Source organism: Setaria viridis, chromosome 4 (genome assembly GCF_005286985.2).
Source record: "Setaria viridis chromosome 4, Setaria_viridis_v4.0, whole genome shotgun sequence".
NCBI classification, from domain to species: domain Eukaryota; kingdom Viridiplantae; phylum Streptophyta; class Magnoliopsida; order Poales; family Poaceae; genus Setaria; species Setaria viridis.
In genome coordinates this window covers 8,567,418-8,704,517 of record NC_048266.2, presented here as the reverse complement: position 1 = coordinate 8,704,517, position 137,100 = coordinate 8,567,418, and the positions used below count along the sequence as shown (strand labels likewise).

General features: G+C 45.2%; 14 protein-coding genes, 1 long non-coding RNA gene, 1 other non-coding gene and 2 pseudogenes across 18 annotated transcripts; 5 read left to right on the top strand and 13 right to left on the bottom strand.

Annotated features, from left to right (window-relative positions):
• Positions 1-8,339: 8,339 nt before the first annotated feature.
• LOC117854187 (pentatricopeptide repeat-containing protein At2g13420, mitochondrial) lies at positions 8,340-11,282 on the top strand. Of its 2 annotated transcripts, none has more exons than XM_034736490.2 (3): positions 8,340-8,977; positions 9,647-10,889; positions 10,975-11,282. In XM_034736490.2, exons 1-2 carry the CDS (start codon positions 8,363-8,365, stop codon positions 10,610-10,612), a joined length of 1,581 nt encoding a protein of 526 aa, XP_034592381.1. In that variant the 5' UTR covers positions 8,340-8,362; the 3' UTR covers positions 10,613-10,889; positions 10,975-11,282. The 2 variants fall into 2 exon arrangements, with proteins under 2 accessions (XP_034592381.1, XP_034592380.1); XM_034736489.2 differs by having other exon boundaries at positions 10,965-11,282.
• A 7,203-nt stretch (positions 11,283-18,485) lies between these two features.
• On the top strand, positions 18,486-20,035 carry LOC117853766 (uncharacterized). The gene has a single exon (XM_034736053.2). It carries the CDS (start codon positions 18,726-18,728, stop codon positions 19,917-19,919), a length of 1,194 nt encoding a protein of 397 aa, XP_034591944.1. The 5' UTR covers positions 18,486-18,725; the 3' UTR covers positions 19,920-20,035.
• A 276-nt stretch (positions 20,036-20,311) lies between these two features.
• Positions 20,312-24,789, bottom strand: LOC117853767 (actin-related protein 2). Its single transcript, XM_034736055.2, has 15 exons — positions 24,624-24,789; positions 24,217-24,327; positions 24,003-24,137; positions 23,792-23,863; positions 23,622-23,700; positions 23,467-23,516; positions 22,911-23,014; positions 22,751-22,819; positions 22,603-22,666; positions 22,463-22,531; positions 22,275-22,358; positions 21,648-21,706; positions 21,303-21,369; positions 20,954-21,037; positions 20,312-20,757 (listed from the first exon to the last, which is right to left on the bottom strand). Exons 1-15 carry the CDS (start codon positions 24,663-24,665, stop codon positions 20,677-20,679), a joined length of 1,170 nt encoding a protein of 389 aa, XP_034591946.1. The 5' UTR covers positions 24,666-24,789; the 3' UTR covers positions 20,312-20,676.
• Positions 24,790-25,230: 441 nt separating this feature from the next.
• On the top strand, positions 25,231-27,253 carry LOC117851566 (pentatricopeptide repeat-containing protein At5g66520). Its single transcript, XM_034733397.2, has one exon. It carries the CDS (start codon positions 25,329-25,331, stop codon positions 27,225-27,227), a length of 1,899 nt encoding a protein of 632 aa, XP_034589288.1. The 5' UTR covers positions 25,231-25,328; the 3' UTR covers positions 27,228-27,253.
• A 2,669-nt stretch (positions 27,254-29,922) lies between these two features.
• Positions 29,923-32,610, bottom strand: LOC117851366 (protein BOBBER 1). The gene is made up of 6 exons (XM_034733171.2): positions 31,970-32,610; positions 30,880-31,052; positions 30,711-30,759; positions 30,455-30,621; positions 30,291-30,374; positions 29,923-30,181 (listed from the first exon to the last, which is right to left on the bottom strand). The coding sequence occupies exons 1-6, from the start codon at positions 32,403-32,405 to the stop codon at positions 30,143-30,145; spliced, it is 948 nt and encodes a 315-aa protein (XP_034589062.1). The 5' UTR covers positions 32,406-32,610; the 3' UTR covers positions 29,923-30,142.
• A 1,749-nt stretch (positions 32,611-34,359) lies between these two features.
• LOC117851729 (pentatricopeptide repeat-containing protein At5g15300) lies at positions 34,360-38,076 on the top strand. Its single transcript, XM_034733607.2, has 2 exons — positions 34,360-36,367; positions 36,488-38,076. The coding sequence occupies exon 1, from the start codon at positions 34,632-34,634 to the stop codon at positions 36,189-36,191; it is 1,560 nt and encodes a 519-aa protein (XP_034589498.1). The 5' UTR covers positions 34,360-34,631; the 3' UTR covers positions 36,192-36,367; positions 36,488-38,076.
• Positions 36,453-37,522, bottom strand: LOC117851730 (casparian strip membrane protein 1). The gene is made up of 3 exons (XM_034733608.2): positions 37,261-37,522; positions 37,037-37,160; positions 36,453-36,916 (listed from the first exon to the last, which is right to left on the bottom strand). Exons 1-3 carry the CDS (start codon positions 37,473-37,475, stop codon positions 36,701-36,703), a joined length of 555 nt encoding a protein of 184 aa, XP_034589499.1. The 5' UTR covers positions 37,476-37,522; the 3' UTR covers positions 36,453-36,700.
• Positions 38,077-40,456: 2,380 nt separating the features above from the next.
• Positions 40,457-45,330, bottom strand: LOC117852569 (uncharacterized). The gene is made up of 2 exons (XR_004639865.2): positions 45,124-45,330; positions 40,457-43,991 (listed from the first exon to the last, which is right to left on the bottom strand). It is a non-coding gene; the product is annotated as an uncharacterized lncRNA (long non-coding RNA).
• Positions 44,175-44,275, bottom strand: LOC117854302 (small nucleolar RNA R44/J54/Z268 family). Its single transcript, XR_004640232.1, has one exon. It is a non-coding gene; the product is annotated as a small nucleolar RNA R44/J54/Z268 family (small nucleolar RNA).
• Positions 45,331-58,593: 13,263 nt separating the features above from the next.
• Positions 58,594-70,212, bottom strand: LOC117851833 (myosin-11). The gene is made up of 39 exons (XM_034733734.2): positions 69,324-70,212; positions 68,986-69,114; positions 68,721-68,864; positions 68,445-68,590; positions 67,974-68,130; positions 67,805-67,863; positions 67,556-67,715; positions 67,256-67,405; positions 67,023-67,159; positions 66,791-66,937; positions 66,577-66,678; positions 66,439-66,496; positions 66,230-66,331; positions 65,599-65,636; positions 65,358-65,484; positions 65,100-65,270; positions 64,875-65,006; positions 64,672-64,781; positions 64,523-64,583; positions 64,073-64,250; positions 63,784-63,989; positions 63,576-63,695; positions 63,256-63,354; positions 62,874-63,092; positions 62,588-62,727; positions 62,141-62,252; positions 62,011-62,061; positions 61,842-61,922; positions 61,567-61,737; positions 61,328-61,483; positions 61,025-61,231; positions 60,735-60,878; positions 60,513-60,583; positions 60,307-60,406; positions 59,985-60,041; positions 59,719-59,775; positions 59,541-59,621; positions 59,380-59,462; positions 58,594-59,292 (listed from the first exon to the last, which is right to left on the bottom strand). The coding sequence occupies exons 1-39, from the start codon at positions 69,324-69,326 to the stop codon at positions 59,169-59,171; spliced, it is 4,590 nt and encodes a 1,529-aa protein (XP_034589625.1). The 5' UTR covers positions 69,327-70,212; the 3' UTR covers positions 58,594-59,168.
• Positions 70,213-70,364: 152 nt separating this feature from the next.
• LOC117851435 (probable glucomannan 4-beta-mannosyltransferase 3) lies at positions 70,365-73,646 on the bottom strand. 2 transcript variants are annotated; one of them, XM_072293106.1, is made up of 9 exons: positions 72,905-73,646; positions 72,676-72,774; positions 72,350-72,602; positions 72,154-72,231; positions 71,907-72,043; positions 71,686-71,799; positions 71,224-71,423; positions 70,955-71,149; positions 70,365-70,860 (listed from the first exon to the last, which is right to left on the bottom strand). In XM_072293106.1, the coding sequence occupies exons 1-9, from the start codon at positions 73,322-73,324 to the stop codon at positions 70,704-70,706; spliced, it is 1,653 nt and encodes a 550-aa protein (XP_072149207.1). In that variant the 5' UTR covers positions 73,325-73,646; the 3' UTR covers positions 70,365-70,703. The 2 variants fall into 2 exon arrangements, with proteins under 2 accessions (XP_072149207.1, XP_034589144.1); XM_034733253.2 differs by having other exon boundaries at positions 72,121-72,231; positions 72,905-73,644.
• A 1,397-nt stretch (positions 73,647-75,043) lies between these two features.
• On the bottom strand, positions 75,044-79,613 carry LOC117851816 (soluble starch synthase 2-3, chloroplastic/amyloplastic). Its single transcript, XM_034733715.2, has 8 exons — positions 79,011-79,613; positions 78,294-78,912; positions 78,126-78,190; positions 77,608-77,685; positions 77,397-77,507; positions 77,259-77,303; positions 76,780-76,953; positions 75,044-76,548 (listed from the first exon to the last, which is right to left on the bottom strand). The coding sequence occupies exons 1-8, from the start codon at positions 79,281-79,283 to the stop codon at positions 75,592-75,594; spliced, it is 2,322 nt and encodes a 773-aa protein (XP_034589606.1). The 5' UTR covers positions 79,284-79,613; the 3' UTR covers positions 75,044-75,591.
• Positions 79,614-80,568: 955 nt separating this feature from the next.
• Positions 80,569-81,766, bottom strand: LOC140222407 (uncharacterized). The gene has a single exon (XM_072292930.1). It carries the CDS (start codon positions 81,691-81,693, stop codon positions 80,569-80,571), a length of 1,125 nt encoding a protein of 374 aa, XP_072149031.1. The 5' UTR covers positions 81,694-81,766.
• Positions 81,767-82,269: 503 nt separating this feature from the next.
• On the bottom strand, positions 82,270-84,417 carry LOC117853399 (uncharacterized). Its single transcript, XM_034735773.2, has 4 exons — positions 84,321-84,417; positions 83,900-83,969; positions 83,135-83,375; positions 82,270-83,055 (listed from the first exon to the last, which is right to left on the bottom strand). The coding sequence occupies exons 1-4, from the start codon at positions 84,415-84,417 to the stop codon at positions 82,270-82,272; spliced, it is 1,194 nt and encodes a 397-aa protein (XP_034591664.2).
• Positions 84,418-95,872: 11,455 nt separating this feature from the next.
• Positions 95,873-97,600, bottom strand: LOC117851778 (GDSL esterase/lipase At1g74460). The gene is made up of 2 exons (XM_034733677.2): positions 96,975-97,600; positions 95,873-96,878 (listed from the first exon to the last, which is right to left on the bottom strand). Exons 1-2 carry the CDS (start codon positions 97,341-97,343, stop codon positions 96,180-96,182), a joined length of 1,068 nt encoding a protein of 355 aa, XP_034589568.1. The 5' UTR covers positions 97,344-97,600; the 3' UTR covers positions 95,873-96,179.
• Positions 97,601-103,294: 5,694 nt separating this feature from the next.
• LOC117853398 (uncharacterized) lies at positions 103,295-106,642 on the bottom strand (annotated as a pseudogene).
• Positions 106,643-107,994: 1,352 nt separating this feature from the next.
• LOC117852670 (protein DMP9-like) lies at positions 107,995-109,304 on the top strand (annotated as a pseudogene).
• Positions 109,140-115,443, bottom strand: LOC117852669 (beta-1,3-galactosyltransferase GALT1). Its single transcript, XM_034734865.2, has 8 exons — positions 114,878-115,443; positions 112,895-113,949; positions 112,279-112,514; positions 111,804-112,085; positions 111,220-111,348; positions 110,955-111,134; positions 110,009-110,116; positions 109,140-109,778 (listed from the first exon to the last, which is right to left on the bottom strand). Exons 2-8 carry the CDS (start codon positions 113,661-113,663, stop codon positions 109,569-109,571), a joined length of 1,914 nt encoding a protein of 637 aa, XP_034590756.1. The 5' UTR covers positions 113,664-113,949; positions 114,878-115,443; the 3' UTR covers positions 109,140-109,568.
• Positions 115,444-137,100: the final 21,657 nt, after the last annotated feature.

Below are 137,100 nucleotides of genomic sequence, written 5' to 3'. Positions count from 1 at the left end.
TGTACTTTCTCTTTTTTTACAACCTTATGTAAATTATCAATAAAAGTTACAAAGTATGGATGCGATACTTCTCGTGTGAAGTGCATGTATCATCTACTGATCCAGGGAATGATACGAATGACATTCGGGGTCCCTTTTTATTGTCAGCCCCCACATGGGGCGATGATGGTGATGATGGTGGTGGTGCGAGGTGGGCTGTGGGGGTGACGGCAGCGGCAGGACGAGTGGGGAGGTGGCTGCCGTGGGCGGGCTAGGGTCTTGCCGAAGGTCCGCGCCGGCCGTCGGCGCGACCCTCCGGCGAGACCCTAGCCCGCCGCGGTGGGGCAGCAGCTCGTCTCGATGGGAGGACAGGGGTAGCGGCTGATCTGGGTGGCGGTGGAGCAACAAGGTTGAAGAAATGGAACAAATGCACGGAGGATGAAGAAGGAGCCTTGGCCATTCAATCTACATCCTAGGGTTACAAAAATCGGGTGTCAGGGGCTCGAGAAATACTCGAGTGCCCCATAGACAACCTCAAGAAAAAGCAATGCAGTACTGCACAATTCAACTATTCAAGTGAAATAAAAGTTCCTAACCGGCTAACCCATTTAAAGTTTTAGCTCATGAGCTAAACTGCCAGCAACTGAGGCAACCCTGAATCCCCCAAACCCAAACCCCAAATTCCCGAATCCCATTCTTTTTCTAGTAGAGATTTTGGTGATTAATGGATAAGCAAGATTTCAATTGATTGACGAGGACTAAATCTCTACTTTTAAAGCCTAATTGGGACATTCCTTGGAGGGCTATTTATCAAGTGGCCGCATTTCTTTGTTTAAAAAAACCCCTTGACGACTTGACAGTAAATTGTTAAGATGAACCATAGTCCTTGGCCATTTGATAAAAACACTCGAAACTGTTATAAATTAGAAGCACATAGTTGACAATGTATGTATGTGGAACCAATCTTTATTTTCTTATTCATTGAGTCTGTAAATAAGTTCCTTCTTTAGAAAAGAAGATAACCCTTGACCTTCAGATGTGACCCTTTAGCTCCAAGAGTTAATTCGATATAAGCCCACTAATATTAAGTTTCATAACAGTCCCCCTTGGGTGAATACCACGACCAACTTATGCCTCATTAAAAACTCCTTCCAAAAAACCAATGGGAAAAAAGGAAAGGAGAAAAGAGTACAAGGTTGCCACTAGATGCAGTGCACTTGTTGCCTCATTAAAAACCTTTATACGAGAAATTTCATAAAAACTCGCTAAAGGAAAAAAGAGCACAACATGTATGTCTTCAAGACTTGAAATATGATCTCCAGGACCATAATTTTCATAATGTTTATGATCCAAGAATATAAGCTAATTATCAGAGTTTTACTCCTCCTGAGTTCTGCAAGTCCTTCAAGAACTTCATGCCGATTTCTCGAACATATCTCTGGAATGTTGTAGCTGGGAGAGATTTTGTGAACAAATATGCGAGATTATCACATGATTTAACTTGCAGAATAGTCACCTTACCTTTCTTCTGGAGTTCATGAGGGTAAAAGAATTTAGGAGATATGTGCTTAGTTAAATCATTCTTTATATAGCCTGTTTGCATTTGTGCAACGCATGCTGCATTATCTTCATAGATAGTAGTGGGGGTATTGGCAGTATTAAAACCACATGATTTCTGGATATGGTTAATCATCCGTCTTAGCCAAACACACTCACGTGAGGCTTCAAATAATGTTATTTATCTCTGAGTGTTTTGTCGATGTTGCTACTAAAGTCTGCTTACATGACTGCCACGAAATGGCCGTACCATTATGGAGAAACACAAAACCAGTCTGGGACCTTGCATTGTGAGGGTCTGATATATATCCAGCATCGGCATAGCCCACCATGGTCAAGTCAGGTTTCTTCGGGAAAAACAAACCAAGATCTATTGTACCTTGGAGGTATTTGAGTATTGTCTTAACACTAACCCAATTCCTTATGGTCAGGGATGCACTATATCTCGCTGGACAGGTTACCGTGAATGCAATATCAGATCTAGTGCAACTTGCGAGGTACATAAGTGCTCCTATGGCGCTTAAATAGGGAACTTCAGGTCCTAGGACATCCTCATTTTCACTCATCAGTCTAAATGGGTCTTTATCTTTATCAAGTGATCTTACAACCATTGGAGTTTTTAACAGGTGAGCCTTTGACATGTTAAACCTCTCAAGGACCTTCTTTGTGTAGGTCGACTGGTGTACAAGGATTCCTTTAGGGACATGCTTGATGTGTAGACCTAAGAAAAATCAAGTTCTACCTAGATCTTTCATCTCAAACTCCACCTTAAGGTAGGCACGTGCCTCCTCAATGTCCTCCGTATGGCCTATGATGTTCAAATCATGAACATAGATTGAGATGATACAAAATCCATTTTGGGACTTTCTAATAAATACACAGGGACAATCTTTATTATTTACATAACCTCTCTTCAGGAGAAAGTCACTGAACTAATTGTACCACATCCGGCCAGACTGTTTAAGCCCATACAGAGACCTTTGCAATTTAATGTTGCAAATGTTGCTATTGGTTTTAGGATCTGAAATTTTTAGTCCATAAGGAACTTTCATATATATATTTCCATATCCAGGGCCCCATAAAGATATGTGGTCACCACATCCATTAGCTGCATTTCAAGATTTAAACCTACCACCATTGATATTAAGTATCAGAATGTTATGCCACTCATAACAGGAGAGTATGTTTCATCATAATCAATGACGGGTCTCTGCAAAAACCTTTGTGCTACAAGCCTCACTTTGTATATCGCCACCACATTATTCTCATCCATATTTCGAACGAATACCCATTTGTATCCTACAGGGAATACTTTAGGAGGGGTGCGAGCCAAAGGGCCCAAACACTTGCCTCTTATTAAGCAAGCACAATTCTGCCTCTATAGCTTCTTTCCATTTGACCCAGTCTGAGCGCTTCCGACACTCTACCATGGACTTTGGTTCTGGATCCACATCGATCACATCGATGATCTTAGAGACAAAATTTATGTTGACAATTGTAGTCTTTCTGTTATACAACCCTCTTGACTTAGCATAGTCTATGGTGATTTCTTCATTCAAATCATCCAGATCATCCTGATTTCCCATATTTAATATGGCTGGTTGTTCTGATGCCCCTGTGCTATTATTTCTAGTCGTGCGCACTAGTGCACTGGGTCCTTCACCTTCAAGGTGTGTCATTTCTGGGACCACTAAATGGGCGCATAATGCTTTTGCTCTGAAATCTTAGCTTTGCAGATGTGTCCGCTCTACCTGTATTGAGTCATTTAGTTCTCTCCCCCTTTTCCTAGGATTAGGGACTTGAGTAGAGTTCATCCCTTCCAGGGGTATCTCCACTCTCTCCGGTGCATTAGCCGCAGGAATATGTGACTTTGACACTTCTCTTATATTAGTAAAAGCATCTGGTAAGTTGTTGCAGGTTAATTATTCTCTGAACTTCAAGTTCAGTGTCTTTAGTGCGTGGATCAAGTGAACGAATGCTACTGGCACTACATTCAATTTCCCAACATTCTTTAGAGTTTAGGTACAATCCTCCCCCTAATGACGGGAAATAGTCTTCATCGGAGATCCTATCAACGTACTGAGCCATAAACATATCCTCTATTTTGGGCTCCAAATATTTGATTATGGATGGAGATTCATAACCAACATAGACCCCCATCTTCCAGTGTGGGTCCATAGTTGTACGGTGGGGTGGTGATATCGGTATGTACACAGCACATCCGAATTTTCGTAGATGGGAAATCTTAGGGTGTTGTCCACGTGCTAATTCAAGGAGGGAAGTAGAGTGATATGCAGATGGTCTATACTGGATTAAATTTGCAGCATGCAGTACTGCGTGTCCCCAAGGGTAGTCCTCAATCTCTGCTGCTTCACATCAAGACATCGTCTTGGATATTGGGCTCGGTGAATTTTTTGGGCATTTATAGTCCAGAGGGTGTGTGGTAAAAATTGGAAGGCGAGGGGGCGAAGGAATCCCCTAGGCAGATCGACCAGTCCTAGGCTTCCTTATGATCCCTCGTGTCCTGCTTCGTCTTCAAGTCTCCCCTAGTGTTTTGAAGTCTTATTTTCACTTGCATGGGCCTAGCACGTCAGTTGCTTCAGGATGAGATTGATCTTCAATAACTTTCCAAATCTTCGCTTGATATTCTTTGATTCCTCTTTGATCCCAAAGTAATCCTTAAGTCATCTCGGAGGATTGCTTGCCAAAGATGGATGCCGAAAGGTTCCAGAAGACCCTAGGTTGATCGGCCTCGGCTCCTCTAGGCCGATCGCTCTTCTTGGGCCCATTGACCTCCGTCTTTGTCTGGTTCGATGCTCATTCGGTGCTTTATACAAAAATATACTTTTAGGTCCAATTCCTTGCAAAAATAGAACATCCTCCATAATATGTTGTATATGTGAAAATGACCGGTTTATTAGGTGTAATGAATAGTTTAGGTATTAAATTCATGTCATTGTTGAAGATTAATAAGGGTAAAAGGGTGTCAATAGTGAGCGCCAACAATCCCCCCATGCTTAAATCTTGCTCGTCTTCGAGTAAGTCTTCAATAGAAATCAGTGTTGCCTATCCATGTTCAATCCTGCACTTGATCACACACAAGAAAATATAATGCTCAGTTAGAAATTTTCAATTAATATTCAAGTTGCAATCAGCCTTCTCTAATATGGAGGATAGATATCATTTAAACACATCCTACAATAAATTTATTCTTTTGCTCTCAATTTTAAACAAACCTTAGAAGATTTTCAATAAAAACTTTTTGAAAAAAAACTGAACCGAGATCAACAATTTAAACTTCATTGCAATTGCTCTTGTTCTCTCAGCTCATCAAGTCTCTCAAACCTATGTTAAAACTTCTCCAACATGCCATCACTCATAAAATATGTGTAAGGGTTTATCTGGATCTTTGGGAAGGTTAGTCGTAGCAAAAATATTATAATCAGGATATTATCAAAATAAGAAAGACTTCTGATGGATCTTACCGAGACTTGTCAAAAAGGTCATGAAAAATAATTGTTTATGAAGAGGGAGAGAATGAACACACACATTTAGATAGTGGATATGTGCAAGGGCAAAGAGTGATCGTGAGGCACAAATGAAGTCTTCGTAATCGGATTGCACATGGTTGGAAGAATGAGTATGGAGTAATCCTTAATCTTGAAAGCACTTGGGATCTCTATGAAGCTCAAATAACTAAGGAGTATTTTTTTTTCTTTTTCCTTATTTTTTCTTTCTTTTTCCTTTTTCTTTATTTTTCCTTTTTCCTTCTTTTTTTATTTTTCCACAATATATATTTTTTTTTCTTTTTGCTCATCAGAACTCCTTGCAACATATTCCTTACTCAGCAGTAGTCAGAGATAATGTGATGACTCTCCTATTCTTAGACGATGCTCATCCTCGAGCATGAAAATGAACAAAGATAAACTACTGATGTAACTACCAGAATCTTCGATCTTCTGAAAAAAATTATTTTACTCAACTGGAGGGGCTTCCACACCAAGTTTTAGGGGCAACAGAGGGGGAACACCCAGGCCGATTGGCCTAGCCTCTTCTAGCCTCTGTTTCCTCCAGTTTTTATTCCATGCACTGGTGGTTGCCTCCAGATCTTGATTTTCTTGAAAAGGCACTGAATAATCTTCTGAATCTTTGTCGAAATATTTTCCATACTCAAATTGGGTTGTGGTTAAGGAGGTAGTGACAAAAATGATATTTGGGTTTAAGTTTGGATGCCCAGCAAAGTTTGTAAAATTTCTCGTATAGAAATTCACAATGCATGGACAAAAAGGCTAGCAATAAGAGGTTACACAAAAAAGGAATGACCAGCTTCTAAGTCTCATACCACAGAAGTATATCCTGAATCAATTCACCCAAAAATAAATGTTGCAATCTACAGCTCATAAATATTTAGCTTTGGATGGGTAGAGCAATTGCACAAATTATTATTGACAAGGTCAACATGAGTTGTAACAAAAAATAAAAGAGCCTCCGATCCATTTTAAAAGAGAGAGCAATAAACAAATATATAGGTCCAAATTATCATAACCTCCACAAAAAGATAAGCCGGTATTTATGTCAATTTCAGTTCGTGTTAGAGAGAGCATTAGTTCAATGGTGCAATAACCAAGCACAAAAATTAAACAAAGCAGCAATGATCATCATCTTTCTATATGACAAGAACTTAAACCATCACATATAATCACATATCATTATGTTTAGGGTGATGCATATTTTATTAAGCATGGCATGGTGAAACACACAAACTGAAAATAAAGAGAAAATAAAATGAAAATACCACGCACACCCAACACATATGTTGAAATAAATAAAGAAAAGAAAAGAAAACTCAAACCACGTGTGTGCGTTTTTATTCATCCCCTTCGATCTCTAATCCAGGTCATCTTGTGGAGGGTCATAATGTGGCTTTCCCTTCGGCGCATCTCCTTGCTGTTGGTACTCGTGATACCCCTGCTCGTAGTGCTCCTGCACTCCACCTTGATAGTGATCTAGAGACACAATCTCTATCATGCCGAACTGATAGGCGATGGTCACATTGCTGTCCTCAATCCTATCGGCGGCTTGTCTCACACTACCTGCATCTTGTAAATTTTTTGTATATATGCGCCTATGATGCACGCACTTCTCTGTGGTTGTGGCAAGTGGCTGTACTGAGCAGACAATAGAGCATGTGGTGGGGGTCCCTAAAGAGAGGTAGCATATAACCAAGGAAAACATATGGTGCTGGTGGACGTGGCTATACCAGCTGCTGAAATTATGGTCATACTGGATACGCCAGTTGTTAAATTGTGATGCATATGGGCCTTGTGCCCATGCCTTTGCTGGCGCCTCCGGCCATTGTTCTTGCTACCATCCTTCATGGACTCCCTCGTAGCTTGGTGCACTCTGAAACTCCGTCTGCCAGTAGCTTGAGCTAGTGGTGGCACTAGTATTTCTAGAGTTGCCTGTGATGATGATCTTTCTTCTATTTTCTATCCTCTCTTGTCTTTCTTTGCGGGAAATAAAATTCCTTCTTCCCGCCAGTTAGTCTTGCCTACATGGTAAATCCCTAGTTTTTTATCAGGCAACTTGAAATTAGTGACTCCAACTGTATATCCTTTCTTCCCGTCGCCACCAATCAAGTGTGCATTTTTCATTGTCTTAGCAACAATGCTTCCTACTTTAATAAACCACTTAGGGACCCTTTCATATTTGGCTTCAAAAGGAACCAATCATGGTCAGGTAGCAATCCGACCCAACAGTTCCGGTCCCTTTTGTGGCTTCAACAAGCCATCTATTTAACATCAATAAGGAGGGGTAAGTTACTTTCTTTCCCACTACCTCACAATAAAGCCAGTTCATCTCAGAGTCAATAATTTTGGTCTCCTTCATTCTTCCCGAGACGCGGTGGCTCATCCAAAAATAAAATACTTGTAGTAGGGGATTGACACGAAATGGAGTATAATATATCGAAATTAGCCTTTGACACGAAATCATATACTCCCACCGTTTCTGTTTAGGCGCACACGCATATCAAGATTCAAATTTTATGATCTTTGACTAATAATTTAGCCAACAACTTTCTTTTATAATGTAAGTTTGATATGGTTGGATTTGTAATTAAATGTATTCTCCAATGATTATAATTTTAGAGCCATAAATAATGTAATATAAGATAAATGAATGGTCAGCGTTTAATTTGGGAGACTGTGCCATGCCATACCGCGCCTTAGGCCATTCTCAATGCAAGTGTCATGTGAGTTTCATTCTCATTAAATGACATGCTACATAGGCAAAGTGATGACATGGCATGCAATTTATGAGGAAAAAGAAGAATAGAGTTTTACAGGGATTTTTGGTGTACACAGTTATCAAGAGCATGACACTAGAATGAAACTCCATCGAGAAGATTTGAGTTTTATCTACATACATTAATTAACTCTCATTGGTCATTTATAATTTTAGATGAAACGTTTAAATGATATGCTAATATATGAAATTGTAAAGAGAGACATCTAGTTTCATTCATCAACTCAATGATCAATAGATGACATGGCACTCTTGGAAATCACACTATGAAATCTTGCACCGAGAATTGACGTTGTAAACAGGAACGGAGGGAGGAACGATGCACTAACTCAGAAATTCTCAGGGCACCAAAATAAAAAATTCCCGATTCTTGACGAAAGCTAAAGGACTGATCGTGTTTTCGATATCCTGACCGTCCACTCCAAGTACCAACCGCGCAGATCCATCGTCCTTAGCAATTCCCACTGCCCAGTCCCCAAACAGCTCCCCACCCTCGTAGCCCGGCTCGCCGCCGCTTGCCATGCCGCCGCCGGTCCCCGCCGCAGGCGGATCCGCCGCGCGCGCCGCCGCCGTCCGCCTCCTCTGCACCGCCACGTCCCCTCCCGATACAGCCTCCCTGCCCCACCTCCTCGCGCTCCCGCCAGTCGCCCCGTCCCCCGCCGCCGACGAGCTCGCGCGCCTCCTCCTCGCGCACCACAACCCCTTCCACCCGGCCGAGTCGCCGCTCCAGCTTATCTCCGGCGGCGGCGTCGCTCTCTCGGGGGACCTCCTCGTCCAGCTCCTCCTCCGCCTCCGCGGCGCGTCCAAGCTCGCGCTCTCGCTCCTCCACGCCGCGCGCCTCCACCCGTCCATGGCCCCCGCGCGGCCCCCCGCCGACGCCTACGACGCCGTCGTGGATGCGCTCGGCCGCGCGCGCCAGTTCGACGCCGCGTGGCGGGTCGTCGTGGACGCCTCGGCCGACGGCGCCGCCTCGCCACGCACGTTCGCGGTGCTGGCGAGGAGGTACGTTGCCGCGGGTATGACGCGGCAGGCCATTCGAACCTTCGACGACATGGAGGCGTTCGTCGGGAGGGAGCCCGACGCCGGCGAGTTCGCCACGCTGCTTGACACACTCTGCAAGTACAAGTACCCCAAGGTTCGTGATGATGAAACCTGTAGGTGCATGCTTGCTGATAAGATTGTTATTTGATTGATTAGCACTTGCTTTTTGAGATTTGAAGATCATATGCACGAATCAGCTGTGGATTGCACATTCTAATGCTAACTTGATTGCTAATTGTTAACCCCCTGATGCTCCTGAGCTGGATGAGTTCAGTGTAATGATTTTTATCTTGGCTTGTTAGAAACCCATAGGCCATTTCTCTAGGAATGGCTGATTAGTGCTTAAACATATTACTGCTATAGCTACTTTAGTTAGTGGATAAATTCTACTCCCTCTGTCCCAAATTATAAGTCGTTTTGGCTTTTTTAGATTCATAGACTTTGCTATGCATTTAGATATACCTTATGTCTAGATGCATGATAATATCTATGCATCTAGAAAAGCCTAAACGATCTATAATTTGGGACGGAGGGAGTAGTACTAATGCTTTTGGTTTGTATGGAAGACTATGCTTTTGAACTGATAATCACACAAGGCATATCAGAAAGTTATTGAGTCACTCTGCTCAGCTAGGGTTTGAACTGCATTATTCAGTTCTCACCCAAATCTTTAGTTAGCTTATAGTTTTTGTTTTGGCCTTTTGAGAGATTGATTATATTCATTTACTGATTTTTTCCATTGGCATGTTTATCATCATTACAGGTTGCTACAGAGATATTTAATAAAAGAAAATACAAGTATGGGCCAAATGAAAAGATGTACACTATTTTAATTTATGGATGGTGCAAGGTAAATCGGAGTGACATGGCTCAGAAATTCGTAAAAGACATGATTGATCATGGAATAGAACCAAACATAGTCACATACAACATTCTCCTGAATAGTATCTGCAGGCATGCAAGTTTGCACCCTGATAACCGATTTGATAGAACAGTTCATGCAGCTGAGAATCTCTTGAAGGAGATGCGTGACAAGCGAATTGAACCAGACGTGACCAGCTACTCAATCATCTTGCATGTTTACAGTCGTGCACATAAACCTGAGTTGTGTCTCTGTATGTTCCGCTTGATGAAAGAGAGAGGCATTTGCCCCACAGTGGCAACCTACACTTCTGTGATCAAGTGCCTTGCCTCCTGTGGGAGATTGGAAGATGCGGAGACCTTGCTTGATGAGATGGTTGCAGAGGGAGTATGTCCCTCCCCAGCCACCTACAATTGTTTCTTCAAGGAGTACCGGGGGAGAAAAGATGTGAGTGGCGCCCTACAACTGTACGATAAGATGAAGGCACCTAGCTCACCGACAGCACCTGATATTCACACATATAACATACTGCTAGGAATGTTCATCAAGTTGGACCGACATGGAACTGTTATGGAAATTTGGAGCAATATGTGCGAGAGCACAGTGGGTCCTGATCTTGATTCATACACACTGCTGATTCATGGTTTTTGTGACAGTCAGAAATGGAGGGAGGCATGCCAGTTCTTCATGGAAATGATAGAGAAAGGTTTTCTTCCCCAAAAGATTACCTTTGAGACACTGTATCGTGGACTGATACAGGCAGACATGCTGAGGACCTGGAGAAGGCTGAAGCGCAGGGTTGATGAAGAAGCAGCAAAGTTTGGTGATGAGTTCAAACTGTATCACATGAAACCTTACAAGAGGTGAACCTGTGCAAAAGCTGTATGCTGGCCTTGTGAGTCCAACATGACTGGAACACAACAAGAAGATTTACCTCATCGAAACTGCCACTCAAAAATGCAATTGCTTACCAAAGATGAGATGCCACTTTGTGGGGAAGGGAACTGGTGAGAAGGATGATCAGAGTGCCACTGTAACAATTACTCTGCTTACTGTGAACAACCAGTTGAGCATGGGCATGGTAGAACAGCTTAACAAATGACAGTTCTTCATTATTGTGTTTGGACTTTGGAAAAACCTGAAGGTAAACCACTCCTGGTTGCTTCTCTTTAAATATTCTTTTAAGTATTGCAGGACCAGCACTGAACCATTTCATCAGTCTTTTGCAGGAATAAGTTTGCTTGGGAGGCTAGATTTTACTGAACAGGTGAAGATTATTCTGCAGTGCTGTTAGGAATGCAATCCCACAATTAAAAGTTTCCCTTCCAATTGTACAACATAACTTTGGTGTTTCCACTTTGGCCTATGTTGCTGGCATGACATGAAGCTTTGTAAAGGCAATGCAGGATCAAACATGTCCAAACTTCAATGTTGCATTTTCTAATACGTAGGCCTTTGATTGTGATACCTGTTTTATTGGAGAATCGAGGAAGGCACTAGAATTCGTTTATGGGAGGATTCATGTGCTTTTCAGTCAGGCATTTGCCCGTTCATTCCCTCACGCATTTGTGCAGTGGTACAGCAAATTGAGACAGCTCTACCTTAAGTATGAACAGGATGTGTGATTACCAGGGTCATCAAGTTGCCGAATTACTACAGTAACTGGCATTAGTCATCTCTGTACGTCACATGGAATTCATCGTAATCGTTAGAGAGTTCACTGATACACGTGCAGGAAATTAACAATGCTAGACCTAAACCTCATCCTATTTCTTGTTCTCGACGCTTAAGCGGGGTGCCCGGGACGAGCGAGCAGGCACATGGCAATTCACGAGGCAGCGGGGTATGCCGCCCGGTGGCAGAGGCCACAACGGCAGTGAGGATGCCTCATGGCGGGCCTCCATGCCGTGAGTGTGGCCTCTCTCGGTTGCTATTAGGCGAAGACGACAAGAGATATCCCAAATATTAGCCAGATCGGACTTACATTTAACTCTACACATGCGTAGACAAATAGAAATCCTTTGAATGGAGTTAAAAAAAAAAAGATAAACACCAATCTCTCCGGAAGTTACCCACGCGGGCGACGTCCACCTCGAACTCGGAACGTTCTAACTGACGGTTCCAGCCTCCAAGACTGCCCCACGCCCTCGTCCTCCAACCCTCCATATAAACCCACCGTGCTTCCAATCCGCATCGCATCGCAGATATCTCGCCAGCGGTGATGGACCCCCGCCGGCTCTTCGCCGACCCATTCAACCACTACGGCAACTTCTACGGCACCCCGCCGTACACCCACGTGTTCGACGATCTTTTCTCCGTCCCCAGAGCCGGTGATGGCTTCTTCCTGGTTTCGTTGTGGGACGCCGAGCCGGAAGTGATTCCGATCCCCGTGGCTCGCAGCCGCAGGGATCGCAATCCCACCCGATCGATTCCGATCCGTGTTGATGGCCCCGACGCGAAGCCTAAGCGGAAGGTGGAGGCGCAGCAGCGCGCGGAGCCGGTGGCCTCGAGGGCGCCGCCGGCCGTGGCCGATCGCAATCCCACTAGATCGATTCCGATCCGTATTGATGGCCCCGACGCGAAGCCGAAGCAGAAGGCGGAGGCGCAGCAGCGCGCGGAGCCGGTGGCCTCTAGGGCGCCGCCGGCCGTGGCCGTGGCCGGGAGGCGGGCGCCGTCGCGGAGGCTGTTGGCGGAGGAGACGGAGGACGCGGCGACTGAGCCAACCGTCGTCGAGATCGCTGAGGAAGCGGAGCACAACGACGAGATCGAGGTGAAGGCTGCAGCCGAGACGGAGGTGGACCGAGGCAGCGCGGACGGCGAGACGGACGCGGCGGAGGAGTCCGAACCGGCGTCGGGCAAGCCTGATGGCTCCGATGCTGAGTGGGAGATCGTGACGGAGCAACCCGCTGCAGCGCCCGCGGCGGCTGCGTGCCTCGAGGCGCCGCGCAAGGAACCCGCGGCGCAGGAGGTCACGAGGGCTGCAGATGCCGGCGCCGGCGTCGTGGACACGGGGAAGGTGATGGAGATAGTGGCGGCGCTGTGAAATTCTTTATAATCCATTCGTCTTTGCTTTTTGAAGTTTTTAGCTCTTGTATCCGCAAGGAGGTTTATGCTTTGTCTTGCCTGAGAACTATTCCCTTCTTCAACCATGTTACATTTGCATAATATTTTTAGCTGAGACGGTTTGTTTCCGGTCTATTGATGTCGATTTAGCAGGGGTGCTGTATGATCAGACTAAAAAGCAGAAATGTCTTCCATTTTTGTTTTGTTAGGACTGGGGTCTATTGATATCGATTTAGTAGGGGTCTTGCATGATCAGACTAAAAAAGCAGAAATGTCTTCCATTTTTGTTTTGTTAGGACTGGATAATAGCTTATCATAAAATTTTGAGCAAAAGAGTGTAAGTTCAGACATCTTATTAACATTAGTAAATGAGACAAATATAAAGCATATTTGCTAATTTTTTCATAAGAAATTTGCTCAACAAAACGTGCGTTGCATTTGTGAATGTTCTGCTTAAAGGAAAAAATACTTTGCAAATAAAAATAAAAATTTATGAAATATTACTTTGGAAATAAAAATAATACAAGTTATGAATGTAATATTTCCATAATGAAACTACTAACATCAACGTTATGCCAAATCTAACTCTTTTTAAATTGATGGTTGAAGTGAAACACATTTATCCTGTATATCCATCTAAAAATGACTTAAAACTCAGGAGCATAGTTAAGTCTCAACCTTGAATTAGGACTTCTTGTCTAAACATATTTTATTACTATTATGAGCCAATTTTGTGCTAATTTAGTTAGTAGACTTTGTCTCTACGTGCGAGTAGTCGGATGGATTGGTCTTGATTGAATTTTATCTGCAATAATCTACAGTCTTTGCAAAATTGTAGTTCATTATCAGTTACCGCCCCAACTAATCCATTTCTTTCATTTACATTTGGGTCAGTTATCATATATGTTATTCATGCATGCCTAATTTTGAGTTATCATATATGTTAAACTTTGATCTCTTCCTTTATGGGTTAAATGGCTTAATGACCTTTCAAAACATTGAGCAGTTGAACTGTTTTGAGTTGAGCACGGTTGCAAATTAGAGTCCTGTGTTCGGGCTGTATCTGCTGTACCAGTTGTGGTGTTTCAAAATTAGAAGTTAATTATTTGTTGACATATCACATCTTTAAGTTGTAATTATTGAGGTATTTCAAAGTATGTGTGAATTGCTTAGAAAAGCATATTGCTTTCGAAAATTAGAAGTTCAATTGCTTGTGTTATTCTTTATCTGACTAAAAAATTCAATGAGCTAAGGAATGCTAGCTCATTTTCAATTGCTTGAGGCATGGTTTTAATATCATTGACATTTTCATTTTTGCATTTTGATAAGTCATTTTTGTTTGAAATTTTAAAATATTTGCTTGGAAAAATCAGACAAACATTAAATACCTGTATCAATTGCATAGGTTCAGTTACTGTCTATGTGCTTGCAAACAATGAAAATTAGCTTCAAATTTATTCTTGAACATTAAAATTCGTCAGTTATCTTTTTCTTAGGTGGAATTTGCATCTGTGTGCTGCTTTTTGATTCATCGTCGGTTTCTTTTGTGCCCAGCTGAATCATGTTCAGTTCAGGAATGTTGTAACCAGCTCCAGCACAGCCAAACAAAGACTTTGCCACTGTAATCTGAAGAGGTAGCCCAGTTTAATTCATAAAAAGCAAATAGCTCCTTCTATTACCAATTGCAAATTGTTTATAATTTATAGTTCAAAGAATAAGGCTCTGGGTATGACGGTTGATGTAAAGCTAGGGCCAACTTTTTCTTGAGAAAAAGTTTAATATGCAGTGGGTGTCTGAGTTTGAAGATGTCGCATTCAGAATTACTCATAAAGAATATGAGCGTTGACGTATCTTTGCATAGGTTCAGAAGTATTTTTGCTGATGATATGATTGGGGGATTTTGATTCTTCTTTTCTTTTTTCTTGTTTTTATTGTATCTTTGCTGGATGAGAATACATTGAATGATAACAAAAGGTGCTTTTTAGTTGGAGTTTCTGTTTTCTCTCATCACTGGAGCACCTTCTGAAACTGTTTTTTTAATACGCAGAAGAGTTGCGCATGATTGCATTAAGATAGGAGAAAAAGGCTAACATAATCATACAGACACACACCACCCACACCTAGGATGTTAACGTTACATACGTGCCTGTTTTAAAACAAAAGACGACCAACCTCTAAATTGTCAATGCTGCTAACCAACAGGCCCAGCAGCGACCAGCCCACGGCTCATCCTGTGCAAGGAGAAGCACCCGATCAATCCTGGGCGAGGCCCCATTGAACACTATATTGTTCCTTTCCTTCCAAAGAATCCAAGCACCAAGAATGACCAGCGAGTTAAACCCTCGCCCAGCTTCCCTGTTGAGTGTGCCGCCAGCTTGCTGCCACCAATCAAAGAGACCCGCAGAGTTTGGTTGAGGTGCAATATCCGGGAGTCCAAAACGACACAGCAGCTGATGCCAAAATTGCCGGGAGAAGACACAAGAACACAGGAGATGCTGAATTGTTTCATCCTCTTGGTCGCAAAATAGGCAATGTTCAGGGTGAGGGAGACCGCGTCGAGCAAGTCTATCTGTTGTCCAACAGCGATTATATGCTACTAACCAGAGGAAAAATTTACACTTCCTGAGAGTCCAAGTACTCCAGATTAATTTAACTCGAACTGAATGGCTCCAAGAAGAAGAGCCTCATATGCCGATTTGGTAGAGAAATATCCTGAAGCCTCAAACTTCCATTTGTGGACATCATCAACCTCTGGTCGAAGCAGCACTTCCTGAACCATGTCCTAAATGTACATGTACTCAGATAAGACCGCTACAGAGTAGTGGCCATGGATATCCTGCACCCAACGATTATCCGGTAGGGCTTCCTGAATTTGGCACACTTGCGAACAAATGAGGGGCCAGTAGCCCGATAGAAGACCCATTCAGCCATTTATCTGTCCAGAATCTGGTGTTTGCCCCATTACCAACTTCTGTAGTCACCGCAATGGCAAAAAGAGCTTGGGCATTCCCATGAATGATGACAGGGAAGGCTGCCCAAGATTTATTTGGTTTCGTTTTACTCAACCACAGCCATCGAACCTGAGAGCTCAACTAAAACTCTGCAGGTCCAAAATACCCAAACCTCCTAACTCCTGTGGACGACTAACCTTGGGCCATGCAATCAAACAGTGTCCTCCATTTGCCTCCTTCCTGCCCCTCCACGAATCTTGTCCACCGCCTTTAAACATCATGGAGGAAGTTCCAAGGCAGTGGCAAAGTAGATCAGTACGGAGGTGAGAACCGACTGCACATATGTAGCCCGACCACCTTCTGAAACTGTTAACATTGTCTTGGTCTTGTATATGATTAGCTGTGATCTAATGATACTATTATCTTTTTGAAACACGCTGAAAAAATATCCATCATTTTGAGTTATATAATTTGGAATTTCAATGGAGCTTTGGCAAATCTAACAAACGGGTTATGCTCCAGTCTCTGATCTAAAGCTTTTATTTACAATCTCAATCTTTTCTTATAGTTGCATTTTCTTCTATTCTACTATCTTCAGCTCTCTTAGTCAATTATTGTTGCTATTTGTTTTACAACACTGTACTCCATAGATGACACTAGTTCTATAAACTCAATAGAAGGCCATCTTAACATCTGGCAGCGTGTATTCTGTTCAAAATCTGATATGGGAAAAACTGACTGACCATATCCATATATGCTTACCAAAGGGCAGGAGTAGTTTAGCTCAGATGCTCTGCTCTGCAATCGATTCTCAAAGGTGCTAGTGGCGCACACATTGCCCAAAGTTTTGTGCAGCTATCAGTTTTCCCAAGGAATGGATTTTATGAAATTGAAAGACTATAATCCTCCTGTCTTTCTTGTATGGTACCAAAACAGTGTAAAATTGTCTTCTTTCTTATTTCAGTTCAAGAGAGTGTTTCCTTGTTTACATGATAATTTATTGACCTCAATTTATCATTCCTTGCCAAAATGAAAAACATTTGCAGAAATCTACCTCAATTTGCCACTATATTTCTCTGGATCAGCTATGTACCAAAGTACCAAACTATGCTTCTATTTTTGTGGGGTTTTTTTCCTTGTACACCAGAGTAAGGCTCCGTTTGGATCCAGTTGTGGATTTTGAAATCTAGATTTTAGATGGATTTCTAGAATCTAGATTCTAAGCAAAATCTGGACGGTGTTGTTTGGATCATAAATTCCAAAATCTGATTGTATAGTAGCTTGTTGAATAGATGTCTTTTATGCCCTTGCTACCCAAAAGAGTGGACAATAGCAGATTGGATAATTATCTAGAAGGTTGCTAGGCAAAATGGTAAAATATGCATGCAAAATCTGGTAGAATCAACTTTTGAGCAGCTTCTAGGATTCTCAAAATCCAAAATCTAGATTGTAGAATCTGGGTCAGAATCTGTCATGTTTGGAGGGCAATCCAGATTCTGGATTTTGGATTTTGAGAATCTGATGTTCTCCAAACGGGGCCTAAAGGTGAAGTGTGAGAGGCCAAGCTCAAGCCTAAAGGTCACACTTCTACTCTGGCTCTAGCTCTTTGAGCTCCTCAGCTTCACTTCTCTCTCTCTCTTTTTTTTTTGCGAGGAAACAATGTCATGTTGAGTATAATAAGTGTACAACCATGTATGGGACCACGGTCCTAGAAAGGAAAAGGGCGGATTTAATATCTATGTAGATTTTCTTCACAGTAGCTTTAAAGGTTCACTTGCTAGCCCCAAATAGCCAAACTGAAACAATTTACAAAATGTGAATCCTGCTTGTGCTTCGCCAGTTCATCAACCAGCTGAAATTCTAACATGGTAATAACCACAAAAGAGGTCCTTTGGGGGCATCATTAGTGCGGGATAGAGGAAGAAAGCAATTACATGTTTTTTTTTTTGCCAGTGACACAATCTTGTGCATCATTTAATTTAGACTTACGTACTTGAATGATCTGTATTTTTGTATCCTAGGTTCATGATTTATTTGACATTATTATGCAAACACTAAATATTTGATGCTTTTGAATCTCAATTTGCCTCAAAACAGCATGTTGTTAAGATTAACACCATGTTACCCATATTTTGTATATGAGGTTGGAAATTTTTTACCGTCTTGTAGCAACGTACAGACATTGTTGTGAATTACAAATTTCAGTGGATAGGTTCTTTTGCAAAGTGTAAAATCTCAAATTACAAAGGACTGATTTAGAGTTTTCCTGCTAATTTGATCAAGCGATCTTAAGGCCTTGTTTAGTTGCTAAAGTTGGGAGGTGCCAAATTATTGTTACAGCACTGTAGTACACTATAGCGTTTCGTTTGTATTTGTGAATTATTGTCCAAACATTGACTAATTAGGCTCAAACGATTCGTCTCGCAAAGTACAACAAAACTGTGCAATTAGTTTTTAATTTCGTCTACATTTAGTATTCCATACATGCACCGCAAGTTTGATGTGATGGAGAATCTTCTTTTTGCATAGTGCCAAAGTTAGGAGTTGGGGTGAAGTAAACAAGTGCTAAGTTGCACGGTTTCTTAAGTCCAAACTTGGTATACTTCAACTCCTTTTATTAAAAAAATATACTTTTTGGTGGGCCCATTCTAGCCCGAAGCGCAAACCACTGGGCCCGTGCGTGGTCACCAGCGACGACCAATACAAACTTGGGCCCACACGTCAGGTTGACCCCTCTTCTCCGTGTTCCCACCCTTCCAGAAGCTTCCCGAGCCACCCGAACGATAACTTCGGCCCCGTTCTCCAAGCATTCGAAGCTCCCGAACTTTCCAAACAACACCAACGCCTTCGCGAACTTTCTCCTTCGTCCTCCATATATATGCACCGCGACAACAGTTCGCATCTCAGAGCAACTCGAACAACAACTCCGAGAAAGCAATCAGTTCCAAGAAAAGCTCAAGGCAGCCATGGCGTCTCGCCGATTCTTCGCTTACGACCCCTACGACTACTACTACGCCGCTCCATACCACTACCCCTACCCGTACTACCAGTACCAGCAGCCGGCGCTATCCCGCGGCGTCGGCGGGTTCTTCACGGACGCAGCGCCGGAGGCGGTGAGCGTGGCTCCGCGGCCCAGGGTCGAGTCGTCGAGGCCGGTCTCCATTCCCGTCCACTTCGTCGGGTCCGACCCGGAGCCCGAGCGCGGGACGGCGAGGATGCCGGCGGCGGCGGCGGTGCCGAGGAAGCGGGCGCCGTCGGCGGAGGAGGCGGCGGTGAGGGTGCAGGCGGCGGCGCGCGGTTTCCTGGCGAGGAGGTCGGTGCGGGCGGTGCGCGACGTGGAGCGGGAGACGGATGAGGTTGCGGGCAAGATTGCGCGCGAGGCGGAGGTGCTGCGCGGGGACGCGAGGGCGCGGATCGCCGTAGGGGAGGCGCTGATGAGGCTGCTGCTGCGGCTCGACGCGGTTCGCGGCGCGCGGGAGTACCGGAAGAAGGTCACCAAGCGGGTGCTCGCGCTGCAGGACGCCGTCGACGCCCTCGAAGCCAAGCCCGCGCCGGCGCAGGTGGCCGTGGCGGAGCGGGACGAGTCCGAGGTGACGGCCGAGATGGCCGACGAGGGAGCGGTGGCTTCAGAGCTCCCGGATGTGGTGGAGCATAGCGGCATGATCGAAGAGGAGGCGGTGGCCGGGAACAGAGCTGACGGCGAGCCGGAAGAGGCGGAGGAAACGGGACAGGCGCAGGGCGGGGCGAACCTTGACGGCCACAAACTGGAAGGTTCGGACGCGGAGGGCGAGGACGAGTGGGAGATGGTGACGGATGAACCCGTGCCTGCGACGGAGACGCCAGCACCGCGCCCTGAGTCGCCGAGGCCCCAGGAACCGGCGGGGACAGAGATCAGGAGGGCGGCGGAAGCCGCTGCCGCCGCAGGCGACGGCGGCCTGGACGCTAGGAAGGTGATGGAGATGGTGGCGACGCTGTGCGAGCGGAACGCGCAGCAGTGCGCGGTGATCGGCGCGCTGGCGGAGCGCGTGGACGCACTGGAGCGCGCCCTGCGGCGGGCCGAGGACGCCGAGCGCCGGCGCCGGCGGGGAAAGAAGGCAAAAAAAGAGGGGAGGGGGAGCAACCACAGCAAGTGCTACAGCGATTGTGGGACAGAGATCTGAGCACAAATAACAGAGCTTTTTGAGTTTTTTTCTGTTCTGTAGTATGATTGGTAGAAATTTGAGTTCTTTTGTAAATGTGTTCCGTTTTTTTTTTGTTGTATAATTCAGTTTTTCAATATGATTTGCATGTCTTTGCTTGAGAATTATGTCCTGCCTTGGTCCTGTGGATCTCTAGTTCGTGGCATCTTTCTTGAAAGCTTTCGTGTCAAGAGCTGAACCGGGGGGAAATTATGGAGCAACATGCGTCGCCTTTCATGTCCTGAATAGGTAACTGCAGATTCAGAACGATGTTGGTGAAGCAGGAACTGCAGGGCCAACGAACTCGTATGTTCTTGCATCATCAAGCCTCGTTAGGCTCATACCAATCTCTACAGAGTTCAACTGCTACGTACTAATCTTCAAACTTCACCAGTATTTCCTCTGGATTAACACAAACTTTTACCTACTCGTATCTCAAATCCACAATAGCTCAACAGTACCTGAAATTCACGAGGTGGCTCAACAATAGAGGCCAAATCGAGCAATAACGCCGTCCCAAGGATCGCCTATCATGTTCAGTTGTTCACGACGGCTAGATTACAACATGACACCAACAACGAAGATGTAGTGCTGAGCTCTTCTTTCTGCATGTAACCTTAACTATGCAATCGATCTGTGGCCGGCATGGTAAGCTCTGGCCCTTCTTTCAGTCAGTGTGGAGAGATCCCACCCGTTCCTTCTGTTCAGGAATGGATGATTAGCTCTTGAGGGGTGCGGCTTATGCCTGTCCACACTTTCTTAGGCAGGCAACACCTTCTTCCTGGTACTCCTGCCTGGTGATCCAGAACTCAGGTGCATCCTGCATGTCCGGCACAATAGGTCAGAAAGTATATAACTAGCAATGCAACACAGCATAATAGGATGATGCAATAACAGCTATATACATGACAAAGCCACAGCGTTTATTGTGTTCCTTTCCTATACTTGTTTCCTCACCCAAACTGACTTATACACGATTCTTCGTGAGGGTGTGACAGTGCGTATACAAGAAGTACCTTCATGATTCCAGCAAGTACTGCACCTCCCAGGTAGACCATGTGCTTTCTCCTTGGAGGATCCTCTATCCGCAGTCGTAATTTCTATGCACAAAAGGAGGAATGTGTTACCATAGAAACAGAGAGCGGGTGCTAATTCATCATATTCTTTCCGAAAATGCATTGGGATTGTTCTGTCTATGAGTTCAATAAGATTATGCACTTTTATTTCCTATTTGTAAAAGAAGTGCAAGTTCTTTGACAGGAAGGATTTGTCATAAATTTCAAAAGAGAAAACTAACAACTGTAGACCAATGACTACAACAATGCAAGGGTAGAATATCAACAAGATTACGTGCCAGTATATTACCTTCAGGCCGTCTTTGTTTCCCTTCAAAACTACATCAAGATAGCGATCAAGAATTTCCTTCTCCAACCTTGTAAAAAGTAGTAATTTGTTAGGCATATGCAACCTAGAAGTTTATGTGAAACAGGAAAACTATTGGTATAAGAAACATGACAGGTAGTTATCATAGCAATATCCATATACATTATATGACAACTACCAAAAAGGCTGTCAGAAGAAACACTTAACATGAATAATGTTGTTTCCACTCATGATCTTTCCGTGCTGGTAGTAGAATAAAATAGATAAATGAAGACGAGCATATGCTCACGATTACAAACTTTAAACTAAAAGAATTTATAGTCTTACCGACTTGGCAGACCAGGGTACATGGTACTTCCTCCACTCAGGACAATATGTTGATAAAGCTGCAAAATGTGACCAGATATTCAAATAAGAAAAAAGACACACAACATGGTCAATCTATTAAAGAAACTATGCAACCTAAAGCAAGTAGGAAACTAATGTAATTGATATGTCGATATGGTTTCAGCCCCTTTATTGAATTTGACTTAAGTCCAGAACGTAAGCATCAAAGAAATTTAAATAAATTCAACATTCTAAATAAATTTAAGCACTATACTGTTTAATTCACTATTTGATGTTGTGTTGCCTGCAAAGAAAGACAGCAGAGCGACAAGTATCCGCAAGTCTAATAACAGTATTTAAATAGCTAAGTTTGTTGAGTTGCCATATTCAAGATGCAATATCACAGCCTCTGTATAAATATATAAAACCAAAAAATATTACACCCAATCATTTGTTCCACATGACTCTGTTCATGCACACATTGTCCGAGAAAGTTTGACTCCACTAGTGTCATAACTCATAAGAACTAAATCGGTAAAATATTAACCCATCATTTCCAATCCAAGTTTCAAGTGAACAAGTAAAAACTTTGACAGGCAAGGTACTGTACTGGTAAGATATGTTTACCGTCATCCGGTTGTCGATATCCATTTCCTGAATGCAACGGAATGCCATATCTGCCATCCCATCACCTTCAACATCTATTAATTCCTATTCAATAAATATTTGATGAATACTACCCCATTGCTGACCTTGCTGACACAATTGATACTGCAATAAGCAATACTATGAAGGAAAAGAAATGGAAGTCTTACGGGAGTGAAAAGTGCTTCAGGAGCTTGAAATCGTTCAGTGCCCACTTTAATAACTCTTCCATCTGGAAGCTGATCACAAGAACTGAGCTTACAATAAGAAAAGGAACAGGGAAGAAACGAAAGCAGGACAATATACTTACAGTGTAACTTTTCACAAGGATTGTGGTCTCAAGTCCGAGCTGGTATTCTCGTTTGTAGTCGTAGCTGTATATCATTTAGCTGTCATGACTACATATATAACATCAAGGTAGAAACAATAACTAATTTAAGAACAATAAAACAACTGACCTTAAATAGCATAGCTTCTCTTTTATTTCTCTGACTGTCTCAAAGTCAGCAGATTTGTTCATAGCATACCTTTTAAAGTGGAAGTATTAATTGAATTAGTAAAATAATAATTTAGCAGCAACTACAGAAGACAACATCTTCAGAGCAGGATAGGTATTACCCTCTTCTTGAGAGCAGGTCGACAAGATAAGATGTTATATGCCTTCCAGCTACATTCATTCTTTTTGTTAGATGTGGATAAGAGTATCCATCAACTACAGGCACCTGATGCATAACAAAGATGATAGGTATAAAATTAAGGTTGGAAACCTAAATAAATAGTAAAACATACTCTGGTAGAAGTAAATCATAAGGAAATAACATAATATCAAAAGGGCCTGTTTAAAGGAGCATCTTGAGCACAGAAGACTCAATTATGCTTTTTAAAACTAATAATGCACAAGTTCAATTACATATTTTTTATGCTTTTTACTACTGTTCATCAGTGATTCCTGATTTACAATTTTATAGTCGCCAGATTCTTAAAACACTTTCATACAGCATACTGAATTCATTGACTGACGTGCTACTTAAAATGACATCGTATGCTGTTCTGGGTTATATGTTGCTGATTACCATGATATTTGAGTTGGTTACACAAAGATGATTAGAAATGGAATGTACCACTTCAAAGCTTAGTAGCTAGTAGAATATAGGGAAGAACATTATTCTCATACCACATGAGTAACACCATCACCAGAGTCTATCACAAGTCCTGTTAGCAAGCCTGAAAGGTATACACACATGTAAAAGTGGAGTGTTGATGCAATCTTGTATGTGCTTGTGTGAAAGCACAGACACTAGCATGTGGTGGTTGAGGGAGAGAGATGACCTTGAGCATACAGTGAAAGAACTGCTTGAATCTGGATGAAGACCCCAGCAAAGTTATATTTCTCGAACATTGTCTCAATCTGTACATCATGGGATTAAATTTGTTAGTCATTGATGTTAGAAACTGCAATGCGGTAGTATATGACAACTTGATAAAAGCAAATGACATACCATCTTTTCACGGTTTTTCACAGGATTGAGTGGTGGATCTGTCAGTAGGATTTTACACTCGGATGGATCAACCTAAATGGAGAAAATAGAAAGGAGTTGCTTTACTAGCTAGGTGACTTTAAGAAAAATAGCGAAGGATATAGGGGATTGTTTTTCCCAGAGAAAGGGTATGACATTACAAGCAGAGGTAAGCATATCATTACAGATATACCTTCAGCTCACTGTAGAAGGCATTATCCCAAATATGGCCCATATCATCCCAATTTTGAACAATCCCATTGCTGACAGGATAAGATACATCAAGTTGATGTCTCAAGTCAGCACAAGCTGCTCCAACTACAATATCCTGCAATGACCAAAAGCACCAATTATAAGTTGTACTCAAGAAGTAAGTTCAGCAAAGGTGATAACAGAAATATTCATACCGTCAGTTCTTGTTCCTGGAGCGACTCCTCATAACGAAGCAGTGGTCTTCCAACAACACAAGGAAACACGGACGTCGGGAAGTTCTCACCGGCAAAGCCACACTTTACATACTGCAGCCAAAGGTGCCAAATTAGAGAATGGAATCATCCACTTTGAAATCAGCAAGACCCTCCCCGCGTGGCGGGACTGAGTACTGATCCCAGAATTCCTCGATCTCGCAAGACCCTGCCCGTGTCCATCGACTCGCGAACCGACCACCCAGCCGGCGGACGAAGCAGCGGCGATTCCCCCAGGGCGCTACGCGAGAAGCTCGGCCCGAGATTCGGCGGAAGAACAGGTCGGGAGGCGGATCTAGGAAGGGAATGGAGCGGAGGGAGGGCGGAGAGAGGGATCGGGGAGGGCTCACCCCGGTGCCATTGTCGCAGACCACCACGTTCCTGCTCTCCATTGGCGCCTCCCCTGTTCTCCCCCCTTCGTCCTCACCCTCTCCACCTTTCTGTTTCTCTGAGCGTGGAAGCTACGGCACGGGGAGGGGAGGGGAGGGGAGGGAGGACCGGAGGAGACGAGCAAGACCGGGGAACTGACTGCAGCAACCGCGGATGCTCACTTACCGTCGGATGTCCACGTGGACGGCGTCTGATCAGCTGCTCGGTTGAAGAAAGCAATTTATCTATTCACCTTTTATTGCAACGATGAATCAGTTCATTTTGTTCCTTGGAGGTGTACTTATATTTATTCAGCAGCTGTTATTTTTATCGATATAAACTATTTGATTCAATATTTCTTGTAAAAATAGGTAAATCCACAAAAAACGGTTGAGTGTGCGTGCGTGCGTGTATGTTAGTATTTGTATTTTACTGCGTTTCAAAAAAGAAAGAAATCTCAAAAAATATGTCGATCACTAAAATAGTTGAATCAATGAATCAAATGGGACAATATTGTGTGTATAAATGTTGAATCAAAAACTTTGACAAGTAAAATAGTGTCGAGTAAAAAATAGACATGTGGAAAGCTAGTAACTTGAAGGAAAGAGGCGAAGAAAATTAGCTAAAACGGAAAGAGGTGGGAGGAAATTGCCACTATTTCATATTGCTTTTGTAGCTCAAAGTTTATGCAAAGCGTAGGCACCACTCGCACAGAATTATCAGAGGATCTTATCACCGGTGGCTGCTCTGCTCCCCCTCTCCAAGCTCCGACAATGTCCGCCCCCGCCCCGACCCCCATCCCGCTAATCACCATCGCCGAGCTGCGGCAGCACCACTCGCAGCTCGTCCGCCTGGGCCTCGCCTCCCACCCTTCCCACGCGCGCCGCCTCCTCTCCTTCCTCGCCCGCGACCCCGACTCCCACTTCCCCTACGCCGCCCGCCTCCTGGCGCACCACCCGGACCCGCACCCGGCGCTCTTCAACCCGCTCCTCTCCGCCCTCCCGTCGCGCCACGCCGCACGGCTCCTGGCCCTCATGCTCTCCCTGCCCCTGGCCCCCGACCACTTCACCTTCCCGCGCGTCCTCCCCGGCGCAGCGCCGCTCCTCCTCGTCGCCCAGCTCCACGCGCTGCTCGTCAAGCTCGGCTTCCACTCCCACACGCAGTCGCTCAACGCGCTGCTCGCCGCGTACCTCGCCAACGCGCGCCCCGACCTCGCCTCCCGCGTCTTCCGCGGCGGCGGCGGCGGCGGCGGGGGCGCCCTCGACGTCGTGTCGTGGACCACCATGGTCGGCGGGCTCTGCAAGCTGGGGCTGGTCGACGGCGCGCGGGAGGTGTTCGACGGGATGCCGGAGCGGAACCTGATATCGTGGAACGCGATGATGTCTGGGTACGTGAAGGCCGGGCGGTTCCTGGACGCGCTGGAGGTGTTCGACGAGATGCGGGCGCGCGGCGTGGAGGGGAACGGGTTCGTCGCGGCGACGGCGGCGGTGGCGTGCACGGGCGCCGGCACTCTGGCGCGCGGGAGGGAGGTGCACCGCTGGGTGGCGCGGAGCGAGATCCGGATGGATGACAAACTGGCGACCGCGGTGGTCGACATGTACTGCAAGTGCGGGTGCGTCGAGGAGGCGCGGCGCGTGTTCGAGGCCCTGCCGGCGAAGGGGCTCACGACGTGGAACTGCATGATCGGCGGGCTCGCTGTGCACGGGCGCGGTGAGGACGCCGTCGAGGTGTTCGCCCGGATGGAGAGGGAGGGCGTGGCGCCGGACGACGTCACGCTGGTGAACGTGCTCACGGCCTGCGCGCACGCGGGGATGGTCAGCGAGGGTCGCCGCTACTTGGACCACATTGTTCGAAGATACGGCGTCGAGCCGAAGATGGAGCACTACGGCTGCCTGGTTGACTTGTATGGAAGAGCAGGGCAGCTGGACGAAGCCAAGAAGGTGATCGACGACATGCCGATGGAGCCGGACGTCGGCGTCCTTGGCGCGCTGTTTGGTGCGTGCAAGCTCCACGGCGATGTCGACTTGGGCGAGGCGATCGGGTGGCGCGTCATCGAGCTGGATCCCCAGAACAGCGGCCGCTACGTGCTGCTGGCGAACCTCCTCGCCACCGCCGGCCGGTGGGAGGACGTGGCCAGGGTCCGGCGGCTGATGGACGAGCGGAACGTGAGCAAGGAGGCCGGGCGGTCCGTGATCGAGGTCGACGGCGAGGTCTGCGAGTTCCAGTGCGGGAGCCTGAGCCATCACCAGGCAGAGGAGGTGTACGCCATGGCCAGGGACATGATGAGGAGGATCGGGGCAGAGGGCTACGTGCCCGACACGAGGGACGTGCTGCACGATATTGCGGAGGAGGAGAAGGAGACGCCGCTGCTCTACCACAGCGAGAAGCTGGCCATCGCCTTCGGGCTGCTGCGCACGAGGCCCGGCGACACGATGCGGATCACGAAGAATTTGAGAGTTTGCAGGGACTGCCATGAGGCGACCAAGTTTGTGTCTCGCGTCTTTGACCGCGAGATCGTGGTCAGGGACAGGAACAGGTTCCATCATTTCAGGGATGGGAAGTGCTCGTGTAAAGATTATTGGTAATAAAATACATTAGGAAATTTATGTTATACTCGAAGATGGAGCTTAATGTTTTTTCTTAGTTTTGTTTGATCCATCTTTTAAGAGCATTCTAATCTGACATGTTATATATGTTGTGTTGAAATTATAAGCAAGTCTACAAGAGCAAGATATGACCAAGATTAAGACATGCTTACTGGCCTGGTTTGGATAAATCTGGGAAGTCATATTCCTGATTCTTATCGGGTTTGATTCGATTGATCTGCCCAGCGATGTGTTGCCTGTTGCGATTTGATTCACTCGACCTACTGGATACATTAAAGAGGTCTACGTGGAGAGGGCTCTCGCAACAGTACCAACCCGAGAACCCTTAGGGCGTGTTGAGAGGAGGGGGCTAAATTTTAGCCCCCGTCACATCGAATGTTTGGACACTAATTAGGAGTATTAAATCTAGATTAATTACAAAACTAATTACACAACCCCTAGGCTAAATCGCGAGACGAATCTATTAAGCCTAATTAGTTCATGATTTGACAATGTGGTGCTACAGTAACTATTCACTAATGATGGATTAATTAGGCTTAATAGATTCGTCTCGCGATTTAGCCTAGGGGTTCTGCAATTAGTTTTATAATTAACTTATATTTAGTTCTCCTAATTAGTATCCGAACATCTGATGTGACAGGGCTAAAGTTTAGCCCCTCCTCCCAAACACCCCCTTAGGATAATTTCAGTAAAAAAAAACACGCTACGGCAGGTTCTCTACAACTCCCCATTTTGGAAAGGTCTTCAAATCCCCCTCTATCTTCCACTCCTTCCAAAGCAACTTCAACAAAATTGCTATTTTTAGCTCTCGTTTGACTATCTAGCTAACTTGCTAAAAATATTTCTCTCCACATTAAGTTACACATTCCAACATATTGTCCATTTCTCACTATCCCAACGATAAGTTTCCTCTCTAAAGATCCGCACTTTCCATCAACTCCAACAGCCTTTTCATTTGCACTTCAATAGACTCTCCATTTTGCGATTACTGTGCATGGGACCCACATTTGACAAGCCAAATTCGTTGGCAAGTACATGAGAACATTTGGCAAGTCGGATAGGTTGACCATCTGGTCAGCAACTCTATCAGATCATGATTTTCTAGCAAACTTACTAACTTTTGATTTGGAGAGGGAGATGGTCGTGCTGTTGGAGTTGCTCCCTCTATCCATGGGATATTACTAGAGCTGGAGGTATTGTTTTAACCCTCAAAAAAATAGAGTGGAGGCTTTGATTCGAGGGCCGTGTGCATCACATGCAAACTAATTCCAAAGCTAAAAAAGTGACAACCGAAACATCCAAATCAAAATATGATTGCAGCACTATATTTATTTTAATAAAATCTTTAAAACAAGATCTCACTTGGGTATGTTTTGGTCAAAATAGTGAAGTTATTTTCCTTATCATATAAATTAGTCACATACTATTTCCTGGCATGTATATTATTTGATAAGTTACTTCCTGCTACGAGCTGTTAAGTTAATTTTTGTTCTTAAGTTAAATTTCGTAGACCATAAAGGTTATTTTTTTCTAATATTCATGGAACTATCATGCTTACTTTTTCTTAACTTTCACATAGTATAAAGTTATTTTCTTAATCTAGACACAAATCATAAATTACATTTTCCAATATTTACTTTTTTAACTTTCAGGCAAATATTGATTATTTTTTTCTTAACTTTCAGAGTGAGAAGTTACGTTAAAAGTAGGCGACTAGCTAAGAGAGGGCTCTTCCGATAGCAATAGGTCGAGAGTCCTCCTGCCCAGTTACCTCTCTCGCTCACGTATACACCCCTACAAAATAGAAGAAAAAGGAATTATATCGTTGACAAACCAGTCACCCCACTTCCCACCTCCCACGACGCCCTCCACCACTGACCCTCCCCAACCAGCCTCCTCTACGACCGTGACAGGAGTCAGGAGGTGCCACCACCACCTCCCCCACACCTACCATCACCGCCGGTCCAACAACCTTCCCAACCATTCCTCTAGACCCCGCATGACCGCATGCACAAATCCTCTTCGTAATCTGAAATTCCAAAATCCAAACTCTAATCCTAACCTCATACCCCAATCCAAACAGAGCTCGCCGAAGTTGGAGATGTCATCGGAGAGGACGAGGTGTTCGCCGAGGAGGAGATGCCTCAATTTGTTACTCTCTTGTTTCGATTCGTTACTTCTTCATCTTTCTTTCTTTTTTATCTTCTGACATCTCCTTCTGTTTCCAAATTGAGGGATTATCACAATCGAAAGCTCTCATAGAGCTCTCTCGATTTAGATTTTACGTACCTTAAATATAAACGTTAGATTAACTAAATGAAGTTCTACGGTGGGTATGCTATTTTCAGCATAAGTGGGATGGAGTGGGTTGATTTTTTTTTCCAAAAACAGTGAGCTCTCCGTGCAAGCTTATTTGGAGAGACCTCTCCAAATAGATTTAGGGTTCGATTAAACTGATCTGCTCGTGTTCTGCTCGGAGGCCAGGGATGGCGATCGCTGCCAGCGAAGGACGCGGCGGCGGCGACGGTAGCTGAGACACTATCAACATAAAGCAGGTAACACTTGGGTTATTGACATTCCAAACACCGGCATGCGAACTTTTGTGCCGTACATGGCTCACGTGAGCATGGAACAGAGCACAGCAGCGGAACTTTCAGTTAACACGCATGTCAGAGGCAGTAGAACAGCACATTATGATCCACGCATAAATATGATATAATCCAGTTCAGGAAACAAGTCACAGTCCTAGACACAAACTAGACACCCAAACAACCTGATGAAGATAATTGTAGAAACAATTTCCCCAACCAACCCTCTTCCAGTGACTGGCTTTGATCATCCTCAAGCTATTTTTGCCCCTGAGAAGCCCATCTCCGGGTGCTGTTTGATCATCCTCAAGCTATTTTGGCTCCTGAGAAGTCCATCTCCGGGTGCTGATGTGAAAAAATAAGAGCTCAATCAGATACATAAATATACAGAATGGAAGCTACTCATGCGTGTAGCAAGACTGGAAGATGATACCAGCTCCACCATGGGACTTACCTCAGCCATGAACTTCTTGAGAATTTCTTGCTTCTGCATCTCATCACTTGTTGGAAGGCCCATCTGCTTCTGGCGTTGGTCAAACTGCACAGCAATGAAGAAATTTAGTTATTTCCAAGCACTAACAAGAACTATTCAGATGTGCATCAGGCTGTGTATCTTACCATCATCTTCTCCACAGTTTGTCTTGTCTCCGGATCCAAATCAGAAAGTTTGCTGCTCTCTGGCTCCACCTTTTGGGTATCAACTTCGGGGTCACCCTTAATCACAGATTTCCACCACTCCATTTGGTTGTGCTTAGTGAGCAATATATTCAGTGATTTTCCATCCTCTGTAAGATGTATTACAAGGAAAACCATGTTCGTGAGGGGCTTTGGATGAAAGAGAATACAGGCAGGCTCAAATATAAAGCATACTTACCTATGCTCCAGAAGCAGTCATCAACCTTAACTGGTTTATAGAGCTCACCCTAGTAAGATAGGAAGTTACAGTAGAAGTTAGAACCCAAAATATGTATTGTAACACCACATTTGATTTAAAAGATGCCAATCCATAGGAGGAGATGGAATATATTGCTGTAGCTACTTACGTCAATGATAAGGGGTTGGCCCTTCAGGCCAACCTTTAGATGGTTCTTCTTTATATCACAGACCACAAATCTTGATTTCGTTCCTTCAGGAACAGGAACAGTGATGTTAACCTCTGGCAACTGTTGAGTCCACGAGTACTTCTCCAAATCAAGACCATTACCAGCATTTGGTTCTGTTTATTAGGACAGACATAAAATTAGATTTACTTAGGAGATTCCCAAAAGGTCAGTACAAATGACATACGAAGAAATTGTCTTAGATGGAAATTTACTGCAAGTCCACCCGAAGCAAATAAATGGCAAATGAATGTAACTTTTCCTAACAAGGCTGAGTTTTAGAAATTTAAGCATTTTGTTATCCACTGATATCATCAATGAGATGCAGTTTAAACATATCAAATGGTATAAGGACCCACTCTAGAGTTCATATTCTTATAGATACATAAATCCACCATCCAAGGATACATATACATATCAAGTAATTTAGTCAAAAACTGAAGCTCTATCGAATGAAAATTAGAAGCTCTACCGAATGAAAACTAGAAGCTCTACCAAATCTACCATCCAAGGATACATACACATACATATCAAGTAATTTAGTAAAAAACTAGAAGCTCTATCGAATAAAAACTAAGAGCTCTACCGAAAAACTGCATCAGGTTAACTAATCACATGAGTTGATTAAACAAAACTACTGCTACCTTGAAACTGATTAATTACACAAAAGTAAAGCCATGCAACTTGAAACCGACAGCCAAACTCCGAATCCATTGGTCAACTCATCATTGAAATAGGGAGCTTCTGCTCACTCTGGATTGCAGCCCCATTGCAGGTAATGCATCCCATGTATGTTGATCAGAGCATCAACCCCCACCTATTTAGTCAACCAATAACTATTCTGATAAGAAATCGTTCCTACTACTAACTCTGACCCTCCGATTCAGGACATGCGAGATAGGGATTAGAACCACATTTCAAAAGCCCTTCAGGACATGCGAGATAGGGATTACCGGAACCACATCTCAAAAGCCCTATGGCGCAGCGGCGATAGCAATTTCAAAAGAGAACGGCTCCAGAACAGAGTACTCACGTCTCACGTTGCCCTCCTCCTTCTTATCCACCTCCATGCTGTCCTTCTCCGCCGAGCTCTCCGGCTTCTCCTCCGCCGCCGCCGGAGCCGCGGTCGCCGCCGCCGCAGCCTTGGACGCCTTCTCCGCCTCGGCCGCCGCCTTCCGCTCGGCCTCCTCCGCCTTCCTCTTCGCCTCCCTGGCCGCCCTCTCCTCGGCCTCCACCTGGGCCCTGGCGGCCGCCGCCATCGCGGTGACCTTGCTCACCGCGGACGGATCGCGGAACAGGGCCGACCGGCGGTGCGCGACGCCGATGGCCGCCTGGAGGAACGGCAAGGCGCCGCCGCACCGCTCCAGCAGCGCCGCGAGGGCCTCCTCGACCTCGGCGCCGCCCACCGCCGCCGCCTGCTGCTGCCGCGGCGGGGCCTCGTCCTCCTGGAAGTCGGAGATGATCGCCATGGAGCGATTCGCTAGGCTAGGGTTTCGTGTCGCGCCGGGGAATCCGAGATGGATCTCAGATTTCGGCGAGGGTTTTGGATGGGGAAGAAGCGGGGGCTTTGGACTTCGTTATAAGAGGGGGCGGCCGGAGAGGAGCGGCGAGATGAGTTGGAACTCGAGGCCGCTCCCCGCCCGGTTTGGTTTGGTCTAGAAGACTCTGGAGGCGTGTAGGGGGTTGACGCCTCGGGTCTTCGGAGAGAGCACGGGTGGATGACAGGTGGGGTTCGGTGTACATTGGATCCGATTCATATACAAACACAAAACAAAGAAACGGTAGTCGTCGTTCTATATTATGGAAGGCGAATCGGTGGTGCAGGTCTTGAAGAAGTTCAAAATTGTATTGGACTTGGAACGTGCATATAGAGCAAAGTAAGTATGTTTTGTTTGCACTTCGAATCAAACATGGCAATGTTCTTTATGAATCTTGTTCTAAAATGATTGTGATTCTATCATAACTAGGAGACACTTAAATTGACTATAAGGAAAAATACCATCGGTGAGCCCCTCCTCTTTCAAAATCTCCTCTATCTACGATGGGTGGTGGGCGGAACGGTCGGCATCTAGTCGCTAACGACCACAAGTAGGGATACAGGGCAGCGGGGCATGGGTGGAGGAGGAATTTAGGGTTTCGAATTTGAGGTTGGGAGTTCGACTACCAGGATTAGTAGTATGGCCATCGGCGGCGGCAAGCCCTGTGGCTGTTGTGGGTTGTGGGCAGTAAGGACGGTGGCCATGGCTCTATCAATCGGGTCGGTTGAGGAGACCGATTAGATAGGGTTGGTGGCGAGGGGCAACAAGGTAGTGAGTAGAGAGGTGGCGGGTTGTGGTGGGCAGATCTGGTGACGCCGTCGCCGCCTCAACCAGGAGGGCCGATGATGGAGCAAGGGGACCTTCAATCTCAAAAGGTGGTGACCATGGGAGGAAGGGGAAGGGGAGGGGAGAGTGGAAGACGGTCCTCACCGACATCAGGGGTGAGGCGGAAGCGGACGGCATGGCGGGATGTTGGCGGAGGAAGAAGTACGGTCGATGCCCTTGTCACGAGGAAGACAGGATGCGAGCAGGCGGCAGATAGACGGGTGAACTACATGTCCTTTTATAGTGGCAAAGGGTTGAGAGGGACTCTCGACACAGCTTATCTGCAGAGTCCCCTCGATCTAGTTGCCTCCAATTGACTATACTCATGGTAATCTTTTTGTGTTGAATTACGAAATACATATTGCATATAGTTTAATGTCACGGTATGAAAATTTCTTGCCTAAACATGCAAGAGTCCTTCGAACTAAAGAAACATATAGGAGAAAGAGGAAGTGTAATGGTAAAAGAGTATAGAAAGCATCCTCCTCTCCTACATAAGAGCACTTTTTATTCACGGGATAATATTATCAATGATAATTTGTCCTTAAGTTTCTTTGGAGGTCATTTGAATTCAGACCTGCTCGCTTCTGCTCTTCCTATATCTAGTTGAGCCGTTCGGCTGCAGCCTGCTGGCCCCAAGCAGTTGCAGCTTGATTTGGCATAGCCTATTTTACACCGTAAACAAATGGACTTGCTGCAGCAGCTGTTAATGGTTGTTGTAACTGTAGCTACAAGCTATTTTGACACAGTCATGATATGACTTAGGAGTATTTTTTTCATTATTTGTATTGGTACGGCAAATCGGCATTTAGTTTTTGCTAATATGTTATTTCAGTATGACTTTCATCCTATTTTATACTCTCCGCTCTATGGAAGTGTTTCCTCATTATTCAAATTAAACCAAAAGAAATGCATGTGAATATAGCAAGGATTACAAATTCTACATAAGCTATATTGAAGCAAAAGCAAACATGAATTAGTTGGACCTTGAAAGGATTGCAAGTTGTTATAGATTTAATTGAACCGGAAGGCAACGCCAATACAGTCGGAAGGATTTCAAATGAAACACATCGTGTAAACTTCACAAGCCTCGGCAATGAACATTGTTTTGTTTCCACGAAAGCGTATTCTCTGTAAACTCGCTACCGTGTCTTCCTCGTACCCGCACCCGCCATCGCGCCGTTCGCCGTGTTGCCGCTCCAGCGGCGACGGCCACCCCTGCCGTACACCGCTCCCAGCGATCTTCTCCACAACGGCCTTCCTTACTCCTTACCTCCTTATTGACCACAGTGGCTTCCCAAAGAGACATTGCTCTCGATACACCGCAACCGCATGATCCGGAAGGGCTCTGCGCGCTTGAGCCCGCGCGCGCTCAAGCAAATCCACGGCAACCTCGTCGTCAGTGGCATCACCTCGCGCGGCCTGCAGCCCGTGCGCGACATTCTCCTCTCCTGCATCGTGTCGTTCCGCGGCGGCATGGACTACGCGCGCAGGCTGTTCGACGGAATCCCGCCCCCGGGACCGGACCTCTTCATGCACAACGCCATGCTGCGCGGGTACGCGCACGCCGGCGCGCCCCACGCGGCCTTCGCGTTGTACAGCCGCATGGAAGCGGTGGGTCTGAGGCCCGACGGGTTCACATTCTGCTACCTCCTCCGCGCCTGCTGTGCCGGCATCGGCATGCCGGTTGGTTCTAGCGCTGGGTGGCAGGTGCATGCCGTCGTCGTGAAGCTTGGGTTCTTGGAGGACGCGTTCGTGAGGAACGCGCTCATCAATATGCACGCGAAGTGCGGGGACTTGGGTGTCGCAGGCACGCTTCTAGGTGAGGCCAGCGAGCGGGACATCGTGGCGTGGTCGGCTGTCATAGCTGGGAATGCGGCCAGAGGTAACCTGGACGTGGCGAGGCAGATGTTTGATCAGTGCCGGCACAAGGACGTTGTGTGCTGGAACGTGATGCTGGGCGCGTATGCGAAGAATGGGGAGATGGAGAAAGCAAGGGAGCTGTTTGATTGTGCGCCGGAGAAGGATGTGGTTTCGTGGAACACCATCATCACCGGGTACTCAACGCAGGGAATGCTGGAGCAAGCATTGGAGGTCTTTGATGAGATGAGGGGTCCAGGGTGGATGCCTGATGACGCGACTGTTGTTAGCTTGCTGTCGTGCTGTGCAAATGTAGGGTCACTTGATGCAGGGAGGATGATACATTCTTGGCACTTGGAAGGCAGACGATTAAGTATTTTGACCGGAAATGCATTGGTGTCAATGTATGCAAAATGTGGGGATGTCAATACTGCAATGGAAGTCTTTAGCCGGATGGAGGAGAAAGATGTTTGGACATGGAATTCGATCATTGGAGGGTTAGCCTTGCATGGTCAAGCGGAAAAATCAGTTCAGTTCTTCAGTAAAATGCTTGACGAGAAAATGCACCCAAATGAGATTTCTTTCCTATGTGTTCTCAGCGCATGCAGCCATGCCGGACTGGTTGAAGATGGTCAGAGGTATTTCTCTCTTATGAAAGAAAGGTATGGGATTGAGCCTAATGCAAGGCACTACAGTTGCATAGTGGACATGCTTGGCCGTGCAGGTCTACTGGATGAAGCATTTGCAATTGTGGGCAGCATGAGGCAACCAAGTGCAGTTGTATGGAGGACACTGCTTGGCGCCTGCAGAACCCATGGGGATGTGGCTCTGGGAAAGATTGCTCAGGAGAGGCTTCTTAGCATAAATGGAGATGCAAGTGGTGACTATGTATTGCTCTCTGGCATTTATTCATCATATGGTGAATGGTCAAGGGTGGAGACGCTACGGAGATCAATGGATAAAAGAGGGCTAAGAAAAGTTGTTGGCTGTGCTCAGATTGGCCATAAAACTGCTGGCCTTTCAACACTGTGACTGTGATTATGGGTGTTCTGCACTTCTACTATTGAATGGAAAATGGAAAAGGTGATAAACGCTCATGAATGACTTTTCATTTCTGCTTGTATACCAGAGACTGGAAACGTTAGTAGATCCCAGGTCAGTCAAGTACTCAAGTCAAACCCGCCATGGTTTCACTGCCAGTATAGCAGGTATAGATTTATGAGCCAATCACATTTTCTTTATTTTATTTACTTGGGAAAATATTTTTACCAACTCTTTCAGAAACTATTGTGATTCATCCATAACAGTGCATGCATATTCATTTTCAGTAGCTTCTATATATGATGGTACACACCGTCAACCGTCAAGATAAAATAGGAGGTACAGAATTAAGGGCTTAAGGCAACATTTGAGATAGGATAGGAGGATCATAGCAAGAGGTAATAGGCACATGGATGGCTATATAAAGATAGCAAGCCCGATGACCACACTATTATATCATATACTTCACACTGCTGGAAGCAAATGATGCATGATTTGGTCTAGCGCCTCGCGAGGGCAATGGCGGAGAGTAATATCAGCAGGATCAGCAGAACCATGGCTCCGAATGAACCAATGAGGGATCCAGAGATACGCTCGCAGAATGAGTCAAACTGCTGGCAAATAGCAAGCCAGTTTGCCCTGACATTGCCCTTGTGTGCTAAGTACACAATGGCCGCTGCTGCAGATGCTCCCGCAGTCACCAGTGCTAGCATTGCCTTCAAAAGAATCACAAGGAAAACAGATCAATAAACAAGTTGAGTAACCATGCATACTTTCATGCAGGTTGATTTTCAAGTTCTCAATATGCTTTGAATAAGACAAAGGGGTAGTCTTACCGCGTCAAGAAAGATCAAGAGCAGCCTGCTGAATTTGGCCCTGCTCCTAATGATGTGCACTATTGATAATGGAAGTGAGAGGATGAGATAGGCACAGACAATAGAATTTGCAATGACGAAGAACCTGCCGAAAAAGGAAAGAAATTGAAACAGTTGGAGCATCAGATACTCATAGGATTGTTATCTGAAAGCATCGTTCTCTGCAGTTATGGATGTTGGCTCACGTGAGAGTAGGGAGATCACTGTACTGTGCCTTGAACCGGATGAACTGTGTGAAGAAAGGCAGTGTCTCGTTGGTGGTGCCCATTGCAATGGCGCTAGCAAGAGTGCCGATGATGGCAATGAAGCGAAGTATGAGATCTAGCACAGACAGTCCTTTGCTGACGCCCCTGCTCAGGGGCGCCTTGGATGTCTCACCATGCTCACTGGAGCCCTTCATTGTGAACGTTCTAAAGATCTCACACTTATGGGACCTGATTGCTCAGCTGGTTTGAATAATACAGCCCTATCTCCCCCGCACATATATACATGGTGAGCTGCCTGAAGTGGAAATGGATTAGGTCAGCTCCGATGCCAGAGCAGGTGGCCGTACAGGGCGTGTTCTGGGAGTACTTCTAGGTGCATTTCAGTTGACACCTACTCTACTTGCTCCGTGGAGACCAATTGCTTCGTTTCGTGCAGAGTTTATGGTCTCTTTACATCAGTGGACTTCCAATGAGCGCTGCTATGGGCATGTCACTGCTATGTGTCCTACGCAGGAGGCTTCAACTAAACGCTTGTTAGCTCGTTCCAACTCCAGAAGCGTTGTGATATTCAACTTTATGTCAGTTCATAAGATCCGGGTGTTGTCTGTTTTGAGTTGGTGAATTATTTCTTGATCGTTACGGCTCCAAGCGTTGTGATATTCAGCTTTATGTCAGTTCTGTCTGGCTGCAAGGATCTGGCTCTTATCACTTGTCAGCCAGACTTTAGGTTGAGTGGTTGTATTATCTATGCTTTCCTACTTATTTATTAATGATATATGTTCTTTACTAGCACAATACACTCCGCTCCGTTGCCACGGACCACAGTTAGAACTAAATAAATAATATTATTTATCTTGAAAATTTTAAATTTGGTTCCAACTCCAATAATTTATTATCCTAAATTTTACACTTGTATATATTTTATTTAATCCTTTCTACTCGCTTGAAAAGCATAAAGACATATTATAAGAATCACACCTCCCAACCTTAATCTTTACCTTGTGATTGTGTCGAACCAACGCATAGGGTAACCTACGTATTGATGTGTCTTTAATATCATTTAGAAGTTCTTCACTGTGTCGTGCATTGTACCGGCCACTTCTTTCTCTCTCAACAGTAGCTTGGCCGACGAGGATGCACGTGGGCAGCCACGCCCTCTACGGCGAGCTCGGCGGCACCCTCCATTGCCTCACCGTCACTCCACTCAATCATCAAAATTTGTGCTGCAGCCAATACTAAATGCAAACAATATAGATTTAATATATTTCTAGAAAACCGCAAGGTTAAGGTTCTTGTGGAAGTTACTCACTCTAAGGATAAGTGGGACATGCCATAAATTTGGAACATCACGGATGTTCAGTATGTTCTCGATCTACAGGAATGAAGATAAAATGTGAGTCAGAAAACAACGTGGATAAATGTCAACTTTTCAAACTTAATCATGAAACATACCGGGACATGGCAAAATTGTGAAAACTTCTCCGTAACAGATCCTATTAGTGGCTGAAAGAGCAGATAAATATAGCTCAGATTGGAAAGGAACACTTAAATCTAATTGGACAATAGAAGAAAATGATTAGAGCACAAAAGACATAAACACAAAAGGTATAGGTACTAAGCCAAGGCAGATTAGAATGAGCTAATGGCTGCTTGAAAAAATTATTATGAGGAAAATAAAATACAAATTGTACAGCAAATGTGCCATGACAAGTATCCAATGCACAGGGAAAAGTATCAGAAATCTCTACAATGACTTAAATATGGCATTTTAAAGCATCTACTATTAGCTATTCATACTTTTTTATGCTTTTACACTCTACCTGCCCTGACCGGCCTGCTAGAAGATCAATAATAGACATTGCTCAAGGTTACTTCCTTCTATTTGTGTGCCTTTTCTCCTTTTATTTACTTGTGATAAGCTATTGAGCTGAAGATTGTGCAAGAACTTGGGTGTGTGTTTATCGCAGAGGCCGGATATATTTCCATTTTTTTAAAAAAAACCAGCTTTTATGTAAAAAAAATACAAAATCCTTGCCCCACTATTTGTCGAGATCTATACCGTCGGACAATGCACTTAAAGATATAGCCTTTTCCATAAGCTGCACCATATTGATCGTAGATGTTCATATCATCTAACAGTGTAGTAAAGATTTTTCTGATAGCCTTTCACTTCTTATCATCTCAAAACTGCGTACCTTTTCTCCGATGGCATTTTGAACGAGGAATGCATCTCCTGCCATCCTTTCAACCACTTGCCCAGTGCTCATCTCCATGTCAAAGAATGCAATATCTTGTCTCAGAGTCGCCTTGAGGTACAAGGCTCTGATTCGTGCTGCTTGTCTTTCTCCAGTTATTGTGCAAAAGAATTATGTTGCCTTCACATTTGGATAGTGTTTGGTTTGTGCTAAGGTAACATAAATACAAAGGAAATCAAATTACAGTGTATTTGGTGGCGGAATGGGTAATTACCCTCTTTGTTTGGTTGCACTTTGGTAACATAATCAAATTACGGTGTGAGAGTTGTATCTGATTACCGTGGGAGAGGAGAGGTAACAAACTTGTATAGTATAGATATTATTTATGTAAGGGATTCGATTACAATGTCAATTGATTACAAACCACCGCAACCAATAATGAGATTCGTTACCTCCAATATTTTAATCAGATTACGTTACATTTGAGCCAAACCACTCCAATATTTTAATCAGATTACGTTACATTTGAGCCAAACCAAACATTTGAGCCAAACCAAACACCATCTTGGTTTCTTTCAATTGCCTTCTTCGCTTTCTAGCATTGCGTCTTGAGAATCAAACAACTCAAATTCAGTTGAGATTTAGCTGACAAGCTGAAAACGCATACCGAGTAGTATGTACCATGGTGAGCCAAAAAGCAGGGGGTGCTCAATTATTAGTGTTAGAAATTCACGGCGGCTCCAGGCCCTGTAATTCAATTACTGGAGAACTTAGCACCACCATTTGGCGGCAAGCCTTGAGTAACCAGAGCAGGAAGAAAAAGCAGAAAGAGTGCTATGGTATATGACAGAAAAGAGTTTTTACAGATTCATTGTGAGGCAGATGGAAAAAAAACAGTCAGGAATGTTTGTTTTTCACTTCATAATATGTGCATGCGCCGCACCACGTTTACATACCCAAAGTGATTCCAGGAAGCATCATAATCAACGACATCCCATATTCTGCTGCATACAGTAATTACAATATTTCATGGGCACATTTAGATAGTCAAAATGTAAAACATATAACTACGTTTCCATTCCATATAAACATCTAGAAAGCTTACATATCACATTATCACTACATTCAGCATCATATAGATGGCATCGCACTTCTCCTGTATCATACAAAGAGTCAATAGTCAGAAACAAGAGAATCAACTGTTTCAAAACACTTGCAGTAATTCTCCTGTATTTTGACCGCACATAAATTTACCGAACTTTTCCAACACAAAACAGAGTACTTGACTACAGTGTCACACCATATCACTTCTTCTAATCTTCCATGGACTCCTACTACCCTGCGTCTCGAATCACCAACCAGCCAGCACACTGTACTGTACATAAGTTAGATCTAAATACTGAAAAATCTCAAGTTAGATCTAAATACTGAAAAATCTAAATTTCAAAAGCTGGAGATGTATGATAACATTTGTAATAATAAAACCATTCACAGCCTCATTTGCTCACAACCCAAAAAAGAAATCACAAAAACTGAAGTCCAACACATTGCAGCTAGGAAAACAAGACAGCAATTGGCATAACAGGACCATAAAAAAAACAGTAAACACAGGGGCATTCTTGCATCTGTCAAGCCTTCATAATTCTTGCATCTACATGCACATTCCACGGAGCTCACTTGGCCAGCTTGGTTGATGGAGAATCACACACACCCACAGACAGGCAGGCCAGGAAGAGAAGAGAGAGAGAGAGAGAGAGAGACGGAGGAGGCCAGAAGGCAGTAGTAGTACTAGCAGCTGCAAGAGCAGACCATCAACCAGAGTGGCCAAGCAGGCTTCAACGGGTGAAGTGCATTCTGATCTCCGTTCTTAGTGCAAACATCATAATCATCAGGCCGATACCAGAATGCCTGTCCCCCATAACAAAAACAAAATATTGGGACTTTGCATGACTAAGGAGACACCACAGATATCACAACCAATGTTTTAAATAGCAGGCTAAACCCGGTTTAGAGGTGGAACTCTAAAACAGCTAATAGCAGAGCTAAATCTAACTATAGCGGGCTATATCGGCTAAATTGTACATGAACTTGAATAGTGGTAACATGCCTCAAATAGGTATAGCTGGCTATGGCAGGAGATTTAAAACCTTGATCACCTATACATCATCATTTATGCAGACTGATTTATGATGGCGAAAACTTCTTGACAACTTTATGCAACAGTACTACAGGGACACATTATGCATATGCCAAGCCTTCTTTTTTTTTTTCAATCAACACACTCTTGCCTGGTGGAAAATCAGACTGACATTCATGCATGGATGGATGTACAGACTTATAATTGTGATTAGAGGAACTATATGATCCACCACAGAGGCCAAGCCAGCTTCAACGAATAAGTGTGTTAAGATCTCCGTTCTTAGTGCAAGAACAGCCCCATGAATATCAGTTTTTAGAACTTAGGCAGAGCTTGTGCTCAATTTCAGGAGGGGCCAGTGCCATAAAGCAAGTGAATTAGGCTAAAACTAGCTTAGCATGCGCAATAAAACTATGCTCTAGCACTATAAAATGCCTCCTGTATAACTTTGCTACACTAACCCTAGCTACATCCTTGGTCTAACAAACATGCACCCATCCATTAAAAGAATGGTCATCGAAAGGTCCATTTTAGGTTCAGTTCTCATCAACTTATTTGTAATGCAGATCATCTGAGCAAGTTGTCACCCCACATCTCTGGTTCACTTCAACAAAATCTGAGTGGGATGTAAATTAGATCCAAGTGCTGAAAATCTTCATAATTTCAACAGCAGGTCAGATGGATGACAAAATTGGGCAATACTGCTACACAGCTCCACTATTTGCTTTGTAACCTCAGAAGGAAAAAATCACAAAAGAGGTCAATTACAATGCAGTTTGAAAAAGCCACTTGGAAAAAAGAAGAGAAACACCAAGCTTAGAGAGAAATTACTTGTTATAAAACGAATTTGTTCGATATGAGGTCATTCTTATATTTGCCAAGCCTTCATAACCATTGCACTTACATATGCATTCCCAGGAGCCCACTTAGCCAGCTTGGTTGATAGAAACACACACACACACACACACATCTAGAGAGGGAGGGAGACAGAGAGGGGGAAGAGACTCATTCTGGATATTGTAGTAGCAGCAGCAGCAGCAGACCATCAACCAGAGCAGCTAAGCAGCCTTCAACAGGAGAAGTGCATTCAGATTTTCACTCTCAATGCAAATAACCTGTAATCATCAGGCTGGTACATTTGAATGCCCCCATAATAAAACCAAATTTAACATCTTTCCTTTCACATGTGTCTGCCAAAGCCTTCATATTTCGTTTTATCTACACACATCTTAACCGGAGCCAGCTCAGCCAGCTTGGTGGAAGAAAATCAGAGTGGGGTGTACATGGATGGATGGACTTATAGTAATTTGGAACGGAGGGAGTATATGGTCCACCACAGCAGCCAAGCCAGCTTCTACAGTCAAGTGTATTCCAATCTCCATTATACTATTGAAGAGGTAATCATCAGGCTGGCAAAGAGGCAAATCAGAACATCCCATGAACAAACACTGAAACTGGCATATCCGTAGGCTGCAAACTGTAGGCTTCCATTATGCCAATTTCTACAACCTGCTTAAACAGATTCATTGTTTTAAAAGCATCCACCTATCTAACCCTTACCTCAAGAAAAACAAAATAATAAAAAGACTCTCAGATTAGGTGAAGATCACTGAGGAATGCTAAGGCAAAACCCAAAGCCAAACATGATCCGAGAAAAAAAAGACATGTATGGCGACATGGAGTATTGATAGACTGGTTAAGCAGCAAGGCATAGTACAATAGAGATGCATATTCAGATCTCTATTCTTGCCGCAAACAATTTGATCATTAAGCTACAGACATATCAAGATATCCCTTCTGATCCAAATCTCACATGTGAGAAAAGATAAAAGGTTATGAAATAAGAAAAATAGTAACCACTATGCACCTTCTAGTAAGTTGACCCATAGCTTCATAAAAACATTCATATTCTAGTCTAGTTGATAGCACATAGAGCAACTGTGTGACTGTATCACCAGGGACACTAAAAAGATCCCGTCTTCTCATCCTCAACAAATTTGAAATGGTGAAATATTGCAAACCACAAACTAGTCATGAATCCTCCAATGAGGACTTAAAGCCATATAAAAATACAAGGAGACGACATGCAAGAAAACAAGGCAACAAAACACAGATCAGAATCAGAGATTCACCTAGATGGAGTCATCATGCTATTGTGGGCATTCTTCCAATCTGCCAAACCTTTTGTAATTTTGCAACTACAGATACATTTCCCAGAGTCTATTTTGCCTGCTTTAAGGAAGAAAGCCAGATGTGAAGAAACATTTAGAGTAGAGGCCTAGATGTAGAACATGATCCAGCAGAGCAACCAGGCAAGCGTACATGGAGATGGGATTTAAACCTCAGCTCTTAACGCAGGTTGACAGGTCATGGTAAACCTGCAGTACACAAACTTATATCTTATCTTACAACAAGACATCAGAATCTTTCATAAGAACAAACCAAGATAAAAATTCCATAAGATGCACAAAGGAAACTGGTGTTTCTCTGCTTCAAAAGATACACATAAAGAATCAACCTCATACACTCCATAAGCTATTCACAAAAACTGGAATTAGCTATTAGCATCAGAGATTCCCCTAGACAGAGTCATCATGCTATTGAGCCCCCACGAATGAGGAGCACTGCAGATGCATTGTCTTTGCTTCTCATCATCTGCCAATGGCAATAGGGTGAAATATTGAAAGTTTGCAACTCAAATTTCAGTCACAGTAAGATATTAATACCAACCAAATCAAAATCAGCACAGGCTGCACTGAAGTACTTCAAAAAGGCAAAACAGCTTTCGAAATAGAAACGGACACCTCGTTAAACAATTTATAAATAAATTTTGACAGGGCATTCTTCCAACCTGCATTAGCCTTCATAACTTTCGCATCTACAGATGCATCCCCCGGAACCCACTCGGCTTACTCGGTGGAAAAGCAGATGAGCAGCAAAGGAGATATATATATATATATATATATATATATATATATATATATATATATATATATATATATATATATATATATATATATATATATATATATATATGTACGTATATGTATATGTATGCATGCATGTGTGTGTATGTCGTTGCAGTTTTCCTCTCAGATAGGAACACTGCACTAACATATCAGAACCGTGGGAGAGGTAGGGAGGTTAACGAGCCGAGCGAGATCGAGAGAGCCAGCCTGCCATGATCCACCACAGCAGCCAAGCGGGCTTCAACGAGGAAGCGCATTCAGATCTCCGTTCTTGGTGCAAACAATGCTAATCATCAGGCTGGCAGATCAGAATACCCCTCATGAGAAGAACAAACTAATCATCTAATCGGTTCGGAGATGAGGCTGAAACCCTAGTTCACAGATCCAGGGCCTCAAATCATCAAGGATCCACACGAAAACCGAGTGATCTCTCAAACTATAATAACAGCATCACGGGCAAACATCCGAATCCGAAAAAAAACAAAAGGGAACAAAAGCGGAAGACACAAGGTGCAGAGAAGAGAAGATAGGGGATACAAACTGAAGGATTCATGTGCCGCCGAGCGCCGACTCAAATCGGCAACCAAGGGATTTGCTAACCGTCTTGCTCCTCGGCATTCGCTTCCTCTTGCTCCGCTGGGGAGAATACCTAGGGCTAGCCTCGCTAGGGTTTTGGTGGGGTAGAGCGGCGGCTTCGACGGGGACTGGGAGAGACGGTGGAGGGAGGAGAGCGAGAGCCGAGAGGACCAGCGAGGCTGTATCGGTCTGGCCCTCCCTTCATATATGGGTTCAGGCATGTGGTTCCACGAGAGCTATTGGGCCCTCCTGGGCTGGATTGGGCTTTGCGGCCCAGTGTAAAAACTCAAGAAACGCATTGTGCCATGTACCGAAATTGAAACCGTTTACAGCAAAATAAACCTGGGTTTCTTTCTCTTCGTGAAAGTACGTATTTTTTTTGCAGGAAGTGAAAGTACGTATTAGATCAAGAGGAAGAAAAGTGCGACGGGTAAACACCGGAGCAAGGGTCCGACGGAAAAAAGATTTGGTCGGGAGCTGACAGAACAGCACGCGTGGTGAGCATGGAAAAGTTTTACTCAGGTTCAAACCTCCCAGAGAATAATAGCCCTACGTCCTGCTTGTGTGTATATTTTTTATTGTACTCAAAAATACATGGGAAAGCTCGTTCTTGAGCTTTGGAAAATTGAGGGAGCAAGCCCCGCTATCCTTGCCCCAGGTCTCCTCCTTTATACTTAAAGAGGGATCTAACACCAAGCAACACAGAGGAAAATAAAGAAGCCTGATCCCACAGTTGACGGGACGCTGCATGGGTGCCGACATGCTGCCGTCCGTCGGAGTGTGCAAGCCACCTCTTTCTTTATTGCTTGCATACATGCATTTCATGCATCCCTTTTATCTTGGAATCTTCATCATGGACCACGTGCTCTCAAAGGTGAAAATAGCAAATGGGTGGAGAGAGAGCACATGAGCGCCACCCCTCATGATGTACCTTGTCCTTGGGACCACGCCTTGGGGTTTCATGCATGTATTGCTGTGGAGGAGTTGTTTTTTATTTGTTCGTGCCTGCATGCTGCATGCCATCCATATCCTGAAGCACAGGAGCCACCGCAGAGTGCATGCAAATTTTCTTCATCAATATTGGTCGGTGGTCTTTATCTTGGAGGCGTGCGCTCATACGTCAGGATAAGATAGAGGTGTGAGACTTGCTTTATCCTTTCACACGGTCAGTGTGACAACCTGAAGCTATTTAGTGCCACCTGCCTTGTAACTCACTAGGCTCTTCCTTCGTAGCGAAGGCAGCTCACTCACCCCAGGATCCTTCTGTAGCGACATCTCCCAAAGTCCCCAAGCTCCTGAGACCTCAAAGTTAGGCCTTCCGGATGACATGACGGTCAAGCGTCTCCACAGATCCTCTACTCCAGGACCCGTTCTCCTGACGGCTGACGCTGACAGCAGCCCCCGGCCCCATGTCCGGTCGAGGACCCAAAGGCCAGGTGTGGGACCACTCATCTCTTGAAGTGGACGACGCTCCGAACCACCTTGCCTCGTCGTGGAGAGCTCCTCACCCGAAAGAAATGCCCATTGCTTCGGTGGGCGCATGTGTTTGGACTTCGGGCCTGTTTGGATACCCTGTGTTAAAATTTAACAAGTGTTAAAGTTTTAACACTCTCAAATAGAGTGCTAAAGTTTAACACATTGGGGTGTTTGGATGATGTGTTAAACTTTAACACCTTTAGTGGGAAATGACTCCATTGCCCCCTCATTTATAGCCGGCGGAGAGAGAGGGAGGAGAGAGAAGGGGTAACTTGGGAAAAAGTGGAGAGGGGGACCACTTTTAACATCTTTAGCAAGTTTTAGGGTCTGTTTGGATACCCACTCATAATCTTTAGGACTTCACTTTTAGTCCACTTTTAGGACTTGTGCACCCAAACATATGTCATAAAAGTGCATTCATAATGTTTAGGAGTGCTCTTTTCATTAGGAGGACCAAACCATCATAATGGGTCATTTTTCTCCTAAAAGTGGTCTCCAACCCATCATTTATCCCTATTGCCCCTCCCCTTCTCTCTCCACGGCGCTAGAAACGGAGCAGGGGTGGAGTAATTAGGGGTACAAAAGTCATTTCCCCTCTAACATCCTAAAGATTATGATTTCATCCAAACAGCCCACTCATAAATTTTAGGACTACCAATTTCTAGCTCCTAAACTTTATGAGTGTCATAAAATTTATGAGGGTGTATCCAAACAGGCCCTTAACACCCCCTCCATGTGTTTATGAAAAATGGGGTGTTAAACTTTAACACCCTACATTTAACACAAGTGTTTGGATAGGAAAGTGTTAAAAAGTGTTAAAAGTAGGGTGTTAAACTTTAACACCCCTTCCCAAACAGGACCTTCGTTTGTTCAGATCACGTGTTTGGAGTTTTATGTCCGGCGAACTCCGGAGCCGTTCTCGCAGCAGGTTTTGTGGAGCCCCCGTTGCTCCCTACCACCCTGCGCAGCAATCGCCGCAACGATGAGTGGCAACACGCAGCGTGCCTACTTTCGTTAGGCGGATAGCCGCGCACGGGCTCGCGTGAATGCTCGTAGCAGCACTTCGCGCATGCGTGTGGTGCATGCAGCAACAGGAAAGAGGTAGCACGTCTAGTCTAGTTAATTTCAGAAGTGCTTCTGTTCTTGAATATTTCGATCGTCGAATTTTTTTATGTGAGTATATGGGCATAGTGTGGTCCTCCATGCACATGCGAAAGGCTAATTGAGTGCGACTGAGTGCGGTTGCGCTGGGTCTGCATGCGGCAAGCGGCGTGAGCGCTCTTGCACCTAAAATAGGAGCCCTGCGAGGTGCTAGCTATACGGGTGAGTAAGAAGCCTGTCCCCGGGCTGCGTGTGCATGACGTGGGACTCATGTCGGGAGAGGGGAATCGCGCAGGCTCCAGTTCCGGGGTGCGGCCACCTGAGACCCCGAGCAGGACAGCCGAGCGGGTCTTGGTAGGGGACCTCCCGGGCCGGGACAGGTGAGCTGGTCTTGACGGGAGCTTCCGGGAAGAGCTCCCGGGACCCGGGATAGGCGCCTCGGGACAGGCGAGCTAGTCTTAGGCCCCGTTTTCTTCCACTGACTTATTTTTAGCACCCGTCACATCAAATGTTTAGATACTAATTAGGAGTATTAAACGTAGACTATTTACAAAACCCATTACATAAGACGAATCTAAACGGCGAGACGAATCTATTAAGCCTAATTAGTCTATGATTTGACAATGTGTTGCTACAATAAACATTTGCTAATGATGGATTAATTAGGCTTAATAGATTCGTCTCGCCGTTTAGATTCCACTTATGTAATTGGTTTTGTAAATAGTCTACGTTTAATACTCCTAATTAGTATATAAACATTCGATGTGATACGTGCTAAAAATAAGACAGTGGAAGAAAACACCCCCTTAGTACCGGTTTAGGCGCCTCGGGATAAGGTGCATCAAACCAAGTGTATCAGACTCTGCTGATCGAGTTACTCGTATGCGTGCTCCGTCAGCTGAGCTAATTGCATGGTGTACTTGTTTTGTGGCATTGCCCGAGTAATCAGGTCAATAGATACGATGGTGGCGAGAGGAGTACGGTGATGACGCGATTGAACTGCTTCAAACATGTGATCCAAGTTCATGATGGGTAGGTCAGATGCAAGGCGGAGGCGACGATCTGCTCTTGCCGTGTTTCTTGCTCACCATCGATTCGTTGAGATTCATTCTCTTCTCCCCCCATGTTGGCGCTTCCATGTTGGCGGTGAGCTCATCCTGCGAGACGTCATCTAGGTTCATGTCGCAGATTCCTTTCTGGTGGTTCTTCACCTTCACCTTCTTGTGCAGCAACGATGGCAAGGAGTTCCCGCTCTGGAGAGAAACTATCCGAACTTGATGTGATGACCTCTGTGGAGCCGTCTTCTTCATAGATGGGCAACAGAGGAGTTCCCTCCTAGTATGGGAGGTTGTCAAGACAGGCGACAAGGCGTGACTCGTCGTCCTTGGCGAGAGCAGGTGGCTTCATGTTGGGCCAGTAGATGAATTTATCTTGTGGAGTAGATGTGATCACCAGGCCCTGCTGTGGACCTCATAGGGGAGTCTCCCCGTCCAGATCCGAGTAGTAATCGGGGTCCTCGATCAAATCCAAGTTGAATTGTGATCTGGATAGGGTAGCTTGGTAGATAGCGCCCGAGTTTCGGAGTCCGAATGGGAATCGACTTGTGTTGTAGACCGATTCAGATGATGGTATCGTCTTAGGCGTAAGCTCGTGGGAACCAGTCCGAGTAGTGGGAGAAGTTGAGTTGTACTCGGACTCGTCCCTCGAGCCTTGGAAGAGGTCAAAAATTTCATTGAATTTTTCAGCGAAATTTTCCAAAGCTTGGCAATGAAGGTTGATGTCGTATTGCTTCTCCCCTGGGGCCAGCGCAATGTGGCGGTGGAAGTTTCCAACACCATCTGCGACGCAAACCCAGGAGACGAAGATGAACGTCGCGCCCGCTTCGAACGCGACGGTGGGCTTGATGATGACTTGAGCCATCAAGTTCGCTAGTGTATCTTTAGCGAGATCCCCTACCTAGTGCGCCAGTTGTTGGTATTTAGACCCGGCAACCTACAAGGGGGTACCCAAGGTAGTATTTTATGCGTGGGGCTCGCTGAGATCAGGAAGAACTTGAACACATGAATTAGATAGGTTCGGGCTGCTTATGTCGCGTAATACCCTACGTCCTGTGTATTGGTTGGGTTGTATTGATTGAACTTATTTGGATGGCGTCCCTGCCTCGCCTTATATTGCTAGGGGTAGGGTTACAGGTCGGTTGTCTTACAATAATACTAGTCGGATTCGACTAGATAGTCCTACTCTAATTGCTACAAGTAGTTTCTTAATTCTCGACTAGTTCTTATCCTCCACATAGACCACGCCGTCCTGCACCGTAGTCTCCATGTCTGACACGTCTTGGTGTATAACCTCATATTGTAGGACTGTATAAACCTTCTAGTGGACCCATAGATGTATAGATGACAATATGTGCCATGGAACCATCAGCAACATGAACTTTGTCCTTACCTGACGTAGGTGTGTAGGAAGTAAATAATTTTGAGGCTCGTGTCGTATGGTTCGTGGCTCCATTATCAATTATCCATGATTTAATAGGTTGGGATTGACAAGATTTCCTACCTTGAGAGGTGGTACTATAACCAGAATCAACTTTGGAGGTACTGTAAGAGGAAGATAGGCTTTTAGAGGGTTTGAGCTTGGATTTAAACTCCCCAAGAGCTTGCATATCTACCACTGGTAGCTTCCTTGCAGATGCCGTGTGATTAGGTTGTCTTTTATTTGAACCTCGTGCTCCCCCGGCTGTGATAGCCCTTTCTCCCACCAAGGTGGGTAGCCCAATCACCTCAAAACACATGTCCTCTGTGTGCCTTTTGTTCTTGCAGTGGTTACAAAACAATTTACTTTTATCCTCCTTTACAAAGGAGTTTGGAACTCGACGAGATTGCATGGACAATGCTGCACGTGCATCTGCACACTTCTGACCATCCTCCTTGGGCTGAGCTAGGCGAGTTTCCTCCTCAATCACACTAGAAATGATATCATCAAGCTCGGCCACTCTGGCTTAGAAAATATCAGCTGACGACGGAGATTTAATTCTTGATTGAGACCATCAAGAAAAGAGCTTGCTCATAAATGACTCGAACCATACATGATGAATTTCCAAGTCCTTGTCAACAGGTTCAAAGGGGTGATAGTAATGTAAATCTCTATATAGCCTCTTTACTTCACCTGCATACTCAATCACAGATCTTGAACCTTGCTTCAGATTAGTCAACTCATGCATGATACGATCTTATTTGTTTTTCCTGCAAATTGCTTCTGCAAAGATATCCAGACCTCATATACGGTGTCCAGATTTTCCATTTGTTCTCTGATTAGTGGCTCCATACTGTTGGGATACGAGGTAGGCTACACTAGCGCAAATCAAAATTTTCTACCGCGTATAACCAGGAAGAACTGCCGTATAAGGATCACGGGATTACCACTCGACGCACCACTGGTGCGGAAGATGTAGATATGCGTCGGTGCAGTGAAGACGATCACGTAGTCGTACGTAGTCGATCACGTGCAGCAGCTCCTCAACAGCTCGTCCACGTGCACAGCAAGATCGCCTCCGGTACCGCGGCTCGTCGTCGGCTCGTCGTGGCTCGTCGGCGGCTCGTCCAAGTGCTGCAGGCGCAACACCTCCAAGGTATCCACACGTGCAGGGAGGAAGCGTCGCAAGCCGGATTGCTAGATCCGCGAGTTGCAACAGGCGAGGGCGTGGGAGGCGCGGCAAGAGTGTTCAGCCAAAAGGTGTAAACCCTAGGGCGCCCCCACCCCTCTATTTATAGAGGTTCCTGATGGGCCTCTGGATCCGAGGCCCATTAGTACTCCTAAACCTAATCCAACTCGGATCAGATCCGAATTGGGCTTCCAGCCCCTTAAGTGTGTGACCCTATAGGTTCGGATACGTATAGACATGGCCCGAGTACTCCTACTCGGCCCAATAGTCGGTAGCGGTCTCTAGCAAGACGTGCCAACTCCTATACGCACACGAAGATCATATCAGACGAACCATCACAACATAATATACATGCTATTCCCTTTGCCTCACGATATTTGGTCTAGCTTCAAGCCGATCGCTCTTTCTCGATCCTGTGATTCGGAATCCCTTTGTAGGTTAACTCTTAACCGTACGTAGCATGGCCATGCATTTTCGGATCCGATCACTCGAGGGGCCCAGAGATATCACTCTCAATCAGAGAGGGGCAAATCCCATCTTGATTGACCATGTCTCATAGCATGCTTCTTGACAAACCCGAAAACTACCTTTTATAACTACCCTGTTACGGCGTAGCGTTTGATAGTCCCTAAGTAGGTCGATCCACATCTAGAATACATGCGACAATCTCAGGTCTAAGGACAAAGCGTATATGTTGTTTAAAGAGAAAACTACTTCTCGTGTTGGGTCAGTCCTAACACATGTCTCCACATGTGTCCACATTATTAGTTCAACATCTCCATGTCCATGACTTGTGAAACATAGTCATCAACTAATACATGTGCTAGTCTAATATTCATGTGTGTCCTCACATGAACTCCGACTAGGGACAACTTTAGAATAACCATACAAGTAAAGAGTTTCACATACAATTCACATAATTGCAAATCAATTCGAGTAGCTTTTAATGGATATTCAATGAACACAACATACAAATCATGGATACAAATGGAATATCATCATCTCTATGATTGCCTCTAGGGCATACCTCCAACACATACTTCCCAACAACCAGACAAGAACTTTGTCATTGATTTGTTTCTTCCCAGCACTACTTTTCTCCAAGCTGTTTTCACCGGCAACAAGTAAGTAATCATACTCATTGGCACTCAGAATCAATTTGGCATGGCGTGCCCAGCTAATGTAATCACCCGGTCCTGATAATCTAACAGGATTAGGCTCCAGTGCATGCTTGGTTGTCTCAAGAACTGGCTCTGTTGCTCAAGTAGCTTGCTAAAAATTTCATACATTTTATCAATACTAGAATTTCCTGCCTTGTCTCCACCTGATTCTGACATGATTTTGTACTGCACAAAAGCACCAGAACAATACACTAAGGAATAGGGCTACAGGTTTCAGATTGCAACACTGGCAAAAGATCTATTTAATCTGGCCAGCCTTGCAACACAGGCACACAGCAGATACCACAAACTCGCAAGCTTCCAAGCAACCAAGATGCTAATACAGATTGCACCCCTTTTTTCACGAATGGTCAAGTGCAGGTGACACAGCACCACTTGACAGAAATATTTTTGAATGCAGCAACTCCCAACTCAGCACACCACAATGAAATCCAAGGGGAATAGATTACAGACCTTGATGTAAGCTATTAAGCAGCAACAGCTAGTCTCAGAATCGCCGACGACACTTCTCGATCTGCCGGAACACATGACGAACCCTAAGAATCTCGGCAATACAGCACTGCAGCAACCACAAAATCAATAAAACGAGTTGAGATCACTCCGGATTAACCCGCTCTGATTATATCTTGAAGATTAATCGGTGGTATTTGTTTTGGGTTCTTGAAGGAAGCCAAAGAGATGGGGAATTTCTGGAGCCTTGTCACGATCCCACGATCCCCTCCTCTTCTGTTTCTTTTTGTTTCTATACACTTAACAGCTTGGTCCAGACCTTTATAATTACATCATACACCAACAGTTACTAGTGATTAAGCGATTAAATACTTAGCTAGTTAGTGACGCACGAGCTTGTAAGATCGTACGTAGGCGAACTGCTTGCGTGGCCGCCGCATCCCGGGAACCGTCAGCCCGGGATTCGGCGACTCGGGGTCGCATCAGCCTAGCTGCTCGGGGAAGATGCGCGAGGCCGAGGGTTTGGGACATAGCTCGGCCCGAGGAGGTAGTCGTTGTCGCCCGGTGCTCGGCGCCGTCGTCATCGACCTCCGTGTCGTTGCTGCAGCAAGTCACCGACCTCCACGTCGTTGCTGCAGCACCATGTGCCGTCCATGGCCACAGTGGCGCCGTCGTCATGCGAGGTCTGGTGCGGTCGCGGGGAATTCGAGTTAACCACCCGGAGTGCTCGCCGGTAGCTCGAAGTTGTCGCTGTCCTGAGCCGGGCCATTCCCGGCGGGTTGGGGTAGCTAACGCGCGGCACCGAGTCCTCCCTGACAGCTCCGGCCGCCACCGGTAACTCGGGGTCGCAGCTCAGAGTCGTCGCCGCGCCACCTCGAGCTGTCGCCGTCGCCGCGTGAGCCCACGGCCCCGAGGAGCCAGCCTTCACTCGCGCCTCCCCAACCAGCATGTGCTTGTCTTCCTTGATGTCGGCAGTGACGAGTAGCAGCAGTGGTACGAGCGTGCTGGGATGTGTTAAGCAATCAGTACGCATGCTTGTAGAGCCGATCCAACGGCTGATTGCACACGCACACTCATATAGAGCGTAGTAGTCCCAGCGCATGGCCAGGAAGGTGACCGAGCCGGGCAACATGAGTGCACATGCGCATGCACCTGGCCAGTGAGTGCACGTTACATGCGGCGAGCAGAGCGAGTGTGCATGCACCAGCACTTGGCTCGCTGACCACCGCAAGCAGCGTGGATGAGTTTTTTTTTTACCAGAGAACTAACTTTTCATCCAACCTTCCGGGACTAAAGTGCCTTTAATCCCGAATAAAAAATGAAGCATCGAAAGGACATCGACGGGAGGGACTTTAGTCCCGGTTGTAAGGATCTAACATGGACGTCCTCCCCTTTTGTCCCGATTGGAAATTCCAACTGACACAAAAGACCTCCCTTTTGTCCCGGTTGGTAATTACAACCGAGATAAAAGATTTATTTCCGGTTGGAATTACCAACCGGGACAAAAGTGGGCCTTTAGTCCCGGTTGGTGGTTCCAACCGGGATAAAACCCCCTCCCACGCCCCCCTCTCTCCCCGTTAACTTCTCCTCTCTCTCCTTTTTCCTTATCTTCCACCGGCGCCTATCTTCTCCTTCTCCTCCCCTACATCTCTTCCTCTCCCGCGCCCTCCTCCCCTGCTCCCCTCCCCTTCCCCCTCTGCTCGCCCCTCACTGGCAGAGAGGAACGACAACGAGGCGAGGGCGGGCGGGCTAGCAGCATGGAGCGGTCGGAGCCGGTGGCGTGGAGCGGAGCCGGCGGTGCGGGCGGAGTTGAGCGGGTGGGCCCGGCGGTGCGGGGCGGGGCGGGGCGGGGCGGAGCGGAGTGGGGCCGAGGCGGCGTGGGGGCAGGGCGGAGCGGAGGCGGGCTAAGGCAGCGGCGGGGCGGAGCCGAGGGCGGGCGGGCGCCCGGCGGGCGTGGTGCGGCTTTTTTTATTTTTTCAAAATTTTTTAGTCCCCATCGATAACACCAACTGGTACTAAAGGGGGCGGTGATCCGAGACTAAAGGACCTTCTTTTATCTCAAAAATTAATCCTCATTGAATATTGAAGAGATATAACACTTCCGAATCGAGATTAATGCTCAATTTTCTAGCCGGAAGCGGCCAGCCGGGACTCCGAGGCCTCCGGGATAACCTGGGTGTGATCTTGGCAGGGAGAGCCCTCGGGGGAGCCCCCGGGGGTCCGGGCTTGAGTCTGGCTCAATGACGGCACGTGACCGGGAGCGGCCGTGTACACGCCCGTGCACTCGCGCCCGGGAGCAGCGACGCTACGTGGCCGGGAGCGGCCGCGTACTCGCGTCCGAGGGCGGCGACGTTACGTGCCCGGGATTGCGCCGTAGCGCGCATGTCCAGGAGCAGCGGTGGTTGCCCGGGAGCATCAGCAGTTCGTGCCCGGGAACAGCTGTAGTAAATGCCCGGAAGCATTAGCATGCAGCGCACGTCCCGGGAGCAGCATAGTACACGCCCGGGAGCATTCAGCGATATACACGTCCCGGGGGCTGGGGCCGCAACAACACGCTCCCGGTCCCGGGGCATCGTACGCTCCCGTGGGCCGTGGCATCACACGGCCGGATGCTTGGGCGCATGGAATAAATAGCCCGACATGCAGCCGCTTGGAAGGGCGGGCCAGCAGGATGCAGTAGGCGTGTGTACTGGTCATACCTCTGCAAAAAACGACGGGCGGAAACAGAGACAGGACACGACGCCAGCAAGGTGTGCATGAACTAGCTCTACCAGCAAGTAGCGCAGGCAGCATTAGCAGCTAGAGTCTTACAACGTGCCCTCACATGCCACTAATTAACACTCTAGCATGGATTAAAAGACTTTTGCATGCGAGGCATTTAAATGACGTTCACGGTAAGACTTCACGAATCAAAAAATAGTACCATAAACCTGCGTTGGCGTGGTGGAGTCCTGGTCTCCTCCCAAGACGTGGATACCAGCTTCCCTCCTACCTGAGGCCTCATGGCCATGCAGGTCTTTGTGGCAGTCGAAACCCCATCCGGCTTGTGTCCGAGCCCCGGGGTAGCATCAATACGTGCCCGGGAGCAGCTGTGTACGCGCGGTCGAGGACAGCGACGGTACCGCCCGGGAGCGGCCGCGTACGTGCTCCCGAGGCCAGCAACAGAGGGCGCGTTTGGTAGCCTGTATGAGAGCTGAGCCAGGCCGCTCGGATGCATGCGCTCGTGTTTGGTTGGCTGGACGGATCATTGGGTCAGGCTCGCACGCTACTCAAAGCATGAAAGATGCTGCATCTAGAGATACGTCAGAATTGGTCGCATCCGGTGAGCCAGGCTCGCGCTGTGCAAGATTAGCATAGCTAATGACGTTATTAGCACATAATTAGTGAATATTAAGTGATTTCAAATCAAATTAAGATGGGATTAGGTAAATTAAAATTTATTATAACATAATATCATAAGTAATTAATATTTTAGTATTTATTTTGACATATTCGTACTACATGATTTGTACTCATGCGGGCAACCAAACAACTTCTCCTCCGAACCAGGCTACATGCATACAAGGAACCAAACATAAAAGCCTGCATGCGATCAGACAAGGGACCAGGCTAGCTACATGCAACCAACCAAACAGGCCCAGAGTACCCGCGTACGTGTGCCCGGGGGCAGTAACAGTACGCGCCCGGGGACTCACGGTAGCGCGTGGCTCGACGTCCCGGGAGTAGCGTGTGGGCTCAAACTCGCAGCGAGCACCCGAGCGCTCGTGGGCTACACCTAAGGATGCAAGCGGGCTGTGTGATGAGATTGATCTTCAATAACTGTCCAAATCTCCACTTGATGTTCTCCAATTTCTCTTTGATCCCGAGCTAGTTCTTGCCATATCTTCATAAACTTAGCCCCTAAGCAATGTTGGAGGGTTGCTTGCCAAAGATGGGCACCAGAGGACACTAGAGGATGCCAGGCCGATCGGCCTGGGCTCCTCTAGGCCGATCGGCCTAGCCCCTTCCTGGTCTCGTTGACCTTTGTCTTCATCTGGTTCGATGCTCGTTCAGTGCTTTATCCAGAAATATGCTTTTAGATCCAATTTCCTACAAAAAACACAACATTCTCCAAAATGCGTTGCACATGTGAAAATGACCGGTTTATTAGGTGTAATCAATAGTTTAGGTATTAAATTCATGTCATTATTGAAGATAAATAGGGTAAAAGTGTGTCAATAACAAGCATCAACACCCCGCTATCCTTGCCCCGGGTCTCCTCTTTTATACTCCAAGAGGGATCCCATACCAGGTGGCACAGAAGACTGGCCCCCATAGTTGACGGGATGCTGCATGGGTGCCGACATGCCGCCGTCCGCCGGAGTGTGTATGCCACCTCTTTCTTTATTGCTTGCACGCATGCATGCATTTGCATGCCCTCGTCTTGGAATCTTCACCATAGACCACATGCTCTCACGCTGGGTGAAAAGAGCAAATGGGTGGAGAGAGAGAGAGAGCACATGGTTGCTACCCCTCATGATGTATCTTGACCCTGGGACCACGCCTTAGGGTTTCATGCATGTATTGTCGTGGAGGAGTTGTTTTTTGGTCTTATCTTGTTCGTGCCTTGCATGCTGCATGCCATCCATATCATGAAGCACAAGAGCCACCGCAGGGTACATGCATGTTTGCTTCATCAATATTGGCCAGTGGTCTTTATCTCGGGATACGTGTGCCATAAGGTAGAGGTATGAAACTTGCTTTATCCTTTCACACGGTCAGTAGTGATAGCCTGGGACTATTTAGTACCACCTGCCTCGTAACCCACCAGGCTCTTCCTTCGTAGCGAAGGCAACCCACTCACTCCCCCGGAATCCTTCTGTAGCGATGTTTCCTGGGTCCCCAAGCTCCTCGAACCCCGGAGTTAGGTGGGACCCTTCCATGGCCCACCCTTCTGGATGATGTGGCGGTTGAGCGTCTCCACAAATCCTCTGCGCGGGGGACCCTGGTTCTCCTGGTGCTGATAGCGACCCCACGTCAATCTTAGAAAGCCTATCCTTACCAATATTGCAATTCAGCTAATGCTTCGTTTGGATGTAGATATTGGAGGCCTTGGTATTGAATTGGCTTCAATACCAAATCAGCCTAGGTATTGAAATGAGTTCAATGCCAAAGCAATTGTTTGGATGTACATGAAATTGATAGATGGAATTCAACTTGAGGGAAAATACCAATTCGTGTTTGGATGCACATAACATCGAATTAGGAATTTGCTGCTCCTCCGCAGTGGATGTCTCATCTTCTTTGCATGTGGTCGGACCGGAGGAAGGCCATGGCGCAGCAGCACTCGGCTCTGTGCGGATGGGCGCAGGGGGACGATGCTGACGTCTTGCCAAAAGGGAAAAAAATTAAAAATTAGAACCAAGCTAGGAGGAACTAGGGGTTTTTTCATTAATCATTAAAAATTAAGAAAAAGGAAGTAAGGGCACCTAAATTCGAGCTAGAGGCGACTTGAACTTGGATGGTTAGGGTGCACTGCCACACCTCTCACCCTAACCAGTTGAGCTAGACTCACTTCCATAAAAAATGGAAGAAAATAAAAAAAATGTTCACTCACATGTTAATTTCATTCAAAATAGTCATCAACATCATTATGGTGTTCAATGTTGCCCGTATGCACAAGAGCTGTCGTAGTACAATGAAGTCACCGAACCATCGACACGAAGAGGAAAATAAACATCCTATTGCCCAGCTCTTGCAAACTCACCTCAGTGCCCTAGAAACTAAAAATAACCTATGGAAAAGGTGAATTTCTACTTACTTCACTAGGGAGCAGGGACCTCTAAACTAGGGTGCTCTGAACTTTGGAAACTGATCAAAAGGCAAAGATGAATAGAAAAAAGGCCAAAGAATAGCACTAGGTGCAACTACGTAGACTAGAGGTGGATCAACACTAGGTGAGGCCAGGCATGCCACAAAGAAATAGTGGATTTAATTTGCTACATTTGCAATGGTGTAGATGATCAGCTCCTATCTGTAAAGCCACCTCATTCCTCTGGGCATTAGTAACTTGAGAAACCTTGTTCTGCATAGATTGTCGCCCAATCATCATTCTGGGTTCCTGCAATCATTGACCATGTTGGCCTTCATGCCACGCGTCTATTCAGGTGGTGGCAACAAGAATACAAAGCCTGAGTTCTCCCGGATCAATGGAGGTGGCTCAATGTCAGATATGTCAATCTGCTGCATTGATTTGGATATGTCATCGACGGAGAACGGTATGCTGCATTACAAAGTGCAGTCGCATAAGTAGAAGCACTTCAAATAGGTTAGCATGGGAAACGGTTGATAGGAGCAAATAGATAGTAACCTCGAGTCGTCATCCAGCAGAAATGAATTGCTTACAGGATTGTTGGAATCTTCTGTCATTAACACTCTCATGTTTGATATAACCTAATACAGTAAATCATGTGTGCTCAATTATTATCCAGGTGAAATGAAATACACAATGCAACACAGTGTGAAGCTTACCTCTGGCGAGACACTATGTGTTCCATATTTGTCATCCCAGTACATAGTACTAATCCTGTATAGTTGTTGTATACTAAGTACCTGAAAAAGAAGTCATGAGGTTGTTAACAATCTACAAGAAGTCCATCTTTCGTTAACATAGTGGGTAAAAATTAGACAGTAGCTATTTCTCCCTTACCGGACAAAGGTCATGACTTATTTCATCCAATGTTTTCTTTGGCTTTTGATGTATTACCTGTAACAAAGATATGCATGAAAACTGTATATTTGCTTGACTTAGCAAATTTTAATGCTACAATCGACATTTTCTATAGAACTTCTTGTATTGTTTTGACTCGTATTTGATTGTACAACTTCTCTTGCCAGCAATAACCTAACTATTTTGTCCTGCTAACAAAAGTTTTCGTGGCAGACATTATTGGAGAAAATGGATAAATAGATTACCAGGAAACCAATAGCTTGTCTAATATGTTTAAGCTCATCCCAAGCTGAACCTGCATACTAGAAGTAGGAGAAGCACTAGATGAGAAATCAATGTTGACGCTCAGTTGCAAGCGTTCAAACAATAACCCTAAAAAACAGACTATTTTATCTATATTCTGTATTGAAATAAAAAAATGTCTTTATCTTTATTTCCTTTTGCTGTTGTAAAAAAAAGCATGAATATAAACACTGACATATGGACATTTTTGTGCAATCTTCCTTCATGAATATTTTATATTATCTAGCATCAATCGAGACATGTAACAAGAATAACTAATGATACCTCATCAGTAGCCCTATAGCACCAATGTTCAAGTTCAGCTAATCCCGCTTTTACATACTCGCCATTACTGAATGAACAGCACTCCCTTCTCAATAGCAAACTGAAGACACACAGATGGACGGACCATGAAATAAAGCTCAATAAGACATTTCTGGAGTTTTGCAAACCAAAAGTAACGTAGGTGCTCTATTCGGTACGTATTTTACCTGTTAAATAGCTGTACATTGATAAATGAGAATATCTGAGTGAATACTTTTCGGACTAAGAAAGGAGGAACCTGCAGCAGTGACATATATAAGCAGGATGCGGTGATATACACCTTTAATCAAGTTTTTAATCATCATGCAAAAACTTATATGAGCAATGCTCTTGAAGCTGTTCAATATATTTATCCTAATAAATGAAGAAAAAGGAAACTTTATACTGACATTGTTCACTTTCAGTATGTTCAAGAAATTTCCTAGGCTCTTCACAATCCCTTGCCAGTGAGCAATTAAAGCTTGCTGGGCAGCTGTATTAGTGTTTGAACGTGAAGAGCCTTTCATTAAGCTTGCTCTTGACGTTCTCGGAGCCTGTAGTGTTTGAATTGGAAGGGAGAATCACATTAAGCCATCGGTTAGACAAAATAAGGTACTCATATTGGCCATTCCACGACACACAAGGAAAGAAAAAGCCAACAAGACTGCTATCATTCTCTGGACTCAGAATTCATGAATACCTGAATGCACAAACCAAGCAAGGGAGAGATCTCTTTCTTCAAATTATCCCGGATCATTCCATATATCTTCTCCACATATGCCGTAAGTTGCTGTTTAAACAGTAAAGCCGGATACTTGGCTTCCACTTGTCTCAGTGTCTCAACTCCACTAACCATGCTTCCATTTATGAGAGAAAGATTTACACCTTGTGGAGTACCTCTGAAGCTCTGAAATTACAAGGGGAATAAAAGGTTTATTCATTACTATGAAGCTTTAGTTAAAGAAGAACAAAATAAAAGGAGAGCAAAAATATGAACATATACCTGCGTCATTCGTCCAAAAAGTGTAGCAGAAGACGATCGCCGACGCTGTGGAGCCATACCGGTTGATCCACTCGCCTTTAATGTCCTTTGAAGCAATAGCAACAGTGTCGAAGCATTTGAAAGCCAATATGCTAAGACTTCGTTGTTGTCTTGTGTCTGCATAACACAACAAAAAGATATTATGATGCTTTAGCATCAGTGTAGATAATGGTAAGAAAGTTGCATCACATGATTGTAACCTCAATCGCATGTCCTATGGTTTGAATGATCCGATCAAAAACACTTGTCCGCTCTACTTCAAATGATCTCCAATGAAGAAGGCATTTGTATATAATACAAGCAGCAACTGGCCGATTCCCAGCATAGCCTAAATGCTGTGCGATGCACCTAATTAATAGATCTTGATTTTCCTGCAAAGGTTCTGAACATATCAGCTGAAACTTAGAAGAGCAACATGAATCTATATGATATATGCAGTGATCATAAAAAGGCATGAATAGATGGCAGACCACACCTGCTGCTTCTCATTAAGAGATTTCTGTGGCTTATCATCGATGTCATATTCCTTTTTAGGAGAGGATGTATTATTGGACTCCTGACGCACCAACAGAGAAACAAAGGTTAGTTTTGATGCTTTTTCATGTGATTTGATATATGTTGTTAACCTACAGAAAGGAACTCACTAGAGTTATTTTTGGGTCATTGCTTGATACTTGCACATTTTCAGAACTCCTCTGTAAAACAAGCAAGAGGTACAAATAATTGATTAGTCACCAAAAAAGGAAGAAAATATAAAAAAATAGCAACACTCACTTGTAAATTGGACTTGGAGCGGCCAGACAGAATTTTGCTTGGAGCCATTGAGACAGCTTGCTGACGAAGCACTTTATTTTCAGATTCTACATTAGCGAGTTTCTCCTCTAGCCTGAACGAGAATATGCAGATCACATACACATCAGGTGAGGATTTGATGCGGATAACGTAGTAATAATACAATTAGGTTATAAAATGAAAATACTTATGTTATGCAGACTTTTTTTTTCAAATTCTAAAAATAGTTTAACCAAGTTAAACCTGCCCTAGGTAGAAGAGTGAACAAATACAAGGATTAACATGTCTTGTGCTACATAGTAGTATTCTGAAGATTATACACAAGGAGAATCTGGACATGGTTCATGCACAATAGTATTAAACATAGAAGTATCAGTGAGACAGTGACAACCACATAAAAGGAAAAAAGGAGAATTTGAATAGCATAACCTTCTCAGGTAGTCCTGAAATTGACGCATTTTTATTTCAGTCTCTTCCATTTTCTTTTGCTTTTCTTCATTTGCTTGTTCTTCTTCAGAGCGTTTCTTTTCTAAATCATCAGCTCTTTGTTTCTCTGATTGTAATGAGATCTACAGAAAAATAAAGTCATATGTCACAAAATGACTGCAAGTGATATGAAGTGCTTCGATTCATCTGGTAGTCTGTTATCGTTGAAAACAATCGGACAAGCAAGTGATTAGGAAATCCTGGACAATGATGGTTCGAGACTACAAACCTTAAGTTCTTGCACCTCTGTTGTCAAGGAATCAATCTTTTCAGTGTCTTGGACGATAACCTGAGTTTCCTGCACTACAGGAGGTGCTTCTACAATAGTCTTAGCAGCTTCTCGTTCCTTCGCGAGCATTGTGTTTGCCTCTTCCAGTTTAGCTTGCAATGCTTCCATAGAGCCCTGCATTTTTGACAACTCCTGAGCTTTTGCTTCTTCCAAGTCTGTCTGTATGCACATACATTGATTTGTGTCAAATAATTGTTATAATAGATAACATATTAATATCTGAGTGCATGTATTAAAACTATATGATGCCATATGTTTTACTGCTTAGACGTGTCTACAGAGTGGAAGATATGAGAAGAAACAAATAAGTTCACAATTATACCCTTAGTCGTTTCTCTAACTGCACACGCCATGTAAGTTCTTCTACTTTCTTTTCAAGTTTGTCCTTTGCTTCTTTGAGGGCACCTGTTTCTCTTGCTTCCTGAAGTAAAGATGATAGCAAATTGCAATGCATTAGATATGACAAGCATTTACATTCTCTGATGGTGGTACCTCGTTCTTAACTTTATGACCTCTCCACAGAGAATGTTTCTCATGGTAATACTTACTCTCCTCTGCCACACAGCTAAATCTTTCAAAGCACGACGTTTTGAGAACAGGATAATATGCAGAATAGTGCATTTAGTGGGATACAATGCATACCATTTTGAGTTTCTTGAGTTCTTTCCTTGCAATTCTTCCCCTCCATCTGCATTGTGCAACAATGGCTGCACATTTCAACTTCCTATGGTATGAATGAGCCCTATGGCACCTATAACGAGTCTGCCATGGAGAGTCAGGGCATTCAGGTACATATTCTATACTAGAACCAGATGAGTTGAATTATTGTTTACTAGTAACTCAAAACCACCTGAATTGTAACTGCTGCCTTAGATTGCTTCTTAAATCTGAACTCATTTCTCGCTGCCAATGCTCGCAATGCAGTTTGCACAACAAGAACAGAAGCATATTGGAGTTTGTAAGACCTTCTCGCCTGATGCCTACGTTGATGTTTCTGAACTTTGATGGCAGCTGCTTCCCTTCGCATGTTATCATATAGTTTACAAGCCAGTCTTCCTAAAACACAAAGCATGATATTGTGAATTGGTTAGTAAAATGAAATCTGGTCAGGGCTACAGTTAATTATATGCAAAACAGACCTCTCCATATTGCCTGAACACATACGGATGCCTTCCTCAAAGAAAGGAATTTCTTCCGCATGATATGTGTTCGCATTTTCCCCTGAATTGTTTTTGCCGCAGCACTGAGCACTTCAGTCCTCCTAGCATCTAATTCAGCCATCTGACCAGCTCTCAGAAAAACTTTTGTTTTCCCTATCTGAAAAATATAGATCAGTGTTAATGTGATGAAAATTGGTAAACAATTATGAAGACCTAGTATTCATCTTGTTTCTAGTCTTATGATTGTATAATGAGGTTGTGCCCTGCATGTAATCATGCAAGAAAGCACTAAAAAATAAGTACACAAGTTTTAAGCACAAAATGTTCCTTTGACAGATCATTAATAGCTCCTCAATGTAGGTTAGGCATTGACTTTGCTTTGAAAAACAAAAATATGCAACAAGCTGAGTGGATTTGAGTTCATGTTACCTGAAAGCCTGCAAGGCCCTTTTTTTCCAAAATCTTTTTGCAAGCAACCTTTTCATCACTACTATTGACATTTAAAATAAAAGTAGCTCTGTTAGAACTTAGAACCAATGTGAAATTACAAATCCACAGAATTTCAACAAAGAACTTACTTCCCTTCAAGGGCCTCTGGTGCAAGTATTCCAAAACGATGCAAAAACTCATAAAACGTGCGACGTGTAGGATACCCGGCACAACTGATCCTGATTGCCTCAAGTACACCCTGATGATGGTGTGTGATTTAGTCAAGGTAGTTTTGCTATAATAAAGAGACTCCAATTTATACACCATCAATCATTTGTTCAAAATCACTTACACCACAACGCAACTGTTGCATAACATTGACATTCTCAAAAATTGCCGGTTTTAGCACATTATTTGGCTTCACGCATCTAATATAATGAGGCTCTGTAGAATTCAATGTGTCCATAAGGGCTTGAAGTTGTTGCTGCCACATAGAAAGCATAGATAACGAAAAATCAGTAATGCATAACGCAAAATGGAGAGAAAAGGAAATGTGATAGGTGGGTGTAGATCTGACCTTAAAGCGAGCTCCAATGGAAGAGAACTTGGAAGATTTAGATGTCTCCTCTGGCAGAGGTGGAAATAATCCTGAGATAAATGAGCATTTAGAAGCACTTAAGAGCTCCTGGTGCTCTGCCACAACGTAGTCTTTATTTTTGTCAAGGAATTGATCAGACTGGTACAACACCTGAATATATCACAATTCCACGAGCATTAGCTAACACCAGAATAGGAAAATGTCCTGATGTAACTGAATTTGATGAACAAAAGCTACCTCTCCAGCATAGTGACAAATTGTAAAATCAGTGCGAGATAGCTTTGGCTTGACAAAACGTTTGTGCTTTTGAAAAGTCTGGTAGAGCTTCTGGGCAAACGTCTCGTGTGTTGACTTGGGGAACATACTGAATGAAGTTAGAGAGAGAGAGGAAGCATGTCACCATCCATTCAGTGGTCATAAACTCAAATGCTCAACTATATGACACAGGATAGACATGAAAGATGATAGCTATGCATACCATGCCTCATCAAGAAGTGCAATAACACCCCCAGGTTTCTGCAAACAGACAGTTTAAACAAATAAAACTCAGTCTCTAAACCCAGTAATATATGCAAAGAAACAAGTGTGAATCCATAGAAAACTGGTTGTTAAAGACTTTCTGAGATCTAAAACAAGTACAACAAAAGGGACTGCGACATCTTTCCCTGGCATAAACAAGGATTTGTTTGCCTTGCTTCCAATGAATTACCCCCCCCCCCCCCCTGCGGAGCTTACAGGCCTAACGGCGAAGCCTAAGTTCTTATGAATATCATTCATTGGTGTTAGAGTATATTGGGAGTATAGGAAATATCTCGGGGAGGCCTCTTGGCCCACAAGTTTTGTACCCCCTATATATTTGCCCTCAAGGTTCAATATAATATAATATACTATTCCACACAATCTTCATTGCTTACAATTGGAAATGATGGAATTGCATTCAGCAACAGGGGATATTTGCATGATTGATGCCCATAAATTAAAATAATGAAAAGAATTCGTGTACTATATTATGATGTTTGGAATGTTCAGTCTCAACTCTCAACACGCTTTACATTAAACTGCTAACTAAATTTAGAGTTGTTTTATGTATAATGGCTATGCGGCTATACCTTCTCAATAAGGTCAAGAACATCTTGATTATCAACGAACTCAATATAACTCCAATCAATTTGTTCTTTAGTGTACTCCTCTTGTTCCATCTTGAAAACGTGCTGAAAAAAACACAGAAATACATTTCACATTAATTTGTTTTCTTTTGGTTGATAAATGGCCAGTGCATCTGGTGCACATGAAAACGTTCCTTGTGAATAAATGTTACCTGATTGAAGTGCTGTTGCAATTTCTCATTTGTATAATTAATACAGAATTGTTCAAAGCTGCAGAAATTATGATTCGTCAGTTTCTGAAAAAGAACAAGTGGATTGTAGATGCATGATTAAACTACAGGAAATCTTACCTGTTTGCCTTAAAGCTCTCAAAACCATAGATGTCCAGGACACCAATAAGACATTTAGAGCTAGCATCTTGCCCAATGGAACTATTGATTTTATCAACAAGCCTGATAGATAGAGACGAGTCACAATGATGAATGCAATATTCTTATTTCTATGTTGCATTCGTAATGCTATGGAACATATGTAACAAAGAATAAAATGGCATTATTACGTTACCAGTCAAACAAGCGAGAATATATCGTCTTTGCCAGACCATCCCTGCTAATAGTAGCATTGTAAGGATCAAGACTCCTTTTTATAACCTCTTCTGGTGTTACCATGACACGCTTACAAAGAGCATCTTCCAAGGCTCCAGGATTACACCTGACAAAGAGTACAACTCAACACTCCATACAGGGTACACATAGTAATCTCATGAACTTGAAATAAACCAAAGACAGGTAGTTACATAAGAAGCTCAGCAGTTGTTTCGAGATGAAACTTAGATTTTTCATCTTTCAAGACTGAGGAATCAACTTCTTTCCCCTTGGAAAATTCAATATTGCCAATGTGAAGGATAGCAGCAACAACCCTGAAAATAGCATCCTGGATAGAAATTAAATTGTAGACAAGTGAGAAAAAACATTCAGTTAAATTAGCCATCAATCATATAAAAAAAACATATGGAAATAATTGAGCTACCTGTTCCTGAGTACTGATGCCAACAATATCCATTGCTCTTCTGGTAGCCAAATATTCATGGGCATCGCTTACTCCAACCAACTCATAACAGTTTGATTGATTGAGATAGTGAAAAGTCTTAGGATTTCCTAGTTTGTACTTTTCGACCTCCTGTAAGCTCAATGTCGAAGGATATAGTTTGTATTAATAACCAAATGTCTTCTAAACAATGTAATCAAAATTTAAAATTGGTGAAAAGGACACCAGTGACAAGTGCAGTAAGGCTCATAATAAATGCACAAGCAGAATATAAATCATTACCTCCTGAGGTGCTGAGCACAGGAGATAAAAGCAGTGGTAATTGCGCTCTGGATCAGATATTTGGCATACACGTGACCTTTCTAGAAGGTAAGTTCTGATTGCAGCACCTGAAATCCTCCCATGCTTATCAAACTGAATCTCGACGAACTTACCAAATCGACTGCACCAAGCATTATGAAGAGGAAAAAATGAGACCCGAACATATATGCAACTCCAGGATTTGGTAAACTTGCTTTTAGAGTTCCTTACCTAGAATTGTTATTCCTGACAGTTTTTGCATTGCCAAAAGCTTCAAGGACTGGATTTGACTGCAGGCACAAGTATAAATGATACATGATCAATTAAAGTATAAATAACTTAACGTATAAATAACTTAACACTACAATTATCTTGCAAGGGCAAGTACTGGCTGTCTTACTTCAAGAACTTGTTGCTCTACTGTTCTTCCTTCAGTTGCAGCCCGACCACCCAAATAGGCAAGATACCTCATAAGCATTTTTGTTGTTTCTGTTTTTCCAGCACCACTCTCACCACTCACAAGAATGGCATTACTCTTATGTTCATTAATCATAGCCCTAATAAAAGACAAGAGTGAGACATCTCGTACTCCAAGGATATACTGAAATGTTTCTGGCTATCAGCCTTTTTTCAGTTCACAGCAGTTTTAGTATACAAAATTACATAAGTGTTTTAAAAGAAACATAGGAGGCTAGAAAAAAGAGAGGAGAAAACACTTAACAGTTGCCATGTAAGGAACAACGCCCCAACTGATCAATAGCTACATAAGTTTTTCTTAAAAGAAACATAGGAGGCTAGAAAAAGGGAGAAAACACTTAACAGTTGCCATGTAAGGAACAACGCTCCAACCTCCTCTAGCTACCAGAGTTACCTGTATGCAACATCTGCCACAGCAAAAACATGTGGACTTAACTCTCCAAATGGTGCTCCCTTATACTGTTGCATCATATGTGGATCGTACAAATGAGGCAACCTTTGGAAAGGATTGACAGCAATGAGAATATTGCCAGTGTATGTCTGCAAACATGGGAAAATGTCAGCCATAAGGATCATAGTCTCAGAGTTTAAAACTGACAGTGCAACAGGCACAATAACACGTCTACAGTAGGTGATCATGCAACAATCTGTGACAAAAGAATTAACATACATAGATTTCATTCAGCTCATATCTGATAGCCAAATTCTGCAGCACTCCTGGCTCATGGAGATAGGAAAGCTTTGTCATGTCATCAACTCCACCAGCAGCTGCTTCCATATCTTTGGGGTATAGTTTCGACAAATTTGCAACGATCTAAAAATGTGGCAGCACACTGATTAGCAGCAATACAATACAGCAAATATAAAGCCCGAAGCGGTTTACAAGACCCAACTTATCTGTCAATGAAAGCTGACAAAATTCGAATGCATGTTACCTTTTTCCCATTGGTTGCCTGGATCTCGGCCTCTTCACCTTTGATCTTAACCACCTCTCCATCGACCCAGCAGATACCAGGGTCCTCAGCCCACACATGAGAGCCCACAATTATATTAACTTTAGTCCCCTGCAACGGAAATTTGGGTGTTTCAGTGATCTCAGATATCACCCAGAAGAGTTTTTGAATTAATTCGGCAAGTCATTCACAAAGCATTTGCATTCCCCCAATCCGTCACAGGCAAGACAAGAGCATCAGCTACGACCCGAACCGGCGAACATCACCATTAATTTTAATTGCCTCCGCACCACATTACGCAACGAGAAGATGGAACTCACCATTTCGCCGGCTCCCGGTGTGGAGGATGATCAGTCCGATGACAATGCTGTGAGCGAGGGGGCAGGCGGACGCATATCACTCTCTTCCCCCAACGCCGCCGCCGTCGTCGTCGTCGCCTCGGGGGGAGGAGGGGATGTGGCGCGGTGCAAAAGCGGGGGAGTGGAGAGGGAGATCGCGATGTGTAGAAGGCGGTGTGGAGGGGGAGGAGGGGGTGGAGGTGAGGTGGAGTACGTGGAGCGGCCATGGCCGGCCCCGGCCTCGATCTCTGCGGGGCGCCATGCAATCCGCCCCCGGTTCGCACGCGCTCGCTCGCGCTCACTCGTAGAGGCCGCAGCCCCGCCCAGTCCATCCCACGACAGCTCGGCTCGGCTCACATACGAGGATCCCCTAGCGCGGCTCGCGAAGAAGCGCTGCGTGTCCGCCGCCCGCGATCAGAGGGGAGAGTCGCGCCAAATTCCTCGCGATCAGAGGCCAGCCACCCTCGCGAAGAAGAGGGGTCGCGATGACAGGAACCTGGACGTTCAGTTTCGTCAGAGTTGTATTCAGCACAGAGAATGGCCATGTGGTTGTCTCCTAACTGAAGCCATGGCACAACAAGCTGATCAGAGAAAATCAGCCATAAAAATTCTCTTTTCAACCTTTTTTTATTTTAATTGGCTGGTTTAAATTGGCTTTATTTTAAGTGGCTGATTTTTTTACTTTTTAACCTTTTTAATTTAAAAGTTTTTATATTAAACTTTATCACGTTGTATTTTAAGAAACTAGCCATCTTCGTCATGGCAGTGCCTTTTGGTGTTGTGGGTGGGTCATACGACAAAGCAACGTTGTCACGCCAAAGAAAAAAAATATGTGCCATTTCATATTTCTTATCTTGTCACCTTGTTGTGTGACTACTACCGTCAACGTTACTCATTTCAACACTTCGATCTTGTCATGACAACTAGAGTGCAGTGCCTTGACAGAATTATCATAAGTTCAGAACATCCACAGTTATCTTGTCCTCCTACTCAAGATGACTTGTACGAATAACGGAGTTCTAATTTACACCAAATATATGTACCATTTCATATATTCTTATCATGCCAGCTAGATTGTAGTGGCTTAAAAGAATTATCATAACATCCAGAGTTATCTTGTGTCCAACGTGCAACATATACAATGACAATTAAAATACATACGGCACATAGACATTGGAAAATCACATGCTACATAGTAAATTCCTACAGGCCTTTTCCAGAAGAAGAAAAATAGAGAGAGAAAACAGCATCCATGCTTTCACGGTATGCCTGACAGTGCAATGAAGTTATTAGTCATCACGAGTTCATGATCGAACTTGACAATTTCTTCCGTTGGATCAGTCCTAACAGTTATATATACCGCTATGAGTTGGATGTTCCGCAGAAACCGGTGCCAACAATAAGAAATGTTATAGCCTGTAAATATATGTAAACGAAATAGAAGTCGCCTCCGTAAACCAAGTTGTAGGTCGCGCAAAAGAAGAGAAAAATGGCAACCAAAATCTCTGACATGGTGCATCTGCAACGAGCACGAAGGATGCAGAAATTAGAGTCAGTTAAAGCTAAATCTTGATGAAATTTCTCAGGAACCATATACAAAACGCCCATGCTACCTGTCCCAAGACCTGCAGGGAGGCTTTTCAAGTATTTGCGGCACAGGCTTGGTGCAGCTTGAATTACCAAGCTTCTCTGTGACAACCCACTCGTTTACGCTCCCAAGCTCAAGCAAACCGATGACTGCCGCCTTCGTCCGGTGGAAAGACATGACATTCTCAAAGAGGATCCAGAATGGTATGAAGTGGAGCGAACTGAAGGCAAACCAGGTGTTAGAAACAATAACAAACATCCTATCTGGTGTGAGATAGCTCTTGAAGATACAAACCTTGGATTTCTGATTGCGTAGAGAAGTGTTATTGTTGTTGGGATATAAACCACCCCCCATACAGGAACTGTGACCTCAGGAATCAGGACTGACAGCGGGATTACTACACAGTAGAGCATGAAAGGTACCACATGGGCAACAACCTTCCTAATGAAAAAGAAGCTATAGATCAAATAAAGCTTCCTCCACAACGACACCTCCTGCTCCAGGATTTAGACAGCATCAGGTAAAAATCACAAGTGAAACAGGCAGAAATGCTGCCTGGTTAAAGGAAACACGGCAATGCTGCAATGGAATGGTCGGATCACCCACTCAAGCAGAAAACTGATACTCTGTTTTCATCTGAGTATCAGATAAAAATGGAATGGTGCTTATTGTACTCATGCTTACCACTAGTCAAGAAAATTTACCTTATCTCTAAAATGCACAACGCGGCTACTAGAGTATAATAAGCAAATTTACCTTAGTCAGAATTATCTCTGCACCCGTCTTCCTGAATAAATTTGCTGCCCCGCACGTCCACCGATGTTGCTGACGGCGATACGCCTTCAGATTGCTTGGCAGTTCACTTTTGACCTATGATTTCAACAGTAAGTTCCTCTCAAGGCATACTTGAAAGTAGAGTTGTGGACGAAAATGTGACTAGAAAATTGAATCTAATGAGGGCATTAGTACTTTCTTACCTTAACATCTCCGACATAGATGAATTTCCATCCTTTGAGACCTGCTCTGACTGCTAAATCCATGTCTTCTACTGTGGTTCGATCCTCCCAGCCACCGGCTTCCTTAATGGAAGAAATTCTCCAGACACCAGCCGTTCCTGAAGTTAAATATGTTATAATCCTACAGAATTACCACGTATGACTGAATTCTGGCTGAGAGATTTTCCTCTTATACCGTTAAAACCAAAAAACTCAAACGTGGATGAACCTGCTTCCTGCTCTACTTTGAAGTGATAGTCTAATGTCATCTTTTGTATCCTCGTCATAAGGAATTCATTGGGATTAACTGCAAAAACCGTCCCGAAATGCCAGTCAGCAAGTTCCTGTCAATTGGAACAAGAGAGCATCAGATAGATGCAGCCTACTCAGCAAGGTAGCTAGAGTCGAGTGTTTTCCATGCTTACCAAATTCCCATCGGGCTTGCACAAGTGCAATCCGTGGATTATGCACGAGATACGGGACGGTCCTCACGAGGAAGTCAGGTTCCGGTTGGAAATCAGCGTCGAACACAGCGACGAAATCACACTGCTGAACGTAGTCATACAGCATCCCTTGCTTCAGTGCACCGGCCTTGTACCCTTTCCGATTGTTCCTCACCTCGTATTTCACGTTTTTGCCTTTGTTAGCCCAAAACTTGCATTCAAGCTCCACCAGATCCTGTTGAGAACACACTAGAAATGTGATCTTTGAGGAGGGCAGCGCGGCAAAGGGCGAGAAGATTCAAACTCACCTTGATCGTTGGATCGGTGGAATCGTCGAGAACCTGTACGATGACCCTATCGGACGGCCATGCCAGCCTGCACGCTGCTCCAATGGAAAGCTTGTACACCTGCGTCCCGCGCGCGCCCAAACAAAAAGGAAACGGAGCGTATTATACGCACGAAAACCGTATAAATCCATCGCATTGCGTAGCTGTATTTGTATACGCCGAGCAGCGAGTAAATCAAATGCGCGCGCACCTCCCGCTCGTTGTACATGGGGATTTGGATGAGCACCATGGGGTAGCCGCCGCCGCCGACGGCGCGGCCGCTCGCCTCCTCGTCCCCGTTCTCCTCGGCGGCGGCGGCGGGGCACGCCGCCCGGTACCGCCCACGCGGCGCGAGGAGGCTGGCGGCGGCCAGGAACACGGCGTCGGCGAGCAGCATGGCCGACAGGGCCAGGCACGCCCACGACGCGGCCGCCAGCGCCGGCGCCACGGCCGCCGCTCGCGCCACGTCCCACGCGGCCCGCAGCGCCTCGGCGACGCCCGACGGCGGCAGCGGCGGCCACCACCACCGGCGAAGGAGCAGGGTCGTCGCCGTCGTCGACGTCGACCCGTCGAGGTCGAGCCACCCCGCTGCCACGGCGGCCAAGGAGGCCCCCGCCGGTGCGCCAGCCATTCCCGCCCGTGCGTCCGCCTGCCCGCCCTCTCCCCTTGCGCGGGCCTGCAGCTTTTGGGTTGGGGGGGCGACGTTGCTTTTCGCGGGTCGCGTCGGTGCGGGAGGACGCTTTCGCACTGGCTTATAACCCAGTGATGAGGCAGTGGACCGGTGGAGTACTGGTGCTCACGAGGCAGCCGCTCTGATAGTCTGATGGTCCGCTGGCTTCACTGCAGCTTGAATCACTGACATGTGGGACCAGCGTTACACCGGACTTCACATGTCAGTGCTGTGGGGGTACCGCTACCACCGTACTACTAGCTCAGGAGCTGACTGGTGCGTACACCGCAAGCTTCTCTCTTCAGCATCACGTTCCGGTGGGCTACTGGGCATCACGTTCCAGCCTTTATCTACGGCCCACCTGTCACTATCGTACGTACTACTAGCTCACTAGCCCATCAACAGCCCAAGGGTCAAGGGAAATGCCAAAAGCGAACGTCCCGGAGGTGGACGCGGAGGGATTCGTTCGTTCGGTGAGGTTGGCTTTGCCTGCCGCCCGCCGAAGTGTCCCCGTCGTAGCCGCGGCCCACCGCGGCCGGCCGGCCACGATGAAGACGCGCCGGCCGCGTGATAGCTTTCCCTCCCGCCAGCGTTTTGGATGCTCCCCTCGTCGTGTTTCGCGTGCTCTGCTACAGCCTACAGGACAGGCAGCTCGAAGCGACCACACCTCTCGAATTTGGAATAGTTGGATCAGGCAGGGGGCCGCGGCACAATTCAACCGGACGCATCCGTGCGTGCACGTGGCATGAGCGCGATGAACATGCGGATGGGACTCGAGGTACACGTACAAACGTGCATTATTGATGCACACGGTTACAGGAACAATTCTCTTGTCCATCTAGCTAATGAGATTGTCTTTGGAAATTTACAAGCTGTTCGGCTAAGATTGTTACAGCTGCGGCTGCAATAACTAGCCTTCTAAAACTACACGAACTAGAGTTACTGTGACTGCAGCTGCAGTCGCAACGTAGCAGCAAGAATCACAACTGGACATTGAGTTATACATCATGCTTTTACACCATCCGTCCCAAATTGTAGGTTACTTTAACTTTTCTAAATACATATTTTTTTGTTATGCTTCTACATATAGGTTACATCTATGTACATAGCCAAGTCTATGTATCCAGAAAAGTTAAAACGACTTGCAAATTGAAAATTGAGATGGGGGAGTAGATAAGATCTTTGGGGTTTAATCATCATCTCTTTTGTCTAAAACCAGCTCTGCCAAACTTTCACGATAAGAGATCTTTCAAATGAAGTTTTTCGAAAAACAAATTTGTTCTCCGCCTGATTTACTTGTCTACAAAACGTCATGTTTTAATAACGGGAGGCAGCATGAGATAAATTTCTATATGATGCCATTGGCCATTGCATCCTAGGCCTAGCAAACCGAGCAACCAACCCCTCGTTGGCAATGTATGTTCTGCACACGCATATAGTCAGTGTTTTAACAAGTTGCACCAATCTTACATTAATTTATCAATAGATCAGAACTCTATCTAATGATAATAAGATCAAACTAAGTTCGGGTTCGAGTCATTGACTCGGCATGGATGCTCTCCTATAGTCCTATCTGCTAAAGCAGTAATTTGTATTTGCTGGACGTGATAGAAAGCAATAATTCAGTAAACAAAATGCGAAAGGCCCATAGTTCTAGACGAGACAGTCAGACAGTAGCAATGGACACAAATGTGAAGGCATATTTTTAAGTTTAGCCCTAGAATAAGGCCTGTCTGAACCTCTACAATTCTCATGTTTCTGCAGGTTGGACAGAGTAGTTAGTATACTAAGCGTTGATGTACAGTACCGCACCATATCCCATAATCATCCATCACTCCATAAGATATGACAACAGCGAGCCGTCACTTTCAAGAAGTAACACTGTATCGACGGATATAGCAGGCTAGTAGCTACACGTCTACACTTATTAAGTTGGCATCCCAAATCTGTAGAAATGCATACTTCCACACAACATCCACTACTGCTCTACGATGTACGGACCCAGTCGAAAGCACACAGCTCAACCCACTACCATTCTACCATACTATCTCTGTCTTTCCCCCCTGTATGGCCACACCACCGCGGCGTTGCATACGAAGCTCTTCACCGAGACCGATGAATGCGGAATGTACAATGGATCAAAGCCGGAGAAACTAAATCAAAACAACACAAGCAGAACGAAGTTGCTCTACCGACCGACCGATCGATCGACGCGGAGGGTGTTCAGTTCACCACTGGTACTTGGCCTTGACGAGGACCTCCTCGTAGAGCTCGGCGGCGTGGTCCCAGCTAAGGTCCTGCGACATACCGCGCTCCTGGATGCGCCTCCAGCTCTCCCTGTAGTTCCGGTACGTGTCGAGGCAGTGCCCGAGCGCCTCGATCAGCTTGTTGGGCTCGGCGCGGTCGAACGTCCACCCGAGCCCGGCGTCGCCGAACGGGTCGAAGGGCACCACCGTGTCCCGCAGCCCGCCCACGGCGTGCACCACGGGGACGGTGCCGTACGCCATCGCGTACAGCTGGTTCAGACCGCAGGGCTCGAACCGGGACGGCATCAGCAGCACGTCGGCGCCCGCCGTGATCCGGTGCGCCATGGGCACCGAGAACCCGACCCACCCGCGCACCTTGTCTTGGTGCATCCGCTCCAAGTGCTGCAGCATCCGCTCCAGGTCGCCGCGCCCGGCGCCCAGCATCACCAGCTGCACGTCCTGCCCGGCCAGCCACGGCATCGCGTCCCCGATGATGTCCACGCCCTTCTGCCCGTCCAGCCGCCCGATGAAACCGAGCAGCGGCACGTCGTCGCGGACCTCAAGCCCGAGCTCCCGCTGCAGGGCCGCCTTGCACTGCCGCTTGCCGGCGTCCAGCGTCCGGAGGCCGTAGTTGGTGTACCCGTCCGACCGCAGGTGCACGTCCACCTCCGGGTTCCACTCCTGGTGGTCGATGCCGTTCACGATGCCGTTGATCTTCCAGTCGTTGGACCGGATGATGTCGTGGAGGCCCCACCCGCCTTCCACCGTCTTCAGCTCCCACAGGTAGCCGCGGCTTACGGTGACCACCCGGTCCGCCATCTTCAGACCCGCGGCGAAGATGTTGGCGTGCTCACCGCCGACGGGGTCGTACAGCTCGAAGTGCTGGAGGTAGTGTTCAGGCAGGTCCATGTACGGGTATTCAGCTACAGGGCCGCGACCCTGCAAACAAGAGGGAAATCATTAGGATCCAGAAATTTCTGAAATCCAGTTGAGAACCGACCAAAAGCAATAATTGACTGAAAGATCTGAAACGAAGGATTGACAAATTGCAAAAGCGCATGCCATCGTTCAGTAACCTTAAATGTGCCATGATGGTAACTGAACCATTTTAAAATCTAAAGAAAAAAAGTGGCAGGGTACAAAAGGATCATGATATGAGAAGGAAAAGACCTGGTGAGCAATGTTATGTATGACAAGAACGGAGCGAGTGTACTGCATTTGTCCATTGTCTCTGTAATATGCTTTCAGATAAACAGGCAGGAGTGCAGTGTGCCAGTCGTTAGCAATGAACACCAAATTGCCATCACCATAGCACACACCGCCACATGGAACGTGCCAAGGAACCTGAAGATTGTGGAGGAACACAACAGATAGTCCAGTGTTCTTAGTCACAAATAGAACAGAATAATATTCAGGTACAGTGTATGGAGGAACGTGCCAATGAAATGAAGATAATAAAATTATCATGCACAATAGAGAGTCAAGATGAAAGTATTATTCGTTGGTGCAAAAGATGAGCCTAGCAGTCCAATAATTTGACATTTGGCTGGATTTGGATTTGGATTTGTATATGAAAACTAGTGATAAGTGTGAAATCCATAAAATTCAGAATTTTTCAATATGGATGACAGTAAAGTTCAGGGGAGTACCTCAACAGCAACCTTGCAGAACAAAATCATGCGCTTCATAATTTCCTGAAGTAAAATGGGAAAAATGTATTTCAATTGAAAGCACTTTGGCTTGATCTTAGATAACCAGTGCAGTAAAAGTGAATTGTGAAACTTCACCTGTCTATTCCCCCCATATATGTCACCTTGACGGTGCCGGAAGAGAGGCGCATCAATGAACACAAAATCTACTCCATCGATAAAAGCATGGAAATATTTCACTTCCAAGTCCTGCAAGCCAAAACAAATGCCAATTAAATTGAGTCTATTGCGATTTTAGACCTTGGCATTTTCTATGTCCTATATTTGATTGGGAGAGGTTTACACATACCTGTCCTGCAGCTTTGTAATATTTCACGATTCCCATGTCAAAGGCTTCCGCATAGTCCCCATACCTTGGTACCACAACCTTAGATTGAAACAAGCATTCCCCCAAAATGTTAGATAAGCCATCTAACTCTACTCAGAGTACCTGATTTAAAGTATCACAATATCTTATAGTTACATAATACTCTAGTCATTTATAATAAGATGATTCATTTTTGTATCACTATCTTAAGCAATAGTTTCTGACAAGATGATCATATATGCAGCACAAAGTATTTCAATATAAACCACTATAAGGGAGTAATGCTAGTGCTTTGTATATAATATATATGATCAAGGTTTCAGATGCTTGCAACGTAAGAACCGAAAAATCACTTTCAGAACCCGCCTTACATTTCATCACATCTAACTATGTGCATCTCAAGTCATCAAAGCATACATTTACCAGCTGATGAAATATTGAAGATGCTGAAAAAAGAGAGAAAGGCAACCAAATGAAAAACAGAAGCCTGAGAGTACTACCATAACACGATGCCCTCTTCTTGCCAAAGCCTTGGGCAGAGCTCCCGCAACATCTCCAAGACCACCTATAATACTCAATGACGGCTCACATCAGTAATTCAAGCAACCTGGTGTTCTGGAATGAACAGAAGCTCTAGAAGAAACCACAAACAGTACTGTTATTCTTGCCTGTTTTGCACCAAGGAGAACATTCAGCAGCCACCACGATCACGTTCATGACATTCTCCCCGGCCAAAGGCCCAGGATCATCGTTCTCGTAATTTTCAAAAGAACCAGCACCATCTGCATCAGCCCCGGTATCACCCGTCATTTCGGCAGGATCGTTGAAACCGATATATTTCTTGAAATCCCAAGCGGCCTCTTGCACCTCAGGCGCAGGCGGCTGAGTCGGAGGTGGAATTGGATTTGGAACTCCACCGATATCAGCCTGTGCACGTTTCTTCTCTGCAAGTTCAGCATTGCCATAGGTGTCAGGCTTGGGAATGGAAGTTGGCGGCGGCGGCACAAAGTCCTCCTCAGACGGCGGCAACGGCGGCTTCGAGGAGGGGGCGACAGTCCTGGGCGGCGCCGGCGCAAGGTCTTGGGCGGGGAGGATCACGGTGTAGCCCGGGCCTTCGAACTTCACAATGCTCGCCGGCGGCGTGGCGACGATGGACTTGATTTCGCCGCCTGCCAGCGCGCCGTTCCGGCCGGACGCGGCGGCGCCCCTGGTGGCTGCGGCGTTCCCCGCCCCGGACCCGGAGCCGTAACGGCCGACCGGCTGAACAGGATCCCTCCGTTTGGAGACCTGCACGCGGACACATGTCGGTTTCAGAAATCAAAAAGCAAGCAGTGCGATCCTATATCGAGGGGCAGGGAGGTAGGCGTCGACCGAGACCAACTAACCGCCGCCTTGCGCCGCGCGCGGGGCTGCCTGCTGCTGGCGTCGGCGTCGCCCCTCCGCTCCGGCGGCCGCGCCGCGTCGTCCTTGCCTCCGGTCCCAGCCTCCGCGCGCACCACCGTCGCGCCCCGAGGTGGCGGCGGCGGCGCCCAGAATGGGAAATTCAGGTTCGCCCCACGGAGGAACGGCGGGGCACCCCGCCTGCGGCCCCCCGGGGTGGCTGAGGAGGGCGCGAGGATGAAGGCTGAGGGAGCGGCCGACGCGGCCGCCGACGACATGGCACCGCCGCGGGATCGATCGTCGTCGGACGCCGGCGCACGCGGGCGGGCGGGCGGGCAGCGGTGGAGGAGTGGGCGGAGTGAGGACTGAGGGTAGAGGAGGGGGGTTGGAGTGTACGGCGGGCGCGCGGCCGTGGCTTTGTTTGCGGTGGCTGGCGAGTGGGGCCAAAAGGGATCGCGGCGCGGACGGCGAGCGCCCCCCGAGCTGGCGGTGACGGGCGACGCCCACCGGGCTCGCGCGACTCACGAGGTGGGGGGTGGTGGCGGACGCGCGAGCGAACGGCCTCGCGTCGTTTGCTCGCGCTTTTGCGGCTGCGGCGCGCGCGTGGGGGTGTGCCTGGTGCGCTTTGGAAAGACGCGGCCGGCGCACGGGCAGGCAGAGCGACCTGGGTGCGTTTCGGCTGCAGTGGCAGCGAATGGCGGTGGTCCACCAATGACGCGCGGGCCCGGAGGCCGCATGGTCCCACCGGTCGGCCGCACGGGTGCGCTCCGCGGGTCTCCGAATACGAGGAGCGGAAAACGGCGTGACCCGTCCGGGGGTTCGTTCTCCTGATCCTTCTCGATCCTGGTTGCTTGCAGAGGGCCCCACTTGCTGAGAGGGTAGCGTGGCGTGCTGACCGTTGGGCCGTGTCTTGGAAGCCAGACTGCCCGGGGCGCATGATAAACATGAGATGAGATCGAAGGGTTTTTTTTTTATAAAGAGATCGAAGGGGTTAGGGCCGTCCCAATGGATAGTTTCTAGATGCAGTTTCCAAGAGAGAAAGAGAGTAATTAATGTCCAATAGAAACTATTTCTCCCAACCCATAGTTTCTACAACAGTGTTTATACAAAGGATAAATTAAATGCAACACAAAAAGGGAGTAGATCATCTGTGGCTATCAGCCATGTAGCCTGTTTCCATAATCATATATTAATAATAGCCATGTAGCCTGTTTCCATAATCATATATTAATAATAGCAAAAGAACTGTCTCTAGATAAAAAAGAACTGATAATATGTAGCACATATAGTTGATAACAGAAGAACTAAAGTTCATGATATGCATAGTAAAATAATAAGGTGACATCATCCATCATCTCTCATGCATGTAGTTGATGTCACGTAGGATGCAAACGAACTACAGTAGCCATCAGGTCACACAACACTCCAGAAATCATCATCTGCAAGGCCAAAACAATAAACAGATGAATTTAAAAAAATTATTATCCAGTAATATTTGCACAAAAATATGAACTACCATGAACTCAGGATGACTTAGCAATATTTGCACACAAAGATATATACCTAATTATTTTGCCTATTTGAATTCCCAAACTTTTGCCAAATATGATCAATCAAATCAGATTGAAGTTGTTTGTACGCTTCACGATCATGTAAGGCAGTATTTCTGTTAAGCACGTCTTCCATCTCTGGGTTATTTCCATGAGAGACTGTAGCTTCTTGAACAATATATGTGCTGGCTTCCTCATTCAAATCAAGTGGAACCTGTTCTATATCCTTCTCACCTTCAATTATTATGTTGTGGAGGATTATACAAGAAAGCATGATATTCTCAAGATCCCCTTGCTCGTAGAGACGTGCTGGTCGACGCAAAACACAAAAGCGAGACTGCAAAATGCCAAAAGCGCATTCAACATCCTTCCTTGCCCCTTCTTGCTGCTGTGCAAAAAGTTTATGTTTGTCTGATTGTGGTTCACGTATAGACTTCACGAATACAGGCCACTCTGGATATATGCCATCAGCTAGGTAATAGCCGATATCATATTGTCTTCCATTGATAGAGTACTGCACCTTAGGAGCTTCTCCTCTCAGCTGGTCGACAAACAAATGTGATTGGTTAAGCACGTTGATATCATTGTTGGATCCAGCAACACCAAAAAAAGCGTGCCATATCCAACGATCGTGCGAAGCAACTGCCTCTAGAATGATCGTAGGTACACCGTGATCACCGCGGGTATACATGCCCTTCCATGCATAAGGGCATTTTTCCCAATGCCAATGCATACAATCAATACTTCCTAGCATACCAGGGAACCCACGACGCTCACCGATCTCCATTAAGCGTTCAACATCTTGTACTGTTGGTCGCCTCAAATACTCCGCTCCAAATTTGTCAATCACTCCCTTCACAAATAACTTCAAACACTCTACTGCAGTACTTTCACCAATCTTAATGTATTCATCAAGCTGGTCTGCAGGGCTCCCATTTGCTAACTGCCTTATAGCAGCAGTGCACTTTTGGATTGGCGATAGCCCAGGGCGATTAACAGCATCAAATCTTAAGGTAAAAAATGGAGACCACTCACCGAGGGCATCGACAATGCGCAGAAACAGAGGTCTCCTCATCCTAAACCTTCTACGAAAGATTGTAGAATTATAGACAGGATTCTGTGTGAAATAGTCATCCATAAGCCGCTGATTGGCTTCTTCATGAGGCCTTGCCAAATATCTCCTTGGACCACTGTTACGTCTCCTACGTTCTTCTAGCACTTCAATTTCATCCCTTAATTCTGCAACCACTTGATCTTGCAGGTCTTCTAATAAATCTTGCTCGGCTAGAAAAGCATCAATTGTGTACAAATCTTCTGGGTCTATGCTGCCATCCTCATCATTAGGATCAGCATCATGTGGTGGCTGGTGAGACATTATGGGTAGATAGAGAGGAGAACTACATGTTTGAGTGTAGAGGGCAGACTGCCTGTGCATATATATGTGTGTGTGTGTGTGTGTTCACACAGGAAACAAATAGGTAGGTAGTGTTCATACAAGTTTGAGTGTTCACACAAGTTATAGTGTTCACACAAGTTTTCAGTTTCACACAAGTTTTCAGTTTCACAGGAAATAAATACTGATAGGTTTTCAGTTTCACACAAGTCACACAGGAAACAAATATGCAGGCAGTGTTCACACAAGTATTCAGTTTCACATGAAATAAATATTGATAGGTTTTCAGTTTGCAATACTGACAGGTTGTGAGGAAATACCTTAATTATCTGTAGCAAACAAGACCATCCTCATGCTCTCCAATGCTTTCTCCCTCTCAGCCAAAGCATGTGCACTCAAATTGCTTGTGGGTGCTAACAGTAGGTCTTTATAAGTGTCTAGCATTTTACACTTCACTTGTTCTTGTGCTGCCTTATGTGCAAGCTTGGCCGCTTCAAGCTTGCTGTTTGCCAAATTTTGTTGCACCTCTGACACCTTCTCACGGTCCTTTCTAGCCATTGTGCTTACTTCAATGAACTTGTCTAGCTTCTCACTAATAGCTGAATAAGCATCAGATGCCTTCTTTTTCCCATAGCGCTCATCCTTGGCCTTCTTATGACCCATAGGACGCATATTAGGATTATCATCCAAATTCACCACTTCAACTGGCTTAGTAGTTGCACCCTTCTCTTTTTCTTTTTCCTTTTCCTTTTCCATTCTTTTAACATATGCAGACCACTTCCTTTCATCTCGAACAACCTTCCAAATATGCTTCAGCATGAAATCTTTATTATTATGTGTAGAGGCATACATCTTGTCAGCAAGATCCATCAACTGGTCATCACTAAACCCACTTCTGTACACTCTACTGGTTTGTATCCAGCAACCATGATACTCACTCACTGGTTTCTTAACACGATCCCAACGGATTTTCAGTTGGTTCCGGTTTCTCTGGCGGCAACTCTCCGTGGTCTGGTTGTACTCCTTAGTAACATCCTCCCAATATTGATCTGCCTTTCTGTCAGTTCCATCAACCGGGTCCTTTGAGTTACGCAACCAAGCACTGGCCTACATTTAAAAAAATAACCAAACATAATTTTTCATATACTCCAAGCGCAAAGTTTACAAAGTAAGAAAGGTGGCTTACCAATCTAATGTCTTCATCTTTCGTCCAGTTCAATCGCCTGTCGGTTCTAGGATCTTGGGAGTTTTCATCAGCATCCGCATCAACATCAAAAGTTTCTTTGGTTTTTGCATTGCTTCTACCTGTCGGGGTTTGTTCAGAACTTGGAGCAATTGCAGAAGTTGCACTTTTTCTTTTTGTAGTTCCAACAAAATGGAAATTTTCATCTAGGAGCATGTTGTTTGATGCACCTGGTGGGTAAATTCTGAAAAAAGAAAAAAAGATATGTAGATCAATTATATGGTCCTGAGTGATAGGAAGCAGCATGCTATTGGTCAATTATATGGTCCTGAGTGATAAATGCAGAAGCACAGAATCATGGAGCTAAGAATCCAGTAACAGGATAATGTAGCATAAAAGCTCAACATGAAGATTCTTTCTCTAATCTATTCACGTTATATAGCTGAATTGCCATTGGAATTACAATTAGATCGCAAAGCATGACTTTAGCTGAAACTGAACTGACTAATGAACACATATGAATCTTCAGAGTTCAGAAGCTGAGATATTGATCCTGTTCGGCTGTTCTCTCCAGGTCTGGATCACGCTCATCCGATGATCCGAAGCTCTGAACCATACGCTATTGCGCTGGTTCAGTCTTCAGTCCAGAGGCAGAACAAGGACAGAGGCAAGCATGGGCCCAAGAGGAGCAATATTAGTATTTGGTGGGCTGCTCTGTTTATACTTTACAGACACATCGGAGCCTGTCCAATAAAAGGATGAACTCACGCAATCTTGCTCATTGGAGTTAGGCATACATCTTTGCAAACAGATACTGAGGTCAGATACAAATTGTAATCTACAAATGTGAGATGTAATATACTAAATTTCTACACCATATTGGTCTTTTGAAATAGATGCAGAGCATTGCACAACCTAAACTCCAACAGATGCTCTCTTGGACAATCATCAACCAATCATCAAACAAAAGAACTGCCACAATTATTCAGTTATTCAGAGTCCAATCATAAAAAAAAACTGCCACAGTTATTCAGTTATTCAGAGTTCAATCATCAAACAAAAGACCAAATTGGACAAATTAGCCACCTAGACTGCAACAGATGCTCTCTTGTAGATCATTGCATAATCCATCGAGTGATCTTTTACAAGAACTGCCTGAATGACTTGTGTAGGAGTGAAATAAACATACCTTTCAGTGGGAGAGGCCGGAGATGACCTTGTCCACCACGTAGGAAAACCAGCGAGATGAACACTTGCGGGTGGTGGAGGTGGTGCTGTAACGGCATCAGCGACCGACGGAGATCCAGCAGCAACAGGAGCCTGGTGATTCATTCGGGATGGATTGAGGGGAGAGGAGGCTAGGTCTTGGAATCTAGACTGGAGCGAGCGCAGGAGAGGGAGCGCGCGGTGGCGGTGACGCGCGGGAGGATCTGTCGCCGGCGGCGCATGGGAGACGACGCGCGTGGGAGAGGCGTGGCGCACGGGATCTGCTGGAATCTAGTCGTTTCTCCCCAACGCGTTTCCAGGGGTTTCGATGTGTCTCGATCCTATCGTCGACTCGGTTCCCTGGAGAAGAAATCGTTTCTCCATTCTTTATTCTCGCTCATCATTGATTAGGGTGCCACATAAGCAAAAACATGAGCTGTCAACATAATTAATAGACATAGAAACCACCATAAATATCCCATTGGGACTGCCCTAAGCCATTCTGCTGAAACGTGAGAGGAAACCTTTTTTTAGACCCTGTCCCTACGGTGGTGTGGCCGTGTGGCAGCAGTGCGCCACAGCTGCACGCCCATATTCTCCAGTGCAAACGCACTGCCGCGCGGGTGGGTCGGTGGGAGACGGTTTGTTCGCCTGTTCGGGCAGGGGTGCCGCACACGAACAACGATCAGCCGCGTACTAGCAGTTTTCCTACGTTCCTGATCTGGTTGGCACACGGTAGCGCTTGCCTCCGTAGTGGAGAGCACATTTTTGAGACGTTTATTCGACTACGGCGAGTGATAATGCTTCGGTTTTTTAAAGAGTGGCACGCTACTTGCAGCAACCTACCATAGAACTCTGACTTCAAGTTGAGACATTGCTACACGTCAGCGGTTTCATAGTTCATCTCATGTAGTGCCACGTATGATTTTTGATGATGTGGAGGAGAGAGAGCGAGTAGAGAGAAAGAGGTCATTGTTTCGTGAAACAACCGCCTCATAAGTTAAATTGTAGAACTACGAGGCAACTCAACAACCATTGTACGAGTTATTGTTGCCATGCAACTCATAATATTTATTTTTCATATGCACAAATTAAGAAATTATATAGTTTTATTAGACAACTTATAAGACAACCTATTGTACGGTTGTCTTATTGTACGGTTTGATTGTTGAGTAGTCTTAAGATTACGTGTCAATGCATGAGATCGTCTATTAGACGATTGTTCTAGATGCCATGCTGGTAAGACCTTTCCGAGAGAGAGAGATTCTGGACAAAACACAAAAGGATCAAGCCCGGGGTCGACATGAAAGAAATGAGGATCAAGCCGTGGCGACGGTGTGGGGGCATGCAAATGACATAAGGTAAAGAAAATGGATGTCTTATATATAGAGTTTGTTTACTTAAAAATATATATGTAGAGAGAGAGTTTGAAGGTGGTGTTGGGCTTGGGCTGTATGGCTTATTGGACTTCTTTGATATCTTAGTTTTTCCCGATCTTTTCGGTTAATGAAGACTAGAAACTGGATTAACGGAACTTAATTCAGATAGTTGAACGCTGACCAAATTTATGACTGAAATTTTTGGTTTCAGTCCGGTTTTTCGATTCGTTTCCTCAATCTTGGTTAATTATGCTCATCCTTGCAGGTTACAGCGCCGTCTTCGACGTCTTTTGTTAAAGAAAAGGAATATCAAGCAGGAGCAAATGCAACCATGGAAAAAATCATCTTTTGTCTAAAGTTGTTAGGTCACTCCTCTACCAAGTCTACCTGCCAACCAAAAGCTCCGTAGTCTCCTGCTTCCCTCGCTTTGCAGCTAGGTCCATATATGACCTGGACAATCTTGAATTGACCAGAGAGAGTAAATTTGTTTCTACTCCCTCCATTTCCAAATTGTAGGTCATTTCTATCTAGATGCATAATAATATATATGTAGAGGGAAAGCTATAGCTCACCCATGTGATCTGTGGCCTCCGCTCACTCGATTTGGCGGCCGTTCAATTTCTCTCTCACTCGATCTTGGCGCTTCACTTGTCCCTGCGAGCTGCTTGTTTTGTTCCGATGATGGCTGGGCCCACTTTAACAGTCTCTACTGTTTGTATCTTGGGAATCGTGCTGAAGTATTTCCCATCCCTTCCGATTTTGTTCCCCTTTCCCGTTCTCCCGTCGAGCTCGGCGAGCAGGTAAGGGGCCCCTAGGGTTCCGCCATCCCGGTGAGTTCTTCACGCTTATGTGATTTCGAACAATAGATCGGGTATTTGATTTGCGTTGTTCATCCCTGGGAAGCTTGATTGCTCGATTTCCCCAGCTATCTGCACTAATTTTTGCCCTTGCGTTTGTGTATGCTTTTTGCTTGGTGGGGTTGTTCTATATCCGTTGTCTCGATTTGTCTAGCCGCGATTGTTCATGGATGCAGTATGCATGGTATGTTGCGGTGTGATTTGGCTGTTTAGTTTTCGTTGCGTAATCTATGTTTTCGATTCAAGTTCATGGTCTGCCCCCCTCCCCCTGCTCCTCTTCACTAAATTTCTCATTTATTGTTGATTCCTCCTGTCTCGATTTTATGAGGTATGATTTTGTTTATGTTTGTGATGACAGGTTTATTTCATGATAATTTTTGAAATTTCTCCTATCAATTTTGCAACTAGGACTGGCTGGTCAATGGATGATGATTCCTTTGTTCATTTATGTTGGAATAAGATTCATGTATCCATTTCATGTCTTTGTGGTTCATTCCCCTTGGTGGGATGTGAGGTTGCTCTACCATTTTTCTGTATTGATATCTGTCTATGATGAGCTTCATCTCTATATTATTGCAATGGGTTGTACTTAGTCAATTTCCCTCATGATTTTGATATTTTCCTCAAATTTATGCCTCACCTAGGGTTTACCAAAATTCTCAAAATTAATGTTGGATTCTAATCTTATGGGATTCTTCTTCCCAGGTCTGTTTATCCTTGAGGATATGAGCTTGTGGCTCTATTTTCAAATCGATTGGATTTGACTCGATGTGTTTTGACTAATTTCCTTGCAAAACTAGCCTGTTGTTTGTTCTTTGTTCAGTCTGCGAAATGATCTCACTTGCAGAAGTACTCTCCAGCGTTGCAGTGATTCATCCAGCCAACAGCTACAACAGCAACAACTTTTGGTTATTGTTCTGTGCAGTGATTACACAATTTGTTTTTTTTTGCTCTTGTTCATCTCTGTAACGACACTAACCTATTTAGTTGCTTGCGCCTATATTTCTCCATTGGCCAGCCGTCAGGTATGTTCAGGCTACTTGACAAAGCTTCTATCACTAGCTTGTGCAGGTAAGCAGGTGAGGAGCAGCAATGTTCCATCATTAGGTTTGCAAGGTGCAGTTCAGTTGTTTGTTTACTCCAAATTTCCAGTGTGCTAATACTTGCTTACCGGCTAGCCTTTTGATCTTAGTTCTGCTCTAACTCATATGTCTTGAAATGTCTCTTTCATGCTATAGTGCAATTATCTTTATTTAATCTTTCAAGCATGAATCTCTCCCTCCCTCCCTTGTATTAATCAAATATAGTAGCTTGGCCGTTACACATGCTAGGACCTTCTTTCGATAGCATGAGTTCTTTGGATTTAGTCTCTAGCTACAGTGAAGTGACAAGTAATTGTATGCTTGCATATTTGGGTTAATCCTTCTAGGTGCTATCTCATGCATGTTTGGCCGGTGGTTTTAGTGATGCAGTAGTAAGTTCTCATGTTGGCTAGTTAGTAAGCAGTAATATTTATCTAATATCACTCTACTCGAGTGTAGTTGTTCCAACATGATTCCTTTTGTGCACAATGATTTACTCGTATTGTATTCTTCTTAATTATAGATTGATCATTTCAACTTGCAATCTACAAGTCCACTGCAATTCTGCAAGGTAATTTGTGTGCATTTGGGGGTTTTCACTCAACCCACTAATTCTGCAACCTGCATTTCAAAAAAATTATGTGCACTATCTTTGTAAAAAAATATACATTTTCCCAGTGCTAAGTATTACATCAAATATTTAGTGTAAACCATACACCCAGCTGATGTATATTTAAATACAAAGTATATATAATCCATCCAATCATATGGTAGTATGCATTCCGTAGTTTCTGGGAATCTAAAATATCTGCACAATTTGCTTGTATTTGGATGTTTCATTGACTACCCAAATTAATTTGGTAATCTGCATTCCATAGAAAAAATCATTTCTATCTGATTAATTTGCATATAGTTGTGGGAATTTAAAATTTCTAATTTGGCAATCTTCTTGTATCTGGGGTTTCATTGACCACCCAAATTAATATGGTAATATGCATTCCATAGGAAAGAAATCTATTGTATTTGATTAATCTTCGTATATTTATGGGAATATGAAATTTCTGAACAATTTGCTTATAATTTGCTTATATATGGGGGTTTCACTAACCACCTTAACTATCTGATATTTTGCATTTAGTAGAAATTTAATCTAAAGTATCTATGCAATCAGCATATATATATATTTGGGAAACCTTAGGAATCTTCTTAGCTGCATTTATATTCTTCTTATCAGATCTAGAACTTTAACTGTCTGATATCTATTGCTCGATGAGTTGTGACTTGTCTTTTTTTGTCACTGTCTTATGATTCGTGTGCCCTTAGATGAGCAAGAATTCCTGTTGGTTGCTAGTGTATCGTTAGTTGGGGTTGGAATGGGTGATTACCTAGATTCACATGTTGACTTTGTCAATCGATTGCCTAATTTGTTTGGCGCCCTTTTTCTGATTTGATTGGTACCTCCCCCTCTCCCTCCTTGTTAAGATTATAATTTTTAAGTTGTTGCTGGTTAGATGGTGTCGGTGTTTTATACTCGGCAACCTACCGAGGGTATCCCGAGATAGTAGATTGATTGGTGGGGGATCGCCGGATCTGGAACTTGATGGTAAAAGCGAGGATACAAGACACATATTTATACAGGTTCGGGTCGTCAGAGTAGCGTAATATCCTACGTCCTGTTTGGAGTGTTGTAAATTGCACCCTGCGCTTGGGTGTTGTCTAGTGTTGAGGATTTGGTCCTCTATTATGGTTCTATGAGGTCTTTGCCTACCAATCTAGGAACCCCTGCCCTCCTTTATATACTCAGGGTGCGGGATTACTAGTCGGTTACAAGGTAGGAGTTCTAGTAAGATTACATGGTATGAGTCCTAATAGGATTATAGAGGAATCCTAGTAGGAGTCCGTCTTCTTCCTTCCTTGCAGGTACTAGGGATCTATCCCCGACAAGCCCCCGAGCACTTCATAGTCAAATGCAGCAGCCTTGAGTACTTTTCAGATCCTCGTCGAGTAGTTTTGGTGCTCTTCGAGTACTTTGTCTGGCTAAATCTTCAAAGTTCCTCAAAGCTACCATGAGGCTATGGTGTGCTCAAGACTTGATCATCTTGATTTTGTAATCTTCATCTTTGGAATGTGACATGGAGGGTGGCGGAAGTCGCACTCCAGATGAAGTAGGCCCCAAGCCTTAGGTTGAATTGAAGAATCAGGTGAGGGTCAATAAAATCTTAAATCTTCTTCTTTCATCTTGAAAAAATCAATTGTTTGGTGTAGCTTATCAGCCCTCGACCTTGGAATGATTAATTAATCAATCCGAGGGTCTTTAGTCTTCGCACAAGCCATCATCCGAGTAGTTTTGTGGCATCCAGCCCCCGAGCTTATGCGCTAGGTGAACCGTAGGAGCCACGTCGAGTAGTAATTGGCGCTTTAGCCCCTGAGTTTGGAAGCTAGCGAGCCACTGGAGATATTCCGAGTAGTAATTGACGCTTAGCCCCTGAGCCTGGGAGGTAGCGGAGCCATTATAGGTACGCTGAGCGTCCTGGAGAGTCATCGCCAAAACTTTACCTGAAATAAGAAATGCATACATTATGTAGCATATTTGTAGAATTTGGAACTGCAGAAATTTATTCAATGATGAATATAATGTAAATGTTATGTGTCATGCTCTTGTTTTGACCATATTTCTCCTGAGTAGTTAGCCTATTACGTTTAGGCTCCCAGTCCCTATTTAGCCATTGCCACTGTGTGTGAGATCTTTATCTTGTGTATGCGTACTGGCACTGCTGCTACGGAGATATTTTTCTCGCGTCCTAGCGTTTAGGCATGATAAAGGCATGATAAAAAATCCAAGGCTATCATGAATTAAGGCGTGTTCTGCTTGAGGAGATTAGTGACCGCTAAGAGAAGACAACAAAAATAAGTAGTTGACATTGCAATAAAAAGAGAGCGCGATTGTGCATAAAGTAGTCATTGAGACTTTTCTGCCTTTTGGCGAAGAGAGTGCGTATTGCTGCGCATAGGATTTGTGCCTCCTTAGGGTGTAGCTGCTGCGAGCCTCCAAACTCAGTGCACCAAACTTCATGGCAGAGCCTTCTAATTTGGTGTACCAAGCTTGTGGCGGAGCTTACGAAACTCGGTACACCAAACCCGTGGCGATAGCCTCCATAATTCGGTGTACCAAGCCCGTGGCTGCCGGTTAACATGCCTTAGGAATAATTGGCAAAGTGTAGCCCTAGAGGGTAATTCCCTTCGAGAGGTATACACAAATAAGTACTCGGTGTGTTGCCCTGCATGCGAAAAACAAGCCGAAAAAATTATATAAAATAATTAAAAAAGTAAATTAGTTTGATTCGTGAACGATTGTCGACAAAGCTGTGGTGGTTGTTGTGAAGCCACGACAGGTGTTGATGAAGCCGACTAGTCGGAATAGTTAGGTTCCCGACTAGTTCCTGATCTTGCCAGACTTGTTCCCGACTAGTTCCTGATCTTGCCATACTTGTTCCCGACTAGTTCGTCAGGTCGAGCCTGAGTAATCGAAGTGGTTGTTGTCGGAGCTTCGGCGCTTGTAATCTTGTTGGCATGGTGATGCATGCTGCCTGGCGCTTGGTCGGAGATTATTAGGGGCACTGTATAGCCCAATCAAAGAACATGCAGGCCGCATACCCCTTGCGTGTGCTTTTGACGAGATCCAATAAATTGATGTCCATCGGTGGTAGCTTAGCCGCCTTGATGTTTATTTCGTAGCAGTGGATGCTTTTCCTCCTTGATCCGTGTGAATGTTAATTGGCCTTCACCGCTTCCGTATGGGACTCGGGCACTCGACAACTTGGAGGCAATTTCCTTGTGGCCTGGTGACTTCGACTAGGGCCTTGTTTAGTTGCCAAAGTTGGAAGGTGCCAAATTACTGTTACAGCACTGTAGCACACTGTAGCGTTTTGTTTGTATTTGTGAATTATTGTCCAAACATTGACTAATTAGGCTCAAAAGATTCGTCTCGCAAAGTACAATAAAACTGTGTAATTAGTTTTTAATTTCGTCTACATTTAGTACTCCATGCATGCACCGCAAGTTTGATGTGATGGGGAATCTTCTTTTTGTATAGTGCCAAAGTTGGGAGTTGGAGGTGAAGTAAACAAGGGCTAGAAGATGGAGTCGGAAAAGGAAACTAGGCGATTCCGCTTAGGAAACTGAGGTAGCAACGAACTGGTGACCGCTAGAACATGCGCGGAGTCGCTTCGCTCCATATGTGAATTTTTTTCTTTTCCTACCAACTATGATGGCGGCTAATTTGCTGGCGATGGACATAGATTTTGTCCGCTCCCATCTCGAAATTGATGAATTGATCTGCCGATTCATCTGCACGGAGTGTCAACACACCACACCGAGTAAATTGATCTTGATGATAAGGATGATGAGGTCCTTTAAGTTCGCCCGATAATCTTGATGATCGTCCCTGCCTGGCGCGCTAGATGTCGGTATTTTATACCTGGCAACCTACCGAGGATATCCCGATATAGTAGTTGGGTTGGTGGGGGGTCGCCGGATCTAGAACTTTAAGGTAAAAGCGAGGACACAAGGCACATATTTATACTGGTTCGGGCTGCCAGAATAGCGTAATATCCTACATTCTGTTTGGAGTGTTATATATTGCGCCCTGCGCTTGGGTGTTGTTTGGTGTTGAGGATTTGATCCTCTGTTGTGGTTCTATGAGGTCTTCGCCTACCGATTTAGGGACTCCTGTCCTCCTTTATATACTCAGGGGGCAGGATTACCAATAGGATTACATGGTATGAGTCCTAGTAGAATTACAGAGGAATCCTAGTAGTAGTCTGTCTTCTTCCTTCCTTGGGATCTATCCTCGACAGATGGGTGGTGTTTTCTGTGTATTTTGATTTTGATCCCTTTGTTTCCGATGGCCAGTCAGATTTAGCCCGTGAGTTAATGAACTTTTTTCCCATCTACACAATTCCTATATCAATTTGGTAATACATACATTTCTCTAAATAATTTAGGTCAATAGCTCAATTTTTTTATCTCTTAGACTGCTAATGATAATCATTTATTTTACTTATAATTTATTTTCTTTCCATTTTCGACGTACTCGATGTTCCCTTCAACTAACTTGGTTTCTTATGTTGTATTCATTTGTCTCCTACATGCAACCTACATATTTAGGATAAGATACACGATGTCATTACTCATATTACATTAGCTAATGACATCTAACTTGCATGGGTGTCACATGTATTTTTAAGTAATTTCAAAGTTTCAATGATTTTTGGAACACATTTCGGGTTTTATTCATATATGTGGAATACCTATTTTTTGTCTGCTATATATAGCTTATTTTTTGTCCATATCATTAATGTGATCAGATATGTTTTTATGTGAAATTTTATTTGGCTCTAGAGGCTTTCTTGTTGCTAAGTTTTACTTCATCAAAAGTAGTGTTGTAGTATTAGATACATAGGCCTCGTTGTTTTTTAGAAGTGGATATGTGAGTTCTTTTTGATGTGGATGTTTGCACCTAATAACTTTTATTCTGTCATCTATGTGTTCCATTGTTGTATCTGAATATGCTATATGCATACAATAGGAGTGCTTACACTATTAAATGATATGGAAATACATATTTCACTGTTATTCTGCTAGCCTTGTGTTGATTAGTTCATCTGATTGCATCGTTTGCAAATCAATTGATGTCCATGGATCAGCTGCTAGTGGCTGTTTTTATCTCCTTGTTCATGTCATGATCTTTCCTGTTTAGCTGTTACATGGTTATTATTGTTGTCTCAGTCTTAGTTTTTTTCCATACGGATTCTATCATTTAGTTTCAGTTACATGGTTGTGTTACTTTTATTACACTAGAAAATTATATGTCATTAAACTTCCTAACATGTAACTTATGATGGGTTCTTCAACTTATGTTCTAACTCTATATTCCATCATTTACAGATCAATTGCTGTTCACATATCAACTGCTACCAGCTGTTTTTATCTCCATATCTTCTTTTCTTGTGTCATGGTCTTTAGCGGTTTCATCCAGCCACAGTTTATCAAGCACAGCCTAGTTGGCTACTAGGCTCTGTAATGTTACTGTCAAACTGCAATTCCAGTTCGTAATATTTGAATTTGGTTATTTCACAGTATGCTTTATCCTTCGATCATTTAAGTTGTCTGCCAATTTTATGCTTCAATTCTCTATATTAATTTGTATGACTGATTATTTAAGTTTTGTTTGTGAATTCTGTGTCTCAAATAGTAAATTAGATGTGCACAAATTTTAGCCATCAAATCTAAATCAGGTGCTTGTGATAATCCAGTGGCGGCAGCTGCCAAAATACTCGATTTGTCAGATTTGCCAAAACACTCGATTTGTCAGATTTGTCAGATCTGGTTGGGACTTCTATTTTCATGATAAAGTGAGCTAGCTAATCTTGTCTGTTTTTTGAGTGCCTTGTTACTGAACGGAGCACCTGATCTGTTTTTTGAGCAACTGAATTAAGCATGTTTCTTCTCCTCCTTGGCATTCCAGAACATCACACATGCATGCTCATCTCTGCAGGTCTGCGGATCTGTCCTTTTGATGATTCAACTGACATATTCTTGATCCCTTTTTCAGATATGTTGACAAAGCCGCGGGCTACATGCATCTTTCGCTTTACTTCCAGTCCCACAGGCCACTAACTAGCTATCTGCTCCACTCAATGTCATGCCATGCCCATTACTGATCTTGTCAGCAGCAAGTGACATGGATTTTTAGTATTGGTTTTGAACAAGGCTCATACAGTAAGTCTTCCTTCCAAGCTTTATTATAAGGTCTTCCTTCCAAGCTTGATTCTGATTGTACCCCACTCTCTCTGCGTCTACTGCAGCTCCTAGATATGATATGTGTTGTTTTTGGATGCTTGCATCTTTGTTCAGCAATTAGCAATGTGTTGACATGTCGAATATGTTGTAGCAACAAAAAATACAGTCTGCTTGGTTAAATCTTATAGGTTGTATATCTCTAGTAATTTTACTGTATGGCTTGCATAAGAGTATTGGTTTTTTGGAGCATTTTCCACTTGTATGTCCCCGCATTGATGAGTTAAATACACTCTTCAATGTACTGTAATGTTGCCTTGGTAGATCTTACTAATTTAGTCTTGTCGATCGATCTATTGCTCTTGTTGGCACGGTAGAGTGCAATGTTCCAACTTATTGTTCATCACTTTGTTCAGAACTTTAAATTACTTGAAAAATTTTCTATTTTTAGTTTCCATGGGAATACATTTAAAATGTTTTATCTGTTGCTGATTTCCATGGGATACACATAGAAGTTGTTTTGAATGTATAATGCTAGAAGTAGTCCGAAGTTGACGTTTTGTTTGTAACTAACCTCAAATTTCTTATGATTGTGTGCTTCATATAGATTGTCGGCCTCTTGAAGTCTTTACAATGTTACCAGCAGAAAATGGTGGGACCATTGAGCTTGTTTACATGCAGGTTAGTAATTTGTTGCTGATCATTCCATTTGTTGAAGAATAACAGGCTCTTATATATAGTTCTTGGTTGTGTTTTTCAGATGTATATGCTCCTACAACTTTAGTTCCTGCACGAGATTTTTGGACACTTTAGGATGACAGTATTGTGTGTATAGATATGAACATTTTCCCAAGGGAATTATTGTTAATGTACAGGTCTGTCAGAGACCTTTGAATGGTTCAGGGGTGGTCAAAGCACTTATACGGCATCACAATTTGTAAGAGCTGGCAGGAAATGAGTACGTTAGAATTTGTACATTAGACTTTTTAAAAAATTTCTGTTAACAGACAGGAAATGAGTGCCAATTTTTTGTACTTCAGAATTTTGCGGAATGAACGTTGAACAGACAGCTTATGGGCGCCAATTTTTGTTCTTTGGAATTTTCAAAATTTTAACGTCAATAGACAGTTAATGGGGCTTGATATTTTAATTTAGCTGTAACAGCTGCCAAATTAGTCCTGCTGGACAGACAGCTCGACATAGTAGTACAGGCAAACGCGCTAGGCTACTTGTACGGGTCCTAACTGACAAAAGGCCGGTCCATTAGCTTGGTTCCCACATGTTTTGGTGGGAAATACTGGGAAGTGATCTGGGTAGTTCATCAACAATCGGATGGCTGATACATGTGACTGACGGAAATGCAACCCATTAGTCACCTGATGAGGAGACAGACCCAAAGAAATATCAAGCAGAAGCAAATGCAACGAAAAAGCATATTCTAAATTTGTTAGGTCAACTCCTGTACCAAGTCTACCTGCCCACCAAAAGCTCCGAAGTTTCCTTCCCACGCTTCCCAGCTAGGTTCATACATGACCTGCCTGCTGGACAATCTTAAATTGACCAGAGAGAGTGTACAAAATTTGTTTCTATGCTTACATCCACACACATCTGTGTAATCTGCTCCTTGCAATGAATTTACTCTCTTCAACTTATTTATACAGATAAAACACACAGCAACGCATATGCCCATTCGCTCGTCGTCGTCCATGACCCATCCGCTCGATCGCTAGCTGGACGTGCCGTTGCTGACGACGGTGATGTTGAGCTTCCTGAGCGTCTCGAGCGCGATGAGCTCGTTGGCCTTGTCCGTGGGGTGGTACTCGTCCCAGAACACGTACTTGCTCCGGTCCTTGCACAGCGTGGACAGCGGCGTGCAGGTGAGCGTGGGCCGTATCCTCCCCAGCGTGCAGCATGGCGCCCGCGAGTTGTTGAACCCGTACATGTAGGGCCGGTCGATGATGTCCTGGAAGTAGTCGTACGCCTCCCCGAACCGGAACGTCGCGTTGGGCAGCGACGCCGACAGCCGCGCCACCAGCGCGCCCGCCTGCGTGTTGAAGTTCTTGGCGAGCTTGTTCGTTGACTCCTGGCACCCGCCGGAGGAGGTCAGGTAGCGCTGCAGCGGGATGCAACCCATGGGGCCCAGCCCGAAGAAGGTGAGCCGCCGGGCGCCCAGCGCGTGGAGGAGCCTCAGCTGGGCCTCCAGGGTGCTCACCATGTGTTTCACGAAGGTGTCGCCGTTGTAGGTCCACGAGTCGGAGTAGACCGGGAGGAGGTAGTTGTTGATGAAGTCGTTGGCGCCCATGGCCACCACGTACTGGCCCTCGCCGAAGAACTTGTCCGCCGCCGCACCGCCGATCTTCTCGCGCATGAACGCCTGCGTGCCCTGGAACAGCTCGATCTGCTTGTACAGCGAGAACCTCTGGATCTGCAAACACTTTTTTGGGTTAACGGAGAACAGCCTCGCGAATATGTCGTTAAACCAAGTTTAATTTGATTCTAGATAAAAGAATGGGCGGCTTACGAAGAGGGAGGACGTCTCGTTGAGGATGCCGCCGCCGCCGGAGGCGTAGTTGACGCCGTTCTTGAAGATGGTGTCGGCGTCCAGCGAGGGGTCGAGGAACGCTGGGGGGCGCGGGAGGCCCATCTTGTCGCCGACGATGTCGGCGACGGTGCGGCCGTTGCAGAACCTGCCGTTGGGCATGCCGCGGCCGAAGTCGATGCCGTACCACGGCGTCGCGGCGCGGGCGAGGCTCTTGGTCAGGTAGTTGTTGTTGCCCACGTCCGACAGCGAGTCGCCGAAGATGAACTGCACCACGTCGCCGCGGCACAGCCCCACCAGGAGCAGCGCCACGGCAAGGGCCACGGCCAGCGGCTTCCTCTCGCGAGCCATTGCCGTCGGTTGCTGGTCGGTCTTGCAAAGGCTCTGTTTCTCGAGGTCGAGGGCGGCGATCAACTAGCGGGGAATGCCTTCTTTAAACGGTGAGGTGCGGTGATCTGCCGGCCGCCCGGCCGGTGCTACTAGTAGTTTACCGCGGCTTGACTCGATTTGCATGGGCAGGTTTGGAGGTTCGGGACGGTGATCAGTTCGTGGGTTTTGAAGCGGCGAACAGAGTGTTGGATGTGGTTTGGCGTTTGATGCACCTACCAACCTGCGAATGCTTGGGAAGGAGCTTTTGGTGGTAAGTAGAGGAGTTGGCCTAACATGAGATGGTTTACTCATTTGGTCGCTGTCAGGTAGCGTCAGCCAGGCGGTGATTTATCTGTCCTTGAGTCCTAATATGATTTCCACGAATAATCCTCTTATCAGAGAGTTTTACCATTTTCGAAAAGTGTGGATATTGCTTTTTTAGCAGAAAAGAGTTGCTATTGGTCATTGGCGAGATGGCTTATTTGAATTTTTTATCGCTAAACATGAACTTTTCGTCAAACTTTTGAATTTGAACATAATAAGTTTAGAAACACAAATACCGGTCTGTGTTGTTGTAGATTTTGATGTTTTGTTTCTACACGATGGGACTAATTTTGATCGATTGCACATGAGGAAGCGCATGCTTGAATTCCTTTTTTGAGAGGTTCTTGAATTTTTCTGTGACACAAGAACTGTTTTAAATGGTTTCCTTTTCATTTCGACAGCATGCATACAGAGAAAACCCGTTTCATGTCATATACTTTAATCCACTTGGAAGGCATGATTGATCATGATTAACTACAAATATTATGTCCTAACATATTGAGCAGCTCAAGTTTTAATTTGTCTCTGTCCTTTCTTCCTCAAGTGCAAGGCCTCTATGTTATCAATCGTCTTTTAGTTTCTGAGTTCTTACTACCCAATTGCTCACCCTAACTCTCTGCTAGTCGATTACACAAGAACAAGCATGTGTTATTGATGACTGGATGCCTTTGTTCTCTTTCCTGGAGAATGGTGACCTGTCTAATAGATGATTTACATGCATCTTGGTACTTCTATACTGTGTATATATTTACTTCACGTGAATTATCCTTATTCACACTAGCTTGCTAACCTGAGGAGGGTTTTGTTAGGTTCTTTTGTACACTGAGAATTCCATGACCCTCAACATACCGAGGCAAGGCGAGCTAGGGTTCATCGAAATGCACCTCAATATTGTGAGCCACATACCGACATACAGCAGGATTAAATAAAATTCTTTTCTGGAGTTTGAGAGCACAGACTCATGTGATTGTTAAGCAAGATAAGTAATCATCATGTCCAGACATAACACAGGGAGGCAAGAATAACTACCCAGGACATGAACCAAGCTATGTTCAAAGGTATTTGTTTTTTTACAAATCACCGACATGCTTAGTATGTGCAATATAGTGGCAGCATGTACTACCTGTAAAGTAAAACCGAATACCTCTTAATGCCCTTTGCTCAAGCTGAAGCAACCGCAATAAACTTATTTTGTCGTTGTCCGTTCCACCCTCAAATCTTATTGACTCCAGCACTTTTACATTCAGTACAAAGAATCTCGCGAAGTTAACTTGTGACTTTATCCCTTGATAGTTTTTCAACACAACTATCTTGAGGCAGATGTCAAAGCATCTGACAAGATCACAGTGCCACAAATTTTAGCACCGACTGTACTTCAGAATAGCAATTGCAATTTCATTAGGACCATCAGGAAATCTTATAATTTATTTATGAATATTCCCACCTTACCGTCTCTTGCTATCACGTGTGAAGTATCAAACAAAACTCAACCCAATCTCATTGCAGAAATTATAAAAAAAGAGAAATAATCTTACTTTAGACATAACACAAAATAAAAAAAAGGCAAGAATAGAATAACTTGCAGAAGCAAACAAATTATGGAAGCAACATAATCGTGTGTGAATTATCAAACAAAATTCGGCCCAGACTCAAAAGGTTCACTCTGAATCACAGTTAAAGAGATCAGCTTTAGACAAATCGCGGACATGACTGATACGCGGAAGAAAGTGATCGCATCTAGTACTTGTAAAGTGAAACTGCTCCAGCGGAAGCATCATATGCTGCTCTTTAATGAACTTCCTCTTGCCGCTGTGGCGACCCTCAAATCTCATCAACTCCAGCATTTTTGCACTCAACACAAAGAATGTTGCAAGGTTAAGTTGTGAGATTGTGGCTTGATACTTTCTCAACGCAACTGTCTTCAGAGGGATGCCAAGGCTTTTGATAACATCATCTTGCCACAAATCTTTGCGCTCTGACACATTATTCGTCGGAAACGACACAAGAAAAACTTTAAGGCCAAGGTTTGATACAATTGTACTATTGATGAAGCAAGAGTAGCTGAACAGTTAACACAATCAACTACCAATGAAATATTCTCACCTGGATGTACAGCTTCTCCAAGCAAGGGAAGCATTTCATCAAGTCGACGAACATATCAATGCTAAGAGAAGGGATATTAATAGCCAAATTCTTGACGCTACTCACCACCGTAACGGAGCTAGCAGCACTCAATTCCTTCATCAAACACAAAACACGACATTAGGCCATTTCTAAAAATGAAAATAATCTGAAATTTCTATATGCACATGAAAATTGCAGTAAAAGACACCAAAGAGAGATAATGCTACCTGAATTACTGCGGCCTCGGGCGTCATTTTGGAGTAGAAATCAAGATCACAAAGGCAGCCTAAGGTCTCCAGTTTGGGTGCCGATCGAGATCACTGACAGATGCGTGGCAATACGAAATTCAAGCTGGAGCAGCCTTTCAAGCAAAGGAGCGTCTTCAATGATGAGCTCCTCTGTGTAAACGCGCAGGCCGAGGCTTACGAGGCTTTGGGAGTTGATGCGAATGCAACTGAAGCGAGACCTGCCGGTGAGCAGCAGGGACTCGAGGACAGGGCATCCTGCGATGACGCCGTACAGCGCGCCCTCCGAGATCCGACGTCCTCAAGGCCAAGCTGCCGGAGCTGGGGAGGCAGAGCGCGTCGTCCGGGAAGCGGCACTTTGCTATGGTGGCAACGCGGAGGGTGGCCGAGAACCTGAAGGCGGAGGCCGGCAGCGGGAGCTCCGGCGCCGCCTCGTAGAGCCCCCCGATGTCGAACTCGAGCTCCTCGAGGCCGTCGAGCGCCGGGGACTGGAGCCAGGCGTCGACCGTGGCGGGCCGGCGGAGCAGGTGGACGACATGAGCGGAGAAGCGGCGGCCGGGCCCCGGGTGGGTGGCGAGGATACGGGTGATGAGGCTGGCGACTTCCTCCTCGTCGTAGCGGCGGCCATTGGAGGTCCCTGTGGACGAGGTTGAGCGGGGCGACATCATCATGCGACGCATCCGTCTGCGATGGCAGCGGCGTTAGGGTTTCCTCCGATTCTACCATATCAGTTGCCCCCGCGCTCATCTTCTTGGCTGCCTCCGTCTCCATGATCGGCGATTCGGCGGCTCCGATCCGGTGGTGGGCAACGCGCTTCTTGTTTTTCTTCTGTTTCGAGACGCAATGCGCGATTTCTGACAGACGGTCAAAGGGAGGTCGAGAGGGCGAAAGTACATACACCAGTTTCGGTGAAAAAAAATTCCGTGCCGGGAGGGCTGTAAACCACCCTTCGTGCAGCCCTTGCTTAGATGTCCGCCGCGTGGACTCCCACAGGATCTAATAGGAATTAGCACGCATTATCAGCTCGGCTCTCCCAAAACATAAAACATGTGCCTGGAAGTTTCTCTAGTCTCCTACGGCTCGGCTCTTTGAGTCGGCTTAGCACCGTCCTGCTCTCGTTCTAAGTCTTGACGCTGCTGGATACGTAGTCTGTTGCGACCTCCGGTAGGCTAGTGCGTGTTCGAGGCCGCGATCGGGAAGAAGGACATCTCCTGTGCACTCCACTTCCTGCAGTCCATGGACATTCACGGTGGCGGTTCCTGGTACCTCCGTGGTGCAGATCCGGTGGTCGGTGCCCGTGTCCCAGCGTCGAGACTAGGAGTTGCTCGACACCAACGGACATGTGGCTCGTCTGCTAAGGCTACCACTTCCTTGTTGACTGGTGGTTCCTAGCCTAACTTTAGCAAACACAAAAAACATCGATGGGTTGGGAGCTGGGATGCAAGAGCGAATTGCAATCAAAATTGGAACAATGGAACTTGTTGTTTCTTAGTTGTATTTGACATGGGTGTGTAGGATCTAACAAGTGGTGATTTTCATTCATATGCTAATTTATTTGATTAATGTAGTTATTTGTACGCATCTAGGATGATCTGCTTCCTTCAATTCATCATATCATCAGGATGAGACTACAGGTCCCTGCTGTGGCACATTGGGCAAGCAAAGCGGCAAGCTAACCACCTTGAGATCTTATGGCCAGGAGAACCTGCATAATTCCACAAGTTTAGAATCGGGTAGACATAGACATGAGCGTCCATTCTTGAATTCTTGAAACGAGCCTTCATGAAACATAAAGGTGTTATAGTTAATGATCTGAACTTCATTTACAGATTATCAGTTAACGTTCTACTGTATTATAGTGTTGTCACTTTCTCCTTTGAATTGCCTGACTGTACAGGTGTTCTACCCGTCCTACGCAATGCCGGCGCCTTCGGTCTGGTCAAAGTTCAGCACGTGGACCCGGAGGCAAGTCCATCTACTGCAGCCGACGAGCGGGCCTTGGATGCAGAGCGAGATGATGGCGAGGAGGAGGGCGGTAGCGTGTGGACTTCCTGAGCAAAATCGAGCATCGGGGAGCCCTGGTCGGATGGTGGCGGCGGCGGCGGCGGCGGGCCCAGCCATGTTAAGGATGAGGAACGGGGAATGACGACGAGCAGGGGAAAAGTCACAACCGCGGCTTGCAGGGTAGGGAAAAAGAGCTATGTGCAGGGGCCTGAGCCGAGCCCTGGATCGAAGGAGCCGAACGACCGAAAGCAAAGGAGACGAGGCATTGGATCTTCTCGGAAGACACGCGGCGCACATCGGGGATAGGGCTGCACGGAGGGCGCTTTGCATCCCTCCTGCACCAAATTTTTTTTCCCAGTTTCGGGCCTATTCGTGTTCGGCTCGTACTCGTGTTCGGCTATGGTTTATTTCCGTATTGGCTCGCATTGAGTTTGTTTCAAGATCGACTTGCATTATGCTTCAAGCCCAATTGTGGACTCTGGTTAGTTATGTTTGGAGCCGATAATTTTTTTTAAAAAGTATAAAGCTTATGGTGATGAAAAATTTGCGACCAACAAGATTAGCTTAAAAAATTAGAATCAGTTGGCTGTTTATAGCAAATTTGCTTATTTGCCTGCCTCCGTTTCATATACGTTCCTGGAACAGAGTTGGCCCTTGCTGCCTTTGCTGGAGAGGTGGTTTTGGGCCAAATCTGGATGAAAAACTCGGCCCTCGAATACAATTTCGTTCAGAGCCCGCAATACACTCCTGGGTCTGGGCGAGCTACTTTGCCACACAACCACACCACGCACGAGGGAATCCGCACGAGGTGTGGTAAGTTGAAGTCGCCAGTCCTATCCGACTTCCGGAAGCCAGTTGCTTATGCAGCTTCCGGTGCTTTTGGATTGGGCCAATTGCATAATTGCCCTTGTTTTCATCCTCAACTGCACGTTTGCCCCCATTTTTCGGACTTTGCATGTTTGCCCTCGTTTTTTGAAACCGAACCATACAGTTGCCCCTATTCTGTGAAACGAGGTTAACAGTGCTAAGTGAAGGATGAAAAGACAAATATGCCCTTGGCATAAATGACCCCCTATTCCATAGGGATTTGCGTATATGTATCATTTTTGGAGATTTTTGAATCAAACAACGGCATATGTTCAAGTAAATGAAATAAAATTTAGCAACCTATACACAGTACAAACCACGTGCATGTCCGTATCACATAGGCATGATAATCCATAGAAGAGATCAATATTTAAGGATAATATTTCACAATGCAATGCCCAGATCATATTTGAGCATACCAAAATAGTGGTCACTGCATGCCCGTATCGGCATATACAATAGCACATACATGTCCACGTCACATTTGATCACCAAAATAATGGCAGTACATGCCCAGATCACATATCCAGGTCTCCATGTCATATGCACATACACAGCGTAGGCCATACAAAGCATGCCAAGTACTATTATTACATGAGACGAAATAACTTGTCATTTCTAAGCATTGAAGTATGCAGCAAGCCTTGAAACACCTCTTCCTCTCCCCCTGCCAGATGGTGGTATTTCTCCTCCAACTTGACTTGTACCAGCACTTCAAAACAATGGAGTAAAAAGTCAAGTTGATCTGGCTAGTTGAACATCTTTCAATGATGAGCTCCTCTGCAAATTGTGGAGATGCTTGACACTATAAGACGGATGATCTTTCAAGCATCTCCACAATTTGCAGATCTTTCACTTCTTTCACCCACTATAGTGTCAAGCATCTCCACAATTTGCAGATCTTTCACTTCTTTCACCCAGTTGTTGAAACATTCAGAGAGGTTGTTATTGATGTAATCTACCTTGCAATGATCAGAAAATTAGCTTCTACTCCATAAGTAGGGATGATTCTCATCCAAGTATGCAATGGCTTCAGGGCACTTCTCCTGTATCCTAGCCATGTGCCAATTGAACTTCTCAATGGTGTAACTCTTGGCTGCTGGCCACATATTATAATTGAACAATGGTCCATAGTATAACTTCTTGAAATTCTTCCACAAATGCCTCATACATTCTCTATGCTCCACTCCTGGATAGACATCATCCACAGCCCCCTCAATTCCTCTGCCTGCATCTGTGCTAATAACCAAACCAATAGGTGTACCAATAGCAGCCTTCAAATTCTGGATGAACCATGTCCAGCTTTCCTTTGACTCAGTCTCAATCACTCCATAAGCAACAGGAAATAACCAATTGTGCCCGTCTATTGCAACAGCAGCCACCAACTGGCCTCTTGACCTCCCTGTTAGGTGGGTGGCATCTATTGCAATGTATGGCCTGCATCCTTCCAAAAAACCATCAATGCATGGCTTAAGAGCTAAAAAAAATCTCCTGAAACACACGTCCCCTTGATGCTTTTCTGTGTCAAACTCAACAATGCTTCCTAGCACTGATTTTGAGTAGTTCAGCTCTATATGTGGGCAGCAAGTCATAACTGTCATCCCACTTTCCAAATATCATGTCAAGAGCCTTCTCTTTGCCCCTGGAAACCTTGTCATATGGAATTTCCATAGAATACTTCTTCCTCAATGCAGCTTGCAACTCCTTTGGTCCCTTTGTTGACTTGTCCTTCAACCAATCAACAACCCTTTCAGCTACCCAGTTAATTGTGGCCATTGTATCACCACAATTGTTGACTGAACTACACTTGTGAATTGGTCCATTCTTCTTAACCTGCAGCAAAAGAAAGGATCTTTATGTCAATATACATGAAAAAAATAAAGGCACTGTAAAGGATTACTTGATATTCTAGCGTACCTTGCATCCAAGGTACTTCTTGCTGCTGGTAGATGCAAAAAATGTCCACTTGCAGCCCTCCTCTGCTCTCAAACACTTGACCCGAAAGCGTTTCTTGTCTTTCTTCACAGTACGGAAAGCATAACCATTCAATATTGCATGCTGGGTTAATGCTGATTTGCACTGTTTCACATCAGGGAATACCACACCAATGTCAAAACATGGATCATCAACATCATAAGAAAAGACAGAATTATCATCTTCGTCATCCTCATCAAATATTTCGACATCACGTTCATATTCAGGATCAGAGCAATCAGAGTCAGAAGATGCAGCCAAGTCAGTGTCATAGCTACTGTCACTTAGGGCAGCAAGTGATTCAGTGCCAGAGTAGTTGCCCTCCTCATGAACTCCAACCGGCTTGCCATCATCATGTGCACCTCTTCTCTTGCGCTTCTTGCCTTTCTTAGTGGGCTTCTCATTTGTGTTTGAGGCTGTCTCATTTGTGTTTGAGGCTCTCTAATTTATGGGCTCTCTCATATCTTGAGTGGGCTGTGATGGATCAACAGGAAGATCCAAAAGAGGAGGTGGAGTAGGAGATTGAACTACTTTGTTCCTCACTGCAGGGTGACATCTACGTTTTGTGGGTGAGAACTGTAATGGACCCTCAAAGACATTGATTTGGGTATCAATGTGCACAACTCTACTCTCTTGGTTGAGGTCAAACCACTGCAACAGATTTTCATCACTCTTAATCTCGATAGATGCATCCTCCACTGACCGCCAAAAGGAAATGTACTACTTCGAACCCCACACAGTGTTCACCAATGAAATCCACTAACTGCAGCAAGCTATAGCTATGTCTATCAACAACTTTTGCGAGAGATTGCCTCCTTTTATGTCTTTGGCCCCCCATCCGGCAAGCTCCAGTGTGAGCGAATGTTAATAACAAGCTTAAATTCACTGTGATTGAGCCTACAAATCACAGCAGTCACTACAGTAAGCACAACCTAATTACCATCCTTTCGAGTTAGCCAAATCACTCCCCCACAGTTTTTCTTCAAAAAAGTTAGCCAAATCGCCCTACAAATCGAATCGACTCAATTGCCATTACAGAAGTTGAGGATGAAGAATTTACCCATCCTGTTGAGCAATCGATTCCATGGCCACACTTTGCTTCCCGTCGCAAGCCGAGGCCGCTGAGGCCCTGCGCGCCGGCGTCCTGTGCCGGCCGTCACCCGCGTGGCAAGCCACGGTCAAGCGCCGGCCGCCGCTCGCGAGGCGCGCCGCAGCCCTGAGCCGGCCGGCCCCCGCGAGGGGAGCCGCGGCCCAGCGCCGGCCGCCACCTGGGCCCCTGCCGCCGGACGCCGCTTCGTCGTGCTTCCGCCGGCCGCCGCCGCCAGTGAGAGGAAGAGGATAAGGCAGTCACGGGAGGGCTTGGAGGGGAGAGCAGTCTGTAAGGATAAGAGGCAGGGGCACAGAAGTCATTTCCTTTTTTTCTTTTACAATCTTTTTTCTTCTGATTTTATTCGGTCACGGCTCACGGCGTCCAGAAATGGGGTAGACGGCCAATCCGGATTCAAAAAACGGGGGCAAACATGCAAAGTAAAAAAAAAAAAAAAGACAGCAAACACCCAGTTGAAGTTCGTAGTGAGAGCAGTTACGCAATTGTTGTTTTTAGATTCGTACAATAATTATTGATCGTCCGATCTAATCCTAACTTTTCTTCCTTACCATTGCCTCCCACTTCACCATACACGCCGCATCAAGCACCCATGCACCTCGCCTCCCCATGCTGCCGGGCTTCGCCGCCGTCACCATCCACGCGGCTTGAACGGAGCATCGCGGGGTGCCGCCGCCGCCCCACCGCACGGCTCGGCCACCTCTCCCATCGCCACCGCGCACTAGCTACCCACCCTCATGCGACGCCAGCTCCATTGTTGTTGCTAAAGATTTACCTCTCGAAATGTTGATCTTTATGTTGAAAAATGTTGAATCCATTTTGCTAATATGTCGAAACAAGCATCGATTTTTCAATGTAGTACTGTTTAAAAATGTTGAATTTAGTCTTTTGAATTTGTTAAACTATTTTACGAAAAATATTGAATCTATTTTTATAAAATGTTAAAATTCTGGGAGGAAGAAGAAGAGATTGATGGGTTATAGACTATAAGCGTGTGTTTGGTACCGAGGACGGGACGGGACAATCCCAAATTTGACGGTATTTGGTTGAAAGTCGCGAGGGACGGGATGGTCCCAAAAAAGGAATATGCTGTGAAGATGCGGGATGACCCCGTCCGGCCAAAACGAGCGGACGGGATCATCCCACTTCTGAGTCATCTCGCGCCGTTCTTCTCCGTCTTCGCCAGAGACTGGCGCGTGAGGGGAGTGGTGGGGGGAGGGACGAGTGGCACGGTAGGGGCCAAGGCCAGCGAGGGCGGGATCCGAGCCGGCGGTGAGATTAGGTGGCGGGGGAAGGTGGTGGAGGGTGTGGGGGCTCCATTTGGGACCTCACCTTGGTGAATCGGTGACGGGAAGGGGCAGCGCCATTGGTGGATAGGGGCGGCGGCGTTTCCTGTGCGATGGGCAGCGCGCAGGGGAAAGGCGGCACTGGCGGTGGCGGTTTGCGCAGGGAGGCGATGTCTTGGGCGGGCGAACTGGCGGCGAGGGACGGCGGCCATGGGGGCGAGCTCGAGCGGCGGCCACGGGGGTGAGCTCCGCGGCGAGTCGGCGGAGGCGGCCATGGGCGTGCGAGCTCCGCCGTGGCCAACGCGGTCGAGCTGGAGCCCTCGGCCGGCGGGAGAAGACCGAAGGAGGCCGGTGTGGTCACGTGGAGGAGGTTGGGCAGCGGCCCTGCGATGGGTCTCCATGGTCGGCGGGGAGAACTGAAAGAAAAAGAAAAAAAGAAATAGAATGGATATAGGATGACATGTGGGACCCACAAATACTGTAGCTAATGGTGTTAAAAATATCATCCATATCACCTACCTCAACCTCTCCAACCAAATACAAAACGGGACCGACCCATCCTATTTCAACCAAACACTAGACGAGACCATTTTATTCCACAAAATTAGGACGGAACCGTCCCATCCTACATTATCCCCATCCAAACACATGTTAACTATCCGGCTCGTGGAAGAGCCCCCGCTTGAAGTAGTTGTACACGCATGGGTTCGTGTTTATCTGAATTTCGAAGGGATCGGAGGGAATAGTTGGTTATCGTCATGGCATTCGAACTCGAACCCACCCAACCGCGCGCGCGCCGCACCTCTACATAGCCGGAATGCCGGATAACCCCGCGGCGAAGTTGCTCTGCACTCCCTGGGAACGTTGCTAAAAGCAGTTCCACGCTCTCCGGCCAAGAACGCGCCCCATGGACGGCAGCAACGCCACGGCCGGCGCCGTGTCCGTCGAGATCCGCGGCGGCTCGCCGCGCGGCCGCTCCGCCCCTCGCGCGCCCGCCGCGTCCCCGCCACCTCCGCCGGGCGCGGGCCGGAGGCGCTGCGCGGTGGCGAGGGGCGTCCAGAGCACGCTGGCGAGGACGTCGCTGCTAGCCAACTTCGTCCCCACGGGCACGCTCCTGGCCTTCGAGGTGGTGCTCCCGGCGGCGTCCGGCCGGGACGCTGGCTCCTGCTCCGCCGCCAGCGCCGCGATGCTCCGGGCCCTCCTCGCGCTCTGCGCCGCCTCCTGCTTCCTCCTCCACTTCACCGACAGCTTCCGCGCTCCCGACGGGAAGGTGTACTACGGCGTCGTCACGCCGCGGGGCCTGTCGTTGCTCAGGACCGGGCTCGGCGTCGAGGTGCCCCGGGACGACAGGTACCGGCTCGCCTTCGTCGACGTCGTGCACGCGTTCATGTCGGTGCTCGTCTTCGCGGCCGTCGCGCTCGCCGACAACAGGGTCTCCAGGTGCCTCCTACCCGGACACCGCAAGGAGATGGCGCGCGGTGATGGAGAGGTTCCCGCTCGTGGTGGGGGCCGTGTGCAGTGGCCTCTTCTTGGTGTTCCCCAACACCCGCTACGGCATCGGTTGCTTGGCTGCCTGAAGACAGCAGAGGCCACAGACCAGAGTACCAGACTACCAGACTACCAGACCAGAGCATGGCAGTGTAACTCTATTCAGTGCCAGTGATCAAATGGTGTCTTTGATCTTTTTATGCTTTGTATGTTTTCTTAACGCCTGTTATGTAATGTGAATATGTACTCCTTTCAAAAAACTTGGATGTGATGTAATCCTATGTTATTCAGTACCAATTTGAATATCTACAGAATGCATTATAAAGGGGACTGGCAGTGTACAACTACAAAATTTCAGGTGTGGAGTGAATTGAGAATGGACTATATAAGAGAATAGCTGTCACATAGCTTTACACCAGATGCAAAATGCATTCCTTTCAAAGAATGGTAACACTGCCTCTCAATCTATCCTAGCAACATAACCTGCCGCCGCTGTATCCTAGTAGTACATTCTCTTATATAATCACACTCTAAGCAAAGCAACACCCTCCTACCTACGCCAAAAATAGATGTGGCCTACAACACCTACAATGCGTATTTCCCTAGTTAGACTTGAAACTCTTCCAACTGTGGACAAAACGAAACTAAAAGGTATCCAAAACTTTGCTGCCTTCCAGTTCTGCTAGTCCTCTTACATGGGGCTGTGTCAAGATTGTCCTAGCACGAAGGTGTCAGTTCAGGCAACGGCCAACAGCAACCACCGTAATATGATGGACTGCTCTTAGTTCTGTTACTCTTTGCAGCATGTTCCTCGTTTTGTTTTCTGAAATTTGTCCCAGAGGCACATCATATCCCTTGGTTCTTGGTAGTGGGCAATCACATACCCGTCCTCACAGCCTTCGACCAAGATCCTCCCATCATTCTCGTACTTGACATCCAAGCCATCCTTCTTCATCTCATTTATCCATATCCCCATTGCGACATCCTCCAGCTTGAACATCTGTAAGAGCCAAGATGACAATATTGTAGTTAGTAGATGTAATTCACAATACCATGAGCACAGTGGTTTAAACCAAGAGCTGGTAAAGCCAGGCATTTTTTTAGATACTGAGTAGATCCTGATATTTTTTATGTTTGACTTTAAATGCTATCAAAACTGAAGCAACCAAACCTTTACAATTACTCCATACAACAGCACAAAAAGAAAATTTCACAGAAGTTTTGCAGTACCTTTAACTCCCCCCTCTTGTGCTTTCTGTAAACTTCCTTTGCTATATCCTTTGAAACAATGTATCCTGGGCCATGTGCCCATGGAGGATAACTCTCCTCAGGCCATTCCTAGCTCAAAGTAAAGCATTAATTACAACACTTCCACCATAGAAATGACAGGAACAGAGAAATTAAACTATTGAAAATAGCAGCAAAAGTGTATGCCTAAAAGGCAGTTGTGCTGAAGCAGAAAGTGACAAACAAGCACTAATTTGTGCTTAAACAGTATGCAGGTGATTAACCAGCTTTTATGTTGATTCTTCAATCTTCCCAGGATTAATTACTGAACACTTATGTAAGAAGCGCTTGTGGACTAATGTACATAAATTCATTCTTTCTAGCTTGCACATGAAATGTCTCCCTGTCTACTCTATGTGCTACAACTTACAAGCAATCAAGCTTCAAGCATTACCCCTTCGTTTCAGAAGCATGTGTCAATTCGCAATAGAAGGTATCTTACTTGCAGTTTAATTACATATGTTTAATATTAAAAAGAGGGAATGCAAGAGAAAGTTATGTATCTACACCTCAGCAGGCAAGCACTCTGTAGAGGTGTGTGTGATCACCTTTTCCATCCACTTTTCAATGACTAAGAAAAAAAAACTTGACCAACATAGGAGGAACTAGGTCAACTTGAGGCTAAAGCATGTCCTCTTTGCTTCAAAGTTTGAGCAATTTGGCTGCTTATTCATAGGGAACCCTAACCTCCTAATGCTGCCTATTATACAAAGCTTGAGCTGCTTAAGCGAGTGCATTGGTAGTGGTTCGATCCACCTTTTAGAACATTAGAGAAAACACATGACAGAGCAATGGTCTAAACTCTAAAGGAACAGTCTTTCATATGCCAAAATAATAACAATTGCATAATCTCTTGATATAAAAAAATATATTGTTTAACACAGCTTACCTCAGGGGTTATGTACCATTTGCTATATGGATCTCGATGAGGCTGAGAATCAGAATTGACACGACCATACAGAAGTCCATGGCTGATATTTACTCGGTCTAGAGAAGAAAGTATTTCATCCACTCGAACAAAAGCATCGTCATCTGTTTTCATCACATACTTGGCTGACAGAACATTTGTCTGTAAAGAAAAATTGCTTAGAGAATGCACACATAAGGTCAAGTGTCCTCTAAATTAAATAAAGCACATCATAGATTATACATACCCCATAGATGCAGATCGCTATGGTTTTCCAGAGAATCAGGCTATAGTAATCCACAAATGGCATCAACTGGATGTCTCCATATGTCCGTGCTTCATTCCAGAGTTCTTCATTCACCACCTCATTTTTGTGCTGTTAAAAATGGAAGGAAGATGAGTAACTCTGAAGTTGGGAGCTCTAATTCAAACTAGTAAAGGGGAGAAAAGCATAACAAATAGAAGAGTGGGTGGTAAAATCATTATGTCAAATTACTGTTCAAACACAGTACTGATGAAAGAGCATTGTGAAATCAGCAAGAACTACATAGAGAATGCCATGAACTCAGGCAGGCATACCATCAATGGAGTGGTAATTGCATGCATAAGATGTATGTGAGTAAAAATAATAATGTACTCAACATATAGTTTAGGATGTATTAACATGGATGATGCCTTCTAGTATGCTGTGGTCCTTCTATGTACATAATTTGTCTCATGCATATATTACTTCTAAGCATAGAACCATAAAAACACAATGCTGCGGCCTGCACCTACTGTATGGTCGGATTACCATGATATAGCTGTCCTCTTTCAAATTTTCATTCTTACCAGGCCAACAAAGAATCGGACTGCAACTTTTGCTGAGCGGACAGCATCATATTGCATCCAAGTTCTGCGAACTGCCATCCGGCGTTTGAAATTGTTTGCTGTAGAGAAGATCCCTATGAAAAGATCAACTGATTTATCTATGGGCACAGGTGGAGCCTTCAATGTTTCCAGGTCCATGACATGCTCAAAGTCCTCGGTTGTAGGCAGACCACTTGCTATCACAGAGAGTAATTTAATGTCTCCTGCAATTCTTACTTCACCAACAAACCCTGGTTCCAAATCCTGGAGAGATCAATGTACAAAGTGTAAAAATAATTATAAAATGAAGCACACAAAGCATATTGTGTGCATAGGTAATAAAACTAGTTTCATGTTGGTGTATATGAGATAGAAAATATTAGCATGCAGGGAAAATCATTGACCATACACTTCTATAGGATGCAAAGGCATGATGGATTACTTATGCAAGACTTACCTCTCGAAACACAAAGGAAGTGATATGTTTGCCATCTACAGTCATATGAATCCCATGTGCTCCGACGCGAAGAATTGCTACAGCAAGATATCCTTGTTTGAAGGGAAAATATTTTCTAGGTTCTGCACTCTTTTTCCTTGCAGGTGGCATGGTCGAAACATTAGAACGTAACTTAGAGGCCAAGATTTCTTTCTGGTCCTTGCCTACCATGCCACTACATTTTTCTAGATCATCCACTGTAAAACAAGAGATGGCAAAGAACCTATGTCAATCCTGAGACCAAGATTAAAAATATATTGTCACCAGACCAAAAAACATTTTGTTGAAAAAATCATAAGTGAAAAAACAAATGAACAAAAGTACATATATAGATCAAGCAGCAGGACATTTCAGATGCATTACCTCAGAGAAGTGCATAGTTACAGAAATGTATATAAAGCTAAAACACATTAAATAATATTTTCATATCGTTTGGTTTGCAAATTCCTAGCTTTGGTACTTCAACAAGTGAATATAAGTATATTGCAAGCCAATATTTTACTAGGCATTACTCATATATAATGCAATAGTGTGTTATAATGGTGCTTGCATAGCCTGAGTAAGACAAGAAGAGTACCTTTTGCACTGTCTTTAGCATCCGATTCAGAAGATGGGCAGCGGTCTTCAGAACCCCAATCATCAGCTACAGTCCATGTATTTTGGACTATCACAGGATCTTCTGTAAGTTTATCACCAAGAAGGCGGACATTATAATGAAGCGCAATGGGAGGGTCTGGTTCACCAGGAACTGCAGCTCCAGTTAACTCTATCTTAAAATTACCCAGAAGACCACCAGGAGTACCAATGATAGTTATTGAAGAGCCCTGAATCAATCCACAAGGGATCTTTAAAGCAAACCTATCCCCTAACCTCGTGGCATTCATTCTTCGGATAGAATATGGGCATTGTTTTCCTTTGTCCTTTTGTTGAGTGCTGCCATTAACAGAAGCAATTGAATCATCATATGCCAGGGCTGTATTTAGTTCTCTCCATGCAACTCCAGCTTCCTTGATTGCCTCCACTCCATCTGGTAGGATATGGGCATGAGATACTAGATCCCTCAAAAGATTCCAAGAATGCAAAGACTGTAGTTCTCTATCAGAGAGATTTCTGGTAATGGAAAGGTTGGATGCCAAGAGTTTGGTTGATATTACTTCAGAAGAGTTCTGTGGATTCTGGATTGCAGGTGGGTTTGGAACATCCAACCAATTAAGTTCTGCCGTTCTGTTTTGCTGAAAGACATACCGAAGCGAATTTTCCGCGAGTGGGCTATCCAATATCACATATCTTAACATCAAGATGATGAACAAGGATACTACGACAAAGCCACCATGCCATTTCTTCATCACTCAAAAACCTTGTGACAAGTTGGTCCGAGTTTTGCATTCACTATATCTTCACTCTAAAGCATCGCATAATCTCGGAAGAAAAAACTCAGAACAAAACCATCTGATCTGAAAGTTGAACAATTCCTGCTGAACTGTCACCCTGATGTGGTATATCCAACAACTCCTTCAAAGTAACCAAACGCTCCCAGGTGTATCCTGAAAGCTTACAACCACAAGAAAACTTGAGGTAGGTTGGTGTGCCCTACTAACCAGAAGAAGCCACCAAACAAGAATGAACTTTATCCTGTAAAGAAGAAGGTGCATGCTCATTAATGTTTTCCCACGCTGCACTTTTGAGATGTTGATTGCATAACAGCATTCATTCACGCATACAAGGCTAAGGTTTAATAACACACCATGTGTGTGTTGCAATAGGATTCCAGTCGCATATATGTGTACTTGCGTGTGTACATATCGGAATCTATCACAAATGTCAACAAAACCCACGGCTAGAGAAACTAACTAATCAGTCATGCTTCATTGCTTCAATTCGTCTGGGAACAAACTCCCAAGCAAACAAACTCTCATGCCAATACAGCATACGGGCATGCTACTGCTTCAATGGTGAAGAATTAAGGGAGACTATGAATCGCATCAAAGAAAAAATGTTCAGGAAAAATCAAATGGAGTAGGCAAATTATCACAAAATTGCAAGATCGGATTGTGACCAGCAACAACCGAGCTATATGGGTATGAGGGGTAAAAAAAATCGAGCATCCCAGTGCACGAAACAGGTGACGCTCAACCTATGCAGATCACGAGAAGCTTCAGGTACAGAATTACAAAATCACAAAACAGCGAGAAGAGAAGCAATTAGCCAATTACAGGGGCCCTAAAAAAGGCCAACTACAGGGAAAAACACCAAAATAAATTGCGAAAAATAATCAGAAATTTGACACCGCGAATCTAGCGTCAGCCCACAAACCCCACCGACGAATTTCTTTTGAAGATTTTTCTTTTAGAATAAAGGAAAGAGCACCGCTGCCTTTGGAAATGCGCAGATCACCGGCAACGAAATCTGGCGCCCGCTGCAAGCGAGATCAGGGTCAGACAGCAGCAAGCTGACGAGCACGCGCACCCCGAATTCCGCAGGAAATCGCGACGCGACAGCGGCCACCCCGCAATGCAACTCGAACCCCGCAAAGCACAAGCCCAATGCCAGAGCCACTCACCAGGAATCACCACAGCCGCCGCCGCACCCAGCTGCCCGGCCCCGCGGAGGTCCTCGCGCGCGCGCGGACCCTCCCGGCGATCCCACCACCCAGCCCACCGCCGCGGGCGCCGGAACAAGGTGGAGCTAGCGAGCAGCGAGGCTTGGAGAAGCCTCGCCAGCGACGGAGAAGGCAGGCAGGGCCGCAGGGGGATGGAGGACAGAAGCGCAGCTGCTCAGGACAGCAAGGGAAGCGAAGTCGAAGGGCGGTGTGGCCATGCGAGGATGCTGCTTCAGGTTGACGCCACGAACCGACCGACCGCGACCGGGCGAATATGAGGCGCCGTCCGGCGTCCGGTGTCGCGGGGTCGGGGTCGGGCGGGCGCTTCTTCTCCTTTTCCCTCCTCTCCTCTCCTCCTGCCGTGGCGGAGAAGAGAAGAAGAGTCGCGGTCGTGTGTGCCCGGGTGGGTGGGTTGGTGTGGTGTTGGCCGGGTCGGGTTCGCGGCGCTTGGCGGCTGCTCCAGCTTGACCTCGCGCTCGCTCGCTGCTGCGGACTGGGGAGTCCTGGGATCTGGCTCGGTGGCGGCTGCGGCGCGGCGCGGCGTGGCTCGGCGAGCGAGCGGGCGGGGTTTCTTTCTCGGTCGAGGAGCAGCGGCGGACGGGCGGGCAGACCGGGGGACCCGCGTTTGGGGGACCGAGGCTTCTTTTCTACGGCAGTCGTCTGTGCCAGTCACGCTGCGGCTGTGCCACCTCGCGTGAGAAACGGCGATGGCTCATGGCTCCGCCTTTTACCTTTTACGATGCCGGATTTGGCGGTAGAAATTTTTGGGTAGCAGCCGATTTGAACTCCGCCTATTTTAGCTCAACGTAGCAGGTCCTGACAAAGGAGCAAGATTGTGATAGGTTTGGAGAACCAACATTAAACTTAGATATTCTAATGGAGATGAAACCCAAGAGAAATCCGCTGGGGTAATCCTTTTAGCGACGTGCTAGCGTCATATTGGAACCCAGCAATGGGCAGGCTGGGTTGTCTCCCCCTTGGTGCCGTGCTGTGTCGCGATTTGGGTATGGTGTCAAGTGAGCAAGGATCGGATCGTCATTTCCTTAGTGGCAGGGTGTAGTGAAAAATGAGCAAGGGTCTTCACATCTCTCTCGATGGGTGCGAAGGGCAAGGAAGCTAGTCAAACCAACTAGGATTCGTGTAGGTAATTGGAATGTAGACTCTCTTACAGGTACGCTAAGAGAGTTAGTTAACGTAGTGACTAGGAGGCGTATAAATATCATATGCGTTCAAGAGGTTAAATGGAAGGGTCAGAAGGCGAAGGAGATGGACAATACCGGTTTCAAGCTTTGGTACACAGAGGCATATGCAAATAGAAATGGAGTGGGAGTTTTGATTGATAAGAGTCTCAAGGATAGAGTGGTGGACGTGAGAAGGCAAGGGGATAGGATTATCCTAGTTAGGCTTGTCGTTGGTGACATGGTCCTGAACGTAATTAGTGCGTATACCCCCAAGTAGGCCACGATGAGAGTGCTAAGAGGCTTTTCTGGGAAGTTTTAGATAGCCTGGTTAGAATTGTACCTTCTAGCGAGAAGCTTTTCATAGGATGAGATCTTAATGGGCATGTAGGTACAACAAGTGCAGACTTCAAGGCGGTTCAATGAGATTTTGGGTATAGTAGTAGGAATTAGGAGGGAGAGGAAGTCTTGGACTTTGCATTAGCTTTTGACTTGATGATAGCAAACACTTTCTTTAGGAAGAGATGGTTCTATTTAGTGACTTTTAGTAGTGGCCAACATTATAGCTGGATTGACTTTATCCTCATAAGAAGAAAGGATAAACGGGCATGCTTGGATTGCAAGGTGATACTAGGGGAATGTGTTGTTTCTCAACATAAGCTTGTAGTGGCGGAGTTTCATTTTCATATGTGTGCGCACAGGGATAAACAAGCTAAGATTGCAAGAATAAAGTGGTGGAAACTGAAAGAGAAGATGTCAGAGATCTTCAAGGAAAGGGTAATCAAAGAGGGTCCTTGGAAGGAAAGAGAGGACGCAAACAACATGTGGGAGAAGATGGCAAATTACATTCAGAAGGTGGCCTCGGAGGTGCTTGGAGTGACCAGGGGGGTAGAGGCGTAGATAAAGATACTTGGTGGTGGAATGAGGAAGTCGAAAGGACTTCAAAGAAATAATGCTATAGGCGCTTGTTCCATGGTAGGACTGTGGACAACATAGAGAAGTACAATGAGGCAAAGAAGATTGCAAAGCGAGCTATAAGTGTGGCAAAGGGTAGGGCGTATGAGGATCTTTACCAATGATTAGCTATGAAGGAAGGAGAGAAGAACATCTATAGGATGGCTAAGGTTTGTGAGAGAAAGACGAGGGACTTCAACCAAGTTAAGTGCATTAAGGATGAAATGGAGAACATCCTGGTAAAGGAGGATGAGATCAAACATAGACGGCAAGAGTATTTTGACAAATTATTCAATGGTGAGAATGAGAACATAACATTGCAGTTGGATGACTCTTTTGATGACACCAACAAGCACTTTGTGCAGAAAATCCAAGAATCTGAGGTTAGAGAGGCGTTGAAAAGGATGAAAAGTGGTAAGGCGATTGTTGGGGATAGATCCCTCGTACCCGCAAAGAAGGAAGAAGACGGACTCCTACTCGACTCATACTACGTAATCCTACTAGGACTCCTCGGTTACAAGTTATCCCATCCCCTAGAGTATATAAAGGAGGGTAGGGGTATCTAGATCAGCAGGGACAACAGAGGACCAAATCCTTATACCTCAACACCCAAGCGCAGGGTGCAATATACAACACCCCAAATAGGACGTAGAGTATTACGCTACTCAGACGGCCCGAACCTGTATAAATCCGTGTCTTGTGTCCTCGCTTTTACCTTCAAGTTCTAGATCTGGCAATTCCCCACCAACCAATCTACTACCTCAGGTATCCCCTCGGTAGGTTGCCGGTATAAAACTTCGACAGCGATGGGCTCGAATGGTATCCCAATTAAGGTGTGGAGATGCCTCAGGGATATAGCCATAGTATGGCTAAACAAGTTGTTCAACCATATTTTTCGGTTGAAAAAGATGCCGGAAGAGTGGAGGAGAAGTATATTGGTACCAATATATAAGAATAAGGGAGATATTCAAAGTTGTACTAATTACCGAGGAATTAAATTGATGAGCCATACTATGAAGCTATGGGAGAGAGTTATCGAGCATCGTTTGAGAAGGATAACATGGGTTTCTATGAACCAATTTGGTTTCATGCCTAGAAGGTCAACCATGGAAGCTATTTTCTTAATAAGACAAGTTATGGAGTGGTATAGAAAGAAGAAGAAGGACCTACACATGGTTTTCATTGACTTGGAGAAGGCGTATGACAAAATGCCAAGGAATGTTATGTGGTGGGTTTTGGACAAATATAAAGTTCCAACAAAGTACGTTGGATTTACTAAGGACATGTACAACAATGTTGTAACTAGAGTCCGAACAAGTGATGGTGCATAGATAACTTTCCGATTAGAATAGGACTGCATCAAGGGTTTGCTTTAAGCCCTTATCTATTTTCCTTGGTGATGGATGAGGTAACAAGGACATTCAAGGGGATATCCCTTGGTGTATGCTCTTCGCCGATGATGTAGTGCTAGTTGATGAAAGTCGAGCAGGAGTAAATAGAAAACTGGAGTTGTGGTGGGAGACCATAGAGTCAAAAGATTTTAGACTCAACAAAACTAAAACTGAATATATGAGATGTGACTTTGGCACTACTACATATGAGGAGGGAGATATTAGTTTGGAAAGCCAAGTAGTGCCCAGGAAGGATACATTTTGGTATTTAGGATCAATGGTACAACGAGATGGGGATATTGATGAGAATGTTAGTCATAGAATCAAAGAGTGGTGGATGAAGTGGTGCTAAAAGGCAAGTGTTATAGGATGACAATCAGACCTACAATGTTGTATGTTGTAGAATGTTGGCCTACAAAAAGATGACATGTCCAATAGATAAGTGTTGCAAAAATATGTATGTGCGTTGGATTTGTGGTCATACGAGGAGGGATCGAGTTCAGAATGAGGATATACGTGATAGGTTAGGGGTAGCACCAATTGAAGAAAAGCTTATCCAACACCAGCTGAGATGGTTTGGACATGTCCAACAAAGACCTCCGGAGGCACCGATGCGTAGGGAACCCTAAGGCGTGACAGTAATGTGAAGAGAGGTAGAGGAAGATCAAAATTTACATGGGAAGAGGCAATAAAAGGATATTTGAAGGGATGGAATATACCCAAAGATTTAGCCCTGGATAGGAGTGCTTGGAAAATAGCTATTCATGTGCCCAAACTCTGATTTGTGGCTCTTGTTGGGTGTCAACTCTATCCTAACTCAACTTACTTGGGACTGAAAGGCGTTGTTGTTATTGTTGTACTACCTTCACGGTCGATTTGGTGTTCAAAATTTCAAGAAACATTCGATGTGACTTGATTTGGTGTTCAATCAAGTGTGAAGTCCTAATGAATGCTTCACAACCGATTTGGTGCTTAAAACTTCATTGAAAGCTTCCGTGTGGAGTCCTAACATTTGTTCGATTTGGTGTTCAAAATTTCATTAAAACCGATTTGATGTTCCCATTTTGATTCAACGAATGTCCGTCTTCTGCTTGGTGCACCATGTGAACTTATCCAGTTGTGACCATAGCACTTAGCAGTACTACATTTCACGAGAGAGGAGGAACTAGTTTTAAAGACAATGTGAATTAGGCATTGGTACAATATATAAGTAGTACTTTCAGTTTTATTGTTAGCCTCTAGGCTGCAACCATGAAAGAGCTCACAATAAGAAATGTAGAATGATACAACTCAAATTGTCACTACAGAATAAAACGCCAGCCTCAAATTCACGAGGGCAAAGAAAACCTTCCAAAAGATGAGTATATATTGTCTAAACCAGTTATTACAATGTGTACTTATACAACGAATGTATTCACGCCCATATATGCACATATTCATCAGTGGTAGAGATGGCCGGGTTCGTCCAGGATTTTGTCACGCAAGTCGTTTCTCTGTCTACTGCTAGCACTACCTAAAAGCACACACTGGAGATGCTCGAAAGAGAAACTGGTTGTGCAATGAACAATGCATTATGTGACCGATCGCTAGAAACGCCTGCCCATATGTGCCTGCAATGTCCCTTCTCCAAGGAAGTTTGGAGCATGCTCACCATTTGGTCAGACAATCTAATGAACATCAAGATTCCAAAGAGGGGTAGAGGATTGGTGGAACATGGAGCTTCAGGGGATGCCCAAAGAAGGGTAAAGGCTGCGGTGATGATGTACTTAGCATGGAACTTATGAAAGGAGAAAAATAGGCAAACATTTGAAGGTAAATCTATGCAACCACTGCAGGTGCTCCAGTTCATCAAGGATGAGATGGCCATCAGAGTCCATGCAACTTGGAGAGATGTGTAACTTAGTTTTTTATGATTAGTGCAACTATTAGCACTTGTGAACGAGCGTATATCTTAATTTATGTAATAAAATCTATGTGACTCTAGAACTATTTTTTCTCAACTTTTCAAAAAAAATGTATGCACATAATTGATCTGTTTGGCGGAATTTATACTAACTTCAGCTTCACCCGTTCTATGCTGTTGGTCTCAAAGGGATTCAAGCACAATAGATGGAATAGGAAAAACACTCGCAATCTCTTGAAACCCATGGGTCTGCCTTTACAACGGGGTAGGGATCCCCCTTTTATAGTGACCTGGAGGTCATTTGACATATAGTAAAAGTCTTTCTTCACCTACTACATTCCTAGGATATGACATACATAAAGGTCTTTGGGATAACGTGTACAAATTGAACTCCTCTACGTGGTCACACATCTCGCACCTTCTTGTCGTCACGCTTCTCACGCCTTCATGTAGTGACGCTTCTGATGCCTTTATGTAGTGACGCTTCTCACGCCTTTGAGTTCTTAACCTCAGGACTTCTTCTCTGTGTCAGTTTAAGTCTTCAGCTTCGTACCCTTAGCCTCGTGTCGAAAGAACTCCTTAACCTCGTGCCTTCAACCTCGAGTCCGAGGCAAATGTCCAACCTCGCGGCGTATAGCTCGGTCCTGATCCTGAATAAAAGACAGAGTGAAAAGCTTAGTGCTGAAGACTAGCTTCGAGCACTCGAGGGTAATTTAATTTATAACTTAGCCATCAGCTGATAAGCGCTAGCTTCGTAGCCAAAATAAGAAAGAGGTGGTAAGGTTAATGTTGTTTCCTTAACCTGCGAGGTTAAATGAGTTTTATGCGTTGGCCCTGATCTTGCGAGGTTAGGAGGTTTCTACTCACGAACGTCGCTTGAGGTTGCTTGGTTCTTGGGCAATCCCCAACAGTAGGCCCTCGTGGGCGAGGGTTGACTCCAACGGGCCAAACTCGCGACAAAGGATTGCTCTACCAAAAAACATCACCCTCGAGCATTGGAGGAGAGATGAGCCAACAATTACCTTTTGCGTCTTACGTGTCGATTTTCAATTGGTCGACGGTTTGTCTTCGGTTTGAGGTTTGAGACGCTCGTTCACGCCCGCTAGCGCGCCTATAAAAGGCAGGGGTGCAGGTCACTTTCGGATTACCCTCGCATCTTGCTGCTACTCTGCGCACCGTCCGTTGAGCGCTTTATGATTTGTGCTTGTTTTGCTGTTCTCCTTGAGCTTCAAGGCTTTGAAGGTACTGATGTTGTTCATATTCTTCATTCTTGCTTAACTTTGTTTTATTATCTTTTTTGATTTTGATCTTTTGTATTTTTCAGTTGGCTCGAATTATGCAAACAGCGAGGTTGATGTCTGCCGAAGAACAAGTGGAACAAACGAGGTTACTCGACGACGTTACTGAAGGACAAGGGTCAGACGAGGCTAGTGAAATTTTGGTATCTTCCGATATTGATAGTGGGGAGGATCTTTTGAACGTAGAGGCTGACCCATCGGAACTAATGGCAGGCAAGGAAGAGTATCCTCCTACTCTGCGCTTTGGAAGATCATTGGCTTCGCGGAATACTATTGATTTCTACGTGAGTAAAGGGTACTTTCCCGAGGGTATTGCTAGGCCTCTTGGAGATGAGTTAGTGCCGAAACCATAGATTGGCGAGGCTGTTGTGGTTAGGGACTTTTTTTACTGTTGGCTTGTGGTTTCCCTATGATAAAACACTGCCTGTAATCTTGGAAAGATACAATGCCAAACTTCATCAACTTACCCTGAATTCTTTTGTTGCACTTTCTAAGTTCTATTGGGTTCAGCGTACTTTTGGAGGTGTGATTGATGCTGATGGGTTTGCGAGGTTGTTCGAGCTTCATGTTCAGAAGAAAAGAGTGGAGTTTGATGATGAGGATGGAATTTTTGAAACGCAATTTGGTTGTTGCACGTTCACAACTCGAAGGAAGAATGAAAGCTAGAAGATTACTAGGGTCGAGCTTTCTTTGGCACAAAAGAATAGATGGGACGATGACTGGCTCAACTATTAGTTTTATATTAAGGTGGATATGTCTGAAGCTTCCGGCTATGGTCAGTTTTATCCATTTTTTACCTCAATGGCTCCTTTGGACGTTACCACTGTTCCTTCATTCATGAAGTCAAAAGCTTTCCAAGAGTGCGAACATGCTTTTGTCCTTGCCTCGTCGTCGATTACTGGATGAGGTTTAGTTGAGAAGTTCCTGGCAACAACCATTTGGCCCCTTTCCAGCGGATGGGAGCCAAAGGAGATTGTAATGAAGTCTGTAACAAGGTACTTTAGCCTGGTCCCCTATCCTATATTTGGATTGAGTTTGCCGGAGGGGGTTAACTCTAGCATTTTCGTTGACGAGGTTGAGAGGCAGGCCGTGGATATTATTGGACCCTATCACGAGAACGACTGCTTGTCTACTCACAAGTTTGTTACACACGATCTTCGAGTGAACCGTGTTCTTTTGGAGATCGGCACTGAGGTTGAGCCTCGCACCAAGCCTCGCAATCCCTCCAAGCGGATGCGCGAGGCTGGCGCTACTGGCTCAGTTGATATTGGCAGGAATGGTGGCAAAGGAAAGAGGAAGAAATTTGAGGACTTGGCCTCTAAGCTTGTGAATAAGGTTGGCAAGAAGTCGAAGACCTCCAGCCTCGAGGCCCTTAAGAAGAAAAGTATGCTTGGCCAAAGTTCTTCTAGTGATGAGCTAATTGTCCTTGGTGAAAAATCGAAGGCTGTTTAGAGCTCTGTGCCTGCAACTCATAATCCTGAGGCTAAGCTAGTATCTACGAGGTCGGAACTCGAGGCTACCAGTTCTCTTGCTGGTATGAAAGTGAAGAAAGCCATCCAAAAGTCCAGGAAATTATCGGTTGGGGGGTCAAGGATTATTAGTGCTATGGATGAAAAGGAATATGAGGATTTTTTGGACAAGGATTTGTCTTTGGCTTTATCTCAGCACCCTGAAGCTAAAGCCTAGTCTCCTTTGAAAGAAGTGCCTCTTGATGCTGCCACTGCCTCTCAGTGCTCGGAAGCTGTGTCTCCTCCAAAAGAGGTGCAACTCGAGGTTATTGCTGGCGATAAGACATATAAGCCTGATCCGGTGCCTACTGAGCCAGGTAAAAAAGTTGTCAAATTTTTGCCTAAGTTAGGCCTTGTTGATTCCAGCGGTTCTTCTTTTAAATTTTTGATGGAGTTGCAGAATACTATTGGCGCAGGTGGAGAGGCATATAGCGAACCCTTGTTGCTTCTTAGGGTGGAACCTTTACCCGAGGGCTTTGCTTTTGCCGCCGTTTGTTGCTAGCTACAATAAGGCGTTAGATATTGACATTAAAGAAAAATTGTTGTCTATTTATGTGCCTGGGTCAGGTGAGGATGATGATCCTAACAATCCACCACTGTTGTAGGGTTCTAAGGACTCGCTCCATGCTGTAGATGAGGTAGCAAAGCGGCGGAAGGTTGAGGGTGGCCAAGACGAGGTTCATGAAGAGGGACCTAAACAAGAAGACAAAGTCAGTATTCCTCAAGCCTCTAAAACGACTAAGTTATCTGCCGAGGATGACACTGAAGGCAAAGCTTTTGACCCTGCAAGTTAGTATGTTTCACTTCTTGACTTGATCTGTACTTGTTCTTTATTTGCTTAGCTTTCCTACACTTTGTTCTTCGATTTTGACTGAATATGAGAGGTCCCTTCGCTATTTCGACCTTGACCATTTGTCCAGGATAACAGCTACCCTCGGATATAAGGTATTACTTTTTGGAGTTTTTAGCGAGATTTTAGTTGGTTCATGAATTTTGTTGTTTTCCTTAGTTTTTTTACTTGTTTTTCCTTTGCAAGCTGTAATTGCTGGCAAAGTTGTTGTTGAGAGGCTCAAGGAGGAGAAAGACACACTCAGTCGTAGCACCAAGGTTATGGAGCTCGAGGCTGAGGTCATGAGGTTAAAGAAGGAGAATAGTGCTTTAAATGAACTCAAGACTTCGCTTTCTGAAGCCAGCGCTGAGCTATAGAAGAATAAGGAGTTGCTTGTGAAAACGTGCAGCGATCTCGTTTAAAGAGTGGAGAGCCTAGAGAAAAACTTACAAGATAATCTTGGGGTTTTAGAGAAACTTCGAAATACAATCGAGGAAGACTCAACGACCATCTTGTTCTTGAAGAAAGCCTGTGCCAAAAAGGATAAGGCTTGTGAAGAAAGAGACACAATGATTCACACGCTTGCCAAGAACCTCGAGGAACAAAAAAAATTTCATTGCCTGTGCTGAAGACTAGGTTCACAAAAATTTACAATGGATATAAGATAGCTTTAGCAGAGTTTGGTGCTAAGCATCTCCCTTTTCCCATCGATGCGGGTGCAAAAGAAATGTTCAATTGGATGGACCAGGAGTTTGAGTGTCTGCCTGAGGTCATAATAGGAGCTAGTGACTATGGTGCCTCTTTTTGTATTAAGGGCATGCTTAAACTGCTGGAGAAAGAGGATTGTTCCGATTTCCTCAAGTTTGGGGAGCGCAGCTATCAATTTCCTTTGGCCTCGAAGCTTGAAGAGCAGGAAATGTCCAAAAATATTAGGATTGTGAAAATGAATTTTTATAAATAACTTTGGGCTGCTTCTGGGCGTGAACATGGGAGGCTAGTTGCCCAGGATCGTCTTGCGAAGGTTAGGGCTCTTTATCTTTCTTGTTTTGGTGTTGCATTTTCTTTTGGTCTTTTTTTAACTAATTCTCTTTTTCTTTTGAACCAAGCCAAGGGAGAGGACTCGAGGGTTGAAGATGAAGATGATGGCACTAGGCGTCAAGAGGAATAGTGCTCGAAGCTAGGAATGACTGTTGTAGTATTTTTAGGCTTGTGAAATGAAACACCTGGTGCCTATAAGATTTGTTGGTTGTAAACTTTGGCGTTAACGCTGGCTATTTTACTTTAGTTGTTTTAATGATGCTAAGTATTTGCATTGATTGTCTTGTTTTCGATTTATGCACTCGCGTGAATCCTTTTACTTTGAGGTTGATTGGACAAAGGCTTTTCTTGGATTTATAACAAAACTCGTAGCATAAAGGTACGAGCATCGTGTTTCTTTAGAAAAAATGTCACCCCCCTTGTTCCTTTGTGCGGGAGTTTTGCTGAGGTTGTTAAGTATTCACAGTGTCTGCTCGTAGTTGTAGTTATCCGTTTTGTTGAATGCATTTTAGATTGCTGGGTTGCGAGGCTCGATGTTTGGTTATGCGATAAAAAACCATCGTCAGATTTGTAGCAAAACCCATATATAAAGGAATGAGAATTGTTTTTCTTTTTTGAAAAAACATCATACCCCTATTCCTTTGTGCAAAGGTTTTGCTTGAGCAGCCAAAGCTTTATAGTGTCTATTCGTTATAAAAGAATATTTTTCACATAAAGGGATGAAAAGCTTTTTCTATAAAAAACATCAACCCCTCCCCTCTTTCATTCCTTTGCATGAAAGATGTTAATTTGTGCCTTTGTAGTTTCAAGTTAAATTATAGCTTAGGAACCTTTGAGATAAGTCGACAAAAACTTGTTCTTGAGTTTTATTGACTTAGAAATCTAACTGGAGCTTGGTCGATGTCGCTCTTGGTTGCTTTGACCATAAAGTTTATAAGGCTTCGAGGTTAAGTAAATTTTTATAAACCCGATTTCATGACATTTTTAAGTTCGCGAGGTTAGATAGGAATTCTTTATCGTGTAGGAATATGAGGCTTAGGTGTTGCGGCCTGCTGTCGTTTTACTATAGCTCTTGTATAGAAACGCCTTTTCGCGCATATAAGGCGCATAAAAGGTGAGGTTATGCAACTTGTTGATGCTTTGATGTAGCTCTTGTGCAAAATCGCAAGTTTTCATCGCACAGAAATGCGAGGTTAGGCAACTTGTTGTTGCTTTGAATGTACTTGCGCAGAAACGCAAGTTTTCATCGCACAGAAATGCGAGGTTAGGCAACTTGATATTTCTTCAGTGTACTTGCGCAGAAATGCAAGTTTTCATCATACAGAAATGCGAGGTTAGGCAACTTGTTGTTGCTTTAGTGTACTTACGCAAAAACGCAGGTTTTCATCACACAGAAATGCGAGGTTAGGCAACTTGTCGTTGCTTTGAAAGTGTATATGTTTGCAAGGTAGTGCAAGTTAATAGCTTCTTTGAGACTTGATAATCGAGAGTCATTGGGGGAATTGTATTTCATTAAATAGCAAAAGGTTTACATGGATCCGCCTCGTTAAAAACCTTGCCTTAGTGTGGAGGCCCCTAGCAAGGAAAAGAGAGCAGTCCATTTGTGAAAAAGTAAATGCGAAAAAGTAAATTTGGTGCCCTCGACATTGTTTATAGTTTCACAAGTTGAATGCTTTGCTAAATGTGACGACTAAGGATAGTACTTGCGTAAGTTGTCTACATTCCATGTATGTGGCAACTCTGCTCCAAGCTGGTCTGCGAGGTAGAAAGATCCTGGCCCATTGCTCCGAGTGACAATATATGGCCCTTCCGAAGTTTCTTGCAATTTCCTGAGGTTCTTCCAGTTTTTCCTCTTCTTGATGACGAGGTCTCCCACCTTGATTTCTTTTTGGATCACTTTCTTGTTCCTCCACTTTCTTGTTTCTTGTTGATATTTGTCAAGGTTTGTTGCTGCTGGTAGTATGTTAAGCTCTATCATGTCTTTTTCAATTTTTTCACTATTTGAGTTAGCCTCGATTTTCAGCACTCTTAGGCTTTCGTTCTTGATTTCTTCAGGTGTCATTGACTCAGAACCAAATACAAACTGGAAAGGTGTAAAACATATCGCTCTTGATGATGTGGTGTTGTGGGACCATATTACCCTCGGGAGCTCGTCTACCCATTTTCCTTTATTCTGATCAAATAGACATTTTTTGATGCTTGTAAAGATTATGCCGTTTGCTCTTTCTACCGCTCCATTTGATTGAGGATGATATACCGAGGCAAATTTTACATTAGTGCCAATGCTTGCATAGAATTTCTTGAAATCAATACAGTCAAATTGCTTGCCATTGTCCACTATTAGTTCTCTAGAAACTCCGAATCTGCAAATGATGTTTTGCCAAAAGAACTTTTGCACCGAGCTTGAGGTTATGTTTGATAGTGGCTTAGCTTCGATCCACTTGGTGAAGTGGTTGACTATCACCACCGCAAATTTGCAGTTGCCTTGAGCGGTTGGTAGTGGTCCTAATAAGTCCATGCCCCATCTTTGCAGTGGCCAAGTTGGCAGTATGAATTGTACTAGAAGCGAGGGTGCCTTTTGTTGATTGGCTGTTTTCTGGCAAGCCTCGCAGCTTCTTACCAAGCTTCGAGCATCGAGGATTGCAGTAGACCAGTAGAATCCTTGTCTTATGACTTTGCCCACCAAAGCTTTGGTTCCAATGTGTGAACCACAAAATCCTCAGTGAATTTCAGCTAGCAACTCTTTTCCATTTTCTATGGTTATGCATCGTAGCCAAGGAGATGATATTCTTGATTTTTACAGCTCTCCATCGACAATTGCATAGCCCCTGGCCCTTTGCTTCATTCTACTTAGCTCAGCTTCATCGTGAGGCTCGAAATGTCCCCTGAGATAGGCCATGATTGAGGCCCTCCAGCCAAATCTTGTGATAGCATTCACAACCTTCGAGGCTGGCTCTTTTGTTGATGGTGTACAAATGGTCTCGTAAAACACATTAGGAGGCATACGCTGATTTTGTGCTGCTGCTTTTGCTAGCCTATCTGCCTCATCGTTCTCTGCCCTTGGGATGTGTTGCACAGTGAATCCCTTGAAGTATCTCTCCATTGTTCTTACCGCGGCCAGGTACTTGATGAGCTCTGGCTCCCTAGCCTCGCTATTTTTTTCAACATACTATTGAATTACTTTGGAGTCCGTCTTTACAATAAATACTTGTTGGCCCAGGGCCCTCAACCTCAGTTTGGCTAGCATCATGGGGATGTCCAATCTAATATAAAGTCCGCTAAGACTTGAGATTTGATTGTGCATCTTTTTTCAAAATCCACAACATACTCTGATAACTCTGATGCCCATTTGATTACTCTTCCTGAGTCTTCTCTGTTTGTGAAGAGATCATGCAGCAGTTGATTGGTGACTACCATAATTCTGTGACCCTCGAAGTAGTGCCTTAGCTTGTGTGCTGCCATAACTACAGCATATGCAATTTTTTTCCAACTTTGAGTAGAATAGTTTTGAGCCTGATAGTGCCTCCGATGCGAAGTAAACTGGAGTTTGTTTTATCTTGCCATCGACCTATTTTTCTTGGACCAAGGCGGCGCTGACTGCTGAGCTTGAGGCTGACAAGTATAATAGCAAAGGGGACTTTGGTTCGGGTGGGCATAGTTTTGTCATATTTGTTAAGTAATCCTTTAGCTGCTGTCGGGCATGCATCCCAGGCCCACGAGTAGACCCTAGACGGCCCACTAAGGGACGTACTCGGATATGATCAGGACAAGGGATAGGCGTATCCCACTCGGACTAGTCAAGTATGTGTATGGAAAACTACTCGGGCCATACCGAGTAGAACTTTGTAATAGTACCCGACTAGGACTCAGACTTGTAACCCTGTCCTCCCATGCATATAAGGGCGGGCAGCGACCCCTCCTCAAACAGAACAACTCCAGTTCATCTAAGACCAATACAAACAAACACACATGACGTAGGGTATTACACGATCTAGCGGCCCGAACCTGTCTAAATCGTGTTCCTTGCGTCACCATTGATTCCTTGATTCTCGTTGATCCTTACCGCATGAAAGACCACCTAGGGTACCCCCTAGGCGGGTTGCCGGTCTAAAACACCAACAGCTAGCGCGCCAGGTAGGGGAACTCGTCGAGTTTCTCAGCACGAACTCAATGGCAACGGTCATCATCAAGTCCGACTTCACCATCGAAGCGGGCGCAACCTTCGTTTTCGGATCCTGGCTCTGCATCGCCGATGGTGCTGGTTCATTCCGGCACCAGATCATCAACACTCGGGAGAAGGAATCAGAGGATTTGGTCAGAAAAAACTAAGATTTCAAAGTCGACAACTTCGAGTTCGACTACGCGTCGGACTCGACTTCGGTTTGGGCTAGTCGGTCCCAGTCGTTTCTCAAGTCAACTTCGCCTCCAAAATGGTTTCCAAACGGAGTTCGCAAGAAGGCTGAAGCCCACCAGAGTTTCCTTACTCGAATTCAACTCGAACTCGGGAACGATAAAGACGAAGACTCTGACTCGGTCTATCCCCCAGAGATACCATTATCTGGTCCAGCCCAAGGACTGGTAATAACTTCAATGTCACAAGGCAGATTCGTACATTGGCCAGGTTTGAGACCATCTCTTCTTGCCCGCGACTACGAGTCTTGCCTTGTCGCTCATATAGACAACCTCCCATATCAAGAGGGTGTCCAACTCACTTCCAACTGCGAGGAAAGTTCCACAGAGATTGCAACATCAAGCTCCGGAAGCTACTACCCAGATAGGGAAGTCTTTGTTATTACTCAAAATAACAACCAGGGTACTAACCAGAACAGAACCCCCAGACGATTAGCACAACTCAACAACATCTCAGAAGATGAGTCTACAGCTGACGCCCCACAAAATGAAACCTCCGACCAAAGGAATCAAAGAAGGATGCGCAACGCTACTCGGGTTGAGCGACGGCAGTCGATGGCTATGAACATCCCGATCACGAACCTCGAAAGAGCATTCGATGCAGTACAGGCTCAAGAGCACAATACTCCACTTGCGGCAATTTCTTCTATCAATCTGTTAACAACGCTAATGCCTCAAGACAGGGACAACGAAGCCACAGCTCAGCTCGTGCAGCGCGGTAATGGATTAATCGCACAACTCGCGGAGCAAGCCTACAAGCTACTCGACAAAGAATCACCAATCCTGTCTGTTCCTCGCATCATAGCTCATCAAGAAGGCAGCAGAGGTGCTGCAGCCAACAACAACGATGCTCCAAAAAATGACAATGAAGTCATCAACCAGCCTCGGCAACACAGCCAAGGCCCAAGCAAACACAATGCCCCAACACGCCATAAGGATATTGGAGAGGCCAGCTGTACCAACTTGGTAAAAAGCATTCGCCCTACTCGGAAGAACCACGAAGTGTCAAACTTCAGTGATCTACGAGAAATACTCAACAGTCGGCGTGAGCGAGAAGTCGACAACTACAACCACTTTCCTGTTTTCACAAATCGGGTAATGAAGACAAGACTAGCTGATAAGTTCAGGCCAACAGGAATCACCAAATATGATGGCTAGCAAGACCCTATTCAATGGCTACGATGCTACTCCTTGGCAGTCCAGGCAGCCAGGGGGAATAACGACACCAAAGTCATCCACTTTCCCATATGCATGGAACCCGCACCACTGACGTGGCTTGAGTCACTCAAACCCAAGTCAATTGACTCTTGGGCAGATTTGACAAAAGCTTTCACCAACAACTACGCCAGCTCCATGGCTAGACCAGGCAACAAGATCGACTTAAGTCAAATTAAGCAAAAAGAAGGCGAAACCTTACGTGACTATTTGCGATGGTTCTTCAAAAAGAAGGCAACCATAGTTGACATTTCAGAAACAGACGTCATCGAGTGCTTCCAGAACGGACTCTACGATCGACGAACATACCAAGACTTTGGTCGATGACGACTAGCTAATGTCAAAGACCTTAAAGTTATTGTACAACTGTGGGCAGATGAAGAAGATAAAGAGAGAGAACGGTTCGGCTCCCACCGCAACCGTGGACGCGACAACAACAACAACAATGACCAGGATAGAACTCGACACAATGATACTCGAAACAACTTTTCGAGCAATCACAATCGCAAAAGGAAGCCCGACAACACTGTTGCTGCCATGACCAACTCCGGGAAAAAGGGAATCCCGCAAAAACGACGAAGGGCCGACCTTCACTGAACTACTCAAAAAGTAGTGCCCATGGCACCCGACTAGCAAACACTCGGCAATAGACTACTACAGCATGCACTGAGTAATGCAAGACTTACCTGCACCACCACCCCCTGAAGAGTACACCAAGAAAAAGGATAAGGGCAAGAACAAAGCCCACAACGACGACGAAGAAGAAGGCGACTTCCAGACCGCCTCTAAGACAGTCAACGTCATCTTTGGTGGAATCCCTAGCACCGCATCCAAGCGAGCCAGCAAACTTGTACTCAGGGAGATCATGGCCATCGAACCAACAGATCCAACACCGCTAAAGTGGTCAGAAGTGCCCATATCCTTCAGCAGAAAGGACCAATGGACCAAGTTCTCAGAACTAGGCCGGTTTCCCACTAGTACTCGACCCCGTGGTGGCAGGATCGAAGCTAACAAAAGTACTCATCGATGGCGGAAGTGGACTCAACGCCATTTTTGCCAAAACATTGAGGAAGATGTGCCTCGACGTTACAGAAATGCTTACTCCAACAGAATCCCCCTTCTACGGCATCGTACCTAGAAACACAACTATACCACTAGGACTAGTCGTCCTCCCAGTCACCTTTGGAACTAAGGAACACTACCATATCGAGTACATCAGATTTGAAGTCGCCAACTTCGAGACATCTTACCACGCCATACTCGGAAGGCCAGCACTAGCCAAGTTCATGGCCATACCATACTACGTTTACTTGGTACTCAAAATGCCAGGCCCCAAGGAAGAACTAACACTACGAGGAGATCTACGACGATCCTACGAATGCAACACCGAAGCCGTGGAAATCGCCGCGACTTCTCAAGCACCTAGCCCCATGCAATAAGTCTTCACAGCTTCAAAGAAACTCCATCCAACTGAACTCAAGATCCGAGAAAACAAGTTAGGGTCCACAAAGGTGAAAGCCGCCAGCGAGCAAGACTTCAAACCAGTCGATCTCCAAACGGGCGACCCTTCCAAGACAGCCCTGATTGGAACAGGGCTAGATCCTAAATAGGAATCCGTGCTTGTCAGTTTCCTTCGGGCTAACCATGATATCTTCGCTTGGAAACTAGCTGACATGCCAGGTGTGCCCAAGGAGCTGATCGAGCACTCTCTAAATGTTGATCCCAAAACTACTCCAAAACGGCAGCGACTTCGTAGGTTCGCTCAAGACAGACGAGAAGCAATTAAAAAAGAGCTAGCCAAGCTACTCACGACAGGGTTCATCAAAGAAGTCTTTCACCTTGACTGGTTAGCAAATCATGTACTCGTTCATAAGAAAAACAACGAGTGGAGAATGTGTGTTGACTACACCAACCTCAACAAGCACTGTCCAAAAGACCCTTTCGGACTACCTAGGATCAACCAAGTGGTCGACTCCACTGCTGGGTGCGCTTTACTATGTTTTCTTGACTGTTGCTCCGGCTATCATCAGATAAGCCTCAAGGAATAAGATCAAGCCAAAACAGCTTTCATCACACCTTTTGGAGCTTTCTGTTACAAAACAATATCCTTCGGACTAAAGAATGCAGGAGCAACTTATCAACGAGCTATACAGATGTGCTTCGAAAAGAAACTTTACCGCAATGTCGAAGCTTATGTCGACGATGTAGTCGTCAAAACAAGAAACCAGGAGGAACTCATCGCTGATCTGGAGGAAACTTTCTCTAGTCTAAGAGCTTTTCGATGGAAACTCAATCCTACTAAGTGCATCTTCGGAGTACCTTCTGGAAAGTTACTCGGGTTCATCATTAGCCATCGCAGCATTGAGGCCAACCCGGAAAAAATATCTGCCATCACAAACATGCAAGCACCAGCTAGCATCAAGGATGTGCAGAAACTCACAGGCTGCATGACCGCTCTCAATCGGTTGATCTCGAGACTTGGAGAACGAGGACTACCCTTCTTTAAGCTTCTCAAACGTCAGGACAAGTTCAAATGGACAGAAGAGGCAGACAAGGCACTGACGCAACTCAAAGACTTTCTGTCAAAGCCTCCTATACTCACTACTCCATCTCCAAATGAGGACTTGCTCCTATACATATCAGCTACTACACATGTCGTCAGCACGGCAATAGTAGTTGAACGGTCTGAACCAGGCCACGCTTACAAGGTCCAACGACCTGTGTACTTCGTCAGCGAAGTACTCTCGGACTCCAAAACTCGTTATTCACCGATACAAAAACTCTTATATGCAACCTTGCTCACCTTCCGGAAACTGCACCATTATTTTCAAGAACACAACATCAAAGTCATCTCTGACTTCCCACTCGGCGAAATTTTCCACAATAGAGACGCCACGGGTAGAATCTCCAAATGGGCAGTTGAACTCGGAGCTCTAACCTTGGACTTCAAGCCAAGGATAGCTATCAAGTCCCAAGCTTTGGTTGACTTCGTGGCTGAACGGACTGAAAATCAAGTACCAACACCAGTCGAGCAGCCAGAGCACTAGGTGATGTATTTCGACGGGTCCCTCAAACTTTAAGGGGCCGGTGCAGGCGTACTCCTCATCTCCCCAAAGGGAGATCAGCTCAAATATGTACTACAAATTTTTTGGGAGGCATCCAACAATGAAGCTGAGTACGAAGCACTGTTACACGGCCTTCGCCTCGCAATCTCCCTCGGCATCAAAAGGCTACTGGTGTATGGCGACTCACTGGTCGTTATAAATCAAGTCAATCACGAGTGGGACCGAAACAAGGATAATATGGACGCTTACTACAAAGAAGTCCACAAATTGGAAAACAAGTTCTCAGGCAACAACGTAGCCACCGACGTCTTATCAAAAATGGGCTCAACTCGTGCCGAGGTTCCAGTAGGAATTTTCGTACACGAACTGCACAAGCCGTCCATACCTGAACAAGTTACACCGCTTGTGGTCCACACTACTGACGTCACTCGAGAAATCATGATGATAGAAGTTGACTAGAAGACACCCTTCATCGACTACATCAAAGATCACAAGCTACCATCTGACAAAAATCAGGCCGAACAAATTTCCCGATGAGTAAAAAATTACGTTCTAGTTGGAGACAAGCTCTACAGGAAAAGTGCATCATCAGGGGTACTCATGAAGTGCGTTACCCATGAAGTGCGTTACCCGTGAAGCTCGAAACTCAGAACTACTCCAGCCAAGCATGACCTGTGCTCAAAACGCATCATTGTCTCGGGGGCTTGGAGAAGTCCGACCCTCTACTCAGGGGTCGGGCGATACGAAGCCTTACGGCAAGGGGTCGGGCGCATCCGACCCTGGAACCAAGGGTCGGGCGTGGCGGAGTTCCATACTCGAAGGGTCAGGCACATCCAACCCCGGGACTTTGGGTTGGGCGAGACGGAGTGAACTACTCCTCGCTCACGTTAAGACAACCACTTCAAGCAACAAAAGAACAAGCATTCATTTCTCAAGGTATCGTTCAAAGTACTCGAAAAACTACAAGAGTACATAAAAGTTCAAGGCTCCTCTGGAGATACAAATTCAGACATCTTGGACGCGATTGGCTCCGCCTCCTCGAGGTACTACGCATAAGCTTCTTCTGTGCAGTTGCGAGCAACGCCGTCACCAGCCGCCGACAAATCTGCCCTCGGGTAGTATGACTTTACCACAGCAAGGACTTGTTTGCAAACAGCCTTGCAGAGGCCTGCCACCTTACCCGGGGCAGCCTTCAATCGCTCGACTAGTGATTGAGGTCATGCGTGGACTTCCACAAGGGCAATGGCGTTCACCAAATCTTGAGCTGCCACAGTCAACTCTTGGAGTTCACCCCGAAGTCTTCCTATGGCCTGGACATGATCTCCGCATGCCACCATGGCCATAGAAAGCATCACCCCATTTTGAATCTTCCTGTCTCGCTGATGCTCGCAAGCAGCATGTGCTTCTGTCAGCGTGGCTCGAAGACGTTCAACTTCATCTGCCACTCGGTCGTGCGCGTTTCTCCAGTCAAGGAGTTGGCTACTAGTAGCAGCCTCTTGCCTCTTGAGCTCTACAAAAACGGCCAAGTTCAAACACAACCAACTACAGTCGAACATACTCGGAAGATACAAAGTACTCACCTTGATACTTTTTATTCAAAGACTTGTAGCGGCTCTCCAGCTTCTGCTGCAAGACTTCATGATCTGACCACTCCACAGCAAAGGATTTTGCTCCAGCTTCATGAATCCTCAAGGATTCTGTAAGTCGGGCACACTCCTGCTCGAATTGATGGCTTCGTTCCTGAAGGGCCCGAGTGTGCAAAGCAATGCGATCAGTCAAAGACCTTTAAATTACTCAATCTGTTTGACAAAGCAAAGAAAACACAACTGGAAGCTTCAAAACACATCGATAGCTCTCTGGAACTCTGACTCACACGGAAGGCTGAGTCCTAGACTTTGAGTACTCTTCGCAAGATAAGGAGCTGCACCCAAAGCAGTACCTAGAAAGATTATCATCAGTCACCTGAATGCTATGACTACAATACCAGGACTACGGATACATACCTAGAGCAGTTGATTCTTTGGCTTTTTCCATATCTACTACAGCCAGAGCTCCGCTAGTAGATGTCGACAAAGAAGCATTTCCAGAACCCGAAGCAGCGAAGGGGACCTCCACCGAGCGAATCACTTCTTGAAGCATAGACATTGTAGCTCCAAGGTGACCAGCGTCAACTCCGGATACTTCCTCGACAATAATATCCTCCAAGGGAGAAGAAAAAGTAGTCGGGGGATACGACTCTACTCCTGCCTCCACAGGGATAGTCTCCTCTGCATCCCTACATCAGAGTACAAAGTCATTACACGACTTCAAGACAACTTAAAGATACACACCAAGGATGAACAAACTCACCGAGTTGAGCGTGGCGGCAACCGCACACGTTTCTTCTCGGCAACAGGCGGCCGAGTACTCGGCGCCACAGTAATAGCTGCTGGCGCTGTCTTCTCGCCAAGGCCTGGGAAACACAGAGTCAAGACTACAATACAATTCAGACTAACAAAACTAGTCGCGAAAGAAAGCTTACCACTAGCAATCACATTGGACAACAAAGCACCAATAGCAACTACTGGCGACACTTCCTTCGCAACACCCGCTACTCTGGCAGGCAACCCTAGGACTGCCTGGTCAGCAACCGGCAGCGCGGCAGCCGACGGGGCCTGTGCGGTCAGCTCGGAGGCTACTTCAGCATCCGCTGGCGGCACCTCCTCTGGCACCTTCTCAACATACGCAATACCGACGCTCAGGTCGGTCACGACTACTTCTCCGAAAGCAGCCTCATCATCACCACGTGCCACATCGCCAGCCTTTTGAACAAGACAAAGTAATCACAATATTGCAAGTTTAAATCCATCAGCTACAAGTGAGTATACAGCTACATACCTTGGCACCCTGAGACTTCTCAGGAGTTGAAGCAGACTTAGCAGCAGACATCTTGCGGACTACTCTGCATTTCTTCACAGGAGGAGAGGGCTCGTCCTCTGACTCCTCAACAATAGTTTCTTCTTCTTCCGACTGCGCCAAGTAGCTGGCAAGAACTCAAGACTACAAAAAACAAGTTGATATTCAAAACAAATATCACAAAAGTCAAAAAAGTACAAGTCAAGTGCAAGGACATACCACTTCTAGCTCATACCAGGCATCATACTACCGAAGAGCTGCAGGGATCATTGGTACTCCTTGGTAGTTCCTGAAGAACTTGGCCAGTAGCGCCTCCACATCATCATCAAATATATCCTCATCGGACATACGCGATGGATCATTAAATCCTGTGTACTCACTCCCTGAGTGAGCCCGTTTCTGAAGCGGCTGAACCCTTCTCTTGAGAAAACTGGCTGCCACGTTAATCCCAGTGAGACCGAGTGCTTTCAACTCAGTAATCTGCTGCAGCAAATGGTCAA

Excerpts from the sequence above, each read along its gene's own strand:
- LOC117851435 (XM_034733253.2), bottom strand. The coding sequence starts at position 73,324 with ATGGCTGGCGCACCGGCGGGGGCCTCCTTGGCCGCCGTGGCAGCGGGG. Across the intron at positions 72,775-72,904 it reads CCATGTACAACGAGCGGGAG|GTGTACAAGCTTTCCATTGG; the intron begins GTGCGCGCGCAT and ends CGCGGGACGCAG. Across the intron at positions 72,232-72,349 it reads GCAAGCCCGATGGGAATTTG|TTAATCCCAATGAATTCCTT; the intron begins GTAAGCATGGAA and ends CGGTTTTTGCAG.
- LOC117851729 (XM_034733607.2), top strand. The coding sequence starts at position 34,632 with ATGATCCGGAAGGGCTCTGCGCGCTTGAGCCCGCGCGCGCTCAAGCAA.
- LOC117854187 (XM_034736490.2), top strand. The coding sequence starts at position 8,363 with ATGCCGCCGCCGGTCCCCGCCGCAGGCGGATCCGCCGCGCGCGCCGCC. Across the intron at positions 8,978-9,646 it reads GCAAGTACAAGTACCCCAAG|GTTGCTACAGAGATATTTAA; the intron begins GTTCGTGATGAT and ends TCATCATTACAG.
- LOC117851778 (XM_034733677.2), bottom strand. The coding sequence starts at position 97,343 with ATGGCTCGCGAGAGGAAGCCGCTGGCCGTGGCCCTTGCCGTGGCGCTG. Across the intron at positions 96,879-96,974 it reads ACGAGACGTCCTCCCTCTTC|ATCCAGAGGTTCTCGCTGTA; the intron begins GTAAGCCGCCCA and ends AAGTGTTTGCAG.
- LOC117851833 (XM_034733734.2), bottom strand. Across the intron at positions 66,938-67,022 it reads ACAACTGCTGAGCTTCTTAT|GTGTAATCCTGGAGCCTTGG; the intron begins GTAACTACCTGT and ends ACTCTTTGTCAG. Across the intron at positions 65,271-65,357 it reads TTTGTCACTATGCTGGAGAG|GTGTTGTACCAGTCTGATCA; the intron begins GTAGCTTTTGTT and ends TGATATATTCAG.
- LOC117851566 (XM_034733397.2), top strand. The coding sequence starts at position 25,329 with ATGCAAAGCGTAGGCACCACTCGCACAGAATTATCAGAGGATCTTATC.
- LOC117851730 (XM_034733608.2), bottom strand. The coding sequence starts at position 37,475 with ATGAAGGGCTCCAGTGAGCATGGTGAGACATCCAAGGCGCCCCTGAGC. Across the intron at positions 37,161-37,260 it reads AGTGATCTCCCTACTCTCAC|GTTCTTCGTCATTGCAAATT; the intron begins GTGAGCCAACAT and ends CTTTTTCGGCAG. Across the intron at positions 36,917-37,036 it reads TCTTGATCTTTCTTGACGCG|GCAATGCTAGCACTGGTGAC; the intron begins GTAAGACTACCC and ends ATTCTTTTGAAG.
- LOC117851816 (XM_034733715.2), bottom strand. The coding sequence starts at position 79,283 with ATGTCGTCGGCGGCCGCGTCGGCCGCTCCCTCAGCCTTCATCCTCGCG. Across the intron at positions 78,913-79,010 it reads GCGCGCGGCGCAAGGCGGCG|GTCTCCAAACGGAGGGATCC; the intron begins GTTAGTTGGTCT and ends GTCCGCGTGCAG. Across the intron at positions 77,304-77,396 it reads TATATGGGGGGAATAGACAG|GAAATTATGAAGCGCATGAT; the intron begins GTGAAGTTTCAC and ends ATTTTACTTCAG.
- LOC117853399 (XM_034735773.2), bottom strand. The coding sequence starts at position 84,417 with ATGCCGTTACAGCACCACCTCCACCACCCGCAAGTGTTCATCTCGCTG. Across the intron at positions 83,970-84,320 it reads CCGGCCTCTCCCACTGAAAG|ATTACAATTTGTATCTGACC; the intron begins GTATGTTTATTT and ends TCACATTTGTAG. Across the intron at positions 83,056-83,134 it reads AAGATGAAGACATTAGATTG|GCCAGTGCTTGGTTGCGTAA; the intron begins GTAAGCCACCTT and ends TTTTAAATGTAG.
- LOC117852669 (XM_034734865.2), bottom strand. The coding sequence starts at position 113,663 with ATGAAGAAATGGCATGGTGGCTTTGTCGTAGTATCCTTGTTCATCATC. Across the intron at positions 112,515-112,894 it reads TGCTAAAGACAGTGCAAAAG|TGGATGATCTAGAAAAATGT; the intron begins GTACTCTTCTTG and ends CTTGTTTTACAG. Across the intron at positions 109,779-110,008 it reads ACAAGAGGGGGGAGTTAAAG|ATGTTCAAGCTGGAGGATGT; the intron begins GTACTGCAAAAC and ends TGGCTCTTACAG.
- LOC140222407 (XM_072292930.1), bottom strand. The coding sequence starts at position 81,693 with ATGGATGACTATTTCACACAGAATCCTGTCTATAATTCTACAATCTTT.
- LOC117853767 (XM_034736055.2), bottom strand. The coding sequence starts at position 24,665 with ATGGAGAGCAGGAACGTGGTGGTCTGCGACAATGGCACCGGG. Across the intron at positions 23,701-23,791 it reads TGAAAAACCGTGAAAAGATG|ATTGAGACAATGTTCGAGAA; the intron begins GTATGTCATTTG and ends CATGATGTACAG. Across the intron at positions 23,015-23,466 it reads GTGATGGTGTTACTCATGTG|GTGCCTGTAGTTGATGGATA; the intron begins GTATGAGAATAA and ends GTTATGCATCAG.
- LOC117851366 (XM_034733171.2), bottom strand. The coding sequence starts at position 32,405 with ATGGCGATCATCTCCGACTTCCAGGAGGACGAGGCCCCGCCGCGGCAG. Across the intron at positions 31,053-31,969 it reads GGAGGAGGGCAACGTGAGAC|AACCAAATGCTGGTAATGGT; the intron begins GTGAGTACTCTG and ends CCTAATAAACAG. Across the intron at positions 30,760-30,879 it reads GCCAACCCCTTATCATTGAC|GGTGAGCTCTATAAACCAGT; the intron begins GTAAGTAGCTAC and ends CTATCTTACTAG.
- LOC117853766 (XM_034736053.2), top strand. The coding sequence starts at position 18,726 with ATGGCGTCTCGCCGATTCTTCGCTTACGACCCCTACGACTACTACTAC.